We start from the raw sequence: 144,179 nt of genomic DNA, 5'->3' as shown, positions 1-144,179 counted from the left end.
CTCCCCCAGGGCTCATGTTTAAGCCCCCTTTTGTACAACTTCTATGTAAGCGACATCGACAATTGCCTTACACAAAATTGCAGCCTAAGACAACTTGCAGATGATGGAGTGGTGTCTGTCGTAGGATCAAACGAATCCGACCTGCAAGAATCTTTACAAGATACTTTGAACAATTTTTCAACCTGGGCCATTGGGCTAGGGATCGAATTCTCCACGGAGAAAACAGAGATGGTGGTTTTTTCTAGGAAGCATAAACCAGCAAAACCAAAGCTTCAACTTTTGGGTAAACCGATCACTCATGCTATGTCATTCAAGTATCTTGGTCTGGTTCGACTCCAAATGTACTTGGGGGGCCCATATTAGGTATTTGAGTAAAACATGCCAACAAAGAATAAACTTTCTCCGTACAATTACCGGCACCTGGTGGGGAGCCCATCCCGAAGATCTTATAATGTTGTATCGAACAACTATTCTCTCAGTGATGGAGTATGGCAGTTTCTGTTTTCAATCAGCTGCCAAAACACACCTCATTAAACTCGAGCGAATTCAGTATCTTTGTCTCCGTATTGCGTTGGGATGTATGCCCTCAACGCATACCATGAGTCTCGAGGTTTTGGCAGGCCTACTCCCACTAAAAGATCGCTTCAATTTATTATCTCTTCGGTTCCTCATCCGGTGTAAGGTTATGAACCCATTGGTGATCGGAAATTTTGAGCAGCTGATCGAGCTAAATTTTCATTCTGGATTCATGAGCTCATATCATGAATTCGTCTCCATGCAGGTTGATCCTTCTTCGTATATTCCCAACCGTGTTTGTTTTCCTGACTACATCAATTCCTCTGTACATTTTGATCTGTCCATGAAGCAGAATATCCATGGAATTCCAGATTATCATCGATCGGGGATCGTTCCTACGATTTTCGAAGCAAAGTATGGGCGTGTCAATTGTGATAATATGTACTTTACTGATGGGTCCTCTATGAATGAGTCCACAGAATTCGGAGTGTTCAACAATTTTTTTAGCACCTCACACAGTCTTCAGTATCCTTTCTCAGTGTATATTGCTGAATTGGCAGCAATTCATTGGGCGCTGGACAGCGTCGCCTCACGACCTGTTGAACACTATTACATTGTAACGGATAGTCTTAGCTCTGTCGAAGCTATCCGTTCAGTGAGGCCGGAAAAGCACTCGCCGTACTTCCTTGAGAGAATACGAGAAATTTTGAGTGCTTTAACCAGACGCTGTTATGTCATTACCTTTGTCTGGGTCCCTTCACATTGCTCAATTCAGGGTAATGAGAGGGCTGACTCATTAGCGAAGGTAGGTGCAATTGAAGGCGAAATTTATCAGCGTCAAATCGTCTTCAATGAATTTCATTCTTTAGTTCGTAAAAATACCATTGTTAACTGGCAACGTAAATGGAACGAAGATGAATTGGGCCGGTGGCTCCACTCAATTATCCCTAAGGTTAGCCTCAATCCGTGGTTTGAGTCGGGACTTTATTCGCACCTTCTCCCGACTCATGTCCAATCACTATTCGTTAGACGCGCTGCTTTTTCGTTTTAATCTTGCCGACAGCAATCTCTGCGGTTGTGGCCATGGTTACCACGACATCGAACACGTTGTTTGGTCGTGCGAGGTGTATCTGGTCGCCAGATCGAATTTAGAAAACTCCCTTCGGGCCCGAGGAAGACAGCCCAATGTGCCGGTGAGAGATGTGTTGGCTCGGTTAGACCTTGATTACATGTCCCAAATATATGTTTTCCTTAAAGCTATCGATCTTCGAGTGTGATTGTTCATACATCCTTTTCCCCTCCTTTTCGTCCTTCGCGAGCTATCGGTTCCCTTCCTACTTACATTAGAATAAGTTAAATTGTAAATACATATTAGATGTAAGGATAGTTTTAAGAATTGAGTGTGTCAGTGTGAATGAGAATGTGAATGTGAATGTGAGTGCGAGTGTAAACACATATCTCCTTACATCCCATCCTTTTCCTAATGAAAATGTGTCACCCTTCTAAACTCGAGTCGACCGCGAGTAATCGGTATCCTATTTCATTAACCATAGAATTAAGGAAACAACATGTTGATATATGCTAGTTGAAATATAGTTAAGAGTTTGGCTCCATTAAACTTATGTAACTGAGCCTGTAAAAATAAACGGATTAATAAAAAAAAATTATATATACGGTATATTACGGAACTTGCACATTCATACAGTGAGGATAATTAAATTAAACGCAAGCTATCTTTTATTCGGAGTCCTCAAACAAGCGATCATAAATCTGCCTTCGCAACTACATTTGATTGGCCGTCGGACGTATAGTTTAAATCTACAATCATTCCATTTGAATACTGGGGCTGATTCTGATGCGCGAATGAGAAGTGACAGCTCGGAAAAATTGCCTCACTCAATTCCCGAAGGCGACTGTGGTGAGTTTTTTACCTTGAATGAACTCTCATGAACACTCACTCAATTCTCGTGGGCGATTGCAGTGGAAAAACATGCCACTTTGTGACTTTTGAAGTCGTATCCTCATTTGTTATCGACTAGTTCCAGCACTGGTAGCCAAAAATAGGATTAGGCATTTCCAAAGGATTTGAACGATCTCTAATAATTCGCCGTTCCAAACGGGCAATTGCTACTCCAGATTCAAAGATGAATTCATCATCTACTTTGTGAAAATTTTCGGAAGAAATAGGCAATTTCGAATGCAATCCAGTTAATCTGTGAATTTTGAAATAATTAATATTTATTATTAACATGTAGTCAGTTCAAGTATTTGGTATGCTATTACTAATGACAAGAATATACATCTTCTGCAGCCGCTATAACGCGGTACAAAATTAAAACGTAAGTTTACAATTATTGACCCTAACTGATACGAGAAACTCAATTCAGCACACCGTTTCCTTCCTCCAAAAACACAAATCAGACTTTCGAAAATTACGAAAAGCTACTTAAGTAGTTAAAAACCGTATGTGTTTAATCAACTTCTTCCATGTGTGAGGCATCATCGGTGTCATCCACTAGTGGAGGAGCATCTGCATCAGTAGTTGCGGCTGGATTATCATCTGTGCTCATAGCTTCGTCCTTATCGATTCCAAGACCTATAAGGTAGATGCGAGATGCGTGCACACCGGGCTCATCCAGTGAGAATCCAGACGACAACAGCGCAGTTTCGGACAGTAGAATTACACGATCCTTGGCAGCTCTATCATTTTAATCGGCTCCTTGTCTATGGAAAAAAATAGCTTTTAAATTTATTTAAATGCCATTATAAATATATCTTACCTTGATGGCTTTTATGTGAGGCGACTATGAAATTAATGTTCACTGCAATGTTATAAAGAATAGTCAACATTCCAATAAACTTTCAGCGTATTATTACGGAATCAGCACCGGATACTAAGTCAAAAAACGAATGCGGAATCAAAACACGGATACGAAATCAAAACAATTCAAATAACATACACTCATATTAATGCAAAGGGACTGTGCAATCACAGATTTGAAAATATATTTTTTCTTGTCTTCTCATCTCAATGATATTATTTTTCATCAATTATAATAAGAGGAAAACATTTATAAAGATGGACGAAACTATTTCCTGTACATATTTGTAACAAAGAATAAAAATTTTTAAAATAAAAAAAATATTCATTCATGAAACACATTGAATATATAGAGCCTTTGCAAAAATCACAAGCTTTGACATATATTTCAATGAACACTGCACCATTTGTAATTCATTGGGTATTTTACTCCAAAATGAACCTCTCACGTCAAGGCAATCGCCTTCGGCGATACGGTGACATGGGTCATGTGACTTTGAGGAGTTCATCGCTGTCAGATTCCATTCGCGCAGGAGAATCAGGCCCACTGTGTTTCCTTCAATAGGAAGCTAAATTTCATGTTGAGGAGGTAAACTCGTTCAAACCTGAGACTTCAAACTAGAGATGGGCAAAACAGTTCACTTTGATGAACGGTGAATCAGTCAGTCAGTGAATCAGTTCTTTTGAACCGTTCTTTCGCTCTTTCGTTCAGCGGTATTAAGAACAACATAGAATGTTAGTTGGAACCCAACATCAATAGACAGCTAATCATTGATATCGTTTGATTGGATGGTGTACGAATGGGATTTATATTTTTGAAATTTAGTGGGGAAAGATATGCTGATTCTTTAAAAGTCGCAAACTGTATGTGAAAACAACAAAAAGCTTTTTTCTCAACATGCCCTCACTATAAAATTTTATGTTTATCTAATCCATGAATCGCCCCAGCTTCCTCCAGATTTTTTCTGATAATCAGAAAGTATATGATTGCTACGCGGAATTGAAAGAATACATTAAATTGAAAATATATAGTTTTGCTTTTAAAACAACGAAAATCTAATTTAATTTTTAACCCAAAATTGAGTATACATTAACAAAATAAACCCTGCGTTACATGCATTTTGCTCATAATTGACAAATCGTTTTATTTTCCTTACAGGCGTTCTCGTTATGTTTATCCATTCCGTCCAACGCAAATCAGTTCAGCTGCACTAGTTCGTTCGCAAACAGTTCGCCCGCAAACACTTCGTTCTCAAACAGTTCACTCTCAATCAGCTCTTTCCCATACAGTTCACTCGCAAACCGTTCTTACGGAATCAGTTCGTTCACAAACCTTTCGCTCGCAATCAGTTCGTGGGGAGAACTACCGTTCTTTGAAAAAGAACTCGTTCACTCTTTTCGGCGAACTAGTTCTTTCGTACCGTTCGTGAACGGTTTGCCCATCTCTAGTTCAAACGCACACAATTGAGTATAAGCGCCTGGCGCACCTATGCATCTGTCATTTCAGTTTGTTTTTATTGTGTTAGTACGCAAAACATTTGTTGGTGCTGGAAATTTGTTGATCTGAGGTGTAAAATGCCAAAAAACTGGAAGTAGGTTATATCTGTGGTATAACCGCAAGGGTGACGTAGGACTATCGTTGATTCAGTGATCATTTGTTTTTAGTTGCATCTGAATCAATTCTGAATGAATGAATAAATGAATATTTGGGGGACTTCGAAAACGAGAGCGTTACGTTGAAGGCACAATATTTAGCAAAAAAGCAATCACACGAAAGTTGTATAATGCATAATACATTGCTTGTATTGTGATATGATTTGTATTACATTTCCAATAGACAAAATATCTGTTGCATCAAATTAGTCTACATTATTTTTGCGTTCGCTCATCCTTTCTCAGAACACCCATTTCTCTTTTGAGAAATTGTTGGGTAAACATCCCGAAAGACGTGGTCTTACGTTGATCGTACTTGATTGAAAAATCACAAAACCAAATGTATTTGGTCGCAGTGTTATATGGATAGAAAACATCAAAATAAACTCTTTCGCTTGAATGTTTTTTTTTCCATTCCCAGGGGAACTGGCAGATTATTTTTCAACAACGATAACGTCCTTCCAGATTCTCTTCGATACTCGAAGCCCACCAGTGGTTAATGCTAACTCGATAACCACCAGTTCATTGCACTTGATTTAAAAATCACAAAAGCAAATGTATTTGGTCGCAGTGTTATATGGTTAGAAAACATAGGGTCAGGTCAGGTCAGGTCAGGTCAGGTCAGGTCAGGTAATAAGCGCACCAGCGCTTTCATGATGAACGAAGTCAGCTTCACCAGAACAGCGACAACATGCTCCAATCGCTGTTCAATTATAACTGAGTGGATTGCCGAGCGGCGCTCGCTTATATACCGATTGGTGATTTCAATAGCCTGTTTTGAAAGCAATTTTAAGGCAATTGAAACAAGTTTTTGGATGAAAAAGTAACAAGTATATACCGCGTAGACATTTTATCTTTCGAATGAAGTGTTTATCATACCATTTCGGTCAGTTGTTTAAGAGCTATTGACGCTCAAAATCTCGGTCTCCGGCGTAACGCTTTCGTTTTCGAAACTTTGATTTTACACCCCGGTATAGAAATGAAAGACGTAGTCCTACGTCAAAAAAGATATTTGAGTGAATCAGAATTAAGAGTTGTTCATGAACTGAAGAAAACTGGAATGGGTAATCGAGAAATAGGACGGAGAGTAAACAGATCCGAAACATCGATTCGAAATGTGCTGAAGAAAGGTTTTTTTTGGCATTAAGGAGAAAACTAAGGGGGAACTAGAAGCTGTTGTGAGAGAATCCTAGAGGTCCATCGTTGCTGCAACGCTTGAAAATCTCGTTGATTCCATGCCGACCAGAATTTTCGAAACTATTCGCAAGAACGAAAAGCCATATTGAATTATTGATTATTGTTTTTCCTTCAAATATTACCCCTTAACGCCATCGAATTCTGGAGCTGGCTAGAGTTGAAAAGTTCAATGCATCGGAAATTGAGAAGGAACTTGGATTCTCGATTAGCAATGAGCGTATTGTACAGATATTACGGGAATCCGGTTGATTCAAGTACACTAAAAAGGCCAAGAAACCGAATTCTACTCCAGCACATATTCAGGCTCGATTCGAATTTCGCCAAAAAGCATATGGCATGGCGAAATGAATGGGACACCGTTGTATTTTCGGATGAAAAGAAGTTCAATCTAGATGGCCCTGATTGTTGTGCATACTACTGGCTTTGAGGAAGGAATCCGAGGTCAAGCTGATCTGAAACTTTGGAGACGGATGTTCGTTATTTGGGGTGGTTTTACGCGTCATGGAAACCTCCTCTTGCTATAATTTCAACCAGGAAAAACTCAGAAAAGTACGTTGAACTACTGGAAGACGTTCTGGTACGATTTACCGAAGATTTCAGCAAGACAATGCAGCCATCCAAGTCAGTAAGAGTAGTATGCAGAGTGTTTTGGAGCGAGACATCAAGGACTTGGACTGGTTAGCACGTAGTCCAGACCTGAATCCAATTGAGAATCTTTGTGGAGTTCTTACACGATGTGTATACATAGTCAGTACAGAACAGTTCGGGAACTTGAACTGTTGTGAGCTGCTGTGAGAGAATTCTGGAGGGCCAACGTTGCTCCTGCAACGCTTGAAAATCTTAATTCCATGACGAACAGAATTTTTGAAACTATTCCCAAGAACGGAAAGGAAATTAATGTTTTGACTATTGTTTTTCCTTCAAATGTTAACTGTTTTCAGTTATTAAACCTAAAGTACGTTTAAACAAATTTCTTCTCTCAAAAACCAGTTATTATTTCTTATTCAGTCAAATAAGAACTTAAAATTGGAAGCAATACTGTAATAAACTATGATTTGGAGGACCAACATTTTCAATTTCTGTGGAACATTTATTGTTTATTGACTTACTAAAGTACTAAAATAAGGCGAATTTTCCACATTTCTCTTTTCCATTTTCCTCTGTGTCCCTTCTTCACGCACTACGGGTAGAATGAGCAATCATGGAGCAATTCCTAGCCAAATCAGCCGACCGCTGACCGGACCAATCCGATTGTTTCGAAATTTGGTACTTGAAATCACAATTTTCAACACTATACGACCAATTTGGATAACGATTGATTTTTTGAAAGGCCGTTTTCAAAATCATCGATCTTTCTTTCAAAAAATCGTAACTCAAAATCCATTTTAAATGCACTGTTGAAGAATTCTTACTTAAAAATTGAATTTAATATTAAAAATTTCGATATCTTTGAGATATATTTTTAATGGAAAATCTCTCCAAATTTACGAAGTTTGACGTATAGTGGGATATATATATATATATATATATATATATATATATATATATATATATATATATATATATATATATATATATATATATATAGAGCTTCAACTATATTCGTTGTAGAAAAAATCTATTTTATTAGAATGGAAAAAAACATTTATTTACTACAAATACTACATTTACATTTGCAAGTTATTCGTGTGCATGATGATGCTCATACATAGCCACTATGTTTAGTCAAATTTTGACCCCAACATAGCCTACATCGTATCGTTATTCGTTTTCTGAAACTGTGATTTCCTTAGAAAGTAATTTTACCTTTAAGGTACGGAATTCATTCTCCAAATCTTGTATATTCCCATCGTAGAACACTGGAAACGCTTCTAACACAACGAATTTCGCCCTTATGAAATTGATCAATTATTACATTGTAAATGCTTTTATGATCAGCAGCACCAAGCGGTACTCTGACATCAAAGTCGTCATGTACCTTAATGTTGCTTTGTTCAAATGTGTGGAATTTCACGCGAGAAAAAAATCTGTACCAATCTGTACTTCTTGACAAAAAATATGTACCCTGTACCGTACAGTATCTGTACCAAAAATAACGAAAAAATCTGTACCTTTCCAGATAAATCTCTGTACGTGTGGCAACACTGACGGGGAAGGAAGGTATTGAATTAGAGAGACTTTAAACTCTGAGAGTTCATTCGTCTCTAGACTGACGGGGACCTCAGCACGCGTTTGTTTACCACCTTGAAGATATGGAAGGCGCAGGGATTCGCGCTACACCTCTGCTAGAATCAATGACATTCATCAAGCTCTTGGGCTACAGTAGCGGCCAGAACTTTCCGCACAAAGTTATAATATTCAAAAACAACAACAACGGCAGTGATATAAATGAACATATAAGTAAACACAATCAAATAATTTGTTATATTTTAATCCATTACAATCTTGTAAATATTCCTTAGTCAATACATTAACTATTAGCCGCGTGAGAAAAATAATAAAATATAATAAAAAAAACTACGTAATTATATTAGGTAGAAATGCATCGTTAGCTAGTATCAGTTGGTTGAGGGGTCGTTTACGTGGGAGCGTAAGTCAGTTCATTAAACTTCAAACATCGACGTCAATATGGATCACAGTTCGAACGCGATTCCTACCGCCATCGGTAGCAGTAGTGGGCGAAACGGTAGATTTTTTCACATTTCCATCCTCATCCTCGCTGGACTTCATCGCTGGCCCGAAATCTCCCCCCTCGAAGGGGACCAGATCGGACTCGACGATGACTTTCGATTTACGGTTGCGTCGCTTCATTCGTTCAAGGATATCGTACATTTCGCGGAGAGCCGGATTTTTCGCCACCTGTTGGTTGTACATTTGTAAACTACTTCTACTGGTGCTACCGCTGACGGTAGAGGTTGTGGTGGGGGCGGCGACGCCAATTTCAACTGCTGCTGTTACTGTTGTTGTGCCCGAATTGTTGGAACCGGAAGCTTTCTCTAAATCGCTCAAAGTGTTGGGTTTGCGACGGCGTAACGTCACGCGACCACTCTTGATGTCGGCTATTACGGAGTCTAGACCTGGAAAAAAGTGTAGTAGAAAGTAAGGTTAATGTTTCGTTCGCCGTAGGTTATGTAACAGGTTTGAGTCCTGGAATTGGGAAAATTTCGTATGCGAAAGTTTCTCTGTCGGCGATTACAGGTACTAATTGATTGGTAAATAAAAAAATATACATAGGATGTGGATGGAGCGTGAATATATATTTTCAAATAAATGAATCGAAACAACATTCCAACATCCCCCATTCATAAGATTTCTTTGATTATCATCTGGTTTACCTGGTTTTCATGAATCTGTTCAAAGTGTCCAAAGTAATAATTGCTCAAATTGATAGCGTGTCCCTTCTAGGTTTGTGTTTCAAAATTGATCACAACAGAAGCTCCCATCGAAATTTTACGCTCATCAAAATTAGGCAAATTGAATTGAAACTGGCAGAACCGGCAAAACACACTCCACAGGATCCTTTCCCCAACATCTCACCGCCTCCCCAAATGGACAGATATTGACGGCGAAAGTCAAATCGGCAACAGGCTACCAATAGCTTGAACGTGTGCTAGACAAGATGTACCGACAGACGACAATGTTGTAGGTGGTTCAGTTTGTATTCTGCCATGAGGCGGTGCGGTACGTACAAAACGGTCGCGCACTTTAGTTGGGTGTCCGCTAAGCTACACTATACGTATTGCCGCACGCGGTTTGTGTTTACGTGGGTCAATGGTGCTGAGGTTTCATGGTTCACTTTTTTGCTCCCCTAAATAGGCTATTGGGATGCGATGGGATGTGATTGATTAACTAGTTTTATTTTTGGAAATTCATTATCCGGTTCACCATGGCTCACGGCTATATATCCATTGCAAGCTTTAAACCCGCGCTGTGTGTGAAACATCCCTGCGTGAAAGCGGCGGGAAAGCGGAGTGAAACATTTCACCGGAAACTCATCAAATCGAGAGAAAGTGGCACAATGAAACGAAATGGAAGGCAAATTCGATTACCTGTGAATGTAGTGATTTTTCCCGTCTACCTTGAAAGTGGGGAAAGGTCGGCTATCTGCGTTAGCGTCAATAAAGATTCAAAATGACAGGCAATCTTCATGATTATTTATCGTGAAGGACCAGAGAATGATGATTGGAAACTGCTGGTCTTGGCGCCCTCCAGGATCAAAAGCGTGTACAAATTAAACGGGGATCGATAAAACGGCAAATGAGAGTCGTATCACGAAGAAGCAATAATCATATTTACCGGGAACTGATGGCCGTTGTTAACAGTAACAAATGTTTAGTGATGGCAACCAACATCAAACCGCTACCCCAGATAGATTATCCCCATGTTCGGTTTCATTCTCCTGAGCAGCTCCGTTCAGACACCGACTATATATAATTTCAATTTTATTAAATAATCTCATTCAGCTGCGGTTCATTCGTGACAAGTATTCCCCCTTTTTTCGTGCCGTATAGCCAGGATCTACACCAGCAGCAGTATTAGTAGTGGGAGGAAGAGTGTATAGTGATGCTGCGGCGGTGCTTGTGGTACAAATGCCATTCCAGAACCGTACCAGCCGAACGCCTCCCCTCAAAACGGTTCTTCCCCCCGAAATGGATTTGTATGGCTGTGCGCGGTTTGTGTGGCGATGGTTATTGTCGATGGCTGCCGTTTGTAATGAGTGTCAATTATTATGAAAGTGGGCACAGATTGTGCTGGAACAGTGCTTCGGACAATTTTTGATGTTGTGATTATGTGTGGAAAGACTCTCCACTTAATATCATTTAGAATTAAATTATTCATTAAAAAGTTGTTTTCTTGTTTTTGGCGAAATGAGGAAATGTGGGTTAAATATTGACTTTCATTTTATGGACCACCTAATGTTGATATAATTGATTCGTGGTCCTTTATTGTTAAAATCCAAGAATAAGGATGTTTGAGTGTGAGGAAGCAGTGTATCGTGAGTACAATTTTCGGCAATTCAGTTAAACTGTTTCGCGACATAAGTTCTACGTGGGATTGAACCCCAATTCTCTTCGAATTACAAAGAAAATCAATTTAAAAAATATGTTAAGCAGAAAATCAATGGCACACAGAATTATTCAAAACTTAACTGAATTTCGATAATCTGATACCTACAAGAAATGCTCAACCATATTTCAAAAAAGTTCAAGTTAAGAAAAGGCACAGTAAAAGAGCATATTTCTAACAATTATTGAACAATACGAATCATTCAAGAATGTGGGATACAATTAATTCCATTTTTGGACGCTCCAAGGAAAGGACATAAATTAATCTTATTAATGATGGTATTGAGTATACAGAGGACGAAGAAGTGTGTGAAATTTTCAACGAATATTTCTCAAGTATCGCAACTCAATTATCTCGTGAAATTCCTAAGCGTAATAATGGTAATCCATCGATGTACACCCGTTATATCCCAAACTCAATTTTTTAATATCCGTCTAATCAAGCGGAGGTGCTTACGACCATAAAAGATCTGAACAGCAAAAAAGGTTACGGATCCGATAATATTCCAGTGAATGTAATAAAAACAAACACAGTTGCCTTTTCAAGAATTTGCATATTGCTGTCTACAGGAAGATACTCAAACTGTCTAAAAATTGCTAAAGTCGTGCCAATTTTTAAATCCGGCGATTGTACGAATTCTAGCAACTGTCGGCCGATTTCAACCCTATCAGTGTTTAATAAAATATTTGAAAAGCTCATTATTGTAAGATTTCTTGATTTTTTGAATAAAAATAACGTATTCTACAAGCTCCAGTATGGATTTCGGCATGGTAGCATCACTGTAACTGCCATCACTGAGCTTGTGGATGAGCTGATAGATGGAATCGACCATAAAAAAAATAGGTGGAGCACTCTTTCTTGACCTAAAAAAGGCGTTTGATACAATCGACCATAATATATTACTAAAAAAATTGAATATCTATGGTATTCGAGGAATAGCCAACGACCTCGTGCAAAGTTATCTCACTGATAGACACCAATGCCAGATAGCATTGAATAATGCCAGAAGTATCCTGCGTCCAATAAATATTGGAGTACCCCAGGGTAGTACCATTAGACCTCTGTTGTTTCTTATGTACGTCAATGATATAGGTAACCTACCGTTGATAGGAACAGCTAGACTATTTGCTGACGACACTGCATTATTTTATCCCTGTTTTGAACCAAAAACCGTCGTCTCAAATATTGAAAATGATTTAAATGTTCTTCGTCACTTAATCTATCAAAAACGAAATATATGTTTTTCCACTCACCTAGGAAAAAAATCATCATTTGTCCCGACCCAAAGGTCGGGGATGTTTCAATTGGCAAGGTTAACCACTTTAAATATCTTGAAACTCGGCTAGACACGACATTATCATGGACACAACAAGTAAATTCTTTGGAGAGAAAAATTTCCTCACTCTACTTTCTACTTTCTACTTTGCATGTATACATTCCCTATTGCAATATGGAATAATAGTATGGGGGCATGCATGCAAAACAAAACCAAAAAAATTACAAGTGTTGCAGAGTAGATGTTTGAAAATCATATACAGACTACCAATCCTTCATCCTACTTCTGACTTGTACTCTGACGATTCTCTGATAGATTCTCATACTGCCTCTTACAGGACTGCGCGAATTTCAGACTATTAAATTTATCCACAGCGTTATAAATGACAATAATATCCATCACAACCTGATAATACCTACAGCAAATTGTTGGTACACTCCACAGGACAAGTACACAATTTAATGCGAAGTCGGGCAACAACCAATGTTGGTCAACAGCGCATTCTGTTTTATGGACCGTCCCGTTTCCATGCTTTGTCACCGGAAATCCGAGTAATAACACGTTCAGATCTTTTTAAAAATAAATTGAAGCTTTACCTAAAATCGATCATAAGAGTTTTCCTGGTATAGTGTTCGATCAACCACAATAATTCATCTCAGTGTTTGGTTTTCTTCTTTTTGTACAATTGCCAGTTTTCTCATAATTTTGTACCCTAAATGTTTGATATTCAAATTTTTGCTGTTTCTATTTATCTTTTTTACTATCTTATATTCTTATATTATATTGGATCCCTTAAAAGAAATACTATTTTTCACTGGGATCCACACATCTTTTCTCTACATGTTATTGTTCGCTCACCTCGTACCTAAATATCTTGTGTTGTCCTATGGAATTATAAATTGTTTTAATTTTCTTTTTCCAGAAAAAAAAAATTGGTGCCCAACTTTAAAAAAACTTCTTGGGAAAAACGTAATACTATTCAGTTGAGACTTAAGTTGTTCATACCACTAAATAAAATAAGTAAAAAAAAACTTTTTAAGCTAAACGGTTTAATTGTGATTAAACATAATAATATACTAAAAGCTAGAAATAATTAGGCAAGTAGCAGTTAGCAGTTATCACACCTCTCCTTCATTAGTCTAGGGCAAGGATTTTCAGATTTTTTTCAAGGGAGAGCACTTTTTATAGCAATTTTTTTCGACGGAGCACCTGCATTTTTCAATCAAGAAAACAAATCCTATTTCCATAGACATTACCCAACTGGGAACAACGCTATAACGGTTGCGAGTCGCAGTTACACGGCATCTGACCCAAAGTAACAAGATAAATCACTATATGTCCAGTAAAATAAAAATGAAGAATGGTTTTTTTCAAGGTGGGTTTTTAAGTGGGAGCATTTGCTATAACTTCGCGGAGCACAAATTTCCCGCGGAGCACCATTTGAAACCCCCTGGTCTAGGGCATTGATAAGACTAAAATAAAATCGTGGAACATATGATGAAATCGCTAATTGTGGATAATGGAAATCCAACGTGCCCCACGATTTCATTTTAGTCTTATCAATGCCCTTGACTAATGAAGAAGAGGTGTGATAACTGTTAACTGCTAGTTGCCTAATTATTTTCCAGCTTTTAGTACATTATTATGTTTAATCACAATTAAACCGTTTAAATTAAAAAGTTTTTCTTCCCTTTTTTATTTTCTAGTTTTAATACATTATTTGTTTCTTTCAAATATTGTACTGTATTCTATCATTCAAATATTTTCATTTGATACCGATATTGAGTGGATTGCAGAAAATACATAGTGTGTTCTCCAAGTCAAGTTCGTCCGTTTGATACACATATCTCAATCAACCTTTTTTTTCAGATGATATGGAATCAGCTATTTTGTAGCGGCGGCCAAATTGGATTTTTCAAGATAAGCAGTTTTGAAATAACAGCAGAAATAAAGGTGTTTTATAAATTCGGTCAGTTCCTACTGGTCAAATTTCTATTAATGTGGGACAACCCTACAAACAGACAAACATACACTGGAGTCCCTTTTACGCGGGAGATACGTGCTTCGTAAACAAAATCCGCGTAAAAATAAATCATGTTATTTTCAAAAGCCGTGTAAAAATCTAACAAACAGTGAATTATTAGTTCAAAAAGCAACCCATATTCTAACAATTGATTACCTGAATTTTTTTGCATGCTACAATCATGCTATCTGTATCTTCTTTTATATCTCAGCTACTAATCCGTGATACAATACAAACTTATTTCGTGAGAAGTCACATCAAATAGCACATTGAATTTTTACGTGGTTGATGCGTGCCGCGTAAAAAAAACCGCGTAAATTCCAAAATCCGCGTAAATTCCGAAATCCGCGTAAAAAGCGACTTTATTGTACATACAAACAGTTCAAGCTAAATAAAACTGTCCAATAAAGTAATTTGCTATTTTGTGATTGCGGCCATCTTGGATTTGGATTTTTCATGATCTACTGTGATCTACTATTCAAGTCCTTTCATTTGATACCCATATTAATCGGGTGTGTTCCAAGCGGTCAATTTGCACAATTTTGCACTCAAACAATAGAGTAATTCCGAATGCAAATTAACCGCTGAAATCAAACAAAATAGCTGTTTACCTCTCACGGAACATATGAACAGTCGTCCAAACTGATGATTTGCCGAAGATATGAGGTCGAATGAACTAAATTTCAATGAAAATCCCTTAAATACGATGCGCGCAAAATTACATCCGAATACATTACAGAAAGCAATTTCTGTTTTTTATTTATTACTAGCTGACACGGCAAACATTGTTCTGCCATATAAATTATATCTAGTAAAAATATTTTGGTCGTTATTTTTCTAGTGAATATTTTGGTCGTTAAATGAATAACAACTAATGCATGAGTGTAAGTGTGTATGATTGTTTTAACAATTTGTAGCAAAGTAGAAAATTGAAATAAAGAAAATCTATATTAATTTCATTCAATTTCTGACTCGGTGGTGAAAAATATTTAGCAGAACCGAAAGCAATTTTACATTGTTGAAATTTGAATGAAAAATTATTACTCAAAGTTGTTTAAATACCTTGAAGACTTAGTCATAGTCCTAACTTAACTATTTCTCTATAAATCTTCTTGCATTTCCGCCAAAACTTTGTTAATAATATAAAATCATAATCAGACACACTTTTTGTTCAAGATTTTCCCCCGCATATTAACGCCTATTTTCATATAAAATTTTTGTTTTAAAAGCGTGTTTCTTTCATCCGATAATTCATTGCTATTTTACTTTCACAAAAATGGGACACGAAGATCAACAACATCTGTGTCGAATTATGTGGCACATTTGCACAACCCAATTGGACTTGAGTTGAACGGGTTACAGAATCCAATGTTGCGATCCGTTCGGGTAGTTCAGACTCGAGCAGATTTTTAAATACAGGAGAGTAGTTGATCAGTTGATGGATATGGAATTTCCAAGGAAATTACACTATCGATTCCCTAAAGGCGTATTTTGTCGATTAATCAAACTAAAAATGTGCGTAAGAGGTAATTCTCGCATTTGCCATCCAGCCGAATATATCCAGCATCGTGTGGGACCGAATACGTGTAATTTGGTAATGGAGCCCATTAAAGACTGAATTTTTGTTTAAACACATATGTTGAAATGTCATGACATTGAATGCGTTTTAGTCTGGCAATGGCTGTATCAGTGTTGCTCATGATAGTGTCTCGCAAGTGAATATATTATTTCTCACGTCCCTTCGCTCTCTACCTCGTACATTAATTGTTGACACTACATCGGAAAATGACGGTCCTCATCGCGTCAAATTTGCTTGTTTGCTTCGTCTCCTTTAACCACAAGTTCATAAAAAGTGAAAAAATTTCTTCTGACTCCTGTGGTCACTCATATTCTAGAACTTGTCACTCAAAATACTCAAAAAGGCGTGTTTCTTGGCATAGAAATCCAGATTATTGTTTCATCTTCGAATAACAATTTCTTGTCACTGTACAGTCGTCTACCATAATTCCAGCTAAGTTTTCAAGAACATGCGCATTAAATATGCACACGTGCTCTCTAGTTGGTAATTGAAGGACAATAGCGTGATTGTGATTTTGCAATCCGAGCATGTGTGATTTGAAGAATTTCAATAATTTATTGTGCTCATTCAAAAAGGCTTCCAGCTCGCCGGCGATGCACCAGGCTTTAGGCGAATTGAGGTCATTGTGTGAGGACGTGTGTGTGAATGAAAGTTTGCGAACGTAGCGTCATCTATCAATTAACAACGCAAATAAATTCGTTCTATTTGAAAAACCAAAAACCATTAAATTATTTGGGTATTGGTTATACACAAATACTAAAATCGCGAGGAAAACAGAGGATGGGAGATAAGAATGTGGGACTATATGTATTTTTGAAGCCAAATTAAAAAAAAAATTCAAAAAAAATATTCAGAATTCCCCTTTCCCTTTTGACCCTTATCGGTATCAAAAATATAGTATTCGGTATTCTAGCGATATCATATATAGTTTACGACCTATTCTCATGCCTGCCAAGTTTTTGCTGTATAATTTCATAAAAATCGGTGCCGTATCGGAGGAGTTCGACCACGAGCATCGTGACACTAGATTTTCATATACATAGAGATATTCAACATTTGACTGATTCATATATAACCAAATACCTTCATATGTTCTAAGAACAGGATGGTCAAGAAGTATCAATTGGTTTTTAGACAAATTAACGAAATTTAAGCACCGGTTGAATCGCTCCTACTCCTTCTACATGCATTTCCCCTATATAAGCCTATTCCACGATTTCAGTTGTTCAGTATCATTCTAGACAACGAGTATGTGGCGCTAGGTAGCATTTGAGTACGAATATCACTTGAAATTACGCCAGCAATGTAAGTTGCTACGACAAATTCGGTCACAAACGATATCGAATAGGTGTGTTGTTGTTTTCATATACACCCAGGTTATTTTACACGGTGGATAGGTACCTCGTACAAAGCCGCTTAAAATCCCGTGTTAGTTAGACAATTTGCGTAAAAACTTGCGTTTGTTAAAAAAATCGTGTAAAAAACCACATTAATCGGAAAATCCGCGTAAAATGCAGTACACATGCGATAAATACTCAAATATTGGAATCAATAGTCACAAATGTCTGTTCGTGCATTATTCGAGAGCGGCTCATCCGATTTGAGCTGTCCATTTTATTGTTTTATTAGTCCAATTGGAATTCGCGTTGATGCATTTAGCTTCGTGTTACGTTAATTTGAAGCAAAAATGGCAATACAGAAACTATTCATTCCCCTTCCATGTGTACCTTATATAATTTTAAACACACAGAACGCACGAGCCATCTCGTCCAGGGCCACACAGTCGAATCAGACTCGTAGTTTTGTTTTGACCGAGTGGGGAAGCGGGCGTGTCCGCGTCCCTTTAGAAAAATGGAAAAAATGGAAATTCCGCCGTCGCCACGGCCAAATGGGCCAAATTGCACTACGAACTGCTGCCCCATGCACCGCATTCTCCAAATTTGGTCTCGTGCGACTTTATTTTTTCCAAACTTGAAAGAGTCACTCACAGGGTAGAAATTTGAGTCGAATGAGGAGGTCATCGCCGCCACGGAGGCCTACTTTGCAGACCTCGAGAAAACGTATTTTTCAGATGGATTAAAGAAGTTGGAGCATCGCTGGGTTAAGTGTATCGAGATGAAAGGAGACTATGCTGAGAAATAAATCGCCACTTTTCCAAAATTTTTGTTTTTTTTGTAGGTTAAGTACTTATCGGACTGCCCTCGTAGAATACATATTTGATATGAATAAGTTGATTCTCAGTCACAATTTTTTATCTGAAAATGTGCTTATTCCACCTAAAAATCATTTATCATTTGTATCTCGCTTTACAACATACAAATGTCATACAAATGAAACTAATTTCTGCATTACTTGAGAATTAATCAAGCAAATGAAACCAAATTTGGCATGTGGAGGTTTTAGGGTGCAATAAATGTTTTCACGGTGGTTAGACACTCCACCTCCCTCTCTAAGGGGGAGCAGCCATACAAATGAAAGACAAATTTCTGCATAACTCGAAAACTAACAAGCAACCAAATTTGGCATGTAAAGATTTTTGGGGGCAAGAAACGTTTCTATGGTGGTTTGACACTCCTCCCCCTCTCTATGGGAGGCTACCATATAAATGAAGCATAAATGTCTACATAACTCAAGAACTTATCAAGCAAACAGAGCCAAAATTGGCATGTGGGGGTTTTAGGAGACAAGAAACGTTTCTTATGTGGTTTGACACTCCTCCCCCTCTCTACAGGGAGGGGGGGGGGCAGGTGTGCGCTGAATAACTCGAGAACCTTGGAACAATCCTTCAAATCTTCCAAATTATGAAGATCGCTCTAATTTAATTGGACTAGACTCACTAAATCTACGTAGAGACGTCGCTAAAGCGATATTCGTATCAGACCTGATCCTCTCAAACATCGACTGTTCTACTCTTCTCCAATTAATTAATTTTAATATAAGGACACGAACTTTGCGCTCTCATACATTCATTTGTGTCCCCTCTTGACGCACTAATTACGGGTATAATGAACCCGTTTCAAGTATGTGCCGAGTTTTCAACCGCTCGTACACTTCGTACGATTTTAACTTGACCCGTTCACATCTGAAAAGGATTTTTTCTAATGCCCTTAGATATTAGGTAGAATTTAAGTTAGATTTAAGTAGGTCATTAGGGCACTCTTGTTCAGGCCTGTTGATAACAAATAAATAAAGAAATAAAGAAATAAACTAATGAAGCAAAGCAGAAACGAACCAGCCTACGACTGAAAGTCTCTTAAATAAAGACAAAAAAATCAAGGAAATGGAATCAAACTTGGCATATAGAGGTTTTACGGATCGTTAAACGTTTCTATGGTGATTCGACACTCTTCTCCTCTCTCTAAGGGGAGGCTGTCATACAAATGGAACACAAACTTCTGCATAATTCGGGAACTAACCGAGCCAAATTTGGAATGTGAGGGTTTTTGACTACGAGAAATGTTTCTATGATTGTATGACACCCCTCCCTCCTCTGGAATGAAGAGAGGATCCCATAAAAATAATACACATAATTCAACCAAACATGACAATTGAAAATTTTCGGAATGCTCTGAAGGAAAATGGGAAAATTCGAAAAATTCAATTCGCATATGTTTCACTATTACATATTGATAAGCGTTGTTAGTCTATTTGATGTTTGCGCTAACAAAATTGATCTTCGTTCGAAAGTGAGAACGAGGAAGAAATTGTCCGAATTAGGGCTGTCTTTATTCTACCATATTTTCTGTATCAAACATTTATTTTATGTAGACATAGAGACAACTCAAATCTGACTATCCTTTTGTTTTAAGTACGAACCGAACATTCGTTTTATATCTAAGATACCCTTCATGAAAAAACGAGGCAAGTACAAAATGTCGAATCACAATTTCGATTCTGTCGCTCGTTGTCGTTGTTCCGTCACGTTAATTTTTACCTAAATAAATCGCCTAATTGGCATTTATCGGCTCTCAATGAAATTAGTTTATCACAGATTGCATGCCAAATCTACTCAAACACAGAGTGTAGAGTGCACTAAGCCACAGCACGCTGGCCACCCCCACCATCGACGAACAAGCTCACCCAATTATGGATGTGAGAGTGTCTTTAAAAGAATGTTAAATCGGGCTGGTCGTGAAGAGAAAACTAAATTAGAGCAGGAGCATGAAAAGTGGTTCCAGGCCACATTCATCCATCAATCTGCAGCGAGTCCTGTCTACCAATTTATGTACAGCGTTAGGAGTGCCACTTACTGAATGTAGTTTCAAGCTGTTAGTATTGTGTACTGTGTGTTATTCGTCCAGTGGACAAGAGGCGCATAGAGAGAAAGAAAACCGGGAAAAAGCAGTGTCACACCGATCGATAGAACCTACCTGTTGCTTGTTGCTGTCTGCTGCTGTTCACATGCGTTATCCCAACGTGATTCAATTTTTGCGTTGAAATTGCCTCGCTAAGACCCAAACCTCCCGAACCAGTAGCATTCGCTGGGGGCGGCGGCGGAGGGGGAGGTGGAATGAAAGCAGGGGGTGGCGGAGGTGGTGGAGGAACGGGAGGCTGTGGCGGAGGTGCTGTGGCACTGACCGCTGAGAGTAGAGAATCATTATCACCATCCCCGTCCCGCACGCTCAATTTGTCTATGTCCAACTGGGAGGGGAATTGGCACTCCAACAGCTGACTGGCTTGAAGCCTTTTCCGCAGCTCACACACTTCCTCCTCGGCCCGGTCCGCGCGACCTAGTGCTTGGGCGAGATCCTGCTTTAATATATCCACCTCCAGTTGCAGTGCTACAATTTGTTCGTTGGTATTGCGCGAAAGCTCCTGCTCCATTAGTGCTTTCTAGGGTGTTTTCAGAATCAAGTATTAGCGCGAGTGTTAACATCAAAGTGCGTGAGAGCTCAAGAGTTTGTGAAAGTGTGCAACTACCAAACCGCATAACAACAAACGAGGATCTAAATCAGAACTTTTGTACAAATTAAAGGATATCTCCCTTAGGCCAAAACTCAAGCTACCGGGTTCGAATTAGTTTGGTTACACGATTTGTTAAACATGAAAGTGAAAGGGTCGCTTCAACAAACTTACATATTCAATAAACTGCGCCTCAAATGTTTTCCGCTTGAGTTCCATCTCAGAGCGCATTTTCTGAATTTCCTCGTTAGTGTCTGTCTTCGAATCCACCGAGTCTCGATTTTGTCGCACCAGATGGTCACGTTCTTTCCGAACCTGGATGTATGAATTCTCCAAACTGAAACAGATATCAAATTGAATGTAACTCACAAAACTGGCAACCGCCGAAAGCGTCCGCACTTCTTAGCGGGGACACTCACCGCTTGCTTGTATCAATCGATTCCAGGATGTTGACCGACATCAGTCGCGCAATTTTACTGAGTTCTGTATTCTCAGCGCGCAACTTCTCGTTTGTCTCCTCGAATTGTTGCTTCTGAAAATGGAACAAGAATTGGAGGGAAATATATCTCAAACATCATTATATGCAACGTTACTCACGCTTTCCTGCAGCTCGGAAATTTTCTCATTCGCCTCGTACAGCTGCAGCTCGACATTGTTCAGATAGGATTTGAGCTTTTCCATTTCGTTCAGCAGACTATCCATTCCGCTATCTTTCGAGTCGGGCATATCGGCTGTGTCGTCGGTGGTGGCGGCGGCGACGACTGAATCCGCAGGATCAGCTTCTCCCGCTCCCAGGGTTTTGTTCGCATCCTCGTCGTCGTCACTGTTGCTCTCGCCCGAGTGTACGATTTCCGACAGTTTTTTCTTGAGTTTCCGGTTCTTCTCGACGAACTCGGTGCGTTCCTTTCTGAGCGCTGCGATATCGGACTGAAGAGCTATTACGCTTCGTTTCAGTATCTGATTTGTGCTTTCGAGATTTTGATTGCGTTTCGTTACTGTGGGGTGGAGAAGATGGGAAGTTTTCAAATTATGATATGTTCCATATACATTCAGTAACGCATAGAACCACTATATCGGTTTGACGTGGAATGGCTTTACATCTGTAAAAACTATTGAAATATATTTCGAAATTATAAAATAGCAAGATACATGCAGCATAGAAACAAAAAAAAACTAATTAGAATTGCTCATATAGTGGCTGTGTTGATTGGTGATATTGAGGGAGATAATTAATCTTCAAATTGGTTCAGTTAAAATGCTTCGATTAGTGTATATCACACCCTTTCTTCTTCCACCCGACATCGGCTCTATCACTGCCTGACTTGGGTAGCCGGGGAAAAATACAGGTGTATATTTAGATTATCTACGACAATTTATTCAAAATATTTCGAGTTTCCCAAGCCTCTAAGACTCCATAAGTATGTTCGTGTGCTGTGCTTCGGCACAACGTTCAGTTCCACTGGCCACTGGTATGGTTTAGAGTTTAAACGTTGCACCGGAAAATAACATCGAAATGAATTCTCTCCTTTTCTGATATAACTCCACATTTTCCTGGTGCCTTGTACCCCGAATTGTATTACCGGTAGTCTTAAGCTTGTCTAATATTGCCGTAGAACTACATCTTTGTTTTCTCTAGTGATCCAAACTCCAGATCGTACGCCACCATGCATATCTCTTTTTCCTTCATTTTGAAATCGCAAACAAGCTTTCCGGACATTCTATTAAGATAAAGTCATGATGTCAAATGGGAGCGAAAAAGTTTGCTATCTGTTTTCGGAATAACGGTTTCAATTTCTCTTCAAATAATTATTGTATGAAAATTGACTCAAACTAATATTCGTACGGTGGTTGAAATTTCAACTCGTATTCGAAGGGTTTGATCCATTTCAGAATTCTATATTTAGTATGGTAACCTTTGTTCATTGCTACTGTCTTTAGCTGCCTTTAGCTGTTATCTACGAGTTTTGACGTAGGACTACGTCTTTCATTTCTGTACAGGGGTGTAAGTTCAGAGTTTCGAAAGCGAGAGAGTGACGCTGAACTGCAAGGTTTTGAACGTTAATATCTCTTTACCGGCTGAATGGAGTGGTATAATAATCACTTCATCTTAAAGATAAAATGTCAACGAGTTATATGATTGTCACTTATTGGTCCAAAAAATCGTTTCACTAGCTTAAAAATTGCTTTGAAAGCAAGCTATTGAAGTCATAACAAACTAGCTCATTGATGATGATTGGTGATCACAATGTGTTCCCGAACACGGACGCAAAATCTATGCACCTGGAGAAACCGTCATAGCGAATACATGCAAGCTGTGATTCCCTTGCTCGCTTGCATTGGTTTTGGGGAACCATAGTGGACACATGCGAGGCGTTTGTACTTTTACTCGCATCAGTTTCTGTTCTGCTTTCGCATGGAATAGACATGAAAAATTGTTTGCGTGTGAATGCGTCCGGGCGAAGGAATATTCGCAACCATTTACGCACTCGACTTGGTGTTCCCATGATACAATCCAATAGCATCAGTTTCTGTTCTACTTTCGCATGGAACAGTCATGAAAAATTGCCACATCACGATAAAAACGAAATGAATTTTATGCAACGTTATGCAAGGATAGACTTTATTTCGTTCTCACCGTGAAATGGCGCCTTCAGTTTCTATTCTGCGCATGGAGTGATCATGAAAAATCTCGTGTTATTCTCACGAAAACAAAAATGAATCACGTATCAAACATCTTCAGTTGCTTTTACAAGGCCACTCCAATTTCATCGGTTCTTTCGGGACCACCAAAAAGTTCGAAAGAGTTGAATTTTATGTTAATAACAATTCCATACTTATACCACATACCCACACACTAAAAAGAAAAACTTTCAGCAATCTTTCAAAATATTCATTAATTCATTTATTAAGAATTGATTCAGATGCAATTTCAAATAAATGATTTCCGAGCCAACGGTAGTCCTACGCCTACCTTGCGGTTATATCACAGATATAACCGACTTCTTGTTTTTTTTGTCTAATACGTTCAAAAATGTTCATACAATCGCTATAAAACCTTAGCATTCAACGTATTAATCGATTTGAATTATCGGAGAATAGTAAAATGTCAGGTAATATCTAAGCGAATATTCGTTCTGATTGGTCGATTGGCACAAGCAATCTGTACTCCCCCAGTTACAGTATGACGTGAATGAATGTATGAATGAACGAATAAGAATATGAATAATAAAGGTCCTGCCTCATTCCCCTACATAGGTTTGAGTTGGTCGATTATCTAATTGATAATTTATTTAAAAACATAATCAGTGTGTCAAAAAAAAACCAACTGATTTAATCTACAGATATGACATCTTCTCTTTGTGATATCGAACTTTCACTCAGCTTCATCCATTCAAAAGTTTCTTTGAACTGCTTGTAAGAAGTACACAACAAATCTTTCAGTTTAATCAAGTCACATAAAGACGCGTTTGCTGTCTCGTCAAGCCATCCCGTAGCATTTTCTGAGTTCACTGAAACATGTCTGCTAAATTTATCAGACAAACTGTTCGGATCCCCAGATTAATCAAACATTTGACCCGTTGGATAAATTTCAGGTTGTAGCCTTTCCGTTCATTTTGACGTTTGTCTGCTTGATCCTTCAGAAATCGTTTATGGGCCTTCTTTACTTGGTAACATTCGCTCTCTCGATCTTCAACCAAACTTCAATCATAGCTGTGCTCCTTTGTATCAATTCCACTATGAGAACTAACTCTACTATGATTTAATCCCTATCACAATTCAGATTCATCATGGCTCAAACTGATGTAGACTACTTTCTATTTTTTTTTCAATTTCTGCAAACATTTAAAAAATCCTTAATTATCATTGAGACGAAGATGGCAGTTCTTTCTTGTAAATTAGTTCCAAAACAACTTCGTCGATTACAATCTCAACATTCATATTGCATTTTTGACATGTGAAATGCATGCATGCCGTTTAAAATCAGCTATTATAGTGGCTCCTTTAATGTGCCTTGGCATCGAATTGAAATAAGTAACACCTTTATAAAATAGGGAGTTCTGTGACACTCTACTTAAAAAGCTAGGTGATCGTACTTCGGTAGCATTTCTGGTATTATATCGATGAAAATCAGTTCCTCTTTCAATTCGATCACACTAATATCGAGGTAGCAATCCATTTATGATTTTAACAACGAACACCATGGTTGAATACACAATCCTTTGCTTCACAGATAGCCATTGAATTGTTTTTTGCATAAGAGCTGAGGAAGTGAATCTGTAACAACGCAAAATCAAACGCATTACGCATTAGAATTATGCGTTTATTAGTATTATTTCGCATTAGTTGAACAAAAATTGGTTGAGCCAAAAAACAAGAACTTTAGGTATTCTCTTACCAAAAGTTCTTGTGTTTTGGCTCAACCAATTTTTGCTCAACTAATTTTTTGGTACATGTTCGCAGAGAATCCGTAAGAAAAGATGCTCTGATTTCTAAATCACCCGATACCGGATAGGAATTCAAGATCCCAGTAACAAGCTCACACAAGGCATTCTTCAAATAATTTCTCCAGCATTTTTTCAAGACTCTATCATTTAATTCACGCCCATTGAAACTGATAAATATAGTTTCGTGATCTGTTTTTTTTTCAGTTCATTAACGATAGATGATTTAACCGCATCAAAATTTGTATATACTTGGTCAATCAATGTTCTGCTGTATTGGCAGCTTGTTTTAATCCAAAATAATCCATTAGGTACTTCAATTGGGAAGAATTTTGTTCATCAAACAAATTAATAATGGAATCACCAGCTATGATATTGATTGCACTGAAATTTAGAAAATGTTCTAACTAAAGTTATCTGAAAGTTCAGCAAAACGCTGGTCACTAGAGCTGGGAGAGTTGTATAATTGTTATTATTGTGAAATCATGTTCGTGAAAGTTGTAAGGCAAACATTGTTGAAATATTGAACTCCCGGCCCTGCCAGGCTGACGCCATGATGAGCCTTGATAAAAATATATATTTTGGAAAAAAAAATGTTCGTGAAAAATCAGAAAATTCACACGGTTGCTGCACACTACAACTGAGATTTCGATATTTTACTAAAACTATTTTCATTATCAGAAATTGCTTATATCTCGAGAGCGGTTGGTCTTGGGATAAAATGTGATGTATAGTTTGTCATGTAGAATCGCATGTAGCTTTCTTTTTTATGTTACTTTTCTTAAATGGCTACTATTTCACAATGTATTGAAATTTAATAAGTTTTCAAAAACTCATATCTCTATTTTGGTGAGTCCGACACGGCATCACTATACGTCAAACTTTGTCAAATTATAAGGGGTTACCAATAAAAATATACATAAAAAAAAAGGAAGAGGGAGTGTTTTGAGATATAAAATTTTGTTATATTAAATTCAATTTTCGAGTATTATTTTTTAACAGTGTATTTTAAATAGGTAATAGGAAATAGGTAATTGATTTTTCAACAACTTTGTCAAACATCAGATTTTGATCAAACATCTGGATTTTGAGTTACGATTTTTTGAAAGAAAGCTTAATGATTTTGAATACACCCTTTTCAAAAATCAGCCGTAATTTAAATTGGTTCTATTATAATGAAAATTGTATTTTTAGGTAGTTTCCATCATAAGTACCATGTGGAGCCGATCTGGCGTAGTGGTAACATCCGTACCTCACATGCTAAAGGTTACGAGTTCAATTATCACTCCCAACATTCTTCCAAGAATGGAAATAAAAGTGACGAACCAGCCAAAAGTGTTGAAAGTAACTATAATACAGAAAAAAAATCATAAGTACCAAGTTTCAGAAAAATCGGAGAGGATCGAATCAAAATTTGCTGTTGTCTGGCCGATCTGGCATGGAATTGTTCACCTGTAAAATTCCACGCTAAGCTAGGAATCAACTAAACTTCTTGTAAGCCACGAGAAACACGTCTTACCTTGTCGCAGTCAATTTTCTGAAAAATTGTCGATGATGGCGGCACTTCGTGTGTTCGACTAAACGGGTTGTCACTGAAGCAGTCGACTACCGCTTGTCGATTGCAGGCAGTGTGACATATGTTTTGACCATCAAGTTGCTGTAACACTATTTGTGCAGTAAATGCATACCATACTCTACCTAATGCAGCTTCCGTAGAACTGTTGACGGCATTACGGGTTCCGTTCACCCCAATGAGGTACATATAGAGGTGGAGCAGTAGGCGAAGTATATATGTATTGGCATGCAAAATATCGTGTCGTAATCATTTGCATTCAATATGAAATTTATATGGAAGATACAAAGCAATGTTGAAAGTACTCACGGTTGCATGATAATTTGAGCCAAAATTCTCATGAAATTATTCAACTGTTGGTTTTTTAACAGATGACAATTGTATCATGGCTTATCTCGATTATTTATGTGGTAAAAAGGTCCAGAGAGCTGTCGTATGCTTAGTTCTCGAAAGCAGTAACATGTTCGGTGAAATTTTGAATAATTGGCGATTATTCTCTTATATCATACACACCGACACTGAGAGCCTTCGAAACATCCACTTCATAACGTTAAAATAATGAAAATACGTTTGTTTCTATGAACGTGGGGGAGTGAAAATGGCACATGGAAATATCACTTTTATCCATCTTTTCCGACGTGATTTCACAAATGTTCACTGCACGCTATCACATTAGCCTTATATTCAGCGGAAACACTAAAAAAAGTAACGTTTTTAATTGATAAATTACTTCCTGAAAATAGCTTTTTCACATGGATGCGGTGGGCAATCAAAGATAAACACAACGACTGACGTCACTATTTGAGAAATAGTTATGGCAGCGCATGCTATGTCGCTCGAAACTCTACCATCTTCATTACCTTTTTTCCAGTACATTGCGTTCACCCCATCGTCCAGTGAAGCTGTGTCTAACTCCTTCGTAGTGGACAGGTCTGTTTGCAAATTTAAGTTTGTCGGGCAAATTACTACCAAGTAAGCTACTGGTCCCACTCTCAGCTGGTGTAATATAATTTTGAAATATTTATGACCCCTATAGTCGATTCTGGCTCCAACTATACCTTCACCGGGCCAGTGTATTGCTAATGATGAAGGGGTTCCAATCTCTAAAATAATATAAAAAAAAAGTATTTGCACTGTCTATCCCAAATTCAATCTCCAGTCAGTCGCAAAATTGAGTATACAACTCGTGCTGGTTTGTTATTGTTGAGTTTTTCGGGATTAAAAAATAAATAATGAAATGCGACTTATATTCATCGTAAAATCGTTCCATTTTACTCTCATGTAGTGGTAAGAGAAAAATCAAAATGGTCATATTTCTACTTCATGTTGAAAAATACAAACGAAAAATCTCTAATTAAGACGTTGCATCTTCTTCTGTAGGAGCATTGTACCACTGCGACCATTAGTTTAATCTATTGTAGTGTAAGACGTTGCATAATTGAGTGTACAGTTTAAGTTTTTCTTGAAACGAAAATTGAAATCAATTTAGAAATGTTAATAGATAACAAAAATCAATCCTGTATGCTGCTCTCCGGACAGTGTCTGCGCAGACAGATCTTCCAATGAAGCCGGCTACTTCGGTAGTGAATTTAAGAATGTGTGTTTTAGGATTCTTTCGCAATGTTCGAACAATTACCCCTTTCATCAGCAGAAGATAGAATACGTTTGCGTTCTCTACCGGTAGATTTTCCATGGTTCCTTCGTATTTCCACTTGTTTATGATTTTCTTTACTGTAGAGTGGGTTCTTCCGACAGCAGCTGCTATTTCCTGCAATGTCTTTCCACGACAATTCATACTGATTATCATAGTATGTCTAAGTTGCAATTAACTTGCCAATCCTTTTAGGACAACATTTCTGAGGCCATAAGCTTCCCAAAAATACAAAAAGAAAACAATAGTTCCATTTTTTCGATCTTCCAAACCGGGGTCCCCCCTTGAATGTTTTTGTAGAGAAACATCCTCTCCAAATTTTGATGGTGTATTGGTATTCGCAGATATTCGAATGGCAGTCGATTATGTCAGTAAAATTTGGTCCTATGAATGGTACTATGGCATCTTCGGTTCGATACCACACGTGGGGTCCGGACTTGGCAGCTTACTTAGCTCGTCAATCTCCAGTAAAGATTCGATTCTCTTTATGTGTAGCGAATTAGCGTGATAATCATGCGCGAGTTTTTATTTATGAATATTAACTTCAACATCTAATTATATACATGTTCTAAACTTTCATAAAGGTGTGTGTGTGTGTGTTTACAAATAATATGGCATTGAGCTAAACAGCGAATGTGCGAATTGAACGCATTCCTTTCCCTGCATGTAATTATGCATAACAATCAAATGGAGAAGGAATGTAAACAGAACATGGCTTCCAACTGGAATCCGAAAGAGGTGAGATAGGCTTAAACGTACGATCGGGTATGAGTGTAGTGCTTTTTCCATATACAAATACCCCATTGAAAACATTAAGATAAAGTGAAGTGGAACGGTAATTATCCCTCATTTACCCTATGCTTGAAACTGTGGACCTAAACACGGAACTGAATCTGTACAAATTCGGCAAAAGATCTATAAAAGTCACAAACTCCACGTCCGCAACATTTAATTTGCATTCATCAGTCCAGCTGGAACTGTCCGACCTTTCGAAATGACTAATAAAAGAAACACAACTTCCTTCTTAAATTGAACCATAAACCGAAAAAAACACATTGGTATAATTAAGGCCCAGAGGCGAGAGCCAAAAAAAGACCGCTCGCGCGGCATCATACTCACTTTCTTCGCACTTGTTGATCAGCCGGTTATGGTTCTCGCGAAGGGACAGATACTCGCTGGAGTTGATGATGCATTCGGCGGGATGGTTGCTGATACTGCTAGCCCGGGGCACGATCGGCAAGCTCATGGCCGTACCGGACCGAGACGGCGAGGCTGAACTGATCGGTGTGCTGACTACACCCAACTGCTCTTCGTACATCGAGGATGCCGACGAAGAGGACGAACGGGAGCTGCCGCTCGACGACGCTGACCCCAGCTGGTTGGCTATGTACAGATGGAGGGAACTCTTGCGCTTCGGAACGGGAATGCTGCTGCGCCGAGCCGACGCAATCGATTGCTGCGACGTGTCCATTGCATCAGGTTTCGTTGGATCTGTGGACAAGGTCTGTTCGGAGTGGACTGTTGTTCCAAGCTCTGTTTGTTATTTTCACTGATGTCTACCGGTACTGTGTTTACAGACACAAAAAAACGCTTGTGTACGGAGAAAACTGACTTCAGTTGCTGGAATGTTGAGAGATGGTGAAAAGAATGAAGAGTTAATAGGATGGCGAATAAAAAAATCCAAACGAATCTCTTTTAATCTTGCTAGTCATCGGTTGATTCGTGTATATGTTCATAAAAACAGCGGAATGCAATAGGTTTTGTAGAGGATTAAACTTTTGCAGTTCCCGCAAATAACAAGCTTTTATCTTGTTCTTTTGTGTGCCACGATCTTCGATCACCGTTGTGTGCCACGCGGTGGGAAAGATGAAGTGGAAGACCAATCCATCTTTGGTTGATGCCGCGTGGGATGATTCGAGATCAACTCACCGCGTGACGATAGGCTAATTTGCAAAAACACACCAAATAACTTCCATCAGAGATTCACAACTGTACACAACAAACTTAACCTTAAAAACCACCTCAGCATCCCATAGGCTGATTACACCTTCAACAAATCCATCCGCGCTGTCATGTCCGGAAAGTGAAATGATCCGCTGTAAACCTTCATCATTCGGTTCGAGAAAGCTGGTTTGGTTGCAGTAATACGAAACGAAGAACACAAAACAATCCCAGCCAGAGGGCCTGTGGCTCGCCAAAAAGCCTACCACAAGAATTGAAGCACACCGACCGAATGCGTCATAAATCAGACAAAAGTTGGACCGAGAGGAAAAGTACCACTTTCCTAGGTTTACGCGGCAAGATCAACGCTGTCGGTGAATGTTGTGTTCTTTTTCTTCTTCCACACACTTCCGCGGGCTGATGAATGATGGTGATCCATTGGGACGTGATCGTGACCAGAGGAATCTAGCGACGACGCGGAAGGTACGATCTCCCTCTCTGCCTGACTTGTCGTGGAGAAATTTCCTCCCGTTGGACATTGAGAGCACAGACACTTGTGGAACACTTCACAACAGGTTATGCTGCATTTATGTATGGAGTCAATGCCATTAATGCGCACTGATGAGAGAGTACCTGTACCTGTTGTTGATGCTGGATTTAAAGTAATGTTCTGACCTACTTTGCAAGTTGGCTGGCTGGTGAGAGGAAGTGGTCTTTTGGATTGTTTAAGGAAAATCAGTTCGACGAAAATAGGCTACGGTGAGTGAGTCTATGGGGCAACTCCGTGCCAAATGTATTGATCCCGACCGTTTCTGATTTGTTAAAACATTGTACGTACATTGGTGGCTAATAAAAATCACAATTTTCTGAATCAGATTAAATAGCAAAAATTTTAAAATTTTTCTAATGGCACATTCATAACCGTTGACATTTTTGGTAGAAAAACTATAGCTCGATATAGTATATCTAGATGTTATAGAAAATATAGTTACCAACAGTGAATAGGCAAATGTTCAATGTTATAATTTTACAATAGAATGATAGCAATTAGCATACCATGACTTCCGACATTTCTCTTTTTGGGTCGACGGCAGTGTTGATGGTTAAAATAATTTTAAAGTTAAACTGAGTAAATGATTCTCGCTTCATAACATCGAGTATTTATTGTTGTTGGGGTCAAGTTGGCGACGAGGATAATAGCTTGAATTGTTTAGTGTGTTTTTATCCAAAATCGAAGACGCGGATTGATCAATCAATCAAAAATCAAATGGAGACGTAACCTCAAACAGAATGTCGACTGTTGTTGATGAAATTGGTGGAACTGTAAGAAGCAAATGGTGTGATTTGCGTAATACTGGCTGGCATGTTTGGATAAATTGAACACTCGTCGCTCATCGTCCTCCTCAATATGCTGAACAACCAAAAAGATCTCTGGGTCGGTTACCGTAGCTGATACCATTTTGTCTCAAATTCCGAACATTTAAGCTTTGAATATATTTTCATGGTGTAAAACTAAAAATTACATTAATCACATTTGTCTCAAATTCTGAACACCATTTATGTCACTGATTCATAATCCGAACACTTTTGTCTCAAATTCCGAACAGCCAAAATGCATTTGTTTAAAAAAAATCATAACTTTTGAACTACTGGACCGATTCAGATGATCAATATATCAAATGAAAGCGAAAAAGCTAGTCTATTGTGGAGAAATATTTTACTCGCAAGAAAACTGGATTTGGTTTTCGTATTTATCGGTTGTGTTCGTTTTTTCTAGTTTACATGATTTCGGGACCAAGGGAACTATATATTTTTATATTTTTTTTTGTTGAAAACTGAGGTTTTTTTACATAACATATCCAAAAATCAGAGGTGTATTTTTTCATTGTTTTTGAGTTATTATTTTTCAAAGTTAACATGATTTAGTCTTCGTTCGATACTCCTATGCGACTTGACGAGATCTATGCGAATAGGATTCCCTTTTTTTTGCAAATTCAATATTTTTTCAAAGAAGACTAGCTCATTGACTTCAATTTGATATGTCGATTATCCAAATCTGTTAGGTAGTGCAAAAGTTATGAATTTTTGGGAAACGTCATTTTTGGAAAAAAGGGAAACATAATTTTTATACCGTCGATTAACTTTGAAAAATTATAATTCAGAAACAAAAAAGAAGCACACTTCTGATTTTTGGATATGTTATGTAAAAAAACCTCAACTTTCAATAAAAAAATATAAAAAAATATCGCCCTTGGTCCCGAGACGATGAAAACTATAAAAAAGAAATACGTATAATGAAAATAATTTTTAAATTTTTCAAATTTGCAGATATAGTGTTTTCTAAAAAAAAGACCAGCTAACTGGTCTAATTTGATATGTCGATCATCTGAATCGGTCCAGTAGTTGAAAAGTTATGTTTTTTTTTGGAAAAAAATCATTTTTAGAAAAAAAAAATTAGGAAATAATGAATTTTTGGACCACTCTAAAATAGAAATGGTCACCCTCACAAAAAAATAAAAAAAATACGGGTCTGATATTTTGCGATAAAGAACACTTTTCACGGAAATCGGAGAACCACTATATCGGGTTGGCATAGAATGGCTGTATAATCGAATCAGTGGATGGGATTGTCCTTGTACCCCAAATTGTGAACTATCGCTGTATTTGTCGGAAAATGGTGTGTTCAAACATTTTGTTTCGGAATTCGATTCATGCATCGAAACTTGATTCAAATTACGAACAATTCAATAATTAATAGTAGATTCGTAACGAGATTCTTACCGAGCGAACATATAAACAGCAATTAAAGTAGTTTTAACTACAAAAATTGAAAAATTCACAATGCTTGTTTTCTACGGAATTTGCTAATGCAAATATTTTATAATTTTTTTGTAAATGTTTAGTATTATAAATTATAGGCAGTATCGATACCTGTAAATGAATTTCAAAATGTATAGGCTTCAACCAAAGAATGTTAGGATTTTACTACACAATTGTTTATAACATGAAAGTTCAGTAAATTCCCATTTAAAAATGAAGTGTTCGGAACTTGAGACTGTTCGGAATATGAGACAAAACGGTACCCACTCATTTCATTCCATTTTCCTCGTTAAAATAAATAGTAAATACATTGTAATCATTTTTAAAATCTTATTAATCAAATTAATATTATGTTAATTCTTTTTCTATGTTTCATTCATGTTGAGAAAAATCAATGTTTTGGAAAAAAACAGTTTGTATTCCAAAAAAAAAACCGTGATTAAATGAAGTCCACCCTGTGAATATCGATATTTTTTCGATAAATTTCCATCGTTAGAACCCTCGATTGTTTATGTTGTTAGTATTTTGACGTTTAGGAACAACTGGCTTGACCCTGGAGCATTTGTATACGTGCTCACACTGCTCGACATCATCGAGAAAAATGGAGAACGCAGTAATTTCAAGAACAAATCCTTTGTGCATCCGAGAATCGGTCGTTCGAGATGTCGAGAACGGCGGAATAGCACCGGGTGGTTGCCAAAAAGTACGACATCAGCAGGGCAGCGGTCGGAAAAGTTTTTAACCCTCCTGTACTCGCGCGTATAATCGTAACTCGTATACTGACACACTGTGCGTGTCTCTGAAATATTTATATTATGTATTTCTAGACGTTATTAGTATTTATTGAAAGAAAAAGATATGATTGAATGAAAAAACTCCAGAAAATATTGTTTCTTTAATATCACTCAGTTTAAATATTCATTTAATTCAGCCATCTCATTGATTCTCGGTCTGTCAGACCGTATGCGCGAGTATAGGAGGGTTAAAAAGCTGAAGACGATCGGATCGGTGGTGAATTGCCCAGGGAGAGAAGGAAACCCAAAACAGATACCAAAGCAGAAAATAGATCATCCCGGAATCCTGGAAGAGTTTCAACTTTCGGTTTCACATCAGACTATCCGTCTTTGCATCGAAGCGCATGGGTTGAGCAGAACGGCTTTCAATCGGCCTTCCATTAGCAAGGCCGACACTGCCAAATGGCTCCAATTCGCCAAGGAGCACGCTGAAAGCCGCTGGAGCACTGGAAAACGGTGCTGTGGACAGACGAATTCAAATTTGAGCTTTTCAGTCGATAGAGGCGGGTTTGTGTGTGGTGCAAGTCGGGCGAAGAGCTACAGAAGCGTCTCATACAAGGGACGGCCAAGCACAAGGGAGGCAACGTGATGGTGTGGAAATGCTTTTCATGTGGTAAGGTGGGCAGCTCGGTGAAAAATGACAGAATTATGACGGCAGAGTCATACTGAAACATCCTACGTGACAATCTCGAGGTCTCTCTCATCAAGACTAGCCTTAAAGAGCGCTCCGTTTTTCAGCAGGATGACGATCCGAAGCACACAGCCAAAGTAAAAAAGTCATTCATCCGGTCGTGTCGCATCAAACCCCTTGAATGACCCCCACAAAGTCCGGATCTGAGCCCTATGTGGGTCATCCTCGACGCCAGGGTTGACAAAACCAGTGTCACCATTATAAACAATCATTTTGAAGCCCTGGAGCCCGTGTGCGAACTACTCGACTTACAAACCATTGAAAACCTTGTGGAGAGCATGCTGAAGCGTTTACAGGAGGGCTTGAAGGCTAAAGGAGACCAGAACAATTATTTAAATGTTCTTGTTTGCCTTCAGTTAAGCTTATTTGAAGCTTTCCTGATCTGGGGACTTCTTTTGTCACTGTTTTTTCTGGAATTCAAATTGTTTTTTTTTCTATAAGAAAAACATTTATTATTCTCAGTGCATCATGAACGAAATTCAAAAAGAACATATTATAATAAATATGATTTCAACCTTCCTATACTCGCGATTTGGTCTCACAGACCGATAAATCAATCATTCATTGTTTAGCGTATCGAAAGTTTCCCGTCCCGTTCGTAGGACGTATATCACTTTTTATTACAACCATTCTGTGACGACTCCAACGCGAGTATAGGAGTAATTTTTTGGACAAGTGATTTTTTTCCTATTTTAGAATATTGTTCAATAAAATTTGGTGTTGCAAAAAAAAATTTCTTGTGTCGAAAACGTTGCAGAATATATTTGGTGATTCAACTATGTCGAAAACATGAGTGTATGAATGGTAGAAGGCATTCAATTTGTAATCGTAATTGGTAAGTACGATTTGTCACGTCAAGGACCACCATCACCCTCTTCAACTGATGAAAACATCGACAAAAAAGAGGAAGGATGGCCGGAAATCCTTCGGGTTGGAAAAAAATCAAGTTTGAGAAAGGCAGCCCGTGATAATTCATCTCTTACAAGACCGTTCGTTATATTTTGGTTGGTCATCTGGGCACGAGAAAAGTCGCTGCACAACTAGTGCCAAAAGAGATTTTTTTCAACAGTTTCATCGCAACCAAGTTGCTAAAAACATGCTTGAACGATCAAATTTTGATCCCACGTTCATCAACACACAATTACTGACCACGAGACATGAGTGAGGCTTTTTCCTATTTTCAAATTACCGCTTCGTGGGACCCGTTTTTACAACATTGTAAAAACAAATTCACTACGTGAGCTAAAGGTGATTCCTGAATACAGTCATGAAAAGTGTTTCGATGACTGGGTTGAATTGCTTCATAAGAGGCTTCACAAATTCTCGGTAAATATTTAACAAAAATTATTTTCCATTTCGCCGATTTAAACGGATTAGGCCATCGCAAATCATAGCATGTATAATCCGTACACAGCAGAGACAGTTATTAACGTAAAACTATTTTATAAAACATGTTTTTTTTATTTGGAACTCCTAGTGAAAGCCGCAGTTGTATGTTTAAAAGTCGAGGTTTTTTTTCATTTCTATTGCTTTTTATATTTGCTTGCTCGAAAGAGCAGCAACTTGAATGATTGACAGATAATATAAATTTAATATTTTTTTCTAGCCTTGAAAAAGGCGTATTAAGAAATCAATTAATGGAAAGTCATTGCATTGTACCCACGATCATTCGCTTAGTAAGCGGATGCAAAACTCTTTGGCTACGAAGATCCCATGAAAACTCGCTGTTCCTTCTTCTTCTTTTCTTCGTTAACGGAGTCTTCGAATCTTTCGATTCATTCCTCTCCGAACGACAGCTCGCAGTTTTTTGCTGTATTATAGTGACTTTTGGCCTCTGGCTGGTTCGACACTTTACAAATGTCGGGAGTGAGAATTGAACTCGTGACCTTTAGCGTGAGAGGTAAGATTGTTAACCCATACGCCAGATCGCCTCTGAGTCCATTTCTGGATTTCTTCGGCAAATGAAGGATTTCAGTGTCACTTCTGTCAAATGATAGAAGCTGCTATAAAAAAGACTCACCTCAAATCGTTTTTTTTTTACATAAGTACATTACAATTTGAGTATTTTTATACAAGCAAATTAGAAATTATTAGCGAGAAGAAATTATTCATCCCGATTTTTCAGTCTCTTTATAAATAAAGTTAATCTGAATTGTTAGACTTTTTCAATGATCAATTCAATCAGCTGATTTCTCATTGAAATCATATTAAGTGCCCGCTTCCAAATTTATATGTTGACTATCACATCTACTGAAAATAATTCGTGATACACAAAACCGTTCTAACTCATGGAATTTGCAGAAAATCGCCGGTAAGCATTACAAATACTATCATATATACGACGGTCGTTCAAAATGTACGTTTCAGTGCCCCAGCGCCATCTCACATGAAAAGTCGGAACTACAAACTTTTACCATGTGATTTCACCACATTTGTGAGCAGTTTGCAAGAAACCTTGGTCGGATCGAACGCGTCGTTCGTGTTTTATTAAGTTTTAAAATGGGAGTGCGGCATAAAATCCCAGTCCAAATATGAGTTACGTTCTATCATTCATTTTCTGACCGCGAAAAACAATAGTGAAATAGCTGAAATTCATCGAGAATTGTGTTCAGTGTATGGTGTAGGGTGTAAAAGTCTTTGGCGATTATGTAGAACAATAGAAAATAAAACGTGGATTACGAAAATCACCTTGTTTTTTGTCCTAACTTTATTTTTCCGCGATTTCTGAGGCACTGAAACTTATTTTTTGAACGACACTCGTATTTCAGGGGGCCTTGTGATACCTAATAGTAACCAACGATCAAAATCGCGAAGTTGAAGAGATTGAGAAACTCTGGGCTCAAATGTTCTACCATCTTGGTACATTATAGTCACTGTTTGTGACCAGAATGTGCGGTCAGAAAATGAATTGCAAACAAAAAGGCCTTCAGTCAATCATTTTAGTCATCTGTCTGATCGTTTTAGTCATCCTCGAGGTCAACTCATTCAAAGCTGTTTGAAGAATTCCCAGTTCCTTTTCTATAATTTTCGCAGACTGTTCTGCATTATTTTGAATGAAATTACGCCGTCTTTCAATGTTCTCTGGGGAAATTGGCTCATACTCTGTGGATTACTAGCTTACTTTCATCGTGGCTCAGCGTTTCTCTACCAAATTCTGACGGAAATGTTGAAGTGAATTTATCTTCCACAATAAAATAAATATCTCCCTTTTTTTCAGTCATGAAAGAATCATTTGCATTCATGTTTAAAGCTCGTAAAATGTCATTAAATCACAATTAAAAAAGTTTCCAACTATGCGATAACACAACTGTTAATTTTTTTTCTATTCCCGTTTTGTTTCAATTTTTTTAATTGATTGTTGCAAAAATAAGTTTCTTAATAAACATTACGAGAGATATTGGGAGGCGATGAGCAGCTCTTAGTTCATGACATTCACGAACCCACTTACAAACATTGTGTTGTCCTAGCGGAGACTACATTTAACATTGAACGTGACTTCAAGTACACTTTTCTTTATTCAAAGCATTTGTGTAAACTATCGACGTAACAAAATGAAAACAAACAAAAATCAAAACGACGTTTGGTAACAAGCTTTTGAGCGATCGCATATTTCTATAAAACGTAAAAAATATTTTGTTTTATTTTCAATGTTCCGGTACCTCATTAGACTTTGTTTAATCATGGTTTTTCCATGTACAAACTAATGATTCACAGTTTTCATAAGGTACATTCACTTCGTGAATCGATACTAATTCGAAGAATTTCCAGAGGATTTAATCTTGAATATCGGTAACTCATTGACATATGCATCTCATTGGTTATTTTGTCACTCAATATCAAATCTATACTAAAGGATACGAAACCTTCAGCAGTGATTGGTGCAGCATTTGCTCAAGAAATAATCATATGGTGGACAAATTAAACAAACAAAATAGACCGGATTGTAACTCATAAACACCCAAATGCAATTTTTCAGCCAACGCTGCACAACAAGAAAACAATGAATACCCAAGCAAAGCGCATTCAATTGCCTTATTAAGCCCGCAGCAAGTTGTTCTCAGCGAAAAGGCTGTTACCTGATACCGTAGACCCTACTGACCAACCCCGACGTCGTGCGCTTGAATTCAGATCAGTTGCGTGGGTTCAAATTTGCACACACTCGATGCGGCGCGATGAGGTGTTTATTTCACAAAAACAGAACCTACAGCCAGTAGAGCTCTAGCTGGAGGTTGTCACTTGTTTTGTTCACTGTCGTTCTTATCGCGTAGTTTCGCGTGCTAGATAGCAACAGCACTCATTTGGTCGGCGTTGACAATTTGAGGTTCTCGCCACATCCGCACATTCGCAACACTGACCATTAGTACCGTTGACTTTAAATTATTCTTATAAAGTGGAAGTGCATTGAACTTACTTAGCTTACAATTTTCGCGCTACCATGAATGTTTCAATCGGTCACTTCGGAACCACACACGGGGTTATGACTCACTCGCTTCAGCACCGCCGGACTATTTGTTTGGTCCCGACCAGCTTCTTTTGTCTAAACAAATTCTTTACATCTGTTTTCTATACACTCGCAGTCTCGACAATGCTAACAACAACACATCGAAAACCCAAGAATTTCTCACACTCACGAAACCTGAGCTGCCCTGATAAAGCGGCGGCTCTGACGGCAGACGGCAGATAGCCTTCTACTCCGCGGGTTTTCGAAATTAAACCGCCGATCCGCGAAACTGCGACCGTCCGATTGTGCGATGGAGTTGCGACTGACACCAGCGCTGGCACGGTCGACTAAAAGTGAATTGGCTCTGCGCCCGACACCTATACGCGTATAAGTGCTCCAGCTTGAGGCGTCATGGAGAGTTTGTCTGACCGAGTGAAAAAGATTAATAGTATACGGCGCTGGATTTGCACTTGCCAGACGAGCAATGCCAGGATTGAAACAGGGTTTGATTCAGTTTTTGGGCGGTGTTGTAAAAAAATAATATTATTTTTGTAATTATATTTTGACGCAGACCTACGTCTAATCTTTCAATATAGGGGCCCGTTTCAATGTTTCGGGTGGAAAAAGTTAAAGATTTTCAACGTTAATTCTTCTTCTTCAATGGCACTAACGTTCCTAGAGGAACTCCGCCGTCTCAACGTAGTATTACTTGCGTCATTTTTTATTAGTACTTAGTTGAGATTTCTATGCCAAATAACACGCCTTGAATGCATTCTGAGTGGCAAGCTCTAGAATACGCGTGATCACAGTGCAAGTCGGAGGAAATTTCTTTGACGAAAAATTCCCCCGACCAGAACGGGAATCGAACCCGATCACCCGGCATGTTAGTTATAAAGCTAACCACTCGGCCACGGGAGCACACTCAACGTTCAACGTTAATACACCTTCGATTAACCCCTTCCCGTATTATTAAATACGTCATACATCAAGTGATTTCACTACTCTGCTGAGCGTTTTAGCGCCCTATGTTATGCAAGTACACCACGAGTGAGACTCGATGTTTTACACGAAAGGGTTAATGGATGCATTTAGATTACAACACACAAACATAAAGAGAAAATATAATATCCCCTTCTATGTTTTTGTCCGAGACATTTATAGTAAAACAAGTAAACAATGTAACGTGTCCATCTTATTCGCCGCTCACACAACGCAACAATGCAAAAAGCAGCATTCTTCCGTTTCATCCAATTCGAGAGTTAGCTTCCAGAGTATACAGTGATAGACATTCGTTTAGCCGCACTTGAAAAAAACTTGAAAAAAAACTTGAAACACTTACAAACAACTAGGAATGTTCTTACTTATTTGCTGTAGTGATAGTATATTTAAGTCACTTTTATTGAAAGGACGTGTGTCACAATCACACACACACACACACACAAGGCGGCATCGGTGGATATAAACATTCAAACGTCGTTTTTTCCCGAGACATACGTTTAGCCGCAGGGCATAAAAATCGAGTTTTCGCATAATCAACAAGCCTTTTTCTGTGGTTTTTCAAAAAAAATACTTGGGAATGTTCAATTTACAAGATAAATATTAGATGTGCAACGTAAGAAGTTGGTCAGATTAGTGATTTACGTAGAATTTAAAGGAATGGCGAAAGGTATTCTATTGACGGAAGAGGGGCGGAAAATAATAAAGATATTCAGTGAACAAAAGTTTTCTAATCGTTCGATCGTAACAAAAATTGGTCTATCTGAGAAAGTGGTACACAATTTATTTAAATAGTGCCTGAAATATGGGACATAACGACCAACAAATGGGGACACCAAAGTTACTTTGCGTCTTAACGGTCGAATAAGACACGAAGCAACCAGGAAACGATGTCCTGCTCATACATTAAGGCAGAATCGGTTGTTCCAGTAACGAAGAGGCATCTTGCGCTCATCTTGAATGAGTCACCAAACATCATGTGGAAGAAACCTCAAGGGAAGCCGAAACTGACCGCCACCCATAAGCAGAACCATCTCATTTTCGCCCGGCAATACATGGAATGGAAACTAGAATGGAGAAATGTTGTATTTTTCAGCTAAAAAAGTTCAATTTGGATGGTCCGGACTGTTACAGTTGCTATTGGTACAATTTAAGTCAACGGCATGTCGTGAGATCGAAGCGAAACTTTGGGGGCGGAAGTTTGACAGTGTGGGGAGCCGTTTCCTATCACAGCAAGCTTCTCATTTGTTTCATTTTCACCCGAATGAACTCCGAAAAGTATCTTCAATTACTGAAGGCGTTTTGATTGGCCATATTGAGAATAACGCTACCGAGGATGTCGTTTTTTTCAGCAGGATTGTGCATAGATCCACGTTTCCAAACAATCGAAAACATGGTTTGCCGAGAAGGCCATTCCGCTTCTTGACTGACCTGCTGGCAGTCGATTGCTATCCCATAGAGAACCTATGGAGAATCTTGGCCGAGATGGTCTATGCAAACGGATGACAATTTGACATCATTTCCAGTCTCAAGGCAGTAATTCAGGAATGTTGGGCTATGATCAATATGGCAACACTTTAAAAGCTGTCTGACTCCAAATCGAGTTTTCAAAGTGATTTCAAAGTGATCCGAAAACTAAATATTAGCTACCGATTGGACTCGAAATTTGCCGCACAATTTTTTTTATTGAAATCTTAGGATGCGGCTAAACGAATGTCCACTCTGATTCCACATATTTGATTTACTTAGAAAACAAAAAGTGAATTTAAACTTTTTTTTTAGAATGAATTGGACGAAAATAAACAATAATCGTTTTTTTTGAGCAAAATTGTACAGAGAATTGACTTATTTTTAAAAATATTGAGGAAAAATAGGGTGCTGCTAAACGAATGTCTACCACTGTAGTTTCTTTCTCGATGCCACGTTGCATCGAAAGAACGAGGACTACTTAACGGGATGGGCCGACGATACAAAATTTAGACGCGAATGAACTGAAAACTTTAAAGCCTCTTTAATTCAACATCGTCGTCGATACAAAATTCACTCTGGATGAATAAAGGGTGTGTCACATCAAATTGCATCACGGAAAAAACGCTGTAGAAATTTAATTTTTAGGAATTACATCTTCAGCTTTCGCTTATAATCAGATAAGAGTATATAGATCACGTTGGCCATGCTTCACTGTCAATTTTTCGTAAATTTGGAAAAATGTCGTCGAACGAAAAAGAGCGTCGTGAATTAATCCTGTGCACTCATTTCGAGAATCCGGAGTTGTCACATCGGGATATCGGTAAGATGCTGGGAATCGTCCAATCCACGGTCAGCAGAGTACTGTGGACTGACCCCCTCCGATTACCGAGTTACCAGAGTCGATGTCAGCTGATCAGCTTGGAAACTTTGTCGGTTCGTAGAGACACAGCCAGGGCTTTGATGATAGCTGATACCTTACAAGGACGCATCGATTGTCCCGGTCTTCTGGAAAAAATTAATTTCAACGTTCGACCTCGGGCTCTCCGAAATAACTTGATGTTACGATTGCCCGCCCTACGTACAAACTACGGCATGTTCGGTGGATTAAATGGTCTACAAAGACTTTTCAACAGGGTAGCCCAGCTGTTCGATTACCATTTATCCCGAACGCTTCTTCGTCGGAGATTTAGCTCTTTTTTTACTGAACAAACAGTCACGTGATTATTGATTTTAAGTGTATCTTTAATATGTGATGACTGTAATTTGATGTAATCAGTTGTAACACGATGTCATTTGATTCATGTTTAGATTTAAATGTAGATTTAGAATTTTATATATCCTTAAGCACATCATTGGGGCCCTTACAGCCCGTTGATGAATTGACAAATAAATAAATAAACTAAAACGATACTTCGAGAACCTAACCATCGACCGGAAGGTGAAGAACGGCAAAAATGGATGCTCCGTAAGTGAAAAAGATCACAAGCGCGTAGTTAAGCAGTTTAGACGTGATCCGAGACGTTCGGTCCGGGATGTCGCCAATAAGCTGAATTTGTCAAGTTGATTCGTCCAGCGGACCAAGCAGCGGGAGGGCCTGCGTACATACAAGGTTCAGAAGGCTCCTAACCGCGACGAAAGGCAAAACATGGTGGGGAAGCTGTACACCGAAATGCTGACGAAGCCGCATTGCCTGGTAATGGACGACGAAACCTACGTCAAAGCGGACTTTCGTCAGCTGCCGGGCCTGTTGTTCTTCTCCGCAGAGGACAAATTCAGCGTTCCGGAGGAGATTCGCAAGCAGAAACTATCCAAGTATGCCAAAAAGTACATGGTGTGGCAAGCGATCTGCTCTTGCGGAAAGCGGAGCGCCCCCTTCGTGATGACCGGCACGGTAAACGGGCAGGTTTACCTTAAGGAGTGCCTACAGAAGCGCTTACTACCACTATTGAAGCAGCACGAGGGCCCGACCATCTTCTGGCCGGATCTCGCTTCGTGCCACTATTCAAAGGACGTGTTGGAGTGGTATGAAGCCAACGGGGTCACCTTCGTGCCAAAGGAAATGAACCCGCCCAACGCGCCGGAGCTTCGCCCAATAGAGAAATATTGGGCGATTATAAAGCAGGCCCTCCGGAAGAACCCAAAAGTTGTCAAATCGGAGGCGGACTTCAAGAGAAAATGGATTTCTGTTAAAAAAAAACTACAACCTGACGTTGTACAGAATCTTATGGACGGGGTAAAGAGGAAGGTGCGAGCATACGGACTTGGGCTCGATGTATGAATAAAAAGAAAATGCCAAAAGTTGTTTAATAGTTTTTATTTTACTGTCTAAAATTTTCAAAAGGATCGGTCTACTGGGCGAATTTCTACAGTGTTTTTTCCGTGATGCAATTTGATGTGACACACCCTTTAATAACGGAACGGATATTTAATCTTACTATAGCCAGAGCTAACATGATTTAAACTCATTTCCAGCCACAATTTTCGTTATATATATTTTGACATAGGACTACGTATTTTATTTTTATATAGGGGGACGAAAAATGTATCGTTCCATTAAGAAATTTCAAACGCATATAACTCAAAATCGATATTGCGACATAAGTTGTATTGTTTCCCTTTAGACAAGAAATTTATCCAGCATTTTTTTTTGCTTGAAACACGAACAGAAAATATAGTAAAAAGGTTAAACATAACAATTTGACGATTAAAATGACTGTTTTTTCGATTGCACTGACCACTCACTTTCCTCCCTGACGCAACGAGAACCTTTTGCCTACATTCGGGCGTTAATTCACAATGCTAATCGATGCGTATTTTGATTTTTTCCATTTGCCGATAATGGGTATTTATCAGTTGTTTGAATTGTATGTTGTCCAATCTATTAGTGCTCAATTCGCGTTTTTATCGTGAAGGTTTTGCTTCTAACAACTTGTGTAATGTTGGTACAGGATATCATGATATCGAGCATGTTGTTTGGTAATTTCGAAAATGTAAATAAAGAATTTAACTGTCTGTTGATTTAGAGGTTCGAAAGGGTATACTCACGCATATCAGATTATGATAGCTTGAGAAGTCGCGATCCTAATATATGTATATCTTCATTAGAAGTCCGCTTCTCTTCCTCGAATGCACTTGCTCATTCTCTTTTTCCTTTCCTATACATAAGCAGAACTTAGCACCCAATGAGATCAGTTCAGTACAGCAGCTACACGAACTTCGCAAGAGAAAGATATGAAATGATAATTGATGACTCCTTAACTTTTTCTGTATAATTTAATAAACAGAAGAAAAGGGTAGTAATGGCTTCAATGGTATTGTTGTGTACATTTTTTTGGACAGAATGTAGTTCCGGATTCTACCACGTTACCTCATCTAATTCGTTTAATGTTTCAAAAGAGAAAAATATACAGATTTTGAACAACGGAAAAACTCAACTCAAATGCAATTACTACACACAATCACAATCCTATGTCAAGATCCAGTCCTTGTCCCTAGGCTAGGAAGATTTTTATTGACGAAGTTTTATACGAACGGATAATTAATGTGGGCAATTTTTTGTAGTTTGTTTTAATATTTTCAATTAAACTGACGAAGTTTTTTTAAAGGATTATATTATGTAGACTATTTAAATTTTTTAAATTATCTTTTTTTAAATTTGTATTGATCTCTATTATGTCTGTCATAATCTGGTGATGATGGACTATTTATTTTTATTTTGTTGTTTTTATAGTTGTATTAGTTGAAAAAAAAGTAGTCTACAAAAGTTTGAGCGTAGCGCGCGTGCCGCCGATACAAAGGATATTAAATTAAAAGATATTTAAGTACCGGTCTAGGACTTTTTCGTTAAGGAAATTTTCTCGATTTCTCAGGATGAGGATATTCATAGTCAATCCAAAACAAGGCTGGCGGTTGGACTTGTGCTCTGGTGGACCACTTGGCTACAAGGGCCTCGTCGGGACCGTATCGGCTCTGTGGCGGACATGACTGAGTATTGGCTTGTCTTTTGACATTGCAATTTTTTTTGAGATATCTGTGAATAAAATTTTTTGTGTTTGCTAAACTGATTTCAATGTTGAGAAAAAATAAATAAATTATCTTTTAGATAACTCGTCTTGCTCAAACCTCTGTAGGGGAAGGAGGCGGGACCATCATCTTATTAAAAAAAATTGATAAATAGAATACGGTGACCCAATTCTACGCCATGAAGCTGCCGGTACATTGAAGCGGACGCCAAGAAGATCCCCGGCCTGGAGTTTTTCATCGGCAAGACCCGCCTAGATGTTCCAGAGAAATTCTGGAAGAAGAAGGTCGACAAATTTGCCAAGAAGTACTTGGTGTGGCAAGCGATCTGTGGGTACGGCGAATTCAGCAATTCGCACATAACGACCGGCGCCATCAACGGCCAAATATTTATTAGGCTGTCAAAAAAGTCCTGCGGTTTTTTTTTTTGAATTTTCATTTGTTCATAAAATTAGTTACAATCATCTGTTTTTAGTCAAATATGCGCCGTTTTGTTCGATGACTTGTTCCCAACGAGATGCCAACTTCATAATACCCCTGTTATAGAAGCTCGCTTCCTTATTGGCAAAAAACTCGGATAGCCAATTTTCACAGGCCTCTTTTGTGGCTAACTTCTGACTACCTAGCTCGTTCGCCATGGACAAAAACAGGTGGTAGTCACTTGGTGCAAGGTACGGACTATACGGCGGATGCAAAAGAACCTCCCATCCGAGCTCCCGGAGCTTCTGGCGCGTCACCAAAGAAGTGTTGTCCTGATGGAAGACAATGTGGCCTCTGTTTATCAAAGATGGCCTCTTCTTCATGAGTGCTACCTTCAAACGGTCCAGTTGTTGGCAGTACAGGTCCGAATTGAGCGTTTGGCCATAGGGAAGCAGCTCATAATAGATTATTCCTTGACAATCCCACCAAACACACAGCAGAACCTTCCTGGCCGTTAATGAGGGCTTGGCCACCGTCTGAGCCGCTTCAGCGGGCTTCGACCACGACCGTTTGCGCTTCACGTTGTCGTAAGTGACCCACTTTTCATCGCCAGTCACCATCCGCTTCAGAAACGGGTCGATTTTGTTGCGATTCAGCAGCGATTCACATGCGTCGATACGGTCAAAGATGTTTTTTGTGTCAACGTGTGTGGCATCCATACATCGAGCTTCTTCAAATGGTTAATAACGGTTTGATGACTTATCCCCAGCTCTTGGCCGATGCTACGGCTGCTACTATGCCGGTCTTTCTCGGCTAATTCAGCGATTTTGTCGCAATTTTCGACGACAGGCCTTCCGGAGCGTGGCGCATCTTCGACGACCTCTACACCAGAACGAAAACATTGAAACCATCGTTGTGCGGTGGAAATGGAAACTGTATCGGGTCCATAAACTGCACAAATTTTATTGGCAGCTTGAGATGCATTTTTGCCTTTGTCATAGTAGTACTGTAAAATATGTCGGATTTTCTCTTTATTTTGCCCCATATTTGCGACACTATAACTCACGAACGACTTAACCAAACAAAACACTGTCAAGGACTATACCTACCTTTCCAACAAGCTATAGTATGACTCGATACAATGAATACAACTAGAACTACGCGCTTACAACGACACCTCGCGGAAATACCGCAGGACTTTTTTGACAGCCTAATATATAAAGAAAAAGGCCTCCAAAGGACCTGCTGCCCTTCCTTCGGTCTCACGAAGGTGACACTCTGTTTTGTCCGGATCTGGCATCGTACCATTACACGAAACCGATGATGGAGTGGTACGAAGCCAACTATGTTGTTTTTGTGCCGAAGGATGTGAATCCGTCGAACTCGCCAGAGCTTGGCCCGGTAGAAAAATTTAGGGCGATTATAAAGGCTCCAGAAAAACAAGGAAGGTCTTCAAAAACGACCAGGATTTTGAGAAAGAGTGGATGAAAGTGTGTAAGAATAATTGCGCAAGTATTGCACAGGATTTGATGGGAAGCATTAAGTCCAAGTTGTGGGCATTTAGCCTAGGAGAGAAGTTTCATTTAAAATGTACTTATTATATTAAACAACTATTTCTATTTTCGCTTCATAAATCCGCCTTTTTTTCTTAGTTCAATATAACAAGTATAATATAGGTATTATGATAATTATATGACCCTTATTTTAGTCTTCATTGTTACGATACGCTCTATATTGCTCGAACTTTTCTTCGTACACGGTCCATCCTCATCAAACCCTTCAATTCAATTGCGATTTCACCATTTTTCTATAATATGTGCTTCACAACTGACCAGTATTCTTGAATCAACCCTAGTTCCTGAGTATTGGCTGAATACATCTCCTTGGGAATCACTGTAACACCTCTTTCGTTGAAATGACTTCTTGATCCCGCGTTCAAAGATGCTCTCATACGAGGTTAGCTCGATGTTCTATGTGCAGTCTCGTCCTTGTCGAGATACTTTTTTATACAGCAACGTGCGAAAGATATACAGATATACAGGAGAGACCGAAACTTGTAATTTTCGTTATTCCTTTTAGATTCGTAGTGAAGTCTCCTGTCTCAGATTATCATCTCCGATGACAGTTGACAGTTATTATCAAACCACTATCCGTTCCATCACTAATGATGAGTATAGACCCAAAAATCATTTATTCATAAGCGTAGGACCCATGAATTAGACCCTGGGACCAACACACGCTAAACCCGTTCTTAATGTCCGCATGACACATATCTCAGACGCTGTACGGATACGAAACGTGATGTAAACAACCAGGAGTCAGTGATTCAGCGTGATAAACGCATATTATTGGAATTATTGAATGATGTATATTCATGTATTGATTATGATTCTTTTATTTTGATTGAAAATAGACGCAGTACTCTGCGTTTGATCGCTTATCAGTTGATGTTGAAATGATTAAGGGTACGTTATATTAGACGCCTTTCGACGTCGATCGCGACTGATTCCATCCGAGCAAAAAAAAATCCAATCAAACCACCTAAAGATGCAAAACGATACATTTCTCCGCACAGCTGCGGCGTCGCTTGATGACTCAACTCATGGCATCAACATCGGTAGACAGTTAACAAATCAATTACCGATCAGGGCAGGGTTAGTTGTGATTGTAGTGGATGTCAAATACCACAGTCAAACGTTTTATGATGTTTGGACGATTTAACCATTTGAAAACGGATTGCACTGAGAATTTTAATTCTTTTTACATACGGTTTATTCATCCCCCGTTAAGATCTACGGCGGGTAAATATTGACATAATTTCCGGTTTCCTTCTTGGATGGGGACAATGGCCACAGAACTATGCAAACACAAACCGGTATCGCTGCAACTTTCAGACTAGCGGTTGAGCTTGAGAATGCAAATTTTCGAAGCAATTGTTTCACGCTCCGTGAGGCGTGAAACACATCTGCATCTGCAAAGAGGACTTAACATCGGTACTTAGGCGAACAGAGTCTGAACAAAACAAGACATTATTGTCATTGCGGGAATGAACGAGTGTTCATATGTGTTTAGCCGCAAGCATAAACGAACCCATTCATTCATGATTCATGATTTCCCCATGTTCATACGGTCGAGCGTTTGTAACAACATTGAAAAATAGTAACGGTCTCCGTAGTGTGTGACGTTGATAGTACTGCGTGGAAAATGTAGATGTCGTATTGCACTGGTTCCCAATGTGTAACGGCAATAGTGTCGGCGCTTGGAAAATGTAACGCACGTATTTAAAGATATATTTTTTCTCAATTGTGTCATCAATTTTAGGATTGGGCAATTATTATATAAAAGATCGATCTTGACAAATCGATTTCCAAAACGACGTTGGGATCGATTGACTGATTTAATTCGAAAGAATCGATCTTTAAAAATCGAAAGCATTAGATCTCCGAAAAAAAGTGTTTTCTTTCATCATCATGAAATCATTAAATTAAAAAATAAATTGTAAACGCATCATTGGAGTTAGTAGCTGTCGCTAGTTCTGATCCTGCCAGAATTTGTACGGATCAAACCGACTTTGTTAGCAAGCCAAATGGAGCGCTTCAAAGCGGTCAATCGTTGCCATTAAATTTATAAAATTTGTCAGTCGATATTTGGTGGGAATAAAACCGATATATATTGAAAACAACATTGCAAAAATTGACATTATGTGCATAAAATTTGCCAGGTGGTGAGATTAAAATCAACGTACACTGAAAAAAAAATCTAAGGTCGAAAAAATCGAAAGAAAAAGATCGCTTTTTGCAATTATTTCGGGCACAAAGCATCGATCCAAAAAAATCGAAAATCGAATTGGAAAAAACCAATCTTCTGTAAATCAATCCAAGATCGCTCAATTCTAGTCTGGTTGCAAATGTGGTCTACTCAAAAAAAAAAAATACAGGTAAAACGATTTTCTTTAGCATCAGGACACAATGAGGTAGGAAATAAATAGGATGGGATTTGGAGAGGATTTTAAAGAAGATTGATTGATCTTGGGGCTGTTTCTCACTGCAAATCATTGGAACAATGTATCTGAGATCTAAAAAATCGAAATACGAATTTCTCAAATTTGAATAGTTAGCCGGTTTTGCAACTAGGCGACACAATTATGTATCAACAAGTTGAATATTTCAGAAAATTGAATTATTATTTTATACCTAGTTGGACTCTCAACAAGAATATTTTGATTGTTTAACCATTTCGAAATTCAAATTTATTCATATACCATTCCATGACAAACCGATATAATGGTTCTCAGATGCTCGTAAAAATTGGTAGTTTCGTTCCTTGTCACAAAATATCACAACTGTATTTTTATTTTATTTTTTCTCATTGGGTTTCCACTTCCGTTTCAGGGGGGGTTTGAAAAATTATGTTTCACTCTATTTCAAAAATGACTTATTTTCAAAAAACCCTAGCTTTTGAACCACTGGACCAATTTAAATTATCGACATAAAAATTCGAAGCCAATTGTCGATAATCTGAATCAGTCCAGTAGTTCAAAAGCGACGATTTTTTGAAAAATGTCATTTTTGGAAAAATGGAAAAACGGTAATGGATACCCTTATGAAAAAAAATTAAAAATACCGGTTTTGCGATAAGGAACAGAATTACAAATTTCCAAGAAAAACTGGGAACCACTATATCGGGTTGGCATAGAATGGCTGTATAGGAACGCGGAAATTTACAAACTACTAGCCACCCGATTGATTTCATTATAATTTACAACATATAGTCCCTATAACTTTTTTTAAGAATTAATAAAAAAAAATTTATAATATGACGCGCATTATTTAAGCTCATAATTCGACTTCATAACTCTTTTCGGATATAAGTGCCTTTTGACGTAGAACTAGGTCTTTCATCAAGGGTACCAAATCAGAAAACAGGTCACGCTTTTATGAAATAAAGTTAACGTTAATAACTATTTTTGCCACGAACGGATTTCGACGATTTACATACCAAACGAATCGGAAATTCCGTAAGATTTGTTTGATATGCTATACATTATGATACTATAGTCTGTATATGGTTTAAATTGATGAAAAATGGAAGCATTCCCATTTTCTCATACATTTGTTCTGTCCATTTATGTGCTTTCCCGAACAGAGCTCAATAACGAGCAACTTATCGGCAAGCAACGAAGGGGAAATCATAAGATGTAAAGTCTCCGTGAACAAAGGAAAAGAAGAAGAACGAAGGGGAATATTTGCCTAGAATATGAACAGTGGATCTCGCTTAGGCAAACGTATAGAGGCGAATGAACTACAAAGTTTAAAGCCTCTTAAAAACAAAGAAGAAGCAGATGAGGCAAATTTCCATTCTTTGTGAGGAAATCGACTGAACAACATCGTTGCTGGGCGAGCTGGACGGCGAGGGATCGAGTACTTTTCTCAAGACAATGGAGGTGGAGGAGTAATATTATGGATAAGTAAAGTTTTCCAAGGGCCTTTTTGAAGGTTAGAGACGAATGAACTGAAGAAGTTTAAAGTCTCAAGCAAGGGAGGAAGGCAAACTTTTAGTATCGTTCTGTATTAAAAGCAATGAATATCGCTTGTTCTTCCTTGTTTTGCGTCATCACATGTCTTCGTTTCGGATTGAGCTGTGGACGCGACCAAATTACTCACTCGCTTATGTCTCTGGCATTGTAATCATTGCATCAAACTGACGCTACACAATTGTGTGGGGAATCATCAAGCTAGGCTATCGTCAGCTCACCAAGAAAATAAATGTTCTGGAATTTTGTCAGTGATTTTGTTTCGCATGACGTAGGAAAACTCTCTCCACAAAGGATGAAAGCTAAACTAATCTAGACTAGTAATATTAACAGAAAAAGGCTTCTGTTGAGAAGAGCGCAAAACGGAGATAAGTGTGTGTATATTAAGTTGCTTCAAGTCATCGATATATGGATATCTGTATGCGTACGTGCGTGCTTCATAACCCGTACGAAAAATAGTGCATCTTCGCTACGCTGAAACCCCATTTGTATCTGCTCCCGTGTGCATTGGCCCTGTAACGATGCAACAATCGCCTAATTTTTTTATGCTATGATTGACGATTGTTTGGTGTTGCAAATTATGCAGTCGTAATGATAAATATAAACATGGAAGGGAGATAGCGGGAGGGAAATATTTACGCTAGCGTAATGAATCTCTGCTGAGGCAGATATTCAGCCTTTTTCCAAGCAGTTAACATTGCTTATTTTTTTGTAATCAATGCATTGAACTGACATTATGGTGAAGCAGGTACTAAGGTTGTGCACCAAAAAATTATTTGGGGAATGCCAAGTTATTCAATAAGTTATATAAGTTACATCCGGTAGAGGCGTATTATGGAGACTTGTCCGGTAGAAGCGACAAACCCTATTAAGTTTTGTCTATTGCAGGGGTTTTGTTTTTTTTTTGTTATTGCACAGCACTTTTTATAGCAAACATATTTCACTAAGCAACTGAATTTGTTAATCAATACAATAAATCCTATTTGTTTGACGTAACCCAACTGGGAACAACTTTATTTCGGATGCGCGTCGCAGCTACACGACATCTGACCCGGTGCATGATGTTTTTTTCAAGGTGAGTTTTCAAGTGGGAGCTATAACTTCGCGGAGCACCATTTGAAAATTCCTAGTCTATTGAATGGGGGGAAACTACGCCTATATATTCCTCTATCGAAATAATTACACTGCTTACACGAATCCATCAAAACAGCAACTCATCAGCGATCGTTCGTTTTCATAAATATATTCTTTAACCCCCTCGAAGTGACTGAACTCTCGAGCGCCAACCAGCTAATTAACTTTCGCTTTTAACTTCTGCTGGTTGCCTCTCTCCACCTATACCAACACCACCAATAAAGACGATCCGATCGCATCGAAATTCCCACGTCCTATACGACGTACAACACAATTCCCCCTAGGGAAGTTATATTACCTAAGAAACTCTTGCTTTCTGATGTTTCGATTAAGTACAAAAAAGTATATGTATGCACAACAAAGTGCAGAAATTGTAAACATTCCGGCCCCAACCCTTTTCTTCGCCTTGGACACAACAGACCCATTGTTGCTCACTTACACACGAGTATTTACATAAAACACCATTTATTTACACCCAGGCACCCACATGCCGGCTAGCATTGAAAACAGGCGAAAACGGAGGAACAAAACAACACACCTTGTAGCTTTTCCCCCCACGCGGCAGCTTTGCGCGGTCGAAGCCGGTTCCCCGAGGGAAACAATATATCGTGTCTGGAGAACAGCAATAGTTTCCAAAGCAGGACACAAAGTGGAACCAGGAACAGGAACTATTTCAACCCGCGCATAACGGCAACAATGGGAACAAAACTCCTCCAATTCACCATCAATGTGAAGCGAAGGAATCGGAGCGAAAGAGATGGCCCCATGTGAGGATGAGAGATAGGGCGCGCATAAGGGAGAGAGAGTCTGTGTACATTTGTTTCCTGTGGGCTAATGCCAGAAACGGGATAGAATGGCTCGGCCCGGTTCCACCAATCCCCCCATTCAACACATATACATACATACGTCCTGTTGGGGGTGTAGTTAACACATTATCGGCCGTGATTCACTTAGTACCGGCTTGGTTTCGCACGCATTAATTACCAGTAATTACCAGTGCTGGCTAATTTTTCGTTACATCTCTTGTTACGCTTATTTCTTTTGTTTCAAAGGAAGGTAAACTTATTGAACTTATTCTGTGAATCGAAAAGCCGAATCATATGCTTATATTCATGGGATTTCTGGCGAGCAATAAAACCGTGGTAGCTCCATTCTGGGACTTGCTTTTTTGCACGTATGAATTTGTGAAATTTAATATATAACTGATGATGACTGATGATGATGACCCACCTCATACCCCTACAAAGGTTTGAACTGGCCGATTTATCTAATAGATAAAATTAATGTTTAACCAAATTAAGAGAACAGTATTATAAAACCAAAATCAAAGCGAACTGACTCTGTTGCAGGCATGAATTTCTATTAATCGAACATTATAAATAGACAAAAACTGTAAAAGAAAAACAATGGTCCTATCCGTATCGACATTAACATAATAATAATCTCAACTTCAGGCCCAAAGTTTTTTCAAGGCATGTGAAGAAAATTTCCAACCCGGGAAGATCCTTAACAGATTGGAAATTGAACCCAATATCTAAAAGTCTCTACTTAGAACATGATACAGATCTGCCACAATTCAGAAATACTCACTTATGGGAATCGTGATATGCAAACACTTTTAAAAACTAACTACTTTCAACAATTTATTCACTTATCACTAATCACACGGCACCACCGGTGCTCCACAAGAACTGCACAGCGAAAAAGAGGGCGAGCCATGCGCTCGCGGCCCTCTTATGACTGCATACTGCTGACGCTGCACGCTCCACGTTGTCGACCGTAGGTTGGCGGACCCGAGTGGCGTGATGTACCAAACGGTTCCGTAACGGCTTCCCCCTTAGCTGAAAGACGTCCTCGGCTTTCGTCTACTGCTGAAGTATCAGCGGTACCTCTCTGGACTCGGGATGGGCCTCGGTTGATGCGATGGTATCCTGTTCGATGACTTCTGGTTTGCTGTTGGTAAGGAGTGTCTTCCAGGCGGCGAATTTCAAAACGATGATTATGGATGAACCCAGTATGCAGATTAGTAAAGTTGATGAGATTACGGATGCTATCCATCCCAGGAAATGAAGTTTCCAATGGAGGTTTTCGGCTGTCAGGTTAAGGTGTGTGATATGGTTACGCTGTTCCATATGTAACTCCTGTAAATGTTCCAACGGAATGTGGTTAAACAGTTTGGTTGGATTTACCTTCAATCCCGTGGTAGGTATGAACGGCTGTATCTCCATGTTTGTGTTGACATATTCCTCGTCATCCAATTTCAGTGTACAGTTTGAGTATTGGATTAGGAACGACCCCTGTAGAGTGCGTTGGGTGACTGAACAGTTTGACGAAAGTGTTACATTGATTGCATTGACGACTATATTGCCATCATTGATTTTCCGAATAGTTTTGTTTCCGTAGGTGCGTTCTATGGGACACTCTGCTGTATTTCCGGAGACCAATTGTTGCATACAACCCGTCAAAGGTTCTAGATCCGTTGAGGAACATATAAACATGGCGTTGGCTTTGGAACAAGCGCTTTTTAACATGAATGATTTCTGTCCTTTCAAATAAAACTGTGTTTGTAGGTGGACTCTGTGGTGATCTACAATGACTGGTTCAATGAAGTTGAGGGTGTACTGTACATTTTTGATCCTGGGTATCTTCAGTATGTACATGAAAATTTCGTTGTTTAATACTGCGTAGGCATTGGCAGTACTAAGTATGCTATCGACCGAGTTAAGCCCGAAACCGTCATTAATGAGGGAATGATGAATGGTTTCCAATTCGTCGAGGTGAATGATGCGGCTGCTTGGGATACTCCGTCTCGCTAGTGTGATCGCCTCTTCGATTATGTCTAAGTAGTATAATAGCTCATCAATTTTGAATATTAATTCTAATACATCAAAGCCCTCTAAGGAATGTATTACATTTTCCTCATTTTCCAGTATGACGTTAATTGCTTTTGTAATGTTGCTCATTCGTGAATCGAAAGCACTATTGATTCTTATTTGCTTGTTATTCTCGCTAATTAATGAATTTAATGACGAATTTATAATCTTAAGGTCGTCTGCATCAGGGCTTCCCGATACGTATTTCCAGGCCTTTCCGAGAGATTCCCATCGTTTTCTCCTACGTAGTGGTTTTATTCGGTTGTAACTCAAGTTTATTTTGTCTAATTTTGCTTTAACTATTGACTTAAAAGGCGTTTGATTCGACAATCTCTCCATAGAAACGGCGTTAAAGCTTTCTACAATTGTTCCAATTGAGGTCAAGTTTATGGGGTGCACAATTCGCAGAGAACTAGTGCTTATTTTAGCGGGTCCTAACGGAACTATAATGATCGGACTCTGATCCAGGGTATGAATTCTCAAGTCTGAAGTGGCCATCCCTACCAGCGTAAGGAGCCACAGTATTCTGCAAGAAAATATAAAGTGTTGTTTTAGTTAGCTCTTTTCATATCTAATTTGTGAATTTTGATAGCCTTTTCATCTGTTACAGTTTTGCTGGTTTGACTTTGGATTTTAATTGGCCTAAATCTATTGGTGTAAGGGGTCGGCTTTCCTTTCCCTTTAACTAAAGCTTCACTGATGGTGAGGTTTTCATATTCTTTATTGTTTTGACTTTCATTTTTCTGATTGTGTGTCCTCGCTTCTAACGCAATATTTTCCCTGGCAGTTAGTATTATTTTTGCTTTCTGTGTATTTATATCCTCCGGGTTCAATGAATGAGAATTTCCAAAAATTATATCCCTAGGTCTTAATTTCGTAGTTGAATGTTTGGTATCGTTATATAGGGCAGTTACTATGGAGAGCCCTTCGTATAAGGTTAGTTCTTCAAGTTTTCTCCTGTTTGACATGTACATTTCTAAAAGCGTGTTGTGGTATCTCTCGACAATGCCATTGCTGTTACTAGTACTGGCAAAGTGTATATCAATATTTTGATTTTGGAGAAAGGTTTTGAATTTTGAGCTTCTGAAAGATGTGGCTTGATCACATGTTATAGTTTTTGGTAGGCCGAAAATTGTAAAGTATTTTGTAATTACTTCGATCAGCTCATCCGCCGTTTCATTCTGGATTTTGAAAATTTGGGCAAATTTGGAAAATGCGTCAACAAGGGTAAGGAATTTTTCACCCTCCTTGACGTACACGTCAATGAAAATGTTCTCTAATGGTTTGTCGTATGCTCTTCGAGTTATTGGAATTTTGAAGGGACGTCGTTCGTATTTCGCGAACTTGCAGTCCTCACAATTTTTTGCGAATGATTTGATCTTCGTAATCATATCGGGGAAGAAAACTGACTGACGAATCTCCTCGTATGTGAGCTTCCAACTTCTGTGGTTAAAATTATGGCTCTTACGAATAAATTCCTCTTGATCAGTTTTAGAAATAAGATCAGGGAGTTTTAGATTGCAAAATTGTACTTTCATGCCTTTGAATTGATCTTTCATTATTTTAGAACACAATTGTGCAATCTCTAGGGGAGCGAATATACCATTGGATATGGTCGGGGAAAGATAACTTTTAAGAATGTTTCGGATTTCATCTTCGGAATATTCTCCACGGTTGAAAGTATGCCTGCTGTAACCTGAAAATATAGAATAAAATATGTGAGCCGATTTTCTAGGATCGTTTGACACATTAATTATCAGCTGATTCCTAAACTTGTTAATTATTTCTGGTCCATATATCGGGTCATTTTCATAAAGCTCGTTTTGCAAAACGGTTTGAATATTTAGTTCAGATTCGTCAGCTCGTGGTATCCGGGATAAACCATCGGCCACTACATTTTGTTTTCCTTTTTTGTAAACCAACTGGAAATCTATTCTATGCTTTACTTGATGTGTAAAGGCAAGTTTTTGACCTTCCTGGAAGAAGATGCTTTTGAATGGCTGTAAGGTCTTTGCAAGAAGTTTGACCTCCTCTTTATTTAGATGATCCGCAGGGAAATTCAAATTCTCTTTTGGATTATCGGTTTTTATAAGAAAGTCTTTATTTTCGAATGGTTTCGACAATATAGGCTTCGGTAGGCCTTTTGAATGTACATGAACCATCGCACTATTATTCTTTGCCAAGTAAAGTCCCGGTTGGACTGAAACATTTGCAGTAATGTTAAGCTCATCTTCGATTAGAAACGTTCCATCTTGTAAAGTTGGAATTTTCATGAAAGTTTCGAAATTTTCGTGAAAATTCATGGAAGAAGGGAAATACCGGTAAAATTGGTACGTAGATTTCCCAATAATCAACTCGTGTTTATCTGTATTGATCACGGCTTTCAAGGCTGCTAAGTTTTCGTACCCTATGAGCCCGTCAAAAAATTTATGAAATTTAAACACATGAAATGGTAGTGCTCTGTTGACATCTTTCGGAAAAAGATTCGCGTGCACCACTTTATCCAAAATAAATTTTCCATTTTTGTTCGTGACGATGGCTGGCTGATCAGTCACTTTTGCGTTTGCCACATGTTCTGGATTCATATACGATTTGTTCGCACCTGTGTCTATCAAGAATTTTAAGATTCCCTTGTTAGATCGGTAGCGAATGTAAGGAATGAAATTGTTCAAGTTATTGTCTGGTCTTCCTCTCCTCTGTGAAAATTTACTTCGCGTGTATTTTGCACTTCGCACTCGGTCGCGTTATTGTCATCATCGTCATCATCATCATCACTATCCACGTCAACCTCGTTGGTGTTATGTTCCACGCGCGGTTTAAATTGCTGAATCGGTCGTTTGAATGCAGTTTTTGCGTTCGTTTCTTTGGCATATGCTCTGTAAGAGCTGTTGCTGTTGTTGTTATTATTATAGCCACCAGAACCACTGCTACTAGGGTTACTGTGCTGTTTGAAAATTTGTTTTGCGGGTTTCGTTCTACTTTCCGCGTTTTGATTAGTGCATACAGCCTGGTATGCCTCTTCTAAAGATTTTGGTTTCGATTGCCTGATAATGGAGGCCAGGGGCTCTCCGATGTTGTCCAAATATCGTGTGATTGTTATCACATCAACTACCTCTCGAGCCGATAACGGGTTCGAGGATAGATTGGCTTTTAGCCTAGTGTTAATTTCTTTGATTTCATTAAAGAATCTCAAATGATTCTTATCTCCTTTCTTCAAATGGAACATCGCCGACAAATTAGTGGCGAAGTCCTTCTGGTCCCCATATTGTTCGATGAGAACCGATTTGATACCGTGAATGGTATCGGGATCACCATTTGCGCATAATATCACGCGAGCGTCCCCTTTGATTTTATTTTTTATTGCCCGCAAATATATCGAGCTAAGCGAGTCGGGTTGCCCGTTCTCGCCTTTTATTTTAAACATTTCGTAAAGCTCGTTGACTTCCTTGAGCCAACTTGCCAATTCCTTTTTATTTCCGGAAAATTCCGACATATTTTTAATAGGGTCGGGGATGGCATATTTGTTGCCCTCCCTGGCCACTACCAATGCTCGGAGCTGTTCAAGCTCTGTTTTGAGTGCTTCAAGTTCACTGGCTCTTGTTTCCGGCATGATTGATAATAGAGTTTTAGATGTTGAAAAGTAATTCACTTACGGTTGTGTTTGCAGCATCCGGGTGATCCTTCGACGGCTGGTTACTCGTGCGGCGGGATCTTCCACTATTTTAACACCTCACGATCCCACTTCTGACACCACTTATGGGAATCGTGATATGCAAACACTTTTAAAAACTAACTACTTTCAACAATTTATTCACTTATCACTAATCACACGGCACCACCGGTGCTCCACAAGAACTGCACAGCGAAAAAGAGGGCGAGCCATGCGCTCGCGGCCCTCTTATGACTGCATACTGCTGACGCTGCACGCTCCACGTTGTCGACCGTAGGTTGGCGGACCCGAGTGGCGTGATGTACCAAACGGTTCCGTAACGCTCGATATAACCATCCGATAAAAAGACAGCTTACGACAATTCTGAATGAGCTATTCCCATTCCAGTTTCCACTTCAGACCCCACATAAAAATTTCATTAAGTATCAGTGTTCTGCCAGTGTTCACTTAACATAATCCAGGCCCACCAAACGCGCGCAAGGCTCAAACTTCCGTAGACAACGCTCATTTTGTTGTTACAATAACAAACATTAACATTAACAAAACAAAACAAAAATCATCATCATCGGTACGAACATGGTAGTTTAAACCTGTATATAAATTTTATAAATTTTAATCAATTGGAAACATAAATGAATTGTTTAGAAAAAAATTATTAAACCAGTTTACAAAACAGATTTTACGTGTGAAATACACATTTTCTTAAACTCTGCCATTGTTGCCGCAAATTTAATTTCTCTGGGCATCGAATTGAAGAAATTTATAGCTTTATATAACAACGTGTTCTGCGATCTACTAAACATAAAGTTGGGTGTTCTTGCATCATTCGCGTTTCTTGTTTTGTACCTATGAACATCACTTCCTCTTTCAATTCGATCACACAAATATCGAGGCAGCATATCGTTTAAAATTTTAAAGATGAACACCATTGTCAAGTAATAAATTCTTTTTTTCACAGATAGCCACTGTAGCGCGTCCAACATCAAACTAGAGGAAGTGTATCTACTACATCTTCAAATCAAACGCATTACCTTATTTTGCAAACGCTGCAATCTCGTTAATTGTGTATTATTTGCAAGGAATAGGATCGACGAGCAAAAATCTATGTGCGGTGAAATCAAAGATTTGTACAATTTAATTTTACTGCTTTCTGTCAGCTCTTTCTTCAAACGACAAAAAAACGCCGTACTTCTTGGCAATCTTTTTGATGACATTATTAATGTGAGACTTGAAAGTTAACTTGTCATCAATAATAACTCCTAAATATTTGATTTCTTTTACGCGTTCTAATGTCTCACCATCTATTTCAAAATTTACGTCAATACTGGAGTTTGCTGCAGAACTGAGCATGTATTTTGTTTTGCCAATATTCAACTTTAATTGTTTAAATTGAAGCCACTGAGCCAGAGAATGCAAATTTTCGTCTATGTACTCCGCGGTTTCTTTCAAATCCTTAGCTGCGATGAACAGGGCAGTATCATCCGCGAATAAATTAATGTCACAGTATCGTAAGACTCGCCGCAGATTATTTATGTATAAAATAAACTCCACGAAATGTTCGGGTAATTCTGAGCTGCCAGGAGAAAAGGTATATTTTGAACTGATTGCAGGTATGATAAACAAATCTGAACAAAATTCGATTTCTGTACTCTGTCTAGCAATGGCATTTTCTATCGGTATGGCACCTGGGGCCGATTCAATAGAAAAGTTTGGTTAACCACTATGAAAACAAATTGCATCTGTGTCACTTGTGGGTTCAAAAGTTCACGTTGGCTCACGTTGTTATCGATAGGAAAAATACCAGCCTTTTTAGAACCACTTTTGATCAACTGTGGATCAAGTTCGTCCCAAATCCGAGAAATTATGGTCGGAAATTGTTGTTTTGATATTTCAAACTCCATGGTTATTTCGTTGCCATGGTATGACAGCGTTGTCATACCTAAGTTTAAGAGGCTTGAAAACAGCAAGATCCATAGGCTGAAGCAGGTGGCTGGTATGAGAGGGGAGCTTTTCTTTTAAGGCCATTTCGATTATGCTTAAAGAAATATGCGAAACATGTCCATCGTATATCAAAACCGCGGGACGACCATTGCCAATAGCAGGCAGAAAGCTTCGTTGGAAATAATTCGAAAAAGCTCCATTCTCCATCCATTATAAGACCAGTTACATTTTTCCGTTGTTTCAGTTGTTTTGATCAATATATCTGGAAAATGCCGAAGGGAAAAATGCTCACGGAGAGGAAAGAAAGACAAATCGATGCATTTCCCCAAGAAAATATTAGTATCAGAGAAATTTCTCGTCGGATTGGACGATCACATCAAGAATTGCACAATTATTCGACAAAAAAGCTCACGTAATCCGACAGTGGAACATGGTATGTTGTCACAAAGAATGTTTCCAAAAGAATACATTTTGCTATATACCATAACGAAATGTTCTTCAATGTATAGGTTATCTTACCTGACGAAAAAAAAGTTAAATTAGGATGGTTCTGATGGTTTCAACGTGTACTGGCGTGATTCACGGAGAAAGGAACAGTATTTTTCAACCAGGAATTTTGGTGGAGGCTCGTGCATGTTTTGGGCGGGATTGTGTGCAACCGGAAAGCTCAAGATAGCTTTCACATCATTCAAGGATTACATACTTGTTCTGGAATCCTCTCTCCTACCGTTTTTGCGTGGGTATCGTCACAAAAAATTCACATTCCAGCTGCTATTCATACCAGCAAGGAAACTAAGCAATGGATTAAGGACCCAAAACTTTGTCTTTTGGACTGGCTGGCTCGCTCTCCAGACTTTCCTGTTGAAAATCTTAGATGGATCTTTGTACGCAGAATCTACACTGAGGGAAAACGGTACACCAAGATTGAAGAGCTCAAGGTAGCAATTTCGGAAACATGGAAAAATATCGAGAAATTCATTCAGCATAATTTGGTAAATAGTATTCCAACACGAATTTTCCAGGTTATTAGCCAAAATGGAAAGGTTGCCAATTATTGACATGTAAATCAGCTGATCGTTTTGAATTTTGCATTGATAATACTTATGAGTTTTGAAATGGTCTTACAGAAACTGGACAGCTGAAATTATTATATTTAAGCACAATAAATAAACAAATAACTCCTTTGAACGAAATTAACGTTAAATATACATTTTTTTTCTAAGCATTCAACAATGTATTAATGTATCTTGTTGAAATTCTAACTGTTGGTGTTGCAACAAAATAGAATCAGGTTGGTCTCATAGAAGTTGGACAGAGTATAATTGACCTCCCTTTTATTGATATTCAGTTCGACCAGGACAATTATGCCAGTTTGGATAACGTTTATGTAGATGCTGCTATCGGAATGTTGATCAATGAATATTCATCAGTATGTAAAAAGCTGATTTCACCGTTTCACCGAAGAAGTCGTTATCGTTGATTACACGAAGACACTCCATATTAAAGACTCCTTCTCCTTCTTTTCTACGAAAAGCTCTACCTGACTGTGGTTATCTGCTTCAATTGAGACAGATCATACAAGCAGAATTTTATAGGATATTCTGTCGACGGAGCTAATAACATGACCGGTCCTAAGAAGTCATTAGGAGCGTTATAACGAAAGGCTACCCAGACTTGTTCACACTAAAATTATTTGCCATAATATGCCCCTGTATGCATCATATGTATATAAACACATGCCTGAGAGAATCGAGCAGCTATGTAAGGACATCTTTTTTTTTATCTAAGATGTAGTCTTGTACGAATCAGTAAGTTTGCTGATATTGGAACTCTCTTAGAATTGAATCCCTTGAAAATGTTGCATCCGTTAGCCATGCGCTAGCTTCCATTAGAAAGTGTTGTTATACGTATATTGGAAAGTTATGAACCACTCAGAATTTATTTTGGATTTGATGATGAATGATGCTCAATGAATATTTTTCCGTATATAAAAATTTCAGACAACGCTGTTACTGAATTTAAGACTAGGCAATCATGTTATAAAACTATTTAATTTCAATGATCCTTTGATCACCAACATGACGATAATTGATTCATAGAAAGTGTCATAGAAAGGAAGCATATGTCAATTGTTCCTTTTCTACAAAGTCATCCGAATATTTGCGATCATAGTTATATTCAGGATATTGATAATGAATTTAGAGATATCCGAAACCTGGATTTTGCTGACTTTACCATAAACGAGCGCAAGAATGCTTCTTTCGTTTGGGGTAGAATTTTGTTACCTAAAATGAATGACAATAATTTGGCATTTCCCAAATTGAAAAAAAGGAAAATTTTCTGATTCTGCCGTAATCCTCAGCAACCGTTGAACGATTGTTTTCAGAATATAATTTGAACAAAACAAAACTAAGTAATACGAGGGCAGTCCTATAAGTACTTAGCCTACAAAAAAAACAAAAACTTTGAAAAAGTGGCGATTTTTTTCTCAACATAGTCTCCTTTTAGCTCGATGCACTTAACCTTAACCTGCTCCAACTTCTTTGATCCATCTGAAAAATACGTTTTCTCGAGGTCTGCAAAGTAGGCCTCCGTGGCGGCAATACCTCCTCATTCGACTCAAATTTCTGCCCGGCGAGTGACTTTTTCATGTTTGGAAACAAAAAACAGGTCGTTCGGGACTAAATCTGGATAATACGGTGGATAGGGCAGCAGTTCATAGTGCAATTCGAACAATTTCGGCGGAATTTCCATTTTTTCCATTTTTTGTAAAATCCGCAGACACTTCCTCTTCCACACACGGTCAAAACAAAACTACGAGTCCGATTCGGCTGAAATTTTGACAGTAGTCGTTTACGAGAATGCACTACACGATAAGTAATCTCTGTTGCGATACTGACACCATCGGGCGATGAGGCTAAGTACTTATCGGACCGCCCTCGTAGAACAGGAACGAAAACTGTACGAGGAATTCTAGCTTCCAAACATTGTGTGGACATGCATGAAGAACAGTCTGGATTAGAATGACATAAAATGGAACATAAAAGTATAATCTTAAAATGTTAGTCACAAACATAACCAAGAAAATTAAAAATTACCTATTAACGCCACCGGGGTTCATTTTTTGTGATTTTTTTTTTTTGGAATAAAATTTATTCTGATGTTAATGTAACGGGAGGCTCATCTAACAAGGATAAGGAATCAAAGCGGCCCCAACATTGGCCTTAGAATGAATTTCATTACGGAAAAAAATGAAATAATAAATAATTAAATTCAAAATGAAAATTGGGCTCCACTGACGCCAATACGTAAGCACTAATGCTATATACTGACACTGTCACTGTATATCCAAATTTTCATTGCTAATATAAACATAATTGAGAAAATATTAAAAAAAAACAATTCTTCCAGCTTTCTGCCAATTTTTTCCAGGTTTCTCAAGTTTTTTTCCGGAATTTTACCATCTTTTTCAAAAATTTGGTTGGCATCTCTGACTGTACTTTGAGTGCTATTTTTTCTCGAATTTTTTTGTAGTTTATAAAAAAAACGAATACGTAGAGGTAGAGTGGAGCTTAGTAAAGCAGTAAAGCAGTTTTTACCTCTTGTACAAAACTTGTTACACTGGTACTCAAAATATTCATTTGATACGGATAATTTGACGTCGATTGATAATTTTGTCCCTGAAGATGTGTTTATTTTTCCCGCCGCAGAGTAAGCGTTATTTTCTACAGCAATAAAAGATGTTTCTAATGTTGCTAATTTATATATTTCAGCCTAATTAGCTCTGCAAAGCATTATTCTTGAATTTACCGCTTACTATTATCAAATTTGAATTCATTACTTTTATGAAACTACTTGTTAAGATCCCCCATTTTTGCTTAGCGTTTTCATTGTCTTTGCTTCATATAAACTGTCTAATTCAGCTTCGATGTCCCGAATTGTCAGATTGGAAGGCAAATATCATTTACACAATACACTTTGCAGTTTAATCTGTCAAAAAATAGGGCATATTCACGATGTTCAGTTCAACTCAGCTCATTTAAAGTTAAATGCACCAAAACAAACAGGCCCAAACTTATTGAAAACGATCCGAAGCTCAATCACCGTCATTGCGTTATATGAATTCACACCAACACTACTTCCATTACACCGAAATGAGAGGGAAAGCATTCCGCTACACATCTAGCTAGCATCATACTCATCGTCGCTACAACCGCACACTAGAAGAAACTTCCCTCATTCCGTTCCACACTCGCGTGGCCATTGATTTGGCGCGCAGAAAGCATCCAACCCTCTTCCGGTGGTGACGGTATGTAGCCGTAAGAAATCAACTCTTGCTCTCAACACAGTCCGTGAGGCGCCTCTCCCGCTCGCTCGGTATTTCTCTGAATCACTCTCTCGCTCCTGCCGTAAGCAACTTCACTTGGGGGGGGAACCCCTTTTGGGGCAGCTCAGCATACGCACAACTCCAGCGCGCGACCATGAGTTAGTCCGAGACGAGCATCCCTGGTGATAACAAAACAGACTCCACGGCTGCTGCTGTTGCTTCTGCTATCCAGTGGTAGTGTTAAAGGGGGGCAACCCGCAACAGTAGTTTAAGTATCTGGAAAAACAAAAATCGACATCAAAGCGCGTTCCTTTCTTTTGAAAGATTTTTCCTCGCGGATTAAAGGGGCGCCATTGGCAATTAATATTCCTGCAATGAACGGTGAATTTGGAGATTTTGTGATGGTGCGCTTGTTGCAGTGTTTGAAGGCATCCTTGCACTGATATGAGGTGAAAAATTAAACAGTTTTTATTTGTGAACTATTTTATTTCTTGATTTTTTGTCACACATATTAGACATTGAAGAAAAGAACGAAAAATTGGGTGCGGCGCAATTTCCCACACACAGAGTCAATTTGTGAAAAATTCAAGCAATAGCGCAATTGTGCGGTTGGAAAATGGTTTAAGCCCGCAGCAAATTTGGATAAGTGAGAGCACATTGTGGTTACCCACAACGGTTCGACGAGGGTCTGACGGCAAATTAACAATAATGTGAAAGTGCATCGGAAAGTGTTGTTTTATTTTATGTTTGATTATTGTTTCACTTTGCCCAAAACGAGCAGTGTTAACGTTACGTTACCGTAGTGAAAATTACTTAAGATCTGTGATACACCTATGAAATCATATGACAATAAATTACTAGTGTATAAATATAGGAAATATTTTGAATGTGAGCATAACTTAGCTAGCTAAAATTAAGCAACCAAGAAAGGAAGATCAATTATAGTGTATCCTAGCAAATCTATATTACAAAAATCAAACGAAGCTCACATCAACGTGAATGACCGCCATTTTGAAAACGCAAGGATTTTTCTCCTGTTACCGTCGCGCGCGCTCTCTCTAACTCTCGTCCGCTCACGTTAAGAACATAAACCGAGTGTCGGTTTGGGTTGGGCAACAAAGGAAGGGAACCAGCCAGCCACCCAAGCAAGGCGAATCGACCAACCCATCCGATCCGACCCGCCGCCATCATGCTTTCCCTAATCATCGAGAAGGGTGGCGGAGCCAATACATTTCCCAAAGGAACAGACCACCAGCCGACCCCACCACTATCCAGCGTCAATCGGGGGGTGTTCCGAGAACACCACAAGCGGGACAGCCAATGGCGCCCCCAGCCAAAGCCACATCATGGAATTAGCGGTCGTACAATTGGCACCGCTTCTACTGTACATACTACCACTGTCACTACTACTTCTAATACTACTACTACTGTTGCAAGCAAAGCCAGGGATATCGTCCTGGTAGGACTAGCACTGGCGCTCCTATTGGCCGTTGATGGTAAGTACATTGTGGATAAGATTCGACCGTTTATTTCTCTTGTAAAAAATTTTAAATACACAAATGGATTTCAAACTAATGATACAAATGTTATGTTCAGTAACTTTACTAATCTGTCTGTATTAATTGGAGTTGATAAAACGAGTTGCACTGAACGAGAAAATTGAATTTTGGCGTCAAATTCGAACGAAGCAATTCTGAATGATTTATTGAAAGCTCCGAAAATTTTTGTGAAAAACTCCGATCATAAACATTATCTTTTCCACGGGATTAGGCAGCCACCTTATTAAAAAAAAAATAGGAGGTTGTGTCCAAGACACGACCACTTTGTTGACGTAGAACTACGCTGTTGTTTTGTTCGTGTCGCTTGTTCATAAATTCGGATATTATTGATGATACCCCACACAATTGTGTAGCTCAGAACGTTAATGGAATGGCGTCAGATTGATGTAATGATTGCAATGCCAGAAACATCAGCGAGTAAGTAATTCGGTCGCAATATTCCCCTCGTTCTTCTTCTTCTTCTTTTCTTTTTTCACACATCAGGGGATTGTAATATATAGCAAAAAAAAACAAATAAAAAAAATCAAAACAAAAATTATTTGTTTACTTGGACACTCTACCCAGATATCAGAAATTACACTAACCCACAATGGTGCAAAAATGTCTAACGATGAGAAAGTGTGCGAAATTTTCAATAACTATTTCTCAAAAATTGGGCAGGAATTATCGAACAAAATTCCCAGAAATAACGACCACACACCGCATACCTATTCTCGATATGTCCAAAACTCGATATTTCTGCACCCATCAACTCCAACTGAAGTTTTAATAATAATAAATAAACTGAACAGTAAAAAACTTGCGGCCCTGATAGCGTCCCGGCACAATCAATTAAAGAAAACTCATCAGCTTTCGCCAGAATCTGCTCAGACATGTTCAACAGAATACTAACCACAGGTAGTTATCCTAATTATCTCAAAGTAGCTAGAGTAGTACCAGTCTTCAAATCTGGTGAATGCTCGAACCCATGCAATTATCGACCAATTTCAACACTTTCTGTATTCAACAAGATTTTTGAAAGAATGCTTGTGAACAGATCATGCGAATTCTTCGATATAAATAAAGTTTTCTACGAGTTTCAATACGGTTTCAGGCGAGGCTGTAGTACGACAACAGCAGTCACTGAGCTTGTGGATGAAATTATTAATGGAATTGATCGAAAAATGATGGTTGGTACACTCTTCCTAGAACTTAAGAAGGCCTTTGACACTATCGATCATAGTATATTATTGAAAAAACTGAACACGTACGGAATCCGAGGAACAATATGTAGCAGTAAATAATGCCAATAGCACATTGTGTTCCATAAATATTGGGGTACCTCAAGGCAGCAATATTGGACCTCTGTTATTTTTGTTGTATGTGAACGATATTGGCAATCTACCTTTGAAAGAGACTGCAAACTGTTTTCTGATGATACAGCACTATATTACCCAAGTCCAGACTCGGGAACTATAGTGTTACCTATTAAGTATGATCTGGTTCTTTTTGGGGAATACTTTCAGGCCAATCTGTCACTCAACTCAACCTGGCGAAGACTAAATACATTCTCCTAGGAAGAAAATAATGATAGGTGCTGATCCACATATTTTAAATGTACCTATTGAAAAGGTGCATAGATTGTCATTTTAGATTCAACCTTGTCGTGGAGCTTCCATGTAAATTTAGTCGAAAAAAAAATTGCATCCCTTTGTGGTATCTTGAAGAGAGTATCACCTTTCCTGCCTCACAAACGTCTAATCTACTTCTATTTTGCATGCATCCATTCCCAACTCCAATACGGGTTTGGTTTGGGGCTATGCATGCAAAACAAGACTTAACAAAATACAACATTGCAGAACAGGTGTCTCAAAGTAATTTATAGGCTACCGAGTCTGTACCCAACTCTAGACCTGTATCAAAATGAGACTCACAGTATCTTGCCTCTCATTGGATTGCGGGAACTTCAGTCCTTGAAACTTATTCAAAATATATCACACAATAACAACATACACCATAACATTTCTTTTTTATGGACCGACGCAATTCAACAGTTTACCTTCGCATATCAGATCAATAACCAGCATAGATTTGTTTAGGGCAAAGCTTCGCACATTATTTAGGGGTGCCTCAAAGCACTCGAAGTTTTGATTTTTTCATCCTCGAAAATCGAAAAAAAAATTTCGATGCCAGATGACTTAAAAATGCATAAAACGTCGAGATCTTGTGTTATCACGAAAAAATTTTTTTTTACCGAAAATCGACTTTTTGGGACTTAGGGCCCATTTATACGTTGCTAGTAGCTGACTTGACAGTGAGCAGCTACTGGGCCGGTAAATTCACTTGACAATCGGTTGACTCGCCTTGTCCGTTCACACAGTGTGAACTGATGACGAGAAACTAGATACTACAGCATTGGCTTACCAGGGATGCCAGATGATTTTTCAAATATACATCCAATAGTCAGAAACAGCAATCAGGTCCGAATTTGACAGATGATTGATCCGAAATCAACTTCTCTATTGGCAGTTTTCGTCTCAGGTTTTCAGTTGCATTTGTCATTACACAATTTTATCGCGAAATACACGCTGACCGTGTATTAAAATACTTTGTGCTGAATTTCTTCGAACTGAAGGTACTATCCCAGAAAGCAGAAAGGCAAGAGGATTTGGGCCAGGAATTGGATGCAGAGAAAAGGAGCAACAAATACAATATTGAAGGAACGCTACGATGATGATCCTCTAGAGTAGAGGGCAGTGTTGAGAAAAACACCTGAATAAGTGGAAGCACTGTTGGATTTCATTGGTCCAAAAATACAACGCCAAGATACACTCATGAGGGATGCTATACCTGCAAGAGTAAAATTAAAAAACGACATGGATGAGCCTTTCTTCTGGAATATCGTTCAGATTGTTGGTGATATTTTTTAGAATCTCGAAAGCATCCATAGCTAAGATAATTCCGGGAGTATGTGATGCTATAAATCGCAGTCTAAAAGACTTTTTCAAATTTTATTTATTTCGCCCTGCCAGCTGCTTCGTGTACCAATTTGTGAAATGAAAATGATAGTAGATTTACAGGTGGAATAAACACGCGTCAAAATTAAAGTAATTAAGTACATTTTCAACTTTTTTAAACCGAATATGCATTCTGTTTCATAGAACAATACTTTTTTTTGCAAGTTGTGAGTGAATTTTGAATGAATAATGATTCTATATTAGAGATTCTCAAGAAAAATATCTCAAAGCGTACAAAACAAAATAACAATGATTTCGTTCAGAAACTATGAGGTTTTTTATTCCTTTTTCCAATAATTTTCAAGTCTATAAATATCTTCGCATATTTTCAAATATCTTAAAAATAGAGACATTTCTTTACATTTGGCATCCCTGATTCGAACGCTAAATTTTGTTTTTGACGTTTTGAGGGATGCGAGTGCGAGTAAAATCAAAAAATGGGTGGGTTATATATCTATAATATAACCGCAAGGTTGACGTGGGACAACCTATGCTTAGCAATCATTTCAGTGAGCAGAAGATATGAAGGCATATCCTTCAATGCAATCTTGAATAACCGAGCCAAAGCGTTATGTTCGTACCCGTTCTTGTAATCCGTGTTAGGAAAATACTTTTCGAAGTGCAAAAAAAAACATGCGGGTGCAGAAGTACTTCCGACTTGCATGAATCAACAACTTCAACTTCTACTTTTTAGACTATAGAGGATTTAAACCTGAAAGTTCATTTGCCTCTAGTGTCTGTACGATTTTCCCAGGTCCCTAAGTTTAGGAGGCCGTGTAAAGGAAACATATTCTAGTTTGCACAGAGGCAAGCGAGTACAAAAGTACTCGCAGTTTGCATTCATTTGCAAAGCCGATTTCCCCAGACATCTTGGTTTTGAAGTCTGTGTTAGGGAAACACATTCCAGTCGGAACAAAAATGGCTAGACCGACTCGTATGCTTACCCGCCACAAACCGTCTGAACCCGGCTTTAGCCTGAGTGGCCAAAAAATTCAAAACTTTGAGTGCTTTGAGGCACCCCTAAATCATGTCCGATTGAGCTGAAATTTTGCACAGGTCATTTTTTTGGACTTTAACTTCTTTGAACTTTGGTTCTTTAAATTCGATAAATTTTTTTTCCATAACTTCATTGCCTTTTTAAGTCATTTACAATCGAAAAAAAAAAACGATTTTCCAAATTTCCTTTACTCCCCCCATGGAAGATTTTCGAGGATCAAAAAATCGAAACTTTGAGCGCTTTGAGGCACCCCTAAATCATGTCCGATCGAGCTGAAACTTTGCACAGACCATTTTTTGGGCCAATCAACAAAATGTATATGGTCGGTTTTTGAAATTCGGTGATGAAATTTTTCCCACACATCCATTGCCACCCTAATATACACATACTTCACACCCAAAAACTCATGAAAATAAAAGTTTAGAATCGTTCATTTCGAGAGTACGCATAGCATTTTTTAGTTTTGATAGAGTTTTCGATGAGGTGTTCATTTAATATACTCCAAACTTTGACCGATCGGCTAGAAAAAAGGCTCAACGTATCAATATGAAATGTTCACAGGAGTTTAGGGGATATACTAAGCTAAAAATTTAACTGCTAATATTGAAACTTACGCAAAATTACAGAACATTTTCTAAAACACTATGTTTTTTGACTTTTTTTTCTAAAAACGACGCGAAAAACTGAAATAATTTTTTTTCCTCAAAGCAACAACTTAACACTATACAAAATTTATTGGAGTTTTCGAAACTACCTTTCGGTTTGCGGTGGGATTAGTATCATAATCAAAAACGAAGAGAAATATCTCTGTGTGGAAAAGGCCTAAAGAAACGTTCTAGCGATCAAAAGTTAATCGAATTTGCTATTTTATTATTGCTAGTTGATTAACAGTTATTGCTAGTTAATACAGTTAGAAAAACAGAAAGAAATCGTTTTTTTTATTCTTCTCGGTATCCCATACCATACGAAAATTTTCCAAAACTTTTAAGGTTGAAACTTAAAAAAGATCAGTATACCATCTTCGTGCGTTGATTTTTCAAAAAGTTACAGCATTTCAAAAAACATCTAAACAATCGACTTCGCACTCTGTTCCTCTATTTCTTTTGCCGAGTGTATGTTATATTTTGCATGCTTGGAATCTGAGCCGGATGTTTCCGGTTTGAGGTCTGTTATACGAATCCGCTTCCATCCTAATTTAATTATTCGCGAAAGCGAGTTCTGTAGTAAATCTAGAGGCCCTTCCGAAATTTGTCAGCGAGAAGTAGAATCATGCTCCTTTGTTTTGGTCCTGGATTTCACTTCATCTAACCACCCAGCGAACATTAAATCGTATAACTAGCGTATATACAGCATCATATATTCCATGCTTTTTTGAAGGTATATGATGCGCTTAACTGGCATATACATGCAAAAGTGGAGGTCATATGACGAATTTCATGCCCACTCGACTGGCCGTTGGCAGCACCATCTCAGATAGCAGTGAAACGTTGTGGGTTAAAACATAGGTCATTTGAGCAACTTTGCATACTTGAAATATTCGGCAAAGAATTATACTACTTTTCGGAAAAAGACAACTTTTTTTTGGAAAATTTTTTACAAAAATTTATAATTCAAAAACTATGATACCTACAAAATACCAAAAAATTTTTGGAAAAAAATTTCGCTGACAAAAAAGATATTTAAAAAATTTAAATTCATTTTTCTCAAAAACGTATTTTTTTAAATTCCCAAAAATACAATTTCCAAGCCCTTACAATTTCCAACAAGTCGTCCATACATCGGAATATGGACACTTTTACAGGGAAAAAGTTTTTCGAACAACAAATTTTTCATATTTTCTTTGAAAAAAATACAGCTTATCCTAATTTTGTTTAAAGTCAAGATAGCGATATAGTGTGTTCGACAAAGTTTTAGACCTTGTTAAAATATAAACTTTTGTCGAAGACATTAACTTTCTACCTTTTATAGTTTTTGGAATATAAGCCATTTTAGAATGAAGACTCCTGAAAAAATAATGTTTTACTCGTAACATTTTTGTGTGTAAATTCTCACGTTTCACATGTTGTTGACATATTTCTAGATAGAGAAAAGTTAGCAGAGCATATAAATTGCGATAATTTATACATAAAAATGTTATGAATTAATCATCAATAGTATTTTTTCAAAGAAAAAAAAAGAAAAAGTTGTTGTTCGAAAAACTATTTCCATGTAAATGTGACCATCGTCCGATGTATGGAAAACTTGTTGGAAATTTAAAGGGCTATTTATATCAATTTTTTTCAGAATTTTAAAACATATGTTTTCAAGAAAAAATGAATATTAATTTTCAAAACATTTTTTTTCAATGAAATTTTTTTCCAAAAAAACTTTCATAATTTTTAATGAAAACCTGAGTCTTTACACTCTTCTTCTTCTTCAATGGCACTAACGTTCCTAGAGGAACTTCGCCGTCTCAACGTAGTATTACTTGCGTCATTTTTATTAGTACTTAGTTGAGATTTCTATGCCAAATAACACGCCTTGAATGCATTCTGAGTGGCAAGCTACGCGTGATCACAGTGCAAGTCGGAGGAAATTTCATTGACGAAAAATTCCCCCGACCAGAACGGGAATCGAACCCGAACACCCGGCATGTTAGTTATGACGCTAACCACTCGGCCAAGGGAGTCTTTACACTCACAACGTTTTTAACAAGGTCTAAAACTTTGTTGAATACACTATATCGATATCATGACTTTAATAACAATTTTTTTGTAAAAAATTAAGAAACAAAATTTGTCTTTTTCCGAAAAGTAGTCTAATTCTTTTTCGAATATTTCAAGTATGCAAAGTTGCTTAAATAACCCATGTCTTAACACTTTTCACTACTATCAGAGATGGTGCTGCCAACTCCTAAGACGAGTTGGCATGAAATTCTTCATATACATACATCACAGTTGCTAGCGAATTAGTTTGGATGAATATACGCCTTACATACATCTAGTACGACCATTTTCATACGTAAGTTATGGACTTGAGGTTCTGTGCCAAAATAACATGCTAGAGGTTTGAGCTCTAGACCAGAACTGATTTGTTTCACTAATGGCCTTAATCCTTTATTTACCCTGATTCTAATCATTGTCCTTGTTCTAAGTCTACCCACCTGGCAAAGCATGATCAGTATTGCTTCTACGGTTGTATACCTGGTGGTAGGTCAGGATGTAGGGATCTTAACTCGTATATACGATTTAATACAGGCGAACAAAAAAAACGAATAGCGGAAAATGTCCGGAAAATTAGAATTATTTTCAAAATTCTACGAGCCGTCATTTGTATATATGACAACATTTATGTTTCTAAAAATAGGAATTATTCGAATTACGTTTAGTGGGAGGGGGTATAAATATTCAAAATGAGTGGTGGTGTTGGTAAAGAAAATTTGCTTGACAGGATTCGAACCCCGATTTTGCACGACTATTTGGAATATAATTTTAGAGCAGTTAAAATTCGTACATATCATACGAAAAAGATTAAATCGGATACGTTTATCCCGGTCGTCTATTGAGTTTTAGTGAAAATATCTTGAAATTTATATAAAAATTGTCAAGCAAGGTACAGCTTTAAGTAATCAAATAAAATGAAGTAAAAATGTTCATACAAATTTTACCAATTTAAAGCTGCTTTCGGGCCTGCTGATCTGGTAGAGATAAATTTGCCTCCCTAAATCACCATATCACCATCAGATGTCGACACCGTACATAGACATCGCGGATCTTGATATGTTAAATTTCTAGTATGATGTAATATGGCCTCAATTACGATCCAATATGATTTACTGTTGAACGATTTTCCACAGTATATAATTAAATCTTTCACGTACTATATTGATTCATTTTATGTGTTTATGCGACTCACAAACAGCATCAAAAAAAATTCGTATAGATCGATTTTACGATAGTGTTCATCATAAAACCGATGCTTTTTACACCGAATCGAGACTTAATTTGTAGTGATTAATGTGCTTAGTGATTAATCTAGATTTTTGCATTTTATACGATTGTAGATGTATACAATGTATCCTTTGATCGACGTTATATATTATTTTGATTCGATCTCACTTTATAACACTTTATATATGTCACGTTCTGCGATATAATGTTTGCTGTGGACGAATGGATAGTTTAATGATTTGTGTATTGATAAAACATATTTTTCATGCTGGAATATCCTTTTTTCGTATTTGGATCTCATTTTAAAACCTTTATTGCGTTATCCGCGATTTTCGATATTCGCGGTTACCTTGCCAGACATATTCACGGATAATCTTTTCCAGTTCATTCGTCTCTAGCCTTGAGAAAAGCCCTTGGAAAACTTTACTTTCCTTGCATTCCTCCTCCACCCTCGTTGCCTTGAGAAAGGCACTAGATCCCTCGCCGTCCAGCTCGCCCAGTAGTCCAGTCGGTGTTCTCACGAAGAACGAATGACAGCTACAAAGTAAAAAAAAAATAATTATATATTGCTTTGTGTTAAGAAATGTATCTTTTCTATTCCAATTTCTGACTGTTTTCTTTTCATACAATAAATTATTTTGGGTGCAGGAACCGGCAATGAAATAGTTTGGTCGGGTTGGGTTGCTAGTGCGCACACCGAGCCAACTAAACAGTCAGGTTGGTAAAGAGTGCGCACACTAGCCAACTTTCGGTCGAATATTCTCGAAAGACTGTATTTAAATTGTGTTTGACAACGGTGAAGAGAACGGTGGAGGAAATTAAAAAGAGATTCAGAGGGCATTGAGTGCACCCCATTCTCAGTGATTCGCACGGCACGTATGTCGGATGCCAAAATTGAGAGCGCATTGAGAGCGAATGGGGAGCGGATTGAACTATCAGCCGATAAACAATCGTCGTGTGTGAGCAGATCGATTCTACCCACTACCAGCATTGCCAATGTTCCAGTTTAAACTGGATTCTTCCTCTTCCTCGATCCAGTCAAACAGTTAAACCATAAAATCTTCCAGTTTTTTAAAATACTGTCTAGTTTTATCCAGTTTTTATATGCGTGCTTCGGTTTTACTAATTTTATGTAAAATAAATTCACAACGCATAAATATTATCTATCCTTTTCATTAACCAATTTTGTTTTTTGACATTTTTCGTTAGATCAATTCAAGGTGTATTTACCTTGGATCGACCTTTTTTTTACACACTCTCAGTGTTATTTTCCACCTGCTTACACTTACGAACTCAATATGGTGTGGTGCCTACCCAAGTAGCAAGGGAAACCTTAGAAGGTAACCGAGAGAACTCCTCAAAAGTCAATCGTCCCGGCGATATTTTATGTTATTCATAGCCAAATTTATGTTATTCAAATGCCAAATTCGAGTTAGATGGAAAATAACGCAGGATTGACGTTAGGTTTGATGAAGTGATCTACAAAAACCGTGTGAATCTCATGCACCAAAATTGATTACATTGTCGGGCAATGAATACGAGATGTTTCATGTTTCATCCAAATAAAACCGTAATTTCCAGAGGTTCTAGAATAAAAGATCCTCAAATATTGTTTCACAGTAATGTTCGAGTGGTGGAAAACGTTATTTTGATCTGCTCGAATGGTTGTTTATGAACTACATATACATACTCCACGAAGCTTCGAAGAAAATTCTATTTCTCAAGCATTGGAATAGGTAAAAAAAATCATTTTAGATAAATCACTTCGAACTTCTTAACGATTTTGCAGTATCCAGTTTTCTTCCAGGTTTTTTGAATAGCAATCTTCCAGTTTTTTGAGAAATATCATTGGCAACCCTGCCCACTACTGTTCAAACGGACTGCCGATAGTTGACCGACTGAATAATTTGAATGTAATCGGGAAGCCTATCAAACTTTTTTATCGCCCGGTACTGAATCGGTGTAGTGTGCGCATATGCATATCGCTCCATACTGATTAAGTCGTTCGACCGATCTATCGGCCGACAAAAGTCTGCAGTCTGCGGGGGCTCTTAATGCGGGCTGAATGGGAATCTTGGCCCTGCTGCCAAGATTCCCAGTTGGGTGCAAATTTAGGCAACAAACCGCGGGAGCTGGGCAATCTAGCCAAAACTTCCTAGGGAGAACACAGAAAGAAAGCGAAACCTTGATAACGATGTGGTCATACCAGTTTATGTCTGGGCTGCTGTGCGTTACATAACGTATGCGTGGCGACCGCTCTCGTTCGTTCGTTGTAGAGTGTATTTTTATCTTGGAAATAGTGAATTGTAGTGTAATGTGTTGAGGTAAGATTTTGTTCTGATGAAAACCGGTACGCCAAGGGTGATGAATCACTCTTTTTTGTGTGGATTTGAATGGCTCGAGTCCAAAACGAAACTTTCGAGGTCGAATTGCTAAACTGCTCCTCCAACGTGACCAGTTTCGTCTTCCGGGATGAGTGAGGCACGGAACAGCTTACCTAGACCGAACCACGTGGTGCAACTGTGACTCGGAGAACGCATCAGATGAAGAATAATTATAGCGTTGTTTTGCGAGCAAGCTCCGTCTGTATCCATTCACAACCTTGACATCATTTTTTCCTTATGTTAAATAAGCCCTCGTCAATACATATTGAACATCATTGAGTGTGCTTTGGCTATATCACCGGTCGGCGAATCCGGGTTAATTGAGTTGAGCGCGATTCAATTATTTTCAATGCAAGGATAATTCTATCTTGCTATGCGCCGCGTTATTGATTCAAGGATTTCGTATGTTATCTCAGGTGACCTACACCGCACCTCGCACCGAATAGAACGAATAGTTATAGGACCTCCGCTTAGCTCGGAAAAAATGTTACTTTGTCATAAACAAATGAATGATGATGGTACAGAAGGTGCAAAAGCCTCAGCGAAGAAAAAACAAAGAGAGGTCTTTGAAATGTTGACACAACTAAGTTTCAGGTGAGCTCCGAGAGAGTATAATTATCGTGGGAATCAACAACAAAACGAATCAAAGAAGCGACCTCAATCGTGTTCCACGTTCATTACGGAACCGGGTCTATTCTTTCCAATGTAAAACCGTGCTTGTATTTTATGGCCGCCGTTGGAAGAAAGGGATAGATTTTTTTCCACATAACCTTGAATGTTTGTCTTTGTATGCTAATGCTAGCCCTGTTTTGTTCTGATAATTGATGCGAGAAAAACTAACAATCCGATGCGCAATGCGTGGTTGAACATATCTGTGATTGTGAATGCTTATGGTTGGATGTGATCAGATCAAATCCGATGGTCATTAGTCTACCATACTTTACCTGTGTTGTATATTCAAATGAACACGTGGGAAAGTGAAAACTATGAAATGCATATACTGGAATAAACCGTTCATAATTATAACATTCTCGGAATAACAAATTACGCAGAAACTCATACTTCAAATATGGTAATCGATGCAACAGCACAACGGTAGCATCAGGGAGCAATTCTAATTTTGAAATGTGATATATGTTTTGTTTTTCATTTGAGAAATTTGAGAAGAATGAATCGTGGTAAAATTAAGCTTACTAACAATTTTATTGAAGTAGGACTTCAAATTTTTGGAGTTGGTTGGGGACATCTAACGTGAGTGAATTACGCAAAAAAAAAGTTGTGTAAATAGCGAATAACACACGATAGCACACAAAATTCTGTGGTACAGACTAAATAGACTCCAAAAAATGGGAGAAGTGTGCTGAATGTGAAAATGTATTGACATTTTTGTGCATAGATAATCAACGTGGGTGCCCACGTCACATCCACATCACAACCACCAACATTAACCCTTCATAGTTGTATTGAATGTTGATTTGGTTGTCGTATTGGTCGGAATTGAATTCCTTTGAAATAGATCCTCTTATTTTTCCACGCTAATAATCCTTTGTTTATACCGAGTACCGTTATGTATTATTCATAGAAGCTCCGTATGAATTTACTAACGGGTGGCAACTAAACTTTTGGAATTTTTTCCGAGGCATAGGCAGGGTTACCATATCTGCATTAATAATCTGCTTCGCTTGAAGTTATATTCTGTAACCAATGAATTTACATTCGGTGGATATGCTGGACATTGTTCGAGAAAGTTATCTGCACTCCATGTCGGTGTCTTCTTTGTCTTATGAGCTGAAGCAAAATATTGCTGGAAGCAAGATGGGTTATCTCCGTGAAAGTTTGAAGTATGAGGAAGCAAATGATTCTTCAAAACCTACTCGAAGTAACATCCTGTGTAATATTTATACGTTAGGAATGTGTTATATTTATACGTTAGTAATGGAGAGGAAGTTCGCTTCCCCAGACCATGAGTTTGGACACGCTCTAAAAATGTTCTACAGTAAGTTTATCCCTCGGATTATCAGTAAGAACATTCACATGCACATGGTCGCTGTGCTGATTGTGACTGTCCTGAAGGAAAAGAAAATTTCCATGATGGATTGTTTACTTGCTCTATACGCGCTCACAAACCACGTACTCGTTGATTCTTGCACGGGTCAAGTCTAATTTTAAACCATAGAAAATTCAGACAATTGCTGTAGTTTACCTAGCGACCAGTTGCCACCAGATCAAGCCGGATTTTGTTTGATCACGTTTTACTCCGCCACGTTGAATCACGCACTTTGTATGGTCATTCCTTGTGCAGCCTCCATTGTGGCACACATTGACCTTTCCAGGCTCTTTAAGGTACGGATGAAAAAGCACCTCAAACTGGAAAGGTCATATGTTCTAAGCTTTTTCAAGTGCAATTACAAAATAAACTTTCATACTGCTTCCATGCTTGCTGCGGAACGTGAACAAATGAAATTGTGAAGTCGCTACAGCGTTAAATAGTCAAACGGATACACACAAAACTGACAATAACATTTTTTCCTGTAGAAATTACACTGCTACTATAAAACGATGATTACGATTACGACGCGTAAAGATTTTTGTAAGATAAAAAGTAAAGGAACTAAGCTATTGAAACTGTCAAAATAAAATTGCGTGTTCTGACTCATTCGGAAAATGTTACATTGTTACGGGCGGAACGAATGAAAACCGAAAAAAACGTCCATCAAATCAAAAAACTTCTGAACAATAATCGCGTACTGACTATCAGTGGATAGTTTGGACCTAATGAGGCACATATGAGGTGGAGCAGTAGGCAGAGTATATTTGGATTGGTAAACAAAATAAGGTGTCGTAATTATTTTTTTTTTTTTTCAATATGAATGTATATACCAGGGTCGTTCAAAAAATAAGTTTCAGTGCCTCAGAAATCGCGATATACGAAAAAAATAAACGAATCACATGTTTTCACAAATTGATGCTAGCGTTCAAAATCATAGGGGTCCAATTGACATTTTGACAGGAACTGAAATTTCAGTATTATTGAGTAAACTTAATTAAAATTGAATTTTACTTTACAATTCTGTTGCACCAAATGAATAACGATGCGAGGAACGAAGCCTATTGATTGCATATCCGGGATGTTCCTATCAACGGGCACAACGCTCGAAGCCTCCATACAAGTCTCAATCGCATACATCTTCTCTTTAATCAGTTCAAATAACCCATTCGGAGTGGTTTCGACCAAGTGACTCCAATGAGGAATAGTTCTTTTCGTCGTTATATTAACGAATTACCAGAGAGCGAATGCAATACTTTGGATAAAATGAGATGTTTCTTTTCCATTTAATTATCGGTGTCTTATATGGTTTCATATTTATATTACTAGAAATAATGAAAACAAAATTTTATTGCTGAAAAACTTCATATCGACAACTGTTTCTATTATTCTATATTATATTAAAAGCACGATTTCATATACCCCCTCCCCCTTCGTGGATAAGCGTGGACATTTCTTATATCCCTTTGTCCACGTGGACAATTCTATTTTCAAGAAAATAATTGAATTGCGTTTGAACATCATTTCAATTATATTTTCTGTTTCATGTTTTTTTTAAATAATAAAAAATTAAGGGTTGTTATGTTACTTGTAATGTTCTATGGGTATGTTTTGCGCTACATTAGGAGAGAGATGGTCCAAAATCCGTATTTTTTAGCGTTATGGTGCATTGGTGCCCAATGCTATAGTAGTGATTTGTTCTTTATTCTTTGAAATCTTAAACATTACCCGGGAAGTTTGTTGTATCGCTCTTCAGTTCCGTTAGAATTCCATTTATGTTGTTTTCGGCTAGCTTTTGTTCATAAAAAAAAGTTATAATTGTTTCTGGGTATAAATCCTGCATCTCAAAGTTGTTCAGTAATTTCGTTATGAATTTACGAAATGGTCGACAGGGAATTGCTTCACACTCGTTAACGTGAAGCTCCCGTTTTTCCCGCATTCCAATATCAGAATCCACGATCGCAAAGGTCAATTACTTTTAACTCACTCTAGTCGATAATCTGAAAATGCTACAGTAAGTGTATTCGATAGCTTCGCCCACATGTTTGTCGAGCCGTTCTACATTCTAACTCTCAAACAAACTGCATCACGCACATTCTCTGAAAGGAATTCAATTTCCCAACAGCATTGCTGGCTCGAAAAGTCACGATGATATGGTTGCAATAGTAAAATTGTCATCACGCTGTTCAAGTTATACAAAAGTTTCGTAATGTGATGTAATTTTGGATCGATCAACACCCAAGTTGTCGCTTAATCTAAAAGTCGGCAATCAGTGACCAATTTCAGAGCCCATTCACTTAGCTGATCCGCAGATTCATCACCCCATAAGTTTGAAATTGATATTCGCTATTTAGTATCGTCTTAGCAACTATGATACACCCCACCTCTACAGAACACAAAACTAAGCTGAGTAGTGTACCAATGATCTTCGTGTGTAATTGCTTGGGAAATGTTTGGTTGGTGGGAAAGCTCGCGCCGGTTTTAAGGAAAAACTTAATTATATATTTTCTACCGGTTGTTCTACAATCATTCGTCAAAAAATTATCATTGTGTTTTTATACTATCCGAAAAGTCGCAGTTCTTGCGCTTAAAATAAGTGGGCAATGGTCTGAATCTGAGTCATGCGGATAGAATCAAAATGGTTGCCAAAAAGAATCAAATAGAAATGTCAAAAGATATCCAATAATCAGGAGGGGAAAAAAGTGTTACTTTTCTTATAATAATCCACTACATAGAGAAGGTATTGTTATAAAAGGCAAAAATAATCGAATTAAATAAAATGAATGAGCTACATTTTTGATCAATTAATGCTAGCGTTAAAATGATACAAGCACAATAGAAATTTTGATAGATACTGAAATTTCAGTATTATTGACTTCTAAACTTCTCTAAACTCAATTGTAATTCAGTTTTACTTCTAGCATAATTTTTTATGGTCTTTTTATGATTCTGAACACTAGGATTATATTATTTGAACTATTTTCTTTCATTAAAACAACTTAAAAATACGAGTTACCCAATAAATTTATTTAATTTCAAATTCGGTCACAAAAGGTAAATAAACAGAGCCCGAGCCATGAAAATGTTTGCTCCATCTATAGGAAAAACGTTTGACAGCATCGGAAACCAGACAGTATGGGAAAAAAGTTGCGAGAATTTTTTTTTCAAGGAAAATACACTTGAAAAATAAGGTCAATTGAGTCCGCATGACCCATGTTTGAATAAGTAATAATCTGAAGGTGCTATATCCAGCAAATACGGTGAGCGGAAAAGCGCATTCCAGCCTAATTTCAAAATTGTTTACCGGAATGTCAAAGGGACATGAGGTCGCACGTTACTCCAATACCACCAGACACAGAGCATGATACTCTTCGAAAAAAGACAGGCTTTGCGAGTAGCTGATGGTTTTTGTCAATTTTCCTAAAATTTTTCCATTCAAAATTGTTATCACGATTTGCAACAAGAACGGCAAACGGAAGCTCAATAGGAACCCGCACTAAGGAAATAATGTCGAGCATTTCTAATAAAACAATACTAACAGTTTGTTAACCTCTCTACACAGTACCAGTAACTGCTGAATTGGTTGAATAAATTAGAATCGAGAAACTTACAGATCAGAGGTAATGAATTTAAAAAAAATCATTTTATGTGTCCACGTGGAAATTATCTGTAACCCCTCACCCCTCACCGTGGACAAACGTGGACAGCTTCATAATCCCTACCCCCACTAAAGTTGTCCACGTGGTATGTGGACAGCCCCTTAGGTTATCTATTTTTTTTTCCAAAATTCATATTTTTATTAACGCTCATATGGCGTCAGCCTGACAGGGCCGGGAGTTCAATATTTCGACAATACAACTTACAACTATGTTAGTAATATGTAACCGATTAATCGCTGTTGGCTCGAGGTTAGTATTACAAGTGTTCTCATAATTGGGATGTTGCAGTCTGCAATGCGCCCGACACAGGATACTTCTTATTGAGATGCAGCTGACCATTAATCAGCAACGCCCCCCTAGTCTGTACCCCATATCTAGCGTGGTGCGTCTTTCTCGACTCGAGGAATCCAGGATAGAATGGTAACTAGCCGGCAGAATCATCAGCTCGTGTAGAGTTGCCATGAGCGGTACAATCCTCAGCTATCTATCTCAGGCTATCTAATTAACAAAGTAAATATTACCTATTTAAGCATGACTCAACAATTTGTCGTAACATCAACCAGAAGTCGCTGGAAGTCTACGAAGAAATCCGTCAAATTAATTAGCACTTCAGTCTTCATCAACCAGATGTGAGGCTTCACCACATTTCTCACGCAATTCAGCATTCGTTACGCCATTATATGCATTTTCGATTTAACAAAAATATTATGAAGACTTTTGTTTTCAAAAAGTTCGATTTGAACAATAGTACCACTGTCCAATTATTTTGCTGAAATTTTTCAATGATGTTGATAAATTAAACAGATTAGCCGAGTTACTGAGACATTATGTAAATCACTCGAACATCACTTCCGCTAATTGCTACATCTCTGATCAGTTACCCAAACATACACACCTCATAAATCACAACCACCAGTCTGGTCCCAGTTTCCCGTTATGGCCACATACCCATACCATTATTAGCCGTCAATTTGCTTTCCTGCCATCGTAGCACAATTTAATCGCCATAACAATCATCCACGAGGCAAATGTACCGCTCATAGACGATAATAAACAATAATGTCGCTATCTTCCCCGGAACATCGTTATTATGTGATCCCCTGCTTTCATAACTTTTTATGAACTGCCGCTTCCACCACCCTCAAAAACGGGATCATGGAAACAAAACACTGCCAAAGAAGAATCCGTGTCTAGAAATGCTCTTTCTCTTACATTGCCAACCAACCGGGAGCCGGTGAGTGAGCACGTTAGCCACGTGCCCGTGATAATCATGCTCGAATTCAAATTAAGTCATAAATAAAGATCTGCGCTCGTGTTTCACGTGAAGTATTCCGAGGGTAGATTCCTTAGATCCACCCACACCCCACCTCTCAGATCAAAATCAAAAAATTTCCACCACTTTGTCACGGCTGTTCGCCGGTTTGTTATTGATGTTGTGATTCACACAAAACTTATCATCACTTCAGTGCTGCCAGAGCGCACAAATTAATGAAGCAATATTGCTATTTTACCGAGCACAAAAACGGCAGCCCTGTGCTCAAATCAGTTATTCCTCTCGCCAGGATCCCTACGTTTCGGTCGATACAATCTGTCAGTGGTAGAAATTCACCCTCTCGCTAGTAATGAACACCGTATCCAACGGTGCCAATCTTCCCCTCGGGGCTGTTCTGTTCTGCTGACGTATTCCCGTTTTGTTTGGCTTATCTACCTTCCATAGTAAACTTGGGTACAGAACCGTTTTTTTCCCAATTACTCTCCGTTTCTGTTCGATCAAAAGGCAACAAAAGCCGAACACCGAACAAAGGGCGAGAAGCGAAGTAGCAATATCATTTCTAGATCTAGTTATTAAAAATTATATCCCCCGATTTTTGCTACCGTATCAGTTATACGGCTGTTTATCATCCCCTCCGTTCCCTACCATCGATGCCTTTCACCGTCATCATCGTCGTGAGGGAGTTTGCCGATATATACTCGTATATGCATGAGCTTTACGCATCATCGCCTTTCGATCCAGACTTCGCCCCAGGACTTCCAACATGGTCCATCCTGTGGCAACCCCACACGTAATCGGTCACTAGAAATTGGATGTGAAACCTACAAGGTTTAGCCATTTATGAACTTTCGCCACCCCTCGTCTTCCCCTCGTGTCGTGAATGTCAGCGCTGCCACAGGCCACATAACAGGCTGTTCTTGGGCTTCGGTGTGTGATTTCGGGTTTGATTTATGGTCGCTCTGATTTTAACCTCTTCGTTTCTGATACAGCACTTGCATTAATCACAGTATTTGTGGTGTCGTTTTATGACTGCAACCGAGGAATTGATTTTCGATTTAGGAATATCACTGATTTGATTTTATATTCCAGTGAATCAAACGCATTTTTTAAGATCTTTCACGTTCAGGTAAAGTTTTACCCGAATGCGGAAAAGGTGCGGTCTGACCAACTAACCGATTTGAGATAGAAACAATTTCCATCAATCGGGGCCACTGTTATGTAATTCCAGCTCAATTGATTAGGTAACGACGCTTGCAGCGTACCAAAACATTCCAGTTTTTTTTCTCCTGAAAATGAATGTTAAATGGTGCTGCTGCACAAGTATGGTTCACAGACGAGAGAAGGCGTTTGGAATAGCTAAGTCTACCCAAGGTGTGCGAAAGTGAAAGTAAGTGACACCGATTCGTACGCTCAAGAGTGCTCGGCTTTGAACGTGTAACTATTGCGCTCGCTGAAGCAATCGTTTCGGGCACATGGGGCTGAGGTATCACTGGACTTTGATAATTTCTCAGAACATGACAGCCTGATCGCGTATGGGGTTTGTTTTGTTACGATTTATTATATTTTGAAAAAGTTGTAACATATGAGTTTCTAAAAGAATGTTGGACATGAAACCGACGGTTCAATTTTGTTCATATTGAACTGCGAACACTGCCCTTAAGTTTTGAAAAACATAAGTTTCCAAAGATACAATTCAAGTTCTTCTTAATATGTTCCTATTCCTTCCACTTTCTCTCCAAACCCAGTTCTCGTTCCAGCTTTACGAATTAAAATTGTCCGGTTGATGTTTTAAATGTTGCTAGCAGCTTGTATGAATTCCCTCGATTTGACATGTATGTTGTTGTATCTAATAAAAATATCTGGGAACACGGGAGAGAAAAATAAGACAGAATATTCGGGACATAAAAGGTACAGTGTCGCCGTCTATCGGATTTAATGATTGTATGATTCAAATGTAAACAAACCATGTGTTTCCAACTGTACTTTGAGTTCCATTCGAATTCTTTTGAAGCTTATAAAAAATACGAATACGTAGTGGTAGAGTGCAACTTAGTTATAATTAATAAAATAACTCCTAAATATTTTCATCAGAACGTATGGAAAATAAACATAAAACGTTGCAAGAATTGTCCTAACAATAAGAATATTGACTCATTTGATCATTACGCTGAAACTAATTGTCGCTCGATTTATATCATCGTTTCTGATTGTAAATGACGATATCAGCCAGCCATATCGTAATTTTTCATAGAAAACGGGTGAAATCTGCTACCTCGAATGACCTCAATGGCTTAGGATGAAGATTGAGCCGTTGATAACCAGCGCTGTGTAAAGATTTCAACCATCCATGCCATGCCAAAGCAGGTGATAAAAGAGAAGAGTGCAAATGATTATAGGTCGCATCTAGCCATCAGTGTTTGGCTTTGTGTGTGTTACTTGTTTTCGTTGCGCGAAACTTAGAACTTGTTTATTTCCTGTACATGTGAATAGTACACCTTGGATACTTTTAGTTGCCATTCGTATTTGCTCTCGCGCGCATCGACTCTGTTCTGATGCAACGTGGCTTTGTTGACGGTTTTGACCGAGAGTCGAGAATCTATTTTTCATAACCGGTCATTCTCGCGATGTTTTATTTTTATCGCTGTAACTGTGTGCATCTGTTAGACACGTGTTTGACGCGTTGTTGAATGGCGATGCACGGACGATGCTTCTCGTTAAATACTCAGTGCAATGCGTGTATTGATATAAAGAAACAAAATGCGACATATGACCAATTAGTGTATTGTTTTCTCAAAGGCAAGAAAGAATTGTTGCTTCTCGAAATGATTCTACAAAACCACGCAAATCATTAAATCTTTTCAGGATCCCCCGAACTTTTTACTAAAAAGTTATCTATGAAATTTCGACATATTCGCCAATAATATCCGATCAGTTTTATTAGATTAGCAAATAAAGAATCAAATATGAAATAAGTTTGAAAAAAAATATCGATGTGTTTTATTGAACTTGGGTTGAGTATTCAAATTAGATGTTCGTTAAATAGAGAAAAGAAACTATATAAGCAGCGTTTCAATAGTTTCTTATATTCATCTATTAGGAAACCCTAAGTGATAAGATAGTATCATGAAAGGCATGTTCAAACTCTACAAATAATTTGAGTCAAATGTAGATTTAGCTTATAGCACATAATACTGGTAATTGTTGATTTTCGAGCGATGTATGAAAGCTGTACTACGTCTGTTATGCGTACAAACAGTGATTTTTCGAAAACGTTTTTTTTTTCAAAATTGCTCAAATGTTTTCGACCAAAAAATGTTTGTTCGCATGTTAAGCTTACGTATATGTGATACGTAACAGCGAAAAAGTCGATTTTGTTCATTTTGTCGTTTACGTCTCCTATACAAACATGGGCAGTGCAGAACATTCTACTTAAGTTGACATGGGCAGTGCAGAACATTCTACAAATCATGACACAAAAGAGAACAGGACAACTCTGCATCGGTTCACACTTCATGATACACGAGCAAGCAAACCAAAACGTTCATGATGGGTTTCGGTGCAGAAAGTTTTTTTTTTCTATGCCTCTAACTCGTTACATACGGACTATGCGATTGGAACGATTCATATTGAATTACTGCAACAAATACTGTTCCATACTAAAGTCTTCTTCATTTAATATTGGAACACAAACAATTGCGTGTAGTTCAGTCATTTATTAACGAATTCATAATTTGTTTTTCATACAAATGTAGCATTTTCTTTACTCTTTCATAAAAAAAAATTAAAAAAATTATTCATTGCTGTTTCGAAGAAATTCTCGTACTTTTTCCGTAATACGGCACATTAGGCGGCGCACACCCTTTTCGTCCACCGTTTTGGCGATTTGATTCCACCAGTTCTTCATTTGAGTCATGTTCCTAACAAGTTTTCCCTTTGCCTTAAGCCTCCGCTTCGTGATTGCCCAGTATTTCTCTATCGGCCGGAACTGGGGGCACTTTGGGGGGTTGAGGTCCTTCGGTATTACGCTGACCCCGTTCGTTGCGTACCATTCCATAACCGTTTTGCTGTAATGGCAGCTTGCGAGGTCCGGCCAAAACATTACTGGACGGTCGTGGGCACGAATAAACGGCAGAATCCGTTTCTGTAGGCACTCTTTTTTGTAGACTTCTGATGTCATTGTCTTGTCAGTGAGAAAGACTTTGGTTTTCTGTCCACAACTGCATATCCCCTGCCAAATCATGTACTTGCGGGCGAATTTATCCGCAAACACGAACTTAAATTTTGCAGGTACATCCCCCCGAGCTGTCGCCAAATAAAATTTTTGACCTGGGATTTGCCCAAAGTCCGCCTTCACGTAGGTCTCATCGTCCATCAGAATACATCCGTCGAACTTGGTCAGCACTTGGTCGTACAGCTTTCGAGCACGGATTCTGGCCACATTGTTCTGCTTCAGCGTCCGATTTGGCTGTTTGCTGGCTCGGAATGACCTTATTCCTTCCCGGAGACGAATTCGTCGCACCGTACTGTGCGCGGCCTGGAACTTATTGGCCAAATCGCGGTCTGAAAGATTGGGATTCCTCTTGACGGCCTTGATGACTTTCCCACGCAGTTTCCGGTTGACAGTTCCACTCCGACGCTTCGAATGCGGCTTCCGAGCCGTCGTCAATGTTTCCTTGTACTGCTTGATAACACGCCATACGGTATTTCTGGGCATTTTAAGCTGTTTAGCTAGCTTAGATGCTGACAACAATGGATTTTCAAGAAAACTGTGCACAATTTTATCTATCCGTTCGGCTTCCATGGCGGTTGTTTACAAAATGCTATCGTTTGGTGTTATGACATAAATACATGGTGAAAGGTAATGAATTTCCCGATACGTGGGTGAAAAAAGTTTCCAAATCCGTCCACTAGAAGCGCCACAATGAGCAAAAGAATTTGTTCCAATATTAAATGAAGCAGACTTTATGTGAATATTTATCTAGCTAGATACTCAGGGAAGGGTAATCAGATTATGTTTTTCATGTTTAACGCTGCTATCCCTTGTAATATATGTATTCGTATAGACCGCAAAGTTTTACTAGCAACACCGCTCCAGTGAGAAACAAAAACTCTCTCGTTTTAGCTCATCTCCCATTCACCGCTCTTCGCAAATGGTAACCGTATGATGACGTAATTCTTCATGTATGGGAAGGGTGGTAAAGACGGATACCCTAAGTAAAAGTTGTTTTTTTTTCGTGAATTTCACAAAAAATACAAAGCTATCTCACCACAAATTGATTAGGTCTCTTTTTATGATATAATTTGTCTATGAGGTAGAAATTTTGAAAAATGAATGTGTCCGGCATCTTTGAAAAAATAAGATTCGGGGAAAGACGGACACTTGGCGGGAAAGATGGACACTTGGGGTGGGAAAGATGGACACTAACAGAAAATTCACGTTTATGTACTCGATAAGTTTTGGAGGTCTTCAAATATGCCTTCAAGACAATCTAACAACAAAAATAGACTAAAATCAGCTGAATGGCTTGTAATTTTTCTCATTTTTTCATGTCTAAATAAGCTTTCGGTATTCGGAATGACAAATTCTGAATGACAAATTCGGATTACTTTTTAAAAACCGCTCTGCTGATTCGTCGGTGGGCATCTGTTAATAAGAGAAGGAGGAGATAAACAAATTGTTTTCAAAACAAAATGTTTGTATTTGTCGGTGGAGCGTCCGTCTTACCCGACTTGATTAGTATTTACTTTTCGTCAATATTTTTGGAGTGAAAATGAGAAAACTTCACTGCTGATTCGATGAACTGGAAGAGAAGAGATGGTAAAACATTCACGAAACGAAAATACCCCAAAAAATTACTCGATAACAATGAGGACCTTTTTTTTCTCCAGACGAAAACTCACATCGAGCTGCTCTTTGTAGATTACTTTTTTGTTTTTATTTACAATTTTGTCTGTGCAGCGGTTATTCGCTACGAATAACCGATATGTGCGGTCCAAATTTGTATACTGTATTTGTATGTATAATGTGTATAAGTTTACAAATTTGTAAACTTCGATATAACGTACATTTCACTTTCAAAATTGTACGTTATATCGAAGCATAATAAAGTACTCACAAACGTAGTCTATAATACATTATTGTGTTGCTGTTTTAGTAAAGTTAATGAACAACTTCAATCAGAAGACGAAGCCAGCCTTTCTCATGATGTTTCCCTTCGTACTGTTGATTGAAGCTGGATTCATTTAGAATCCGGATTCACAAAACCAGCTGTATTTCGGGATTGATTGAAGGTACAAAACTTGTTTTAGCATCACAATACAGATAATTCATTGTTCTATCAGGAAAAAAAATATTGAAAATTTTTTTCCTTTACACTTTGGAAATGTGTACGTTATATCGAGGTAAAATGTACGTTATATCGAGTGACGTTATATCGAGGGTACGCTATAACGAGGGTACGTTATATCGAAGTTTCCCTGTACATGCTTCGAAAAAGGTGTGCGATGTTAGGGACAACTCGGAGATGCAATCAACAGGCTTTATTCCTTGCTGCGTACATTCATTTGGTGCAACAAGAGTGAAAACTGTCATTCGGTTAAGTATCTGAATCACCCATGCATGTTAGGTTATATTAGGCTGTCAAAAAAGTCCTGCGGTATTTTTTTTGAATTTTCATTTGTTCATAAAATTAGTTACAATCATCTGTTTTAAGTCAAATATGCGCCGTTTTGTTCGATGACTTGTTCCCAACGAGATGCCAACTTCATAATACCCCTGTTATAGAAGCTCGCTTCCTTATTGACAAAAAATTTTCACAGGCCTCTTTTGTGGCTAACTTCTGACTACCTAGCTCGTTCGCCATGGACAAAAACAGGTGGTAGTCACTTGGTGCAAGGTCCGGACTATACGGCGGATGCAAAAGAACCTCCCATCCGAGCTCCCGGAGCTTCTGGCGCGTCACCAAAGAAGTGTGTGGCCTGGCGTTGTCCTGATGGAAGACAATGCGGCCTCTGTTTATCAAAGATGGCCTCTTCTTCATGAGTGCTACCTTCAAGCGGTCCAGTTGTTGGCAGTACAGGTCCGAATTGAGCGTCGATACGGTCAAAGATGTTTTTTTGCGTCAACGTGTGTGGCACCCATACATCGAGCTTCTTTGTGAATCCAAGCTTCTTCAAATGGTTAATAACGGTTTGATGACTTATCCCCAGCTCTTGGCCGATGCTACGGCTGCTACTATGCCGGTCTTTCTCGGCTAATTCAGCGATTTTGTCGCAATTTTCGACGACAGGCCTTCCGGAGCGTGGCGCATCTTCGACGACCTCTACACCAGAACGAAAACGTTGAAACCATCGTTGTGCGGTAGAAATGTAAACTGTATCGGGTCCATAAACTGCACAAATTTTATTGGCAGCTTGAGATGCACTTTTGCCTTTGTCATAGTAGTACTGTAAAATATGTTGGATTATCTTTTTATTTTGCTCCATATTTGCGATACTATAACTCACGAACGACGTAACCAAACAAAACACTGTCAAAGACTATATTATAGCGCGCAAAAATACCTTTCCAACAAGCTATAGTATGACTCGATACAATGAATACAACTAGAACTACGCGCTTACAACGATACCTCGCGGAAATACCGCAGGACTTTTTTGACAGCCTAATATATTCGTGAAAGGATATTAGCATGACACATTGTGGTTCATTCAATATTGGCAGATTTTCCAACACCGCGTAGAGGAGATGTGACCGTGCAAAGCAGTAATTTGTACTCGATAAAAAAAAATAAAACCCAAAGTTTAACTCTAACATGATTTTCGAGTCCGATTTTTTTGTATTCAACCTTTATTGGATTCCCTGAGGGTTTACATACAGTGAAACCTTGCTGGACATCCATCCCAACTTGTGCTTCTATTTGCATCGAGTCTTATTCAAATGATCCCTAGTGATTTTTTGTGCGTGTTCTAAGTTTTATCGCCTCCTTCGACAAATGACGGACCAGTGCGTTGGTCCAAATCACCGAAATCACCGAAAGGAAAACGACGAAACCAAAATAGCGCGTGTTTGGCTGTTTCAGAATCTGGACCATAAGCTCTATTTACATTTCCTGCCGTCTGGCTTGTGTTTTCGGCTTCATCGAAGTAAAACTGTTAAATATGTCATCTCGATCTTCGATCTCTTTGTCCATCTTTTACGCGTGCTCAAACTAACCTAGGTCAATTTATCACAAAATAGTATGAGAGGTGTGTTTAGTACGAATATATCCTGTGAAACCGCCAACTTCAAGGATGTGACGAAGGCAGAAACGTAGTCCGTTTTGAAATAAATGTTTCTTGAGAGTGTTTTATCACTCAGTCTCTGGTTCGTTTGAATATACCGATCCTTACCTGTAATTATATTTCATATTTTTGACCGCTTGATGTGAATCTTTGCCCTCGCACTGAACTATTAGAAACATTATTATGTTTGTGTTTGAAGCAAAACTAAGTTTGTAATAAGCGAACCTTTTCCAAATACCACTTATAAACAATTTCTACTTAATTATGTTATTTCACGGTGTAGAATAAAGTGAAATAGTGAAAGTTAACAATAAAATTCTTAAAATCTCACCTCTCCACAGACCACGCTATCTCAGTGATTGATACACAAAAAAGATCTCACTCGCATACATTTTGAAATCATCCCTACTTCCATTCGAGGGGGCATGAGCCGAGAATTCCCATTCGAAACAACTTGCCTCCGTTCTAACATCCCAGCTCAATCCAAACGGCTCGAACGGGAAGAACGAGGAGGGAAACAGAATAGCCGGAACCTCTATTTTTCTGTTGCGGAAAACACTTCATTAAAAGTTATTAGTTCGGTGGCACATCATATTATTTTCGATGGCGATGAGTCGGAGGGGTTGAGAGGTTACGTCAAGTCACGACCCTCGACCAACTGTGAAGCCGAGTTTCCCCTCCATTTCGGATGGTAGTAGTATTTACGCTCGATATATAGCGACTAAAAGCTGCTCCTCACCGAACCCGCCTGAAAGCATTGCGAGGAAGCGAAAAGTCATAAATATATTGTGGAGCAAAAAAATACGTATTGTATGATGCTTCGAGAGTGTGGGGCAAGGACGAATGGCATATACGAGAGCGGGTAGTTGCCCTGCAGTCTGCTAGGTAAACCTTTCAAGAATATTATCCAGCCGAATAATGAGTTAGCCCACCTTGAACTGCACACAAAAGCAGCAAAATTCCGTCCGCAGTTCATCAGATGAGACGGCGAAAATCTTTATCGGACACGACCTCTGCTATTCACATTTCAAATGAAAGTCGCCGACATCGATTGATCCATCTTGCATCCACTTACAGCTGCAGACCGGAATAAAAATAAAATCCTCTATTTTCTCGTATTGTTGCCGTCGTTGTTGTTATGCCAAATCAAATGAAACGGCAATCGATCAAATGACAACAGCTCTCCAGAGAGTCTATATATATTTATATGGCTTATTGCTTTCTTCTCCGGTCTCCTTACCATCCTGTTTACCGAGAGATGGCATTGTTATGCCGTCCGACTACCAGACGCGGGGAAAAGCGAGCCTCCTGATGTTGGAGGATATTTGGCAAATATTTGCAGATATCCGATAGAAGACCGGAGCGAGTAAGCACTCGCTGGTGTTTCGCTTATGACGGATGGGTCGGTGTCGGGTGACAACAGAGTTTGTCCTATCTGATTTCTTCCCCGAAATTAAAGTATTTGATATCCGGTATTTGAGGTGCACACCAAAAAATGGTTTTGTTCGAAAACCTGAATGGATGACGACTGGAATTTAAATTGTTGCAATTTCGCTAACAGCCGTCGCAATCGGATTTATGATAATTTTGGAACATAAATTCGGTTTAAGTTAGTCAATTGAACTTATTGCTTCCAAATGTAGTAGAATGAATGGATTCTAATGCAAATGCAATCCATCATTTGATTGCAAATTGACCGCTAACACTGCTAAAAGCGGAATTTTAAAGTACGTATTTATGCAGACTGATGAAATCAAATCGTGAGAGATCGATCGGCCAAATTGCATTAGTTAAGTTGAGCATTAGTTAATCAAAGATTTCATGTCAGTAAGAAACTAAGGATGAATCAGTTATACGTAGTTATCATTGTACAAAATACATGAACTAACCAAATTTAGCAGAAACATGGTTTGCACGTGAACATTGAAAAAATGTCATTCACATTCGCATTGAAATAGAACTTGGTATAATGTATATTATCATTTCAAGAGTGATAAAAGGTTTAATGAATATATTCCCAATAAACCAGATTTCGTGTATACACTCTGTCCAACTTCTATAAGACCAGGTGATGATCTTGCTGCTTTGTGTCATTGTAAATAAAAAGGTATTGGTGGCTACCATACACTGCATGATTTTCATATGTGTGTATGCGTGCAAGCGCTGAGCGTAAACGAATGTTTTCGTATTTTTAACTGTCAAGTTTCTATAAGACCAGTTAAATTTTCCGTTGTTTTAGTTGTTTAGATCAATCAAATCTGGAAAATGCCGAAGGGAAAAGTCCTCACGGAGGGAGAAGAAAGACAAATCGATGCATTTCACCAAGAAAATGTTGGTATCAAGTAGGGCCCAATTATTTGGCGAATCCTCAAGGATGCGGTAAGAAGGATAGAGCTCCATGTAAATCGAAGCTCTCTGACTGGGATAAGCGGGAAATAGCAAGAACAGGTTCGAATACCTCAAAATCACATGTGCAAATTAAGCAATATTTCAACTTCTCAACTGCTCGGGTGACAATTCGTCAATTTTTGGTAAAAAATCCTCACATAAAGAGGGCTTAAAAGGTTAAAACTCCTCATCTTACAACATCTCATATCGGAAGACGTCTGAGTTTTGTCAAAGCTGACATGAACCGACAGTGGACATGGTATGTTGTGACAAAGAATGTTTCCAAAGGAGTACATTTTGCTATATAGCATAACGAAAAGTTCTTCAATGCATAGGTTATCTTCACTGACGAAAGAAAGTTCAATTTGGATGGTCCTCATGGTTAAAACGGGTACTGGCGTGATTTACGGAAGAAGGAACAGTATTTTTCAGCCAGGAATTTTGGTGGAGACTTGTGCATGGTTTGGGTGGGATTCTGTGAAATCGGAAAGCTCAAGATAGCTTTCACATCATTCAATGATTACACACATGTTCTGGAATCCTCTCTACTTTTTGCGTGGATATCGTCACAAAAAATTTACATTCCAGCAAAACAATGCTACTATTCATACCAGCAAGTAAACTAAGCAATGGATTAAGGACCAAAATCTCAATTTTTCGGACTGGCCGGCTCGCTCTCCAGACTTGAATCCTGTTGTAAATCTTAGGGGGGATCCTTGTACGTAGAATCTACACTGAGTGAAAACGGTACACCATGATTGAAGAGCTCAATGTCGCATTTTCGGAAAAATGGAAAAATATCAAGAAATCCGTTCAGCAGAATTAAATAGTATTCCAACACGAATTTTCAAAGTTATTAGTCGAAATGGCAAGGTTATCAATTATTGACATGTAAATCAGCTGATCGTTTTGAATTTTTCATTGATAATACTTATGAATTTTGAAGTGACCTTATAGAAACTGTACAGCCGAGATTATCATATTTAAGCACAATAAATAAACAAAAAACTCTTTTGAACGAATTTGACGTTAAATATACTTTATTCTAAGCATTCAACAATGTATGAATGTATCTTGATGAAATGCTAACTGTTTGTGTTGCAACGAAATAGAATAAGGGTGGTCTTATAGAAGTTGGACAGAGTGTATGATCGTAACCCACATGCAAAATGAAGTGGCCACTCAATTTTTTCCATTTTTCTGGTTAGAATAAAAAGTAAACACATCGTAATAATTCTTAAAATCTGATTTATTGTATTCTTTTTAAGTTTCATTCCTGTTGCAATGAGAAAAAATTTAAAAACATCTTATAGAAAACAGTGACAAAAAATAGTGCCTACCGATATATTTTCGATAAATTACAATCGTGAGACCTCTCTGTCAAATAACACGCTTCTAATGTATTCTGAGTGGCAAGCTCTAGAATACGCGTGACCACAGTGCAGATCGGAAGAGATTTCTTTGACGAAAAATCCCCTCGACCCAAACGGGAATCAAACCCATGATAATGTGTGACGCTTCACCACTTGGTCACGGGAGCACTGATCCACAACACCTAAAACGCCTTGTGGAGAGCATGCCGAAACGCTTACAGGAGGTCTTGAAGCATTTTTTATCTGGGAATATTTTTTTCGCTGTTTTTTTCTGGAATACAAATAATTTTATTAAATTTATATTTCTCAGTACAACATGGATGGATTTCAAAAAGAAAATAATAAATAAGATTGTTGGCGTTAACGCCAGCGCGCCTCTACTGTGATCTGTCTCTACCAGCAATCACACCATCACAATCACTGATGCATACCTGCCTCGAGTTCGTGGTAAGACTAACAGATGAAGAAAACAAAAACAGGAAGTAGAATATAAAAAGAAACAAAAGAAAAAATCATAAAAGAAAATATTGTATTGATTAAAAGCAGTATTCAAGGTCCTATCCTAATTGTGGTAAGCACAATTCGTACGTAGTCGAAGGAGTTCGACTCACTCTCGTCGAAACCAGAATACGATTTTGATTAAACATTAAATAATTTAGCATACTATGTATTCTTAAGTTAATTATATAATATTTCACAAAAAAAAATAAATCACATCACTACCATTGTGTTATTATTATTTCGGAAAGCATCCAACCCGGTGGTCTGTTGGCAATTTCCAACAAAGATTTTAAGAATGATTACGATGTGTTTACTTTTTTTTAACCAGAAATAAATGAAAGAATAGACAAAAAATTGAGTGGGTATTTTATTTTGCCAATCACTGTATATTTTCTGTTATTGAATAATATATAATACAGGCAAAGGCTATAGCTGGTATGCGTGTATTGTCTATAAATAAGAAAACGACTACGATTATGGCAAATTATGTCGTTACTCTGACTTTGTTTTGACGTAGGACTACATTTATCGACATCTCTGACACAACGTCACACAGATTGGTTACGGGCACTACTACTATTCTTGAAAACTACTCGGTTAATATTAAAATAGGAATATCTACACACGCCATTGTACGGTGTCTCCGAATCCATAAAAGGCTAGTATTGCGAAGCTAGCGAGCTGGAGCATTACAAACTTAGGTCCTATAGTAGACTACTCTTTCAAGGGTACCGAATCAGAAACAGGTTAAACGTCAAACGAACCAAAGAACGACAAACGTACCCGTACCAGTGTTACCACACGTACAGTTTAATGGTACAGAATGGTACAGATTTTTTCGTTTTTTTGGGACAGATTCTGTACGGTACAGAGTACAGATTTTCGTCAAAAAGTACAGATTGGTACAGATTTTTTTTTGTGGTGCCGGTGGAACAAGACTATAATCTCCTGCGATTTCGAATTGAAGAAAATAATAGTATAGTCTTACGTCAACAAAGCGGCCGTGACCCAAACCCAACCCCCTATAATGTTTTTGTGTATATTGCAACGATGTTGCTTACTATTATCTGTGACATCGAATCTATTGCGACCATTTTTATATCGTATTTTGTGAAATAAAACAACGAGTTTTTTTTACGCGGATTTTCCAATTAACGCGATACCGCGTAAAAAAGGCCAGAGCAATATTACATCTCTCACTCCGCTCACATTTCGTCTTCATGCTCTGTCAGAGCATATGACGGTAATCAGTGCTTGCGACGAAACTTAGCGCTTATGACGGAAATTAGTGTCGCACTCCATCACGATGCTTACGTAGGTTTTAGGTGACCTGTTTTTTTTACGCGGATTTTCCAATTAACGCGGTTTTATTTTACGCGGTTTTTTTTTTAAGAGGTACGTATCCCCCGCGTAGAAAAAACCTGGGTGTACAAAGAAGCTCTTATCAATGGAGCTATTGTTGAAATTCAAATATTGGAGAAATGGCAATTGAATGTGCTTCAAAGTATTTCGCGGGATGTTCTGTGTGTTGTTGTTCGTGTTCAATCTTCTCCAATTTTTCGGTATAAAGTAAGCAGTCTGGTAGATTTAGTCTGAGTGAAATTGAAGCATATATGAATAGGTACGAACAAGTTTACAGGTTTCCGACATTAACTAGCCCTTGTATAAAAAAGATCGGCAAATCCTCAGGGTTGTTTGGAAGATTATGAGTCACTTAGTAACTAATCTCAGGAAGGAATTCATTATGTTTAGTTGCTCACGAGGTTCTGGATTGCTGTAACTACCAATTTTATTATTGCGTTGATGTTGTCGATTGAAGGCTTCCCTCTTACGAAAGTTCATAATTTTCGTTTCGTTCAAAAAAATCCCACATCATTCGTAAACGCTGGAAGATGTTAATTCCAAACACTCACTTTTTCATCAATTTTTAGAGCATGTGTTCGTCGTTTCCACATGCCTACCCCAATTTATATTATATATGAGCCCGTTCGAGTAGTTTTTATCGTCAATAGAAGATACTGCTCCCAAATTTAAAAGAAATGACAGCGGATATGAACGAAGTAGAGAAATCGATGTTTTAACGATTTCACTTCAACACGATAAACTCAAATGAAGTAATCGAAATCAACACTGAAGTGGAAGAAATAAGTACAAAGAAAATTTATTTTTTTTACCCCAAAAATGACAAGACCACATTATTTTATTTGTATTTAATTTTTTTAATATAAAAATAGGTAAATAATTATAAAATTAAGCGTGTGAAGTGGAGACGGTTAAAAAACAGTACCCCGGGGTATATGATTTGAGCCCAATTTCGAAACGAAAAAAATCCAATAGATTATACAGGAAATATATCCTATTTAAAAACGGAGCATGTTCCAAAAATCACTCTCCTAAAACGAAAGAAAACTCACCAATCGACCTTCCAAGTTTGACCTCAGGGGGAAAAACCTTTAATCCTGGCGTCATCGCACAGGAACGACAAACAAAGCGAGCGTCAAATAAATCCGATTCCAACCAAGGTACCACACAAAACGGCCATAAAACCTCATCATTGTGATCGTTTGTGCTGTTCCCTCGTTTTTCTCTGATCTAATTTCCCTTCTCCTCCGCACCGTCATCATAATAGGATTTTATCTGCCAGCGTGAACCGTTTTCTTCTCATTTCCTTTATCGCTGATATCACATCGTGTCATTAAAATCATCCTTCCCGGCGTCTTATTTTCCCCTCAGTTGGGGTGGCTCCCGTTTTCCAGGGGTCCCTTCATCCAATCGACTGCTCTAATTCTGCAACGTGTTTGAATACTTTGCTTGCTCGCAAAAAAAGGAATAAACACAAAAAGGCGCCATCCTCAATTTTTATTGTTGCTATGCGCTACAAATCTCTCCGACGGCTCCGGCAGACATCGAATAGAATTCGAACAAATCAAACACATACACAACACAACAAGGCATTCGGCTGGATTAACATACACATCGACAGATATACACTCAAACATACATATATACAGGAAAAATGACGGCTCCTTTCCCGCCGGACGGCCGGATCCCTGCGTGGGTGGGTTTGTGGAAAACAGGTGAACACATCGCCTCGCTACAAACACAAGCGCGTAAGTTGTTGCTACATTTACATCATCATCCAGAAGCGAAAAAGAGAGGAGCAAATCCGAGCCTCGAAATCGATCGTTTTCGAATGCTTCTATCGAATTCGGCAGAGTTGAAATGTAATAGCGTCGAACCGAATCGTTATGTTTTTCAATCGATTAACAGATGAAGCTTTAAAATTGTATGCTGTTCCAAGAAGAAAAGCGGCCATAAAATCTGATAAAAAAGTACTTACCATCAATCATCGGTGGAAGCACAGCTAAAATTAATTGTGACGGACGCTTCCCGTGGCCAGTCTTAGGAAAGAAGGGTGCCCTGGTACCAAGAGGACACCACAAAACACGACCCGGCAGCGGCAAGCGGCAGAGACGGCAGCAAAAGCAGCTTCAATTGTTGTCAGCAGTAATTACACATTTGTTAATGGCTTCATTGCATGTGACAGGAATCACGCTGGGAATGAAACTTTTTGCCACTGAACGAACAATACAGTATGTACAAATGTGAAGGGAAAGAGACTGTGTTTTTTGTCGTTCTTTCTCGGAAATATGCTTAAGTGATTTTTATAATTTCTCGGTATAGGGAATTTTTGCTCCGAGTAATATTTGTCAGAAGCAATAGTGCGAGGATAATTGAATATCCTACACCTTCAGTTAGTAATTGATTTGGCTGGAAACTCTCGCTTTATCATTGCGTAGGTTTTCAAACAACATACCGAGCGCTTGAGTTTTGCCGAGCGTTTTTATCAGTTTTATGCACGACTGCACATGGCGCAAATTTATTATAAAACTTCAACTGCGCTACCGCGGAAGTTGGGATGATATTCCGCTCGAAGTTAATTGGTAGAAGAGAATATATCCTGCGTTTGTCGAATGGCGAAAATGTCGACTACCGAGAACCGAGAACCGAGCTCCGACGTGTATCGAATGTCTTGTCCTATCAGTTAGTCCTGGTTGTTCTTGAAGGAATCGGTTACGAAATCATAAGATTTCATTCGAACAATTCAGAGGAAACAAACTCCACCTTGCAGAAGACTCATATCAATCCCTTTTACTCCAGCAGCCACCTTACTTTTCAGCTACTATTTGATACTCAAATCGATAACATATGAGGACACGACTTCAAATCTCACTTAAGTGATAAACTATAGTCACGCCATTCGCTTGCGGGAACTCCGAGTAGGATTGCGCGATCTTTATAAGATCGATCTTGTCGAATCGATTCTTCAAATGGCGTAGGGATCGATCCACTGATTGAATCGGTACCGAAGAATCGATCTTTGTCGAATCGATCTTTGAAAAATCAAAAGATTTTTTTCCAACTTATCTGCTTATTCTATAGGAGTTTCGTTTTTTCTTTAGACATAGAAAACAAATTTCATGTTTCTATTCAAACATCAAAAGCATTTTATTTTGTTCCTCAGCATGAAGACCACAAAAAAAACAAAGTCCAGAAAAAACATTTTCCAGGGCATTCATTTTGTGATGTCATGGAGTCGTTTTATCAAACACTAGCTGGCAAACTTCGTCCCGCCAAAAATTTGTTTTTTGTTATCAATACCTTCAAACATTCACGTATTCTTACTATGAGTCCATGGGTCCAATAGCAGAACTGTTCATTGATTGATCTTCTATTTGACCCCGTTGAATTTAGCCTTCACCCTAAAATTCCTAGTATTTCTAACAAAACTCATCATTATAATATCAGACTGTTTTCAGACACAATTCTCGTTCAAGATTTTTCAACCACTTGTAAATAACATGTTTCTCCGTTACATCGAATAAATGTTTTATACAGAAAATATGATAGAATAAAGACAGCCCTAAATCGGACAATTCCTTCCTCGAGTTCTGCTCTTATCAACACATCTGGCGATCCTGTTTTTTTGGTATAGATAGAAGAAGATATAGGAGTGCGTCTCATCACATTAAAATCCATTTCCAGTTTCGAACAAAGATCAATTTCGCTAGCGCAAATATCAAATGCACTAACAGCACTTGTCACTATGTAATTGTAGAACATATGGGAATTTAATTTTCTAAATTTTCTCTTTTTCCTTCAGAGTTTTCCGAAAATGTTCAATTGTCATGTTTGGCTGGAATATTTTTGGTTGAAATATGTGTAATATTTTTATGGGACCCCCTCTCTATTCCAGAGGAGGGAGGGGTGTCATACCATTATAGAAACATCATACCCAAAAACCCTCACATCCCAAATTGTGCTTGATTAATTCTCGAGTAATGCAGAAATTTATGTTTCAATTATATGGCAAACTCCCCTTAAAGAGGGGGGTGGAGTGTCTAACCACCATAAAAACATTTATTACACCCTAGAACTTCCACATGCCAAATTTTATTCCATTTGCTTGATTAATTCTCGAGTTATGCAAAAAATTGTGTTTCATTTGTATGGCAGCCCCCCCTTAAAGAGGGGGGTGGAGTGTCTAACCACCATAAAAACATTTATTACACCCTAGAACTTCCACATGCCAAATTTTATTCCATTTGCTTGATTAATTCTCGAGTTATGCAAAAAATTGTGTTTCATTTGTATGGCAGCCCCCCCCTTAAAGAGGGGGTGGAGTGTCTGACCACCGTTAAAATATTTATTACACCCTAAAACCTCCACATGCCAAATTTGATTTAGTTTGCTTAATTAATTCTCGAGTTATGCAGAAATTTGTGTTTCATTTGTATTGTAGCCCCCCTTAAAGAGGGGGGTGGAGTATCTAACCACCGTAAAAACGTTTATTGCACCCTAAAACCTCCACATGCCAAATTTGGTTTCGTTTGCTTGTTTAACTCTCGAGTAATGAAGAAATTTGTGTTTCATTGGTATGACAGACCCCCTTAGAGACGGGGGAGGGGTCTGGAAATATCATAAGAACCTTCCCCGACCCCAAAAAACCCTACATACCAATTTTCATGTCGATCGGTTCAGTAGTTTCCGAGTCCATTAGAATCAGACAGACCGACAGACAGACAGACAGAAATCCATTTTTATATATATAGATTATTGTAAATTCAACAACTGATAACTGTCCATAGCTCACGTCGTAACTCGTAACTCGTTTCGAGAAAATTCGAACTCAAATCGAATTGGTTTTAGTATTATGTATATTTTTTAAGTTAATATTTTCAGTGTACTAGATTTAGAGCAAAATGTGTCTCGTAGTGAAATGTAAAATTTTTGGGTTCGTAAACAAAGCTAAGTTAAAGTGGTCGAAACGAACAAAAATCACTCGTTTCGAAATGCGCAATGTCATCCCATATCTACAAAAAGATCGAAAAAATCGAAAATCGAAAGAAGCCTAAAAGATCGATCCAAAAAATCCGAAATCAGAATGGAAAAGATCGATCTTCGAAAAATCGATCCGAGATCGCCCAATCCAAACTCCGAGACTTGACCCATCTCACGTCACACGTCGCGCAGAATAAAGGAGAAAATTGACGTGTGTGTGTACCTTCGCGGATATGTTCCACAGTAGTCCCTGAGCTAATTTAGGCGACCAAAACCCAAAAATGAAGTTGCATAAGAACAAAAAATCCTACAATTCCTTATTCTAGGATGTTCAAGGCATCAAGGATCACGTGTTTCACCTCATTCCGCACGCGCATCATTGCTCTGACAACGCGCAAAGATACCAGTTTCGGATGCTCACCGGTGCCACTGTTTCGCGTGTGTTTTTCTAACATATGTTTTGGATAAGTTTTTGAGTGAATTTTTTGGGCTCATTATGTTTCTTGAAGCATTTTTGATGGAGAATTTGCATTTGTTGTCAGTTTCTGAATTCGATTGGTTGTAGTATGTGTTAACTCCACACAAAGTAAGTGTAAAAGTAAGTTACAAAAATTCAACCATTTTTTTGTAATTTTCCTTATTAAATTCGAAATGCGTCAAAATAACGCTTCCTGTAAACCTGGTGTTAAGAACATAACTACAATATTTTGAAAGGTTTTTTTTTTCTCTTTTCTCTATTTCACAGTGGAATCCAAAGCACCTGACCACTACTACGGCCGTGAAATCGGACACTTCAACAGTTTCGGCCATGGAGTTAAGGTAACGACCAACCTTCTATCATAGGCGCGAGCCAACCGCACAACCTTGCTAATCCTTTTACGTTCTCTTCCCCCAATTCTCCACCACTCCAGGGCCGGGTGTTTGCCGTGGACGAGTCAACTCTGTTCGTGAAAGGATTCGCCTACGACGGTAGCGCACCGGACGCGTTCTTTTGGGTCGGCAATTCACCTCGCCCAAGCCCCGAGGGATACTTTATACCCTATCCGGAGGAGTACACCGGCGTGTAAGTTTATGTTCGGGGATTACAAGCTACGGCAGTTGAAGAGAAGAAAAACTGAACGGAGATTATGCTGTAGGCTTTTTTAGAGCTGAGATGCCTCGAAAGGGGTAGATGAACAGTATCTCCCATTTGGGGTGCGACAGCGATGAGGACCTGTCAAAGATAATTTATTTATCTAGCGTAAGTCTCGGAACATCGAATAAGGGGACACTGGAATGAGTCCTAAGCTGACTTTATGTAAATAACATGCGACATGGAATGAGGGTGGCCGTTCAGCGTTGTCACTAGTTTAGTGATCTCGATTACGCTTCAAAAGTAGGAAAGTTGACGACGAGGTTTTCTCTGTTCTTCTGTAACCGAGTTTTAACTTTTTATAATACACACAGAGCCGTCGGCAGCATCTTAATCTTCAGAGCAGTTAATTATGGCAACACGTTTCTGCGAAAACTACATCAGTTGATATCGTTGTCGACAGTGTTTGAAGTGTGCATAAATTTCACATAAATTTTTATTTTCACACCCTCTCAGCAGGTTGAATGGCAATCCCGAAACGGATTTCTGAGCAATAAACTTTCTTCCCTCAAGCGAGTAGCGAACGCTGTGAACGCTGTAAAAAAAGCGAAGGGCAACAGGATGGAAACGACAATAAGACCATGCTGATGATTGCTCTACATCCGATCTAATCTATTTCATTTAAGGCTTTACATCCTGCTGCTATTGGGACTACTGTTGCTTGCTGTGCCACTGATTACGGCCAGCGTTGAACGCTCGAGTGTCCTGTGTCTCGCGCCGCCCCGGCCGTGTCTACATTCACTCGGAACGTTTTCTCCGATTCCAGTGGCTTAGTTCGCCCAATACGAAGATACGGAGAGCAAGGAAAAAACGACGATTCACCCTCTGTCTGTCACATCTCTCGGGCCAGAAGTGGAAACGTTAGAGTCATTTACGGAGATTAAGGGCCCCTAATGTTACCACACTCACATTTTGTCACGTTTTTCCTTCTAAATCTTCATCCCCTTTGAAAACCATTACATGCAGCAGCACGATAAAGCGACGACACGACGTAAGAATTAAACACTCCGCCTACGCAGGTCCGTTGTGAAAAAGGGGGGGGGGGGTTGTTGGTGATGATTATTATTACGTTTTTATAAGTTAATTGAATTGTGCAATGGAAGGCGGCTTGGAGCCGCCGTTTGCTCTCGCATTAGCTCACATTGCGACGGCGACGAGAACGGGATCCTCAGCGGGTAGAGCATGAGCGTTTAATGCTTTGGTACATGATGAAGGACCTCGCCACACGTACCGAGCGTAAATTTGTCTGATGAAATTACGCCGAGTGTTGACGCTTCCGGAGAATAATTTGATCAGACGTGTCGCGGTCTTATTTCACCCGAAACTGGGTCGTCTAATCGGCCGGTTTGATGCTGCGGCATGTACCGGGTTTCGGATCGGATTCAAGAACAGATTCTTCGGCGTGGAAAGATATTCATGCCAAAACGGATAGAATTTTATTTTGGTTTTAATGAAAAATCACATGTCTGCGAGACAGTCTGAATGCTATTCTTCTAAATCAACGACGTAGTTGTCCGAAACTTCTTCGTAACTTCTACCATCCACAACTGAAAAACATTACTATGCAACATGATGCACTGACAGCCTATTGACTTAGTTTGAAAAAAATATATGATATATGATTACCAGGATCAGTAATCATAAATAAGGTGGATCCAGAAATCTGTCTTGATTTTGTGATTGTGGTTGACGTGCTGCCAATATTCAAATTGCTAGATCGTTGAGTGTAATTTTTGACGTAGGATTACATCTTTCAGGAACATATTGGGGTACAAATTGAAAATCGATAATCGAGCACATCGAGAGAACTGTCCAATTTCAAACGCTTATTGCTCACTCATTTCATGATGGATTTGCGTCAATCGATTTCGGCACTCCATAACAACTTTTTATGTTGAATAAAATAATATATGTCATGAAACTAAATATCGAACAATTGAAAAATCCCAACCCCTATCCTAACGGAAATACCCACTTCTGATTGGTCGAAATTGACGACACATGCAGCGGTTCCCTAACATGGACATCAAAAACAAGCTGCATGGGGGAAATCTGCAATGCCTATCGAAATGTGTTCCCTAACAGAGACATCAAAACCAAGCGGCCTGGGGAAAATCGGCATTGCAAATATATGCAAGTCGGGGCATTTTTATATTGCAAGTAAGGTGAGTGATACGATTAATTCTAGCAAATAAAATTTAAATTTGGAACTTTAATGTTGGTTGCTTCGTGAAATTTTATATCAATTACCGATCGTGTATTGAGAAAAATTTAGCACAATTGTGTCACCTAGTTGCAAAACCGGCTAACTCCACAAATAAGTTTGTATTTTAAGACTGATTAGTAGCCGCGAAATAAAAGGAGATACAGATATCAAGATAGTAGCATGCAAAAAAATTCAGTTAATCAATTGTTAGAATATGGGTTGCATTTTAAACTAATAATTCACTGTTTGTTAGATTTTCACCCGGATTTTGAAATGGCCCGGTTTATTTTTACACGGATTTTGGAATTTACGCGGTTTTTTACGCTGATTTTGGAATTTACGCGGTTTTGGCTTTTCCGACAAAGGGGTTTCAAAGCCCTGGTTTAACAAGCCGAGCGTTGTACCAGAAGATGGACAAGATGAGTGTCTGGAGAAATTCTGGTTCAGTTCCAAGAGGAGCATTATTCTGATGAGAAGTACGTCTTCTGGCCGGAAAGAGCGTCGTCCCATACCGCCAAGAAGACGTTGGCGCACCTCGAGGAGAATCAGATAACGTACGTACCCAAGGAAAGGAACCCAACCAACATGCCCCAGTGCCGTCCGATCGAGGGTTTTTTCGGCTCCCTCAGTGCCCTGGTGTACAAGACTAATAGGCGGGCTACGGACACCAAGCAGCTGACCACGAGGATGCCGCCCAGCGTTCATTTGAGAGCATCTCCAACAAGTTGCACCGTACGGTTGAGCACGGCCCCTTTGCCAACATTCACTGACTTTTGTTTTAAGAATAACCGTTATTTCAATAGAAATACGGAATTGCTTTAAATAATTTAATTGTTTTACTATTTCAGTGAAGAAATTGTCAATTTTTATTGAACATCCGTTAGAGCAACAAATAAACTGATAATAATATTTATTCAGAAAAAAACATGGCAACATGACAACGGTCGACGACGTATAATAATACCGCTCAAATTGTCTCAATTTTTTTCTGAATCCGATTTCCAAACTATTTGATTCAGTTTCCATATCTGATTCGGCAAAATAACTATCATATAGCGTATGTGGTAACGTATCTCCAGATCACTTTCACGGAACAGATATAAGTATTCCAACTGAACTCAATCACGAGAAATTCCGATTTTTTGTAGACACAGACAAAATCAATAATTGGGGATATATGTAACAGCGGTGAATCCCACGTTCCGAAGAGGGAAGGATAAACGCGTTTTCATAACAACGTCCCCCGAGAGCACATTCATTGTTTGCTTTCGCAGCGCAAAGTATGATTTTCCAAATTTTGATAGGAATGTTTGTGCTTGAACAGATTTTGATTGCAAATAATACTCTCAGCGGAAAGGCAAAAAAAAACATCTCGGCTTTAAACTTAACATTTAAGTCAAATTTTCCTAGCATCGGTATCTATCAAACGGACGAAATAAAATCCACGGAAGCCTTCATTCCTGAAATCTTCCAACATTCAACAAGCGTACAGGCCCCCTTCTGATGTTACACTGACGTAATGGTTGCTCGAGTGTATTTCCGGATACGAGCAGGATATCAAACCTATCACTTCGCACGGCAAGGAGCGCTGCGAGTTTGTTCCAATGACGCCCGGAGGTGAAAACATAGCAATAATAATTTTAAACGAATTTCCCTCCCGGTGAGCGTGCGGCGGCACGTGGCATCAACAATGAAGTGCATTAGATCCACATTCCATTTCCAATTTATTTCCAAATCGTCCCCGAACCTTTCCGTACTCCTCGGCCAGGAAGTAAGTGCCTATGGTAACGCACGCTCCTGGTAAATATTATTGCTTCACAGTCTGATGACAGTGCCTTTCATTTCGTGACGGCCAGTAGGATTTACCGGTTTCCTTCTGCGTTCTGCTCGAAGCTTATGTACGTGTGTGAGTCTGGACAGATCCTGATGGTGCCTACGTTTTTATTCCATTCAGATATGAATGAATCATTGCCAGCGCTGTCCCGACTCGTTTAGTGATTATGTTTATCAGACGAAAATGATTTCGAAGAAACAATGTCACCAAGCGTTGCGTGGGTGACCAAGGCTGATTTCCTCTGAATAGCGTATTGCTACGGAAAATATAATTCCCTTTCCTACGCCGTGTGCCTACTCATTTCGTTTTTCATCACAAGTGCTATCAGAAAATAAGAGATTGGGGATGGCTTCATTCACCGTAAGTATGACATGAAATCATACACACGCGCATATTATAGCACTCTCAAATTTTATAATTCTCGTTACGGTGATCAATTTTAATCAGACCCACCCTTCACTCAACTCGAGACGACTCTGACGTCTCCATTCAACGCGAACAAACCTTCAAACGATTCTCTATCAAATTGTAACGCACAAAACGTCCAAAATAATGAATGCATTACAAAATAACCGCCACCAAGCCCCCTTCCGGTTCAGTCCATGCTCGAAGAGAAGAAGAAATTAGTCCCAAAATATTCATTTCATCCGCTGTGGATACGCCTTCCCGTCGGGTTATACCCCTCCCGTTCGCTGTTGCTCGTTAACTAAATTAGATCAAAAAGTGCTAAATCCGGCAGAAACGCACCCCTCCGAGAAACATATTCCTATTTACGGGGTAGAACATCGTTTGAAGTGCTGAATGTTTTCAGCAGCGTGCAAATTGATTTTGCGACGATTTTGACAAATTCAATAGAAATACGATTCCCTGCGTGGGTGGCGTGCAGTGGGTGAAAAATAATCTGCTGGTTACTCCTGCGCCGCTGTGATAGACAAGTTTTGTATCTACTGCTAGTGGGATGAAAAGAATGTCTCCTGCGAGCACGTCTCACTGTGGCAGAATGGATAGTAATGAGTGTGATTATGCAATAATGATAATTGTCAATAACAGTGATAAAATAATGAGCTATCTCGGAGAAGGGGGATTGCGGAGAGCATCTTCTGCCATGGCACTTCGCCAATAGTTTTGTTCGCACGCAGTAATGGCACGTCATAAATATTAATATTAGTGGTGGAAAATCGGAAAAAGTGGAAGAAAGCAGCTGCGATTCCTCACCGAGTAGTGGTTTCATTGCGATTTCAAGATCGACTGTCTGCTTAGCAATTTCACCCCATTTTACCCATAAAGTCTAAAAAATGTAATCTAATTATCATTGCATAACTTTATACAGTTCTATTTCTCAACACAACAAACGAGTCATGGAATGTTTGTAATAAAACCGTACAGAACCGTGGTGTTTTGAAACGAACTATGTTGAATGCTAAATGAAATACGTCACCTGTGCTTTTTATTACCTTACATTTTTTCACGACACGGCTTCATTTTTCATTCCGCTGAAAACAAGTACCTTTAGGGGTCCTGCAGACTGCAGATTTTTTATCGACCGATAGTTTGGTCAGCTTCTTAATCAGTACGGAAATGTATGCATGTGCGCACATTACACCGATTCAGTTGGGTGTAACAGTAACTAGCTCTGCAGTCTGTGGGGCTCCCAAAGTTACTAATGGGTGTTTTTACAGAATTATACAACTTTGAGTTGGCATCACTTTTTTGATATTCGCGTCATCTCGACAGCTGTCACTTGTTTCGTGTTTATTTTGATTTGTCATTCCATCATGAATAGACTGATACTGATACCTGATATCGCCAGTAAATTACGGTCGACATAATCGTCCATTTGAGCAATCATTCCAGAAACCATGGATCGTTTGCGGAACACTTCCAACCCGCAAGATAACACACTCCGTCAGAGACGTTGGAATATCGCGTCTACATCCCTTTCATTGACGTTAAAATTGAGGGAGTGATAAATGAAGCGGTTCTGACGTGCGAAACCATAAAAAGTAAAGAACTTGTCAAATTCAAGAAGTTCCGCTCGAAGGGAGTCATCATCCTGGGCCATCGCCAGCTCGAAAGACTCTCCCATGAGAGGGCAATAACGAAACATCCACCGTTCGAATCGTTTTGACTCGCAAGTTTCGCTTTCCGTGACTACGACATGGTGATCAAACTGAGACTATCTGTGCGACTTTCTGTGCCAAAAGTCAGTAGGTTATACGACAGTTTTAAGGGTGTCCCACATCAAATTGCATCACGGAAGAAACGCTGAAAAAAATATGATATATATTTTCACTTGAAAATTTGGGTAGAAGTAGTTAGAGTGAGTAGAGTGTATTGTTTACACTGTATTTTTATCGCTGTCAATTTTTCGAAAGTTAGATAAAATGACGTCACCCGAAAAGCAACGTCTAGAATTGATTTTGCCCAAGCACCTGGAGATATCCTCAAGTCATCGGGACATCCAGAAACAACTCGGAATCCTGCAGTGAACAGTGAGTCGTTTGATTATACGTTACTACAAAACTCTGAGCATCGAACGGAAGGAGAAATGCGGTCACAACGGATGTGCTATTAATGATCAGGATCACAAGCGTGTCGTGGAAGCGTTTGAACGGAAGCCCAATGCCTCGGTCAGGGATGTGGTCAAAAAGTTGAATCTGTCCTGACGAAGCTTAATTGTCTCATCATGGATAGGGTTACCGTCTGTTCTGATTCAGCAGGACATTTCCTGATTTTGAGATCTGTTTGGGACGTCCTGATTTATTTTTCACAATCTAACCTTTGTCCTGATTTACATGAGAAATTCAATTTTGATGCCGAATCAGAATTATTTTCTTTATATTATGATTTTGAGTAAAACATTCTTTATTGGAGACCAAAGTTTTGTGAGCATATAGAGAGTAGCAGTTGGATCTTCCACTAGATCTTTCAACTATTTTCATTTAGAAATTTTGTTCCACTGGCCACGGTTATGTTTTTATATTTTGGCTCGATATTCCAAGGTTATTTTTTCAAATGTCTAAACGAAAGTGTAATTTTACTGACGAATTGCGTACCCCTTCTTCACAGAAGAACTTAAGAATTATGAGGCCAACGCTGCATATGTGATTCATAAGTGTCGGTGGCTCATAGCGGTATTTAGATTTAGCCATTTTGTTGAAACAGAAGTTTGATATCAACAATGAAACATTACAGGTGGATCTGATTAAATAAACATTGACATTTACTTCCAAATCCATGTTGAACTATGTGGTGCACAAATCCAACCGCTCAGGTTTGCAGAAGGAGCTCTTGGAGGTATAAAAACCGTGACTTGTACTTCGGTACTATTGCACTTGATGTTCGATGATTCTGAAACTACCAAAAATATTCGTAAAAAGACAAAAGCCATCATCTCCGGAGTAATTTCACCGCATAGATCGCCCAAGAAATATGTTAAATAAATAAATTTCACATGTTTTTATTTATTCATATCTCAAAGAATCACAATGGTTTGGTCATAATCGAAACTGTGACAGGTGTCCTAATTTTCAACTCCAAACAGATGATGAGGCTTACGTCAAGGCGGACTTCCGACAGCTTCCGGGGCTACTGTTCTTCACGGCCCAGTACATGTTTGATGTTCCGGAGGATGTAAGGAAGCAGAAAGCGCAAAAAGAAACCAGATCCAGCCAAAAGACTACATGCTCCATCGCGTGATACTTCTTGATGAAGACGGCAACTTCTGGTGAAGCTAGCAGCACGAACGAATAATCGAACCAATGTTTTCGTTTTGGCTGCTAGAAGTACTACTATGATTGGCGATACATAGGTGCATTTAAATGCACTTTTTCAATGCAGATATTAATTCGATACAGAAAAGATCATTTTCATTTCAAAAACGTTTTTTTTCCTTCCACTGATATGAATGCTAGAGTTGCTGCGCTGCCTTAAGCTGTCAAAATCAGCTTCATTGTCCTGAATCATTGCACATAGACAGTAACCCTAGTATGCTATAAAGGTCCGATATTCGTGGCGATATTCGTTTATTGAGGTGAATCAGTCTCTATCAGATTAGCACACCGGAATACCGCTTTAATTTGTTAAATTTGAATTAAATTTTTCGCTTTATGTTGTTGAATCACTTAAAACACGTAGTACTGAACCTTTCTTAGTGATTTTTATATACATTTGTCGATCTTTCTACTAGAACACATCATTGTAATATAAAGTTGTTATCAGACACAATTCTTATTTAGGATTTTTCATCACTTACAAAAAAATATCCTTCTATATTACAGAGAGTTGCCTGTAATTGTACATACCGAGGCACAACTCAGTGTCGCAGTGTCGCAGGCGATTGTGATCTGTAATTGGACATTCTCGATAACAGTGGTACGTTGTCGACGTCTGGTGGTAACTTTCAATTTGGAACATTTCGATGTTTATTCTCAAAGTTATATTGTATATAACCTTTACAATTATGACATCATAATCTATTTGTTGTGGATAATTTGAAATTTGAAAGATTTCACTGCATTTGAACAGCTTTATTTATAATCGCTTAAAATCTGATATATAATGCTATGCCTTAAAACTAATATAATTAGTATCATTCTTTCTATCTTGGTCGAATGCTAACTATAAATAAATGTAAAAATTGCATTTATATTACACCGCCAACTTTTCAGAAACTTGATGCATCTGCGCTAACACTGTTGCTGTCATCAATGCTTGTTCATTATTATTACAAGAACTAGAACTCGCTCAATTTAACCGAATACTGAAAAACAATTATTTCAAAGAATCGAATCCCCAACGATTTATCCATAATCGATGAAATGAAACGATTTCCTAATATGATTCATTACATGCATTATCAAATCGATAAGAACCTAAATCAACAGGTTGAATCGCTCCGCTAGTGGAACACATTTGGTAATCCACACCGCTCAACACCTAACGATTATCTGAATCCTACGAAATCTCCACCCGCGGCAGTGAATCCACCCATCTGGACTCCCTCCACATAATGTTCTGTAATGAACAGATTGTCGAGTATTATCGTAAAGTAGTCCAAAGGATATAGACTTCGCTCGTTGGAATAAGATAAAATATGGCAGCAAAATAAAAAAAAACATACGAAGAAAAACAAAACAACAGAACAAAAGGGGATAAAAGCGTTTGAAGGGTTCGTTTCGTTGTGCGTGCTAAATTGGTTTCGTACTGCGGCCAAAGGCGGGCGGGAAACCCTACACATCCCGTCCATCATTTCGCTTCGTGTGGGTGCTGAGCTGCAGTCTAATCTCTGCGATGAGAGCGGCTCACGTTACCATCCCCGTCGTTTCCCCCTTGTGAATGAGCGTGGCGAATTCTCGAAAACCGTATCGCCCGATGAATGTGATCCGCCGATGTATCCGTTTTTCTTGGCTGGTACCTATTTTGGTATTCTGGTTTTGCGCCTTATCGAGGCAGAAAACCCGTAGAGAGAGGCAAGGGTGGTTAATATTTGTGGTGTGATTTTCGAACGGAAACATTTAAAATATTTAGCTGTGTTTCACGCACTGGCATACCATAAACAGTGCGAAGCACTGTAAGCTTGCGGGATATGGCTTCGAGAATACATTTGAAATTCCTTGAAATTTCCTAAGTTGAAATTGTTGAATTGGTTTTCGTATCTTGAAGTAATATCATTTCAAAACGATTGCTTTTGTCTGACATTTTGCCGATGCTTCGAACTTTGTACTCCGAAATCGCATCGCTTGAAATGAAGGGGACTTCCCCCTCAATATTTGACTTTCATCGTTTCACTGTATCCGATCTCTCACGGTAATCTGTGCGAGAAAACAAGCGGAACGAAGCGGATATCTATCTCGGAGATTACACTTCATTAAATAATGATCGATCAGACTAGCGCTCGGTGGAACGCATCAACTACAGGGAGGAAATGCAAGAGGAGAACGGAATCCCTAAAAAATTGGACCCCAACGAGAGACCTTCAAAAGTAATGTTGATTGAGTAATCATCATAAACGCGCCCGTCATCGGAAAAGCAATGATTTTAACGACTTCTTCGTAGTTCACTTCACCTTTAAATAGGAGTGCAAGAAAAACACACCCAAGACAAATAAGCATGCTTATAATTCAGAGGCTGTATAAGAGTACTTACTTAACCTAGTGAACATAATTAAAGTTCATGTTTATGCTTAATGGGTGTGCAACAGCATTCGAAACCCTTTTTTATGTTTTTTATGATCAAGTTGAAGCCCAAATCACGAATCACACAAACGAAATTTAGAAAAAAACAAGAACACGATGAAACACGAAACAACAGGACTCAACAGCTTATAGAATAATACATTTAGCTATATCGATCCTTTTTTTTATTTTATCTATATGATTTTAACTGAAACATCTAGCATGCTCAGTGAGAAGTGTAATTTTGCAAAATGTGAAGTTCAAATGTGGATGTGAATTATTGATTGTGAGATAAACATTCGAATAAATCTCCCACATGATTTTAGCTTTAAGGTTTAATGGAAATCGCTCATCGCATAATGCGGTGCATCTACGGCCTGAAAACATTGCTGTCTACCGTCATAGAATAATAAAGGTCGATATTTAAACGCACATTCAATTTCATTCAGAATAGGGCAGAATACAACAAAAAATCCGAATATTATAAACCCGTATGCTGACAGAAATATGAGAAAAAGTTGAGGCTCGCGAGAGGCAGTACTTACAAAAATAAGAATAGAACTTTTCTTCTAGACAACTTCCATTCCAACAAATGGGGATTTGCTCACCTGAAAGAGCCAAAATATGATTTTCCGGAAAATGAAAAGTTTATTGGGACGAAAACAAAATGTAGAGTTTTTCAGACAATTTCACTTCTTTCAACAAGAGTCATTATTTCGCCTTTTTTTATTTCAGTAAATATTTCGTCTTGATTTTTTTTTTAACATTTGAGCAGAAGATTTTTAAAAATTAAATTTTACATTGTTTGGGTAAATTCACATGAGATTTGACCAGTCTTCAGAAAACATCACTGCACTACAAGCGAGTTCAATTTTCATCAGCGCGCACTCATAACAAACATGTGTTCTCTCTTGGTGTGAAGTGGACCAAACTCATGAACACGAGAGCGGGTTTTACACACGACGCAAAATTCGGATAGTAAACATCACTTCTCATTTGTGTGATGCACACCTCATTCGTTCTAAGCAAAGCGAAAAAACAACATCGCTGCATCCATACCAACCGTATACGCTTTTGTGAAGAAAAACGTCGCACCGTCCAACGTGAACTCTTTCAGACGATCCTTGTAAGGAATTCCGTCCTTATGAAACTAATCAATCATTGCATTGTAAATGTTTTTACGATCAGCAGCACCAAGCGATACTGCGTTCAAATGTGGGAAATTTCACAAATGGAGAAAATTTGTATCAATCTGTACTTTTCGACGAAAATCTGTACTCTGTACCGTACGAAATCTGTACCAAAAATATCGAAAAAATCTGTACCATTCCAGATAAATCTGTACGCGTGGCAACACTGCTTACAAGGATACTAATTCTAGACCAAAGAATGTATTCGTCCAACCAATTAAAAGTTCACAATATTCAATAGAATGTATTGTTTCAAAGACTCCGTTTTTGAGATGTTATGAAATTAGTCACTCCCGACTAAAACGATGACACTCCGAGTTGTGAGCTTTGCGGATCATCGTAAACTTTCGGTAATACAAAATTGAGATCCATATATATATTATGTTATCAATATTTTACACCACTTTTAAGTTGTTCTCGTCTTAAGAGTCGAGTCCTATATGTGTTATAGAATAGTCCATTTCGCTTCGCCAAAATGCTGCAGCGGCCATGTAAGTAACTGGGACTCTGACGTTACACTTCTTGGTAGATTTACCATGGATTATCAAGGGGGCATAAATTCCGCCCCATACCATGATCAACGTCTGCAGAGGTGTCTGGAACTTCTTTGGAGTCGTACGAGCTTGTCTTCATCCGTAAGGAATTCATGTTTTTGGAGTTCGGAAGACTTTGTTTTAAGATCTCTTTTTGTCGTTGATCTTATCAATATTGTGGTTTCCGAAAGTTTTTGTAAAGCTGTGCTGATTTTATTTTTCAACAACAAATGGCTGGGCAGGATTTTGTTCATTGCGGTTCGGGAGCGATCGAGCTTTTGTAAACTTATAGCAGATCCAATCGACATCGCACGAGTTCGTCGGTAATAGTTTGATATGACCGCAACTCATCTGAATTTAATAGTGGACTAAAGGGACCTCGTCGATAGCAGATCGGGATGATCTGAGTCGCGTTCACAGCTCTGACTTCGTGTTGCGCCGGTAGGAGGCGAAAATCATAATGAATTTTCAGAGTAGAATAAACACAATTTTTAGACGTGTAATTCTGAAAATATTTTTAATAAAAATCAGTGTTTTCGGACAAATATATTCAACGCACATATTTTTTTGTTTTGAATTTACGAATGACGAAAAGTAGACAAAGGCACGGATTTGGTTAAGGCTTTACCATATTCTGGTTGTGACTGTCATTAAGTAGGTAGAAAGGTATTGTTCACTGAAAAAATGTATCACGTCAATCCATCGTTCCTATATGAATATGGCTTCCATTCCAACTTGTCTAGGAGTACCTCTTATTTTTTTCAATATGCAAAATGATTCCCTTACATTTTTATCACATTGTTCACACCCGCATTTCAAATCAAAGTATTCCAATATTTATATAAATATATATATAAATATGAACAATTATATTGCAAGTGGTTTGTGTGGTGGTTGTTTCTTTTCAAATACACAAATACACAAATAAACGGCATACCTGAAAATTTTATATGCGTTGCTCTCAAACGAGCAATTTGTGTGATCAACTAGCCCCTCTATATATGAAAAAGAATATTCATGAAAATTCAACAAAAATAAATTTGAAAGCGATTTCCATTAAACCTTAAAGCTAATACGTACAATAATTTTTTTTTACGTTTGAGCCGATTTTTTTCATGGTTATTAACCAGTTTTAGAACACATTATATAATGCGCAAACCGTGAATGATTTTTGGCGAAATCGGAACCATGTCCGTGTTTTTTAACCTACTTAATAAAAAGTTTTAATTCAACTCGGTACACAGTATGTACGTTACTCACACATCTACAATAAATATATGCAAAAATATCTGAAATTCACCTACTACTACAGTAGTTTTATAATCTCAAGGCGGAAAAATCTGATCTAAAAGTGTTCAATGTATGCGAATCCAAATAAAGAACCGATGAAAGAAGCGATCATTTTTATTGTTGTTGTCAACGTTTTACTTCTCGTTGAAGCTATTGATTTTTTGCGATGAAAGAGGGTGTGTGGCACCACAAATTTATAATCATAAGAGCGATTCTCTTTCCAAAATTCCACTGAACATTTTGAGAAATTTTTCGATTCAAGCAGGTTAAAGCGGTTAAAGCGTGAATGATGAAATGAATGTTTTCGCTGTTCTTAATTTTTATAAAAATTAAATGTGATTCAATGACTTTATTTGTAGGCGTCATTGACATAGCCAATTTCATTCCGGTAAAATATGAGGTGTTGCCTCATTCAATGGAATATGTTCAAGTACGCATTCATATGATGAATGAACAAGTTATGAGACAATCCTTTTTTTTCTAATTATCGCCTGTGATAAAATAACTGTATGCTATCATGTAAAAAATATAACGTTATTGATTTCCAACAAGTCATATAAGAAGGAAAAAGTAGCTTCAGCTGCTCGGATTAAAGCTATAGATAGGTGAAAAAAACAAGAATACACAACCAGCATCCAATCGTTCCAATTCGTAGAATTTAATATACCGAGATGCATTAAGCCTTCCCCGGCAAGAAACAGTAACCTACAAATTGCAATTCTGCACATATCATCAAATGCCAAAATGCCCATGAATAAACCGCAACATAGGGAAACAGCAGCGTTGCAAGAGAGGCAGTATGCCGCAACTGAAAGGGGTGAAAACCAATTGTCTAAAAAGCATATTCTTCCGTGTGGGTTCTTTTTTCTTCCCCCGCTTTTCAATACCACTTGATGATGACGGCTCACGGCTAACGGGGTATACGGGAATGATATGTCCGTGAAAAGACGGAAAGCAGACAACGAAGGGGAATCGCAGTGGGGAAGAAAAGCCCATCAGAAAGTGCCGTAGATGCTTAAAAAGCAAATGACGAACATTAAATTTTGCTTACTTTTTAAATGATCCCCGACCCTCGGTTGCAGTCCCTGCACCTTTTCGAAGGATTAATTTTCCTCCCAGTGTTGGAGGGAGGGGGTTAAAGAAAGCTGATTTCCCGCTCTCTGCTTTTGATCTGCCTAAACAAGTCATTGTCATCGATTTTGAAATTCAAATTCTGGCTACTAATGTAATGAATGTCTGCGATTATATTGTTTCTTTGAGTGTACGAAATCTATTTAATCTTTATAGTTATAGGAGAAAAAACCGGAACATCTTTCATCGAAATGCCCTGTGAAATGAAAGGAACCGTTTTCAGTTTTTTTCTTCTTCTGTTGCGAGGGCGTAATGTAATAGATTACTCACTGGAAAACGAAAGAAAGTTAATCTTCAATGTTTGACTACGTTCCCACAGCAAAGTCTACCAAGCAGTTCGATCCCGAACGGTTGGTGGTTTGAGACAATGTTTAATTTTCTTTATTGCTAGCCGCCAGTGCCTCACATTCGTGTTCGTTATCTGCTTCATTACAGAGAGCCACCTGCACTGGGACCGCACGAGAACTCCGATATCATCCTGAAGCTGCCGATGGGCAAACGCATCCGGGACATCCGCTGGCTGTCGGTATGGTGCAGAAGGTTTACGGTAAGTTTCCTTTTTTTTTTGCTCTTCATTTCTCATATTACCTTTTCATATGCGAGGCTTATGTGACCGTTGATGTGATATGGTCTGTTGGCGGTTTGGAACTAGCTTAAATGTCAAAGTTGATACGCTTTTGTTGGAGGAAGGCACATACGGAAGTTATCATCTCGGTTTATAGTTTATTGCTTTATTGATCATCATGATTACAAGGGAGTAAAAGTGTGTTTGTTATGTATTGAAGCATATGGATGACTGTGTTTCATTTATAATACTTATTAATATTTTTCCCGGAGAATTAAAGAGGAGAACTACGGCCGAATGTCTATCGAGAGAGAAATTTCTGTTTTTAGCTCTACTGAAGTACAGGGTGACTCAAAAGTCATTCAATTCTTCAAACATAAGGTGACTATCAATACGGCGTCAATAGACAAAAGTTATACTACCAAACAAGCAGGTGACCACTTTGCAACCCCCCCCCCCCCCCAATACCAATTTGCTCCCACTACCCCTACCTTATCATTGTCATTCGAATGCATATGAAGCTGGAACGAGACATGACAAATGAAGACCAAGCATGAATAACAGGGATACCAAACCACGCAAGATGTACTATTCTCTAAGTAGTAACATTCGATTGCCGTAGTACTAAAATGTAACAAATTTCGCAACAAAGTGTGTTTTTTTATGCTATACTTGGAAACTAAACATAGTTCGAGAGTATGCACACTGAGTAGAAGTATATTCCAAACATTGTTGGCAACCCTGTAGAATTAGAAAAGCATGTTTGTTTACAAAAACTAACCATTCAGCAACTGAGCTGAGTTCTACAGTTTACTAGTTCAGAATCGTCCCCTCTTTTGGCAAATCTCGTCTCGTATACGAATTAAATTTAGAATGAGGATTTGTACAGTGCTGGCCCGAATAATTGAAACAAAAGTGGAAATTCACAGAATGAATTCGAATGAAAATCAGTCCTTGTGGTTTCTCTCAGGCTAATGTTAAAGCCCAACAGGCAGTGCCCAATGGTCCAGGAGATGCATTTAAGTGGAAATTAGCATTTAGAGCTCGACAGTTATTTTCTAGACAAAAACTGTATTCGACAAAGTTGTTACATATGATAGAGCGCTCATTTTTATGTTGCAAAAAATAGGGTGACCAAAATTTTCGATAAAATAAAAAATATAACTTTCTTATCTCTATAGATAGAGGTAAACATAGTTCGACAATGTTGTAGTCCCAGTTATTTGAGACATCTTTGTAGAACAAAGTTTCTCGGTATCTCTTGCAATAACCGATATAGCGCCGTTTTTTTAAGTTGCGTTAGGGTCACCATTTTTTGCTCTAACTTTTATTTTTAAAAATTCTACATACAAACTGTCCTCGAAAGACTTTTAGAGCTTACTTATACAAACATTTTGTAATGCAGAACTTGTCAATATCTCAACTTCACCCAAAGTTATTGCTATTTCTTTCCAAAAATACGCTCTCTTCAATTGCTTGCCATTCATTATGGGGCAAACATATTTTTTTTTTTTTATCTGCATTATAGTGATTTTCAACTCATTTGGCTGGTTCGTCACTTTTACTTCCATTTTAGGAAGAATGTCGGGAGTGAGAATTGAACTCGTGACCTTTAGCGTGAGAGGCATGGATGTTACCACTACGCCAGATCGCCTCCTCATGGGGCAAACATAAAAAATGTTTGTTGACCGAATTTGAAAGAACAAATTTCACTCTATATAATATGTGTTTCGAAGATATTTTATTTTTTTGTATTTGGTTAAATTAAAATTGAAATCATGAGTTTTTGGGTGAAAACCCATCAATAACTTTGAGTAGGATTAAGATTTCAATTTTAATTTTCTCAAACACATCATGTAGAATAAACTCTGTTCTTTCAAATGCCGTCAATAAACTGTGTTCATATTTGCCCCAGAAAGAATGACATACAATTGCAGAAAGCGTATTTTTTGGGAAGAAATATCAATAACTTTGAGTGAAGTTGAGATATTGACAAGTTCTACATCGCAAAATGTTTGTATAAGTAAGCTCAGAAAGTCTTTCGAAGACAGTTTGTATGTAGATTTTGAAATATAAAAGATAGAGCAAAAAACAGTTTTTTTAATGGTGACCCTAACGCAACTTAGAAAAAAGGCGCTATCGGTTATTTCAAGAGATAGAAAAGAACTTTGTTCTACAAAGATGTCTCAAATAACTGGAACTACAACATTGTCGAACTATGTTAACATCTGTCTATAAAGATAAGAAAGTTATATGTTTCATCGACATTTTTGGTCACCCTATTTTTGATGACATAAAAATGAGCGCTCTATTATATGTAACAACTTTGTCGAAGACAGTTTTTGTCTGGAGAATAACTGTCGAGCTCTAAGTGCTAATTTCCACTTAAATGCACCTCCTGGACCATTGTGCAGTGGCGTAGCGTGACCGGGTGACACCCGGGGCGGGTGATATGGGTGTCACCCCTCTATAATACTCAGTTTTCGTTTCCGAATGAAAAATCAAACTTATCAAAAGAAGAAATGTATTTATTATTATAATGGTTGATCCGGCGAACTTCGTCCCACCCACAATTGATATTTTCATTTAAATAATTTCGAACACTCAAGTTCTCACAGATATTTTTTTTTATGTTCGTGGTAAATAATTTTTTTTGGCATATGAACCTGATGCAGACTAAGACGCATCAAACCTGATACTGACTGTTCGAATCCGTAGCTCCGTTCTCAAGTTAAATCGCGAGGAACGGAAATCAAATAATTTTTATTTACACAGATATACAAGTTTGCTAAAAAAATACTTTCCGATTTTCCACTCTGTCCAACTTCTATAAGACCAGGTTATGATCTTGCTGCTTTGTGTCATTGTAAACAAACAACGCTTCGATTCATATTCTAGTGTATTGGTATTGGTAACTACTATACATTGCATGGTTTTCATATGTATGTGTGCAAGCGCAGAGCGTATGTTTTTTTATTTTTCAAGTGTCAAGTTTGTATAAGATCAGTTACATTTTCAGTTGTTTCAGTTGTTTTGATCAATAAATCTGGAAAAATCTTGGCTACTAAAGTAAAAACTATCACAAAGGATCCTTTTTTATGATGTTCCTTAATATCTTCTTTTTTATTTTGTTTGAAACCTATTCGTGCCATTTATGGTCGAGGTTCAGTTGCATACAAATCGTAAACCGTCAGCGCGACGTCAACCTGAAGTCGTGCTCCCAGTTAGGATTGGGCGATCTCGGATCGATTTTTCGAAAATCGATCTTTTCCATTCCGATTCTCGATTTTCTGGATCGATCTTTTTGACTTGGAAAAATCAAGAAAATCGATTCTATCGATTTTCGTTTTTTTTTTTTTGATCTTAGAAAAACTTTTTGTAGATCTGTTTTCAATCATCAATTTTAATCTCACCAATGACCATCTAAATTTTTTTTTAAATATAATGTCAACATTTGAATCACTTTTTCTACGATTAAATTCTATACAAATGCCGATACAGAACTAGCGGCAGCAACTGAGGGAAATTACTCTCACCAGTGGCTCAGAGGATCACCGAACTAGATGTTGACATCAAATCCAGGCGAAAGGTTATTCTAAAGAACTGGCGCCAAAATCAAGAATCGGCATTGTCCAAACGACAAACGTATGGTACGACTGGCTTTTATGGAATCGTTGTCAGCTGAGTTATGGACAGTTATCAGTTGTTGAATTTACAGTAATGTTTTTGTAATGCTAAATAAAACGACTCCATGACGTCACAAAAACACGACACTCCTATAGAATAAGCAGATAAATTGGAAAAAATCTTTTGATTTTGAAAAGGTCGATTCGACAAAGATCGATTTTTTGGGACCGATTTATTCAGTGGATCGATCCATACGCCGTTTGGAGAATCGATTCGACAAAATCGATCTTTTTATAAAGATCGCCCAACCCTACTCCCAGTGCCAACAGATCGTGTTTTGACCGCCTTGACAGTCCAGCTCACTGTTCACCTCGATGCATGATTGGATACTCCCAGCATGTTTGCGACATCTCGGAGGGAGAAGTTGTCTGGAGTTGAAATCAAAATACTTTTTGTCGGCGTTGCGACTTCCGTCTTTCGAGGTCATCCCGATCCAGGTTTCCTGACTGTCGACAAAACATTCCCCGAGAACTTTTATTTCGTTGGTGACAATTGTTTTGAAAACTTTCGAAGATTTCTCTAACTTGACGTAAGAGTGGTATAAGTTCCCGTTTTGTGCTAGCATAATTTTAATGTGTTGTTCCCCTTGCTTGAGCGCAATTATGATAATGTAAATGTAAACACCGAATCATTCTGCACATCCTCTCCTCGATTCAGCACGATTCAGATTCAGCGATTCAAATGCATTGATTTTATTTAAAACACTATTTCCATGCGTCAAATTTAAGTCGACCATATTTGAATCGTAACAACCCTTACGCAAATTGATACATTCGTCGAACGTTTCGTCCAATAAATTTATTGTGGCATGCGCTGTGCGGCATGTTGCATCGTATTGTGGAAACAGTTCCTAATTAAAGCACCTTTTTCAAAAGCCTTAAAATATTTGTATGTTTGGGAGAAAACATCTCTTTCTCTCAAACTGATCAAGCTTGGGATTGTACAAAAATAAAAGGCCAAACGATGTCAATGGGAATCGAACCAAGGCCGGTTAGAATGCAAGGTGGTTTTACACGAACATGCTATCCACATAGCCGCTGGTATTGTTGCATAAATGCGTGATAATATTACACCTCATTGTAAAATGAAGCTGAAAAGTGTTTTCTAAGAGTGAAAAGAAGAACATGAACGTGAATCTATATCCTTTCCGGTCTGGGCCGTGTATGTAACAAAGTAGGCGAAAAGCGTGCTTATTTTCAATGTGTCTTTTGTTCTGCTGACTTATATTGATATGGCATATATATTATACGAATGCTATACCAGTATGGGAGAGTAACACATTTTCAGTTATTTTTAAACCCTGCTTGGCATCGTTTACCCTTTTTTTTGGTACAGTTCCAAGCTGACAGTCTAAGAGAAAGAGATATCTGTTCCCATGCATACAAACATTTCAAAAATTTTTAAAATGGTGCTTTTATTTGTTTATTTCACCCTTCAGCACAGTTGGCAGCAGTTTTCTGCCAACGCTAGTCTAGGTGTAGATTGCCCAGTGACAGTTTTCCTCCATCGCCGATGTTCCGGCGATGGTTGGGAGTTCGGTATGTCACCTCCGATACACAGTCGAAAGTTTTGAGTACATCGTGAACTGTCTTCGATCTGGTTGATCCATTGAACATGCTATGCTCCTCCTTACCTGGTGCCAAAAAAGAAAAGAAGGTTTTAACCGGTTAGACATTTTCCGTATTCTCTGAATTGTTGGCGGTGTTATTGGCGGCCATCATCGATACCAAATTTTCGAACACAGCCTCAAGCTCGTCGTCGTCAACGATCACCCTTAATAGGATCTGCTGTTGTTCTTCTTGAAGTCTCTTAACCTCGTATATTTTGTTTTTTACGCATTAATCAATAATCCAATTTGTTTAGTTTTTTACTGTTACACTTATATGCTATCGGAGCCATCGACGAAGCCTAGAAGTTCAATCATCCTAGAGAAAATCGTGCAACTTTTGACGATGCCTTATCTCCGTCTCATACCCTCAAGAGTTAAACTGATTCTTGATAGCGATGGAAGCCGTCGTAATAGGATCTGGGTATTGTAATGTAGTTTACAACCATGCAACTATCCAAATTTCTCCGAAAATATCTATTTTGGCAGGTCATTAGCAACTGCGGCTGGAAAAGAGATATTTCCCTTGCCTCCGGGACCATCAATCAGGACATATACACCAAGAAATTCCTGGAGAAACGTCTGCTGCCTTTCCTCAACAAACACGGACAGACCCAGATCTACCCGGACATCATTTTCAGGAGAAACTCAAAATATTTTATTCGAAGTCATTTCCGTTTGATTCGCACACATTTCGCATTTTTTTCAGGCAAATTGTAGATTCCTTTCCAATGAAACTTCTTTTCTGTTTCGACATTCGGCGAAATGCTGCAAGTGCAAGTTCCATAGAAGCAAAAGGATGATAATCTGATATAGGTGTTCATTGCGTTCTTCACGGCTTTAGCGGTGTGCGGTGGTGCGCTGGTGCGTTGTGATACAGTAACATCGATCAAGTTTGAAATTTGTTGTCGGTAGCTATCTGTATTCCCCGTTTCACCCGGTTTTAGTGACTCATGGTACATCACACCTTCTTGGTCTCACCACACACAGAAACTTGTGGTTTTGCGATTCACCATTTACCTTTGGCTCGATTTGTGTGGCACCCATTTTCCAAACTTCTGAATCTTGTGGAATCTTGCGATTGCCAATTGCTGTGCGGAACACATTCAGTTTTTTGTGTGCGTGAGTTGGGTCTGCATCCAACAATTCCTACAGTCTAGTGTTAAAAATAAGCATGGAAATAGAAAAAAATAACGAAGTCGCGGCAGAATAAGATATCCTCAAGTTCAAATGTTAATATCACCAAACTCTAAATCGAATATAGTTTGCCAAATATAGAACCACACTGCAGCGCAAACAATTCATAATTCCATTATCTGCTCAAATCGCCAGAAAACCACAAATCTGTCAAACTTTTAGAAACACAAGTATCACGATATTCTGTAACGTGCCTCCAAATAAAAACACAAACGACATTCATCCTTTTGCTACCGGTGTTCCCAAAACAAACCACAGGTCCGCTGTACAAAAAAGTAAGCCTTCCGTTTCTGCGGTTTCTGCGGTTGAGCTGTACGTTCAAATGCGCTCCCGAACACACCCACACATAATCCAGCGAAGAAAACAGCAAACAGCACGAACAAAAAAACAACACTCAGATAGTCTAACAGTTAAATGTGGTTCCTTCCGCCAAAATCACGTTCCATTTTAATGTGCGAATTCTGCCCAGTAGCCCGCACCGATTCCGGCTAGCCAACCAACTGGAATGAGTCGTCTACCGAAGCACAAAGAACTATTTTTCCCAGCTCTAACCAAGTGTCTGAATTGTGGTGCTTCATCAGTTTCACCGGAACGAGCGAACCACCCCTAACCCATCCTCACGGAGGCCGAATAGCATGGCGCATGCTCACAAACACCTCAAAATAATTCTCTAAACGTCCTTGTCCCCTTGCTTGCATGCTTTCTGCCAGGAGGGGAAATCGGGAGAGAAAGTGCTGAAATATTATCAATGATTTTTGTTCAAACCTCGATTCTCTCTGCGCTCCACAAAAAAAAAGGATATTTTTATCCGGCCCTGATAGGATGGAAAGAGAACAATAGCTTCACCGCACGGAGTCAAACGAAATTGAGTTAGTTGGTGAATCCTCTCTCCCGCGTGTGTGTGTCATAATTTGGTGGGGATATATTACATACGATGGGTGGGGAATGGATGGATAGGGGAGGAGTATTTGTACAGACAGTGGTTGAATGGGAGTTGAACAGGAATCCCCGAAATTCTGCTAACTCCACGCAGCCCCTCGAAATACAGACACATACTCATACACTTCTGTTCCTAGCGATAGTGATGTAGACAAAATGGTTACAATGTGAACCACAATTCCAGGAGTGAAACGGAATCGTTCCGAGATTTCGTTCTTGGTTGGAAGGCAATCGAATCTGTTCGAGCTTAACGCCAACCACAATTGGCGCTCGAATTTCATTGAAATAAATTTGTTATGAATGAACTACAAAATTCTGGAAGTATCACTTCTATACCCCAACCCAACAGTACCAGACCACCCAAAATGACCCGAAGAAAACATAATCTCAAAATAATTAAAATAATTCCAATGCATAAAGACCTTCTCCGGAAACGTCCCAGAGCACAAAAAGCAACAGGGAGGCCATAATACCCACTGTGGTGCAAAATAAGCGCTCTTCTCGAGAAATGTGCACCTCGCGTCTGGCATGTCTGTCCACTTCGGACCGTACGCTACCAGAAAAAGAAGAAAGTTTCTTTTTGTATTTACGCTTCATAATTACTCTGAAAAGTTCCTTCTTCGGGCAGAGACATTCCATTCCGGACCGGTGGTGGACCGATCAGAGCTTTAGTTTGCTTTGATGCTCCGTAGCACTGAAGCTGAAGTACTCCCCGGAGCTGTATTTTCCGTCTTTTGTTAAGAATTTCAGTTATATTTCTGTGCGACAACCGTAGTGTAAGGCTACTTTTCGACACTTTGGAAATATCGTATTTGCAACATATGTTTCGGACTCCAAAACGTTGGCAGATAAAACAAATTAAAAATAATTTAACGAAAATTTTGTTTCATCAAAGTGATCTTACATTGCTAAAATAATTCATGCTTCATAGTTCAGCATATCTACTTATTTTGAACATCAACAACACCGAAAATTAATTTGAACACATGTTTTAGGATCCTGATTTATTACATTGAATGAGCCTAACAATAACAGAAAATGTGCTACTCTCAAATACTGGTGTAGCGATCAAGAAAAAACTGCTAACTTTTATCTTTAATGGTTTAATTCCATTTATATTAAAATTTAAATTAAAATATTTTTTTCTCAAAAACGTATTTTTTTAGAACTCCCAAAAATATATGTATGAATAGTCCTTATAATTTCCAACAAATCTTCCATACATCGGAAGATGAGCACTTTTACAGGGAAAAAGTTTTTCCAACAACTTTTTCATGTTTTCTTTGAAAAAAATACAAATAATCCTAACTTTGTGACTTTAAACAAAATTAGGATTAGTTGTAATTTTTTCGAAGAAATCATGAAAAGGTTGTTGTTACAAAAACTTTTTCTCTGTAAAAGTGCCCATCTTCCGATGTATGGACGACTTGTTGGAAATTGTAAGGGCTATTCATATACATATAAATTAATTTTAATTTTTTTAATAACTTTTTTTTCAGCGAAATTTTTTCCCCCGAAAAAAAAATTGATATTTTTTTGTAAAAATTTAAATAATTTCCTACATTGCATCCTTTGACAAAAATTTTGTAGGTATCATAGTTTTTAAGTTCTAAATTTTTGTAAAAAATTAAGAAAAAAAATTGGGCTTTTTCGAAAAGTTGTCTAATTCTTTTTCGAATATTTCAAATATGTAAAGCTGCTTAAATGACCCATGTTTTTACACCCACAACGTTTCACTACTATCTGAGATGGTGCTGTCAACTCCTAAGACGAGTTAGCATGAAATCCGTCCATTGCAAATAAGCACGCACTAAAGCTTTTCGCATACTTTACCACATGCACGGCCCAGACCGATATAATTCCACGTTTATGCTCTCCTTTTTACTCTTAAAAAACACTTTCCAACTTCATTTTGCAATTAGTCCTCTTGCTATAAACAGTAAAATGAGTTGAAATGTATATACACTATAGACATACGAATAGATTTAAGAATTTTGAATTGTGTTTGATTGCAACAATTTCCTTATATCCCATCCTTCCTCTGAAAAAAATATGTCACCCTTCTAAACTCGAGTCCACCGCAAGTAATCGGTTTCCCACATTACTAACCATAGATTTAAGCAAATTGTTTATATATATATAATTTTTTAAAAAATATATTTAAGAACTCGGCTCCTTTAAACTTATGTAACTGGGCCTGTAAAAATAAACGAATTAATAAAAAAAACTTCATTTTCTTACCAGTTACCAGAATGTTACTAGTAGCTATGTGGATAGCGTGGTCGTGAAGAACAGCCTTGCATTCCAGCCGGGCTTGGTTCGATCCCCGTTGACATCGTTTGGATTGTTTTTAGGATTCAATCTCAAGCTTACGTTCAGTCTGAGAGAAAGGGATGTCTGCTCCCATGCATACAAACATGTTAAAGCTTTTGAAAGAGGTGCTTTTATTTGCATAAAAAAAGCATACGAAAAAGCATTTTTTCTGCCGAAGACGAAAGGTTTCTGCCAACGCTAGTTTGGGTGTAGTTGCAGTGATCGGTATGCCATTCTCAGTCATATTGGTTATGCCCGAACAGTCTCAAAATGCTTCAGGCTTTTAGGCATAAAAATGGTACAAACTATCGAGAGGCGAATAATCACCCAAACAAAACTGCAAACCGAGAAAAATTGAGAGACAATCTATCAAAGAAAGTGCGCGACAATAATGGGGACTTCATTTGTGAGGATTTTAAGAATACTACGATTTCATACAGCCGATTCGGATGCTATATCGATTATTGTTGTGAGCAGGGTTACACCCAAACTAGCGTTGTCAGAAAGCATTTCATTTTCGACAGAAAACATGCCATTTCGTGCCTTGAAGCGTCAAATGGGCAAATAATGTCATCTGTCCCCCAACGCTTTAAAATGTTTGTATGTATGAAACCAGACATCTCTTTCTCTTTTCTTTTTTCATCTGCACCAAAAAAAAAGTCCAAACGACGACAACGGGGATCGAACCAAGGCCGGCTAGAACGCAAGGCTGTTTTACACGACCACGCTATCCACATGGCTAATGATGCTGTTCAGCAAATGCGTGATAATATTGCACCTGATTATAAAATGAAGTTGGAAAGTGTTTTCTAAGAGTAAAAAAGGAGCGCATGAAGGAGAACAATATATATCTCAGTCTGGGCCGTGCATGTGGCAAAGTATGCGGAAAGCTTATTTGTCTTTTGGTTCGCTCGCTCGTATTAATCTTATGTCATGTTGTGTCTTATTTAATGTAACACATCGGGATGACAAAACAAGAGTTAAAAATCAATTTTGGGTGTAGTATCTTTGAGCATTCAGCGATAAAGATTCCGAATTAATAACATTCAAGTTGGGGGCTCTGTTGTGTGTTTGTTGATGCTATTGCTATGCTAACGCTATCCGTTCAGTTGTGCTTCCTGTGTTGACGTGGGACTACGTCTAACCGGAGTATATGAGGGTGAAACGAAAACCTAAACACAGAACATGCAGGAAAAAAATAATGATTTCGAATGCTTATAACTCGAACATTTTTTAATAGATCGGAAAGGTGTTTGCATTTGCATTCATTGTGCAAATGCAAACACCTTTTTTGTTATTTTGCATGAGATAAACAATTGAATAACTGTGAAATGTCAAGCGTTATCTAAACGCCCTAACTGCCTCGGTTCAACTTGTCCGATTTACGGTTTCCCCAATTTCAAAATCAATGCGCCTGGGGGAATCCCCTTTGCATTACATGCAAGATGGAGGAACTTTTGTTCCCACCGAAGTGTGTTCCCTAACACAGCCATCAAAACCAAGGTCCCTTACATTACATGGCGTTTGTTCATATTTCTTACTTACACAGCAAATATGTTGAATTCAACTGAACTTTAAAATTGTTCCATTCAATCAATAATTTAATCAATACAAACAAAAAATTTCTAAGCCAACGGTAGTCCCACGTCAATTTCGCGGTTATATCATAGATATAATCCACCCATTTTTTTATGAATAGTATATTGGTTGCAAATACTTGAATTTACTTAGTCCATTCATATTTCTGTGATAATAATCCAAAATGTTAATTTCTTCTGTCATGTCCGATTTTTGTTTTTGTTTTTGGTGAAGTACGAGAAGTACAAACAAGCAGTTTCCAATCGCAGTATGAGCAACAAAATTCTTTCGTATGTAATGTGTATTTTGCTTTAAAATCATTTATCACATCAACGTTCTGTATATTTAAAAATACCGTGGCATTTTTAGCATCTAGAAGTAAAAAAGTAATAGGGTGTAGTTTCCTAGACACGATTGCATTCAATTAGACTATTTATGACTACCGTTATTATGCGAGGAAGGAACGAATTTTAATAGCTAACCCTTCAGTAGAATTTTTTGGTGGCCCTGATGCGGGATTTTGTTCTTGTCATCTTCTATAATCAGCTTCGAAAAATTCCATATTAAGGGGATACTCTAGTGTAGAATCACGAACTGCTGACGTTTTTTGGGCTCTAAATGGGTAAATAAAGAATATTTTCGTACCATTATTTCATGATTTGTTTCTTTATCTCAAAATGGCGGTCGTTTGAAATAAATGCTGTTTAGCACATTTTTAAAACGATTTCATTTCTTTTAAAGTAGTTCAATTATAAAAATTGTTTTATTGGTTCATGCGATAAAGAAGTGTAATTAATTTGCTTACAAAGTAATTTGTGAGCTGTTGAAACAAGTTTTTGATCAGTAACTTCTCTCCGTTCAGTGAGGCCGGAAATGCACTCGCCGTATTTCCTTGAGAGAATACGAGAAATTTTGAATGCTTTAACCAGACGCTGTTATGTCATTACCTTTGTCTGGGTCCCTTCACATTGCTCAATTCCGGGTAATGAGAGGGCTGACTCATTGGCAAAGGTAGGTGCATTTGAAGTCGATATTTATCAGCGTCAAATCGCTTTCAATGAATTTTATTCTTTAGTCCGTAAAAATACCATCGCTAACTGGCAACGTAAGTGGAACGAAGATGAATTGGGTCGGTGGCTTCACTCGATTATCTCTAAGGTTAGCCTCAAACCATGGTTCAAAAGTCTGGACTTGAGTCGGGACTTTATTCGCACCTTCTCTCGACTCATGTCCAATCACTGTTCGTTAGACGCGCTACTCTTTCGTATTAATATTGCCGATGGCAATATCTGTGCTTGTGGCCAAGGTTACCACGACATCGAACACGTTGTTTGGTCGTGCGAGGAGTATTTTGTTGCCAGATCGAATTTAGAAAACTCTCTTCGGGCTAGAGGAAGGCAGCCCAATGTGCCGGTGAGAGATGTGTTGGCTCGGTTAGACCTTGATTACATGTCCCAAATATATGTCTTCCTAAAAGCTATCGATCTTCGTGTGTGATTGTCCTTATATCCTTATATTCTCCTTTTCCTTTTCCTTCACGAGAAATCAAATCCCTTCTTACTAACAATAGAATAAGGTGAAATGTAAATACATATTAGATATAAGATATATCTAATAAGATATATAAGGCTTAAGAATTGAGTATGATGAATGTGAGTGCGAATGTGAGAGTGAACATTGTCAACATATCCTTATATCCCATCCTTTTCCTGAAAAAAAAATGTCACCCTTCTAAACTCGAGCAAACCGCGAGTAATCGGTTCTCTACTTCATTAACATTAGAATTAATGAAAAATGTTTATATATACTTGTAACTATACAGATAGGAGTTTGGCTCCTTTAAACTTATGTAACTGAGCCTGTAAAAATAAACGATTTAATAAAAAAAAACTTCTCTCGTACATCATTTATCTCTCTAAGGAAGTGATTATCATACCACTTCTTTCAGCCGACTTTCAAAGGTAATCACGCTCTAATCCTTACACCTCAAACGTAACGCCCTCGTTTTCAAACCTCTGTAAACACCCTAGTACAGAAATAGAAACCTTAATCTTTCGCCAAGAACTAGAAAAGGGTATTGAAAGTATCCCCACATGACGGTATCCACCGTGGGAAAGAAATACATCATGCGACCAGCGTTTTTGCATGGTAGAAATTTGAAGACCATCTTTGCACAGCAAATTACTAATTCCACGTTGTTCGCAAGTCAGCGGAGCATTTTTCTTTGTGTAGATTTTAAACTTTTTCGTATTCATTCACCAACCAGAACAGTCAGCGGGAGGAATTTTCCTCGAGAAATGATTCGCAACGAAACACAAATATCGGATCAGAGTCTCCGGGTGAATTTCACAATTAAATTCCTATCCAGTCAATTATCCTGCAATGGTATGCGACGGAAGGTTCCATTGGTGGCAGAGAGGGCGGAAAAACTCAATGAATGTCAGCCGCAGAGTTATGCCACTCGAACACGGATTTTCCCCCTAATTTAGTGTGTCTGCCATTCCGAGCCGGGCGCAGTGAAAGCAAATTAAAATATATTTATGTGGAAATAGTGTCACTCCCAGATGGAAGCTGTTCATGTGCTTGCGCAAATAATGAGTTTTTTTCAGTTCGAATATGGTGACGCGGAATGAAACGGCAGCTGTCGGCAAAAAGAAGATGAATGGAAATGAAAAATTTTGGGAGCTCCTTCTGGTACCAGTTGAATTAAAACTTTGTTTATGTGGGAAATTTTTAGATAAAATATAATAGAATTGGGTTTATCCGTACCACACTATCTGATCGTAAAACTATTGCATGTTTGGGATTGATTCCACTAAACATATTGTTTTGAGTCTATAAATATTGCGCCGTGCAGTCAGGATTCTTAAAAAAATAACCGTTGACGCATGGGCTGACTGAGCAGCTCTTCATTCCTGCGAGAAGATTTCAGTAGATTCGTGGATTGCTAGCAGTTTTTCGGACGAGTAATCCGTGTACTGCCAGAAACATAAGAAAAAGCTGTGGAAAGGGACAGGCAGTACTTACAACAATAAAAACCACGCCGCCTTTTTTGCAAAAAGATCTTATTGTCGAGTCATCTGCGAACAACGTTTCATCACCTAGCGAAAGTTCATCATCCGAAGTGTATAGTTTGTACAACATCGGGGCTAATATACTCCCTTGGGGAATACCAGCTATGTATTATGTTATAGTTTTGTCTTTCCAAACTTTGGTCAATCGCTAGAGACAATTTTTTGGGTAGATTCCTCAAACTGTCTATTTTTTTATTTTTCTATCCTTGTTGCAATAAAATTGCAACTTTTGTATAAATAACTTTCCTATTCAAGCTTTTCATTATTTTTGCATAATGCTCCAGTTGGGTCCTTTGTATGCCTCCCATTTGATTATCACGTTGCTAATCGAACGAGTGGCTTGCAATGCACCTAGCGATGAGCTACCTTTATTAAAGCGTTTAGTTTAGTTCAGCGAATTTTTTTAGGTCATCATGTGTTTATGTCTCACTACTTTTCTACGTTTCATCAAGTGATTTCGTTTTTTTTTTCAGAACTAGTTTCCAAAGGAATTTTCACTGAGAACTTTCGAGTTCAACCGTCCAGAGGTCAACAAAACTGTGCATCATCCGATAAACCCTCCAGTTTTGTTTATTAGAAATAATTGAAATAATTGCTAATGATTTTTTGAATTCTCAATACACAAACTTCTTTCTAGCCATAACATTACTGGCAGTTGTCAATCGTTATTAATGAAATAATAGTGCCCATGTCCTCTTTCAGTAATGATGAGCCGAGATAAAAAAAATCATTTTCTTTCAAACAATCAAGCATTTTTAAAGGATATTTTTCTAAAAATTCACCTTCATAGTCGCTGACCGTTGTAAGACGCTTCCGAAAACTGCTGCAAGCTCGTTTTACCATGTCGTGATTTAGTAACGTCATTACCTTCACGATTAATAACTTTAGCGGCCCAAATGTTGTGTGAGGGGCTTTATATTAGTGTCCCTTTCAACGACGTCCCACTCAAAATAATCCAATGGATTGATATTGGGACTGCTAGGCGGCCAAACTTGATTCTCCCTGAACTCTGGAACATTTCCCGCAGGCCATTTCTGCGTTTTTTTAGCATTAGCTTAGGAGCATATGCGGTTTTACTGTTTCCCAGGCCTTCTTTGAATGTGAATCGGACAACTCATGATCAGAATTGAGGTCATCGAAATGCATTAATTACCGTTCTGAATCATATTTCAGACGCTTAAGGCATTTGATGCAGAAAACAAATCTGAACTTTATGCACAAGCACTATTTGGTTGATGTTTTTACGAAATTAGTTCAATAAGCTTTTAAGTTTCCTACTTTGGTGCCTATTTGATTAAAAACATCAACAATTATTGAATAAAAATGTTTTTGAATTGAACGGATAAGAATCAAATTTCGGTTTCTTGTTGTTTTAAGCTCTACTTCTGTACAATTACTAGTGCAATAAAATGATCAAACATGAGAAAAATTAAGTGTTCGGGTATTTTGGTTATTATTTAAGGTATATTTGAAGATGTTTTTCATCCATTTTTTGAGTGAACAAATAATCGGTACCTTGATGGTGGTATCAGTTTTGAAGCAATGGCGTGTCGCAGAACGAATTCCTAAGAATATTTTGAAACTTCAGGACAACACCTAAAGCGTTACATAGGGGTTTTTTGAAAATTCGAAAAAAATCCAAAATGGCTAAATCGATCGATCAATTCCTGAGATATCGATACCAACAAAAAAACATGGTTTCGAGAAAAACGCGCTCTCTAAAGGAAGGCTGCCATACAAATGAAACACAAGTTTCTGCATTACTCGAGAATTAATCAAACAAATGAAACGAAATTTGGCATGTGAAGGTTTTAGGGTGCAAAAAAAGATTCTAAGGTGGTTAGATAATCCTCCCCCTCTCTTAGGGGGGCTGCCATACAAATGAAACACGAATTTCTGCATTACTCGTGAATTAATCAAGCAAATGACACCAAGTTAGGCATATGGAGGTTTTGTTGTGCAATAAATGTTTTTACGGTGGTTGGACACTTCTTTCACCTCTCTGAAGAGGGGGGGGGTTTATAGAGGTTTTAGGGATCGATAAACGTTTCTATGGTGGTTCGACAATCCAAAACCACCACCCCCCCCCCCCCCCCCTAAAGAGGGACTCCCATACAAATGAAACACAAATTTCTGCATAACTCGAGAATTAACCAAGCAAATTGAGCCATATTTGCCATGTGGAGGTTTTACGGGGCATGAACCGTTTCTGTGGTGAATCGACACTTCTCCTCCCTTTCTAAAGGGGGCTCCCATACAAATGAAACACAAATTTCGGTATAACTCGGAAACTAATCAAGCAAATGGAGTCAAATTTGGCATGTAAAGGTTCTAGGGGGCACGAAACGTTTATATGGTAAATAGACACTCCTCCCCTCTCTCTGAGGGGAAAGGAGGTTTTGGTAGAAGTACTAGGAATTTTATAGTAAAAGGTAAATTCAACGGGGTCGATTAGAAGGCCTATCAATAAACAGATCTGCGATTGGACCCATGAATTTGCGCTTAGTAAGAAAACGTAAATGTTTGAAGGTATTGATACTAAAAAACAAATTTTGAGCGGGACGAAGTTTGCTGGGTCAGGTAGTATACTATAAAACTACTGTAAATCATGAAGGAGACAATATTATTTATATGTTTTGAATTATTCGAATACCTAATTTGACACAGGTGCGCTGAACTAGAGCATTCAAAGAAGTGGACAAACCATGATCATATTTTCGACTGGACAAACCAAAATCATTTACCTTATACTGTCCTTTCGACACGTTTACGAGTTGAATTATATCGTGTACACTCATTCCAGAACGAAGAAAATTGACTACAGAACAATGAATATCCTGTTATCCGCCATATTTGTTTCGTTGACAGCTGTTATTTGTTTACGGATACCTAGAAGCATTGGCTATTCATTGCTGCCAAATTTGTTGTAATCGTACTACACAGGGCCGATATACAGCTATTTGAGATTGAGTGCAAAATTACTGCACGCATCCTGTATAGTATATCAAACAAATCTTTTCGAATTTCCGATTCGATTGGTACACAAACCATCAGGAACAGAAATTATTATTGACATTAACATTATGTTTTGAGCCCACCAATCATGTTGTCCATCATCGTTTTCCAGGTTGACTTCGGCGACATCTTCATCCCACCCAACCTGGACGTCCCGAAGCCCCGCGTTCTGCCTGAGTTCAAACGGCTCGCCCACGGACTTCGCTCCAGTAACATCAGCATCCTGGACGCGAAAACATTCTACATCCCAAACCTGCACTACGACGGGGCCGGACCGGATGCCTACTTCTGGGTGGGCAACGGTTCCATGCCGAACATTATGGGTATTAAAGTTCCTAACGAGATCGGCTCGTTAGATCCGCTGCGGGGCTACCAGGGCGAGGACATCGAGATCCAGCTGCCTGGCAATCTGACCATGTACGACATCGACTGGCTGTCGGTGTGGTGTGTCGAGTATCGGCACAACTTTGGCCACGTTTATATCCCGAAGGATCTGGACATACCGCCAGCGCTTGGGCAGACAAAAATTGCGGTAAGTAGAGTTCTAGAGATAAGGGGTGTTGTAATTAGGACACACGTAACATTTGAATTGTAACTTCCAAGCCGCCTTGGTGGTATAAACCGGTAAGCTCAAGTTTATTTGGTTATAAGTCAGAGCTCCAATTTTGAATGCTTCATGTTTACTAATCTTTACAGACAACATCCACGACACCGACGCTGGTGGCACACATGACCACCCCGAAGCCGAAGAACGTAAACTGTAAGGAAATACTACGAGGCAAGCTGAATGTGATGTGGGAAGTGGTCGGAGAATACGTTGAGATCGAACTGGTAGGGCGGATACGTGAGGACCAGTACATGGCGTTCGGTATATCCGGACGCAATGGACACCCTCAGATGGTGGGAGCTGATGTGGTGGTGGCGTTCTACGATCGTAAACAGCGACGATTCCGGGCCGAGGATTACTACATGTCGGCATTGGCTCAATGTGATGGTCGACAAGGCGTCTGTCCAGATGAACGGATAGGAGGAAAAAACGACGTCGAATTGAGTAAGTTACCAGAATCGATTAGAACGGATGGAAGAAGAACTACAGTTTCCTTTCAGTTTCCGGCGACCGCAGCCACGGAGTAACCCGCATCAAGTACCGCCGCCTGCTGCAAACGAACGAAGCAGTGAACGATCAGGCTTATCCAACAAACCGCCAAATTTCGGTGATTGCCGCCATCGGACCACTGAACTCACAGGACGAAGCCAACGCACACTCGCCTCAAGACGTAACCCTGGACGACACCCAGATTAACTTTTCGTCCAAGAACGATCACACCTGTACCGACGCGTTGGACAGCATTAGAGAGGTAGGAGGTCCAGAACCGTGGCCTACGCGAACCATTATCGGGGAGAAGACAATTAGTGCAAAAATTGGTCCAACCGGAGGAAGACGCGGCTATACGCCAATCACCGGACACCCATCGTGGGGCATCGCGTGGTACCTGAACGATATGTTGATCCCCGAGGTGTACGTGGAACGTGGTCAGACGTATACGTTTGTGGTCGAGGGTGGAGATGACTCTACCCAACCAGCTAAGTGAGTGAACGATTGTGGGAGGAAGTGGTAGCGATAAAATGAGTGAATGGTTTTTCTTGCAGATACCATCCATTTTACATTACCGATTCGAGTGAGGGAGGTTACGGTCAACTAACGGATGCGCAAAGGAGACGCGAGACCACCTTTGCCGGTGTAGAGTTTGATAAGGACAATTACCCAATTCCAACCGCTGGTGAGTATAATGAATGCATTGTGAGATGCAAAATGGCCGATTGTGTTTTCTTCTGTTCTCAAAAACAGCGGGTAGATACTGTGAGTGGAAGCACAAAACCGTAGACAAGTCAGAGGAGACCGAGACTTTCGAGGAGTACAAAAAGACACTATATTTGTCCTGTGACGATCCGGATGGGCAGCCGGCTTTCCTCAACTGGACGGTAGTCGATGAGACACCGGATCTGGTGTATTATCAGGTAATTTGGTTACAGCATTGAGTTGGAAAAAATGTTGAAACATTCGAATTCACTGCAGTGCTACACCCACCGAAACCTAGGCTGGAAGATCCACGTTGTGAACCCGGGCATGACGGACAAGATCAACGGATCGCATGGTTTGTTCGCTGTAAGCTCACAAAGTATACTTCTGCTGGGAATAGCTCTGTGTATTAGCCTGCTAGCGACCGGGCGGTGTCCGACATTCTGATAGTAACTTCTGGAATTTGTTGCTTTTTGTTCCAAAAGTTAAGCGCAACCCAAACGCTTGCATTTGTTTCAAATACTAAGCCCGGCGCGTTTGTAAGCAATTAGCACAAAGTTTAGCTCAAATACACTCGGTTATGTTCCTGCGGGGAAACGCGATTGGCGATGGTTTAGATTCTTGCGGTGCGATCTATCGTTCTTATTATTAAAACTTTCCGTAGCTCTGATTTTAGTTTCTTTTATTGATAGTAACACAAGTACTGAGCAAATAATCAATGAATATCAGCGCACCAGGATTGATATTTATTTGGTTGGTTTAAAATTGCTATCGAACATTTCCAACGCAAACGAACCAATCGAATAGATTTTTTGATGCAGCGGATTCAAATCTATATCCGTCCACTGTAAGCCAACAAAATAAATTATTATTCCAACACTGCTGTCAAAAAAATATTTCGGTGTATCGAAAGACTCCAAACCATCGGGGACCGGCGTGTGTCCTAAGGGAGGTATACTGAATTGAAAATTAAAGCAAAGAGTATATAAAACAACCATGCGGTATCGCTTGAAAAACATATCTTTCGTATGAGTGAGCAGATGAATTTAGCGGACGGAACGCAACGTGGATGGAGAGTGATCGAGAACAGATTATTGCTAGGCAAAGCCAGCTGCATGTTACGTAGCGAAAATTTTGGAGAAAAGTAACGAAAAAAGGATTGCGTTTTGCGGTATGCTTGAGACTAAACGCTAGGTTAATAATAGTAGTTATTACTATATCCCAGTATTGAAATCAAATCACACAATTTATCATAACCTTATTAAAACAAGTTCCCTGCAAATCGTGGACGAAAGATGGCGACAGTTATGCGTTTGATCAAAAATATACAAAGAATAAAATTTACAAACAAATCAAAAGACTTGACAAAGTACCGCTTTGTCTGGAGGTACTTTCGAAGAAACATCGAATGGTTACTGTCTGTTTATTTTTATACACGCTATTGTTTTTATTATACACGAGACAATAATGGAGTAACACACAGCTCAAAAACAAAGGATACTTTTTTTCCGCCTGAGTTCAATCATTCATATATTCATGAAACATACATGGAAAGAGCAATTTCGAAATGAAATAATTGCTGCATGGGTTCACTGAGAGCGAGAACATTGCTAGTAAACACGAAGACAATAATTAAAAACTAATACAAATAAGCAAAATAATGCAAGTCAGAAAATGAGACAATAACAATGAAATCAATTCAAAACAAACCTAAAGTATGAAAAGATGAAATGATTTATTGAAACAATTTAAAATAATACCATTCCGGATAGTAGATATAAACAATTACTACCTAAGCAGCACTGAGAAACGAAACATCATTAGAATTTTTACGACAATAATTAACGAAGGAAAAGGTGTGACGACAATAAAGATACAATGTTTCAAATTTAAGTGTTTTTGGAATTTCACACACACACAACTTAGATAGACTAAGAAATGTAACAACTAAGCGCCCAACTTGTAGATATCTCTAGTTTAACTTTTTATTATGGTTTGTTTCACCAACTATTATTGATATGAAGTAAGCTTTCGTTGAATATGAAAACAAATTACAAACAAAAAAAAATATCTTGTTACCGTATTTTCTAGCTGTTATAATTGATTGAAAAATCGGATTGGTTCAAACATGAAAGAATTCAAACTATCGACGAACACAATTAACAAATAGTTCCACTCATGTAAAATCTAAGTGTATGCATCTGAAAGTTGTTTGCCATAAGTGCAAAAATAAAAAAGTATAAAAAGAGAACAAACCTGTAAATTTCATAAACGAAACTCAAAAATAGGCTGGCGTAATGCAATTTATTCAATTTTACACTAACAGAACAAAACAAATAATTCTTCTATCTTCAAAATATAACAAAGCAAAAACAGAATGGAAAAAGATAGTCGTCAAAATTGGTAAAGCCAAATAAAAACACTAGTTTGTAAATACTGCTGAATCCGAGGATGCCTCTGAGTCCTTCGAAGCTATCAATAGCCGAAATGATTGCGTGGAAAAATGAGAAGGAGGACCCGTTTAGAATATACTACTTTCGATGTCCACCGTGAAGGAACAATCCAAAGAAAAACGGAAAGGTTCTTGTTCCGGCATGTTTTGGTTTTTGGAAATGCTGTAAGTACTTAATTTGTTTTTCTTTTTTGTCGATTGTTTAGATGAGAAGGTAACGTTCGCATTGGATGTTCATCAGAAGTGGGATAATCTGAATCGGTCTTAAGGGAATCACATTCAATTTAGTTTCCTGGATTCGTGAAAATATCTACCATGTTTTCAGGAACATGATATCGTTACGAATTAACTGATTCTGGAAAAAATGACTGTTGGATATTCGTCGAATCCATCAAGCTGAAATAGGAATAGCACAGGGTTAACTGTAAATTGAGGTTTAACATCATGAGTCCGACGGAGGAAGACTATAACCCATGAAACGTTTTGTGGGTGTTCTACTTCAACCTAAATAATATCTCCGAATGCAAATAGCTCTGTATTTCAGAAATTTTTACTCCAAACTTTCGAGCGCTGCCTAGCCATACAATCGGTTCAGTTTGTATCTGTTTAGTTTAACCAAGCTTGATCGTCAATTAACCATAAACAAAATGCTTTTATATTTATCACAATTGGAATCTGGAATCTCTTATAGTGTTTGGAGTATACAATTCGAAATTTCACAATTCTCTAGATTCAACAACAAAAATTTAAAAAACACCCACAAAACGTGATGCACTTGAAAAAAAAGAGGAAAAGTATCGAGATAAAAACGCTAATTCAGACAATAAGTGTCAATTATTGACAATAAGTAACATTCTACAAACTACCCTAGACGGAGCAACCTTATTCGAGATGTATAATGTATTATAAGGCGAAACAAACAATAAAAATGCTACAAGTTTATGCAACCATTCAAATTTCGATAAACGATTTGAAACAGATTATGATACGAAAAGGAAGGAAATAAACAATTAAGCTTGTGATGGTGGTGATTACCTAGAGCCGAGAGTTGTTCATTGGGAACGAAAAAAAAATGTGTTTGATCATCGGTTTAACTTCTTGTTCAGTATTGGATATGTAAAAATATCACACATACTATACAGGTCTACGGAGAAGTACGAGAAAAAACAAATCCTCGACCGATGGATTGAATAGAACCAATTATTAAGCTATGAAGCATAAACATGGAAGCACGATCGCATGACATAAACAATAGCATCGGAACCAGAAGACAATAATACTTGTACGATAATAAGCACGAAAAGTGCTTGCTTGCGAGAGTCTTTTTTAAAAGCACATACATTACAATGTGATTATTTTAGACGACAAACTTGTACAATATATTGCGAATGATGGGTATTGTAGGATATATACTATAGTGAACAGAAAATCATTAAAAAAGACTTTAAACCTAACTAACAACACACTTATATGGAAACAGTCTATCATTTGAATCGCCATCTATCATCCTAGCAACTAACGCTATTAATCGCTTCTATCACAACCGACTAAAAGAAAAGTTCGAGTCTATACATCCGTTATGTTCTAAAACACAGAGAAAACAATTTGATGTTCAGACAACAATGAAAAACTGTTTGATTTAATCCACCATAACCCTGCATACAGTCCTATCGGAAACATTCTTTAAAATAACTACGAAAATGAAAACTAACCTTGCACCTAAACGAATAATTGCACAACCTGTATGACTAACCGTACCCAAATAGGAACGATCGAGAATTCTTTATTTTGTGAGCTGGAAAAGTTGGTCGCAAAAAACACACCCACACTCATTGTAAGAAAGCAGAAGGTATAATTGGAAATAAATTTATTGACACGATCAAACTGTAAGGGTGCCGTTTTTCATCCGAGAATATCACATATAAAAATTTAACGTCGTTTTGTTCTGGAAATAACACCTAGAATCTGTCAGAATTCATTCATAAGAACATTTCCGTAATTGGAATATGAAAAAAACAATTCCACGTATGCACGTGGGTGAAATACACTTTTCGTAGGTTCGATCTAGAGGCGAATGAACTGCAAAGTGCAAACAATAGTAAAATGTACATATTTTCTGTACATATTAGGCGTCGTGCACAAATTACGCAACGCGAGAAGGGGGGGAGGGAGATCGAGGTTGCGTTACTTACTGTGTATTAGAGATAGGAAATTGCGTTACGTAGGGGGGGGGTCCAAAATCCGGACTTTTAGCGTTACGTTAGTTGTGTACGACGCCTTACCAACCGTGTTAAAATGAATGTCAGATGCGATACACATCCCTACCAACTATTGATATATTTGCTACACGGTATTGGTACCTTTGACGACTTTCATTGCTGGCAGATCGAAGCAAAGCGAAGAAAAGCTGTCATCATTTCAAATTTTACTATAAGGATAGCGACTCGAGGAATTCAATCTAACAACGGCGTTCGACGAAGATGAGTTCCGCCACTGGTTCTTTCCCATGGATGGTACACCCAAAATTAATTTTTACCACATTTTTTGGCATTCCGATATTACATTAAATTAGCTTAAAAATAACAGAACATGTGCTAATCTATACTGTACAAAATTGTATTTGAAAAAATCTGATGTTTTCAAAGCTTTTCATAGACATGGAACATCCACACACTTCGAGGAATATTCAAAGCTTGAAGTACAGCTGAAACAATCATCTACCAACGAGAGTGAAGAATACGCCAACCTATGGATATTGGATTTCGCATTAAAAGATCTGTCCAGACTCTGTTCCAGCCCAACATATTCTTCGATAAACGTCTCCGAGCGATGGACCTCTGGACAGACCATTCTCAATGTTGGAATTTTCTATAGCTCTTCTTCCACCGAACTACCCTTCACCCTGACCATAACTCGTACCGTTCGATTACTATGCTCTCATGCATTAGAAAATTGTTG

At 38.4% G+C, this 144,179-nt stretch overlaps 3 protein-coding genes across 6 annotated transcripts; 1 reads left to right on the top strand and 2 right to left on the bottom strand.

The window, feature by feature from the left end:
• Positions 1-8,602: 8,602 nt before the first annotated feature.
• Positions 8,603-39,802, bottom strand: LOC129778890 (arp2/3 complex-activating protein rickA). 2 transcript variants are annotated; one of them, XM_055786053.1, is made up of 7 exons: positions 39,358-39,802; positions 29,820-30,320; positions 21,632-22,029; positions 21,454-21,566; positions 21,209-21,371; positions 20,503-20,965; positions 8,603-9,264 (listed from the first exon to the last, which is right to left on the bottom strand). In XM_055786053.1, exons 2-7 carry the CDS (start codon positions 30,169-30,171, stop codon positions 8,798-8,800), a joined length of 1,956 nt encoding a protein of 651 aa, XP_055642028.1. In that variant the 5' UTR covers positions 30,172-30,320; positions 39,358-39,802; the 3' UTR covers positions 8,603-8,797. The 2 variants fall into 2 exon arrangements, with proteins under 2 accessions (XP_055642028.1, XP_055642038.1); XM_055786063.1 differs by lacking the exon at positions 39,358-39,802 and adding an exon at positions 39,023-39,308.
• A 14,772-nt stretch (positions 39,803-54,574) lies between these two features.
• On the bottom strand, positions 54,575-59,792 carry LOC129762505 (uncharacterized). Of its 2 annotated transcripts, XM_055760810.1 has the most exons (3): positions 59,487-59,792; positions 55,150-56,359; positions 54,878-55,052 (listed from the first exon to the last, which is right to left on the bottom strand). In XM_055760810.1, exons 1-3 carry the CDS (start codon positions 59,501-59,503, stop codon positions 55,011-55,013), a joined length of 1,269 nt encoding a protein of 422 aa, XP_055616785.1. In that variant the 5' UTR covers positions 59,504-59,792; the 3' UTR covers positions 54,878-55,010. The 2 variants fall into 2 exon arrangements, with proteins under 2 accessions (XP_055616784.1, XP_055616785.1); XM_055760809.1 differs by having other exon boundaries at positions 54,575-56,359; positions 59,487-59,780.
• Positions 59,793-65,738: 5,946 nt separating this feature from the next.
• On the top strand, positions 65,739-142,083 carry LOC129776156 (protein Skeletor, isoforms B/C). Of its 2 annotated transcripts, XM_055781615.1 has the most exons (11): positions 65,739-67,267; positions 104,248-104,321; positions 104,414-104,565; positions 119,430-119,541; positions 137,081-137,500; positions 137,572-137,592; positions 137,665-138,019; positions 138,076-138,556; positions 138,619-138,749; positions 138,818-138,987; positions 139,046-142,083. In XM_055781615.1, the coding sequence occupies exons 1-11, from the start codon at positions 66,961-66,963 to the stop codon at positions 139,214-139,216; spliced, it is 2,394 nt and encodes a 797-aa protein (XP_055637590.1). In that variant the 5' UTR covers positions 65,739-66,960; the 3' UTR covers positions 139,217-142,083. The 2 variants fall into 2 exon arrangements, with proteins under 2 accessions (XP_055637590.1, XP_055637600.1); XM_055781625.1 differs by lacking the exon at positions 137,572-137,592.
• The last annotated feature ends 2,096 nt before the right edge of the window (positions 142,084-144,179 follow it).

The sequence above is a fragment of the Toxorhynchites rutilus genome, chromosome 1, assembly GCF_029784135.1.
Source record: "Toxorhynchites rutilus septentrionalis strain SRP chromosome 1, ASM2978413v1, whole genome shotgun sequence".
NCBI lineage: Eukaryota > Metazoa > Arthropoda > Insecta > Diptera > Culicidae > Toxorhynchites > Toxorhynchites rutilus.
Note: the sequence above shows the minus strand (reverse complement) of the source record. Positions and strands in the feature narration are given on the sequence as shown.

Coding starts and splice junctions, on each gene's coding strand:
- LOC129778890 (XM_055786053.1), bottom strand. CDS start 30,171: ATGGACACGTCGCAGCAATCGATTGCGTCGGCTCGGCGCAGCAGCATT. Junction 21,567..21,631: donor TTTCCGAGCTGCAGGAAAGC/GTGAGTAACGTT, acceptor TTCCATTTTCAG/AAGCAACAATTCGAGGAGAC. Junction 9,265..20,502: donor CAGACAGCAACAAGCAACAG/GTAGGTTCTATC, acceptor ACTTTTTTCCAG/GTCTAGACTCCGTAATAGCC.
- LOC129776156 (XM_055781615.1), top strand. CDS start 66,961: ATGCTTTCCCTAATCATCGAGAAGGGTGGCGGAGCCAATACATTTCCC. Junction 137,593..137,664: donor CGCCTTGGTGGTATAAACCG/GTAAGCTCAAGT, acceptor TAATCTTTACAG/ACAACATCCACGACACCGAC. Junction 138,988..139,045: donor CGGATCTGGTGTATTATCAG/GTAATTTGGTTA, acceptor AATTCACTGCAG/TGCTACACCCACCGAAACCT.